The 144,179-nt window shown below is 43.1% G+C and overlaps 4 protein-coding genes across 7 annotated transcripts; 2 read left to right on the forward strand and 2 right to left on the reverse strand.

The window, feature by feature from the left end:
* The first annotated feature begins 5,462 nt into the window (after positions 1-5,462).
* On the forward strand, positions 5,463-9,934 carry LOC115150121 (ADP-ribosylation factor-related protein 1). Of its 3 annotated transcripts, none has more exons than XM_029693077.1 (7): positions 5,463-6,072; positions 6,188-6,275; positions 6,384-6,466; positions 6,606-6,687; positions 7,097-7,167; positions 7,829-7,929; positions 8,589-8,883. In XM_029693077.1, the coding sequence occupies exons 1-7, from the start codon at positions 5,980-5,982 to the stop codon at positions 8,644-8,646; spliced, it is 576 nt and encodes a 191-aa protein (XP_029548937.1). In that variant the 5' UTR covers positions 5,463-5,979; the 3' UTR covers positions 8,647-8,883. The 3 variants fall into 3 exon arrangements, with proteins under 3 accessions (XP_029548937.1, XP_029548938.1, XP_029548936.1); XM_029693078.1 differs by lacking the exon at positions 8,589-8,883 and adding an exon at positions 8,484-8,514; XM_029693076.1 differs by lacking the exon at positions 8,589-8,883 and adding an exon at positions 8,904-9,934 and having other exon boundaries at positions 5,464-6,072.
* A 7,210-nt stretch (positions 9,935-17,144) lies between these two features.
* LOC115150122 (helicase with zinc finger domain 2) lies at positions 17,145-60,422 on the reverse strand. The gene is made up of 20 exons (XM_029693080.1): positions 60,291-60,422; positions 36,272-37,423; positions 35,786-35,969; positions 35,151-35,249; positions 34,061-34,575; positions 32,195-32,833; positions 30,621-31,419; positions 30,422-30,497; positions 26,603-30,104; positions 26,166-26,251; positions 25,883-26,020; positions 25,635-25,790; positions 25,363-25,507; positions 24,930-25,061; positions 22,012-22,204; positions 19,379-19,522; positions 18,810-19,019; positions 18,558-18,714; positions 18,258-18,425; positions 17,145-17,951 (listed from the first exon to the last, which is right to left on the reverse strand). Exons 2-20 carry the CDS (start codon positions 37,267-37,269, stop codon positions 17,836-17,838), a joined length of 8,457 nt encoding a protein of 2,818 aa, XP_029548940.1. The 5' UTR covers positions 37,270-37,423; positions 60,291-60,422; the 3' UTR covers positions 17,145-17,835.
* Positions 60,423-61,167: 745 nt separating this feature from the next.
* Positions 61,168-78,849, reverse strand: LOC115150123 (stathmin-3). The gene is made up of 5 exons (XM_029693081.1): positions 78,731-78,849; positions 65,345-65,440; positions 64,803-64,978; positions 64,418-64,609; positions 61,168-63,751 (listed from the first exon to the last, which is right to left on the reverse strand). Exons 1-5 carry the CDS (start codon positions 78,747-78,749, stop codon positions 63,692-63,694), a joined length of 543 nt encoding a protein of 180 aa, XP_029548941.1. The 5' UTR covers positions 78,750-78,849; the 3' UTR covers positions 61,168-63,691.
* A 23,865-nt stretch (positions 78,850-102,714) lies between these two features.
* Positions 102,715-127,154, forward strand: helz2a (helicase with zinc finger 2a). 2 transcript variants are annotated; one of them, XM_029693082.1, is made up of 20 exons: positions 102,719-102,889; positions 105,548-106,157; positions 107,233-107,419; positions 110,360-110,467; positions 111,335-111,843; positions 111,973-112,626; positions 112,953-113,745; positions 113,860-113,935; positions 114,039-117,585; positions 117,687-117,769; positions 119,632-119,772; positions 119,863-120,024; positions 120,399-120,543; positions 120,756-120,872; positions 121,021-121,210; positions 121,304-121,438; positions 121,626-121,838; positions 121,924-122,080; positions 122,192-122,359; positions 126,590-127,154. In XM_029693082.1, the coding sequence occupies exons 2-20, from the start codon at positions 105,568-105,570 to the stop codon at positions 126,736-126,738; spliced, it is 8,124 nt and encodes a 2,707-aa protein (XP_029548942.1). In that variant the 5' UTR covers positions 102,719-102,889; positions 105,548-105,567; the 3' UTR covers positions 126,739-127,154. The 2 variants fall into 2 exon arrangements, with proteins under 2 accessions (XP_029548943.1, XP_029548942.1); XM_029693083.1 differs by lacking the exons at positions 119,863-120,024; positions 120,399-120,543; positions 120,756-120,872; ... (4 more) ...; positions 122,192-122,359; positions 126,590-127,154 and having other exon boundaries at positions 102,715-102,889; positions 117,687-117,797; positions 119,632-119,715.
* The last annotated feature ends 17,025 nt before the right edge of the window (positions 127,155-144,179 follow it).

Genomic DNA, 144,179 nt, shown 5'->3' on the forward strand with positions numbered 1-144,179 from the left:
CTAGGCGAGGATAGGTGGGTGCTGAGAAAGCACATTCTGAGCAATGGCCGCATAAGGTGTTAACCACTGAATGCGTCATCGGAGCAGGTGTTAGCCACAATGAGTTAGCAGAAAGAGAAATGGAGGGTTTAAAAGAGCCATGATTTTTGGGAGAAGTAAAACTCTCTTTGAGCTTGCTAGAAGAACCTGTCAAATGCTGAAAGAAGAATTGTTCTGTAGCTTTTTAAGAATGAAATAAATGTCGATTTTTCCAAATTTTGTTACATTACAGATTTATTCTGAAATGGATTAAATACAAACAATTTCTCAGAAATCTACACACAATACCCCATAATGGTACTCCATAAATAATGTAACTTATTTACAGAACTATTCAGACCCTTTGCTATGAGACTCGAAATTGAGCTCAGGTGCATCCTGTTTCCATTGATCATCCTTGAGATGTTTCTACAACATGATTGGAGTCTACCTATGGTAAATTCAATTGATTGAACATGATTTGGAACTGCACACACTTGTCTATATAAGTGGTCCCACAGTTGACAGTGCATGTCAGAGCAAAAACCAAGCCATTAGATCGAAGGAATTGTCCGTAGAGCTCCAAGACAGGATTGTGTCGAGTCACAGATCTAGGGAAGGGTACCAAAACATTTCTGCAGCATTGAAGGTCCAAAAAGAACACAGTGGTCTCCATCATTCTGTCATGACGTTGGCCTGTGGGTGAGGTTTATGACCCCCCCCCCCCATAAATACCTTTGTCCCTCTCCTCTCTCTTGACTCTACAGAAGGACTCTTGAAAAGCCCTTGTTAAACATAGAGAGTCTGGGAACATCAAAAGGTGGGGGAAAAGGAACAATATTTCAGAAATCCAACCAGTTGAAAATATGAGGTGGGACTTGATGAATATGATGTCAGTTCAGTTGGCGTCTGAGACATGATTACTGATGATAGGACGACATAAACTGTATCTTGGAAGGTCTACACATTATAGTTATCAGATTCACATGGAATTGTTGTACAATTTAAATGTTTAAATATGAAACTATTTGTGAAAAGATGAAATGTAATTTAGCTTCTTAATGAGAGAACGGTTTGTCATAGAGTAATCTATGCTCAACTCAGTGGCCCTGCCCATGTGAACAGACATTGGTTATAAACTATGAAACACGCCCTTCTCTCCCCTCCTATATAAAGCCCTTGACAAAAATGTAACTTCGTGTTCCGAGGACGAGAGGACGACGGTCCCCACATTGAAAGGGCTCAGATAATAACCTAACGAAATTAGCATCGAATTTCAACTTGAAGATGACGATCAACACGCCGAAAGGATGAATTTCAACTATACTAGCCAGAATATAGCATGAGCTAAAAGTATGGCAACTTGGTATGAACTTTGAACTCTTATTCACTCCAGAAGTGATACCTCCTAGCCGTTGAGTTAGCAGCGGCCGCTGTAAACATGGGCTAGGAAAGGACGGACGACGTATCCAGTCTACCCCACAACGACGATACTACAACGTATCCAGTTTACCACCAGAGACACTCTTCAAAGGACAAGGAAGATCTCTGTTGGACAACACGGCCTTCCATCTACAACCAACCTATTGAAGTGCAGCTCAGAGTAAATATTTATTGCATTTTCCTTTTCCAAATGGCCGGTTATTTAGAATGCATAAGATTCTGTATTTACGATAGCATAGCTTCTCCCTTTGTTCTTCAGTCCTCCCACGCTTTCATTCAAGCCCAACCCCTCTCTTTGTGTAACCAGCCGGCATACAGGTTCTGTCCCCCAGGGACGTTTTCTTGTAGGACATAATTCGTAATCAATGTATGATCCATTCTGTGTTTATGTAATTCTGTGTGATTATTTAGGTATTTAGTAAATAAATAATTAAACAAAGGTTTGTATTGCTGTTTCAACTTGTTAGCCAGGGTTTGTGAAGATAACCAAGAATTCTACGATGTTCAGATGAGACTGAAATAAGGTGACAATTAAATATTGACTGCTATTGAGGTAAAAGATTACCAGGTCTTTTAGAGTTTATTCGGAAGATAACAGCTCTATAAACATTCTTTTGTGGTGCCCCGACTTTCTAGTTAATTACATTTACATGATTAGCTTAATCAGGTAATATTAATTACAGAGAAATTATTTTAAAGAATAGCATGTCATATCACTTAATCCGGCATAGCCAAAGACAAGACAATTCCTAAATGGAAGAAGTTTGGACCACCAAGACTCTTCCTAGAGCTGGCCGCCCGGCCAAACTGAGCAATTGGGGGAGAAGGACCTTGGTCAGGGAGGTGACCAAGAACCCGATGGTCAATCTGCCAGAGCTCTAGAGTTCCTCTGTGGAGATAGAAAAACCTTCCAGAAGGAAACCCATCTCTGCAGCACTCCACCAATCAGGCCTTTACGGTAGAGTGGCCAGACGGAAGCCAATCCTCAGTAAAAGGCACATGACAGCCCGCTTGGAGTTTGCCAAAAGGCACCTAAAGACTTTCAGACCATGAGAAACAAGATTATCTGGTCTGATGAAACCAAGATTGAACTATTTGGCCTGAATGCCAAGCGTCACAACTGGAGGAAACCTGGCACCATCCCTACGGTGAAGCATGGTGGTGACAGAATCATCCTGTGGGGATGTTTTTCAGCAGCAGGGACTGGGAAACTAATCAAGATTGAGGGAAAGATGAACGGAGCACAGTACAGAGAGATCCTTGATGAAAACCTGCTCCAGAGTTCTCAGGACCTCAGACTGGGGTGAAGGTTCACCTTCCAACAGGACAACGACCCTAAGCACACAGCCAAGTCTTTGAATGTCCTTGAGTGGCCCAGCCAGAGCCCGGACATGAACCTAATCAAACATCTCTAGAGAGACCTGAAAATAGCTGTGCAACAATGCTCCGCATCCAACCTGACAGAGCTTGAGAGGATCTGCAGAAAAGAATGGGAGAAACTCCACAGATTACAGGTGTGCCAAGCTTGTAGTGTCATACCCAAGAAGATTTGAGGCTGTAATCACTGCCATAGTTGCTTCAACAAAGTACTGAGTAAAGGGTCTGAATACTTTTTCAATGGGAAGAGTGGGCCATTTTGAGCCTGTAATCGAACCCACAAATGATGATGCTCCAGATACTCAACTAGTCTAAAGAAGGACAGTTTTATTACTTCTTTAAACAGCACAACAGTTTTCAGCTGTGCTAACATAATTGCAAAGGGTTTTCTAATGATCAATTAGCCTTTTAAAATTATAAACTTGGATTAGCTAACACAACGTGCCATTGGAACACAGGAGTGATGGTTGCTGATAATGGGCCTCTGTACGCCTATGTAGATATTCCATAAAAAAAAGTCTGCACTGTATTTCTTATCAATTTGATGTTATTTTAATGGACAAAAAATGTGCTTTCCATTCAAAAACAAGGAATTTTTTAAGTGACCCCAAACTTTTGAATGGTAGTGCATATTTTTGTTATTGTAAAATTCTAGGAGGAATCCTTAATATCACCTCATTGATAGAAGTGTGCTGAAGTAGTTTTTAGATGCCATCTGAATGACTATTTATACAGTTGTAGAAGGTAGTAGATGTTTTTTCTTGTTATTAAATATTGTGCTTCTCATAAAATTATAATAGACAAAAAATATTTTATTGGCACACCCCAATAAGGGTTTAGTTAAGGGCACTGAAGGGGTCTATCAATTTAATTTACTGTTAACGATTGCCTATCATTGATTGGTGATATTGATTTGTGATTGATTGATTGAACTTGGATTTTTTATTGCTTCTGGAATTTTGAATAAACTTGCTTTATTGTTCTGTCACCCTGTGTCATCAAAGAGTCACACGAGTGCATGTCGATTTACTCTAGGTTTCTGAAATAGACCTGATTAATTGAGGATTTGTTTTGCATCTGGTTAATTAGTCTGTCGGGGGGCCGAGTGGCTGGTATAAAGGAACCTAACCTGAGACCCAACTATAGGTACTGAGTGCATTGGTAGGAGTCATAAGGAGGGGTGTCTCTGGGCTAAAGCCAACCCAGAGGAGGACGACACGCTCATAGTGTGTTGAAGCGGAAGCTCTGGCCAGGACGATCCTCAGAAGGCACCGAGTTTATAGGTTCAGGGTGAGGGAGCGTAGGCACTCGACTCCGGAAATAGCCCACTTTACTGTAAGACCCTTGCTGTTGAGTTTGACAAACTGTCCCAAGCTAAATACTAGCTCAGTGGTAAGGCAGAGCGGCATCTATCAGATCTGTAGTGATTAATGAGGATTGATAACTGACCTGCTATTGGGTAGGCAGGGGCGAGTTTAATTGTTAATCATGCAGGGATGGTATTTTAGCATTGACAATACCCATAAAACCTAGCGATCAGACAGGGAAATTATTTTTCCACCATCCACTTTTCCCATTGAACATTTTAGAAACACTTAAAATAAGGGTTTTGTTTCATGTACGCTTACCCTGGCATGACGTTTTGATAACCATGTAAATCTCTCGGAAAATGTGACTTTTATCAACATATTCAGCTCTATTTACTCTCAGATTCGAAAATGCTAATTAGCATCAAAGTAGATATCATGCAAGCCTACAAATCCCTGCAAGCTCCTGCACGTTCTCTCCAGCTGACACCTTTGTTAACAGGTATCAATGTCAATTTAAACCTTGCACAAGACATTTCACAGAATTGTCCATTTAAATGTAAATGTAGCTAATTTATTCATTACTAAAATTCGCTAACATTAGATAGTTAATCCTGAAATTCTTACTGTTGCCTCGATTCGGCAGTCTTGTCCAGATTATTATGGCACTTGGGGGCTCCCAAGTGGCGCAGCAGTCTAAGGCACTGCATCTCAGTGCTAGAGGTGTCACTACAGACCCTGGTTCGATTTCAGGCTGTATCACAACCGGCTGTGATTGGGAGTCCCATAAGGCGGCGCACAATTGGCCCAGCGTTGTCCGGATTAGGGTTTGGCAGTTAATGTAATAATAATTTGTTTTTAACGGACTTGCCTAGTTAAATAAAAATGGGTAGTTCTTTATGATAGCCACATTAGCAGCTAATTAGCGTTTCATTTTTCGGGGATCAATACAGGTGAATATATTGATAAAAGTCACCTTGTTCTAGAGAGATTTACACAGTTAACCAAACGTCACGCCAGGGTAAGCCTACACGAAACACAGCCCTTATTTTAAGTGTTTCTAAAATCCGCTACTGGAAAAATGAATGGTGGAAAAACGATTGGAACAATTTTCTTGTTTGACTGCTAAGTTTTATGGGTATTATGACTAATAATGTGGTACTTTATAATAGCATTCCCCAAAAAAGAAAAGAGGAATACATGTGGTAAAAACTACAAACGTGTAACATTTTGCTGCGTATGTCCTAAAGCCGCATTATGGGCAATAGTGTTCAGTTGCTATTTAATTTGCCACAAGACAGCAAGTCCCACAATGCATTGCTTTGTGACTTCATAAATTCAGGTGGCCACCGTGTTTACTAAAATGAGACGAGATAAAATACGATACCTCTGTCAAAGTAGATATAGCATGATGTGGAGATAGCTAACGTTAGCGTGCCTTTGATCTTCTTATGCGATTTGTGAGTTGCTAAAATGGTCCGCTAGCAAATATCTGTTTACACTCGTCAGCGGCATTAACGTCTTGATATATACAGCTATAAAAGTTAGCTTTAGCATGCTACTGTAGCTAGCCTAGTATTTGTGCCTTGATTGGCGCATTAGTTATATTTTACTTTAGTGTTTGGTGTCAAGTCAGCTAGCTAGTATCGATTACGAACTAGTAACGTTAGCTAACTTGCTTGCCTCAAACCACAGGTAGCTAGCTAAACAGCTAGTCAGGTAACAGTTAGCTAACTCGACTTCCTAATTCTGGCTAGCCTCACAGCTGGATCTTTCCACGATGTGAGTTGGTGCTCGCCTTGCGCATCAGCTAGTGTTTGTTTACAATCCTAAGATGTACACCTTATTATCTGGCCTGTACAAATACGTGTTCCAGAAGGACGAATACTGCATCTTGATCCTAGGACTGGACAATGCAGGAAAAACGGTTAGTCTTTTAGTTAGAAGAGGAAGTTGATATTACTGTTTATTGTCCTTGTTTGTCTCTGTTGGAGAAAGTGCTGCTGCTTGTTTGATTAGGCATGTCTTTCCTACACACACAGACCTTTCTGGAACAGACTAAGACCAAGTTCAGTAAGAACTACAAGGGAATGAATTTGTCCAAAATCACCACTACAGTTGGGCTAAACAGTAAGTAGCAAACCAGCAAGACCGACATTGTGTTGCATTCAATTGTAGCACATTGCTTTCCAGGCGTCCATGCCATTGCAATATGTTCTGCTACTCTCTCCTCACAAGTCGGCACAATCGATGTGGGCAAGGCTCGTCTAATGTTCTGGGACCTTGGTGGTCAAGAGGAGCTTCAGTCGCTGTGGGACAAAGTGAACACCGATATCAAATTACACACACTCAAAATAAATGATATCTAGCATGATGCAATATGCCTCATTATCTGTCAACTGAGTACAATGATTTGAGGTTGATTGCTGAAACATGGCTTTGTTAACTTTGAATCCACAGTACTATGCTGAGTCCCACGGAGTGATCTATGTGATAGACTCCACCGATGAGGAGCGCCTAGCAGAATCCAAAGAGGCCTTTGGTGAGTTTCTCACTAGCTTGTCCAAGGCATTCGGGGAAGAATGTCAACAAGGCTCATGGACTTATCTTTGTCATGGGCTACAGTCCGATTCACTTCCTGAAGTGTGCACTTGTTCACTCCATATCATAGCTGTCAAAGGAATGGACTGGTGTGAGAATATGGTAGAAAATCCTTAGGCCCTGCTTACACCAATCAAATGACTTTAAAGGGCTAGTTCCCTCAAACTGTCTTAGTATTTTGTTTATTAGTTCACTGTAAATACAATCCCAATGCAATGACCTTTTCAAGATAGAGCACTTTCAGTACAGAGCAGAAACTCATATGAGAGGCTGTCGGCAGATCCACTCGTAAGAGAAGGGTAGAGAATTGAACCTTAGCTTGGACTGACAGCTCTGTTTTCCTTTTCCAGAGAAAATGATCAGCAGTGAGGTTCTGGAAGGTGTGCCTCTCCTGGTGCTCGCCAACAAGCAGGATGTGGAGGTAACAGTCCTGTCTGGTTGTTTTGAAATCACGAGTAGCCCTGTCTAAACTGACCTTGTCTTGTATAAACAAAATATGACGAGGCCTGTTGAAGAAATTGTTTTGCCCCTATGATCACAACAAAGGTGTCCTCCATCCCTCATGCACACCTTGGTAGATGACAAAAACAGTGTTTAACATACTATACGTTGCCAAGCTCAGCATAATGCATCATTTTTTAACTCTTTGAAATTCAGCCTGGCAGTTAGACGCAAGCCAGCAATGGGAGTGTTAACAGTTTGAATCCCGGGTCTGACAGGAAAAATATGTGGGGAAGTGAGCCGGCAACCAGAGGGTTGCTGGTATCAAATCCTAGATGCCATTTGCCTGCTGTTGTGTCCTTGAGCATGGCACTTAACCCCCCACTACAACAGTTCCCCGGGCGCCCAGTGTGGCAGCCCCCGCACCTCTCCAAAAACCTGTATGTGTATGTATGCTTGTCTTTGAGGGGTTGGGTTAAAAGTGGAAGTCAAATTCCAGCTGGACTGTGTGTGTCTTTGACCAATAAAGTGATCTTAATCTAAATCCATGTGATTGGGGTACAGATGGGTGAATTCTCTCTCTCAGAAGATCCTCTAGGATTGTATTCATTTAGGCTTATGTCTTTGTGTTTCTTCCCTAGAACTGCATGTCTGTGCCAGACATCAAAACCGCTTTTAGCGACTGCGCCCCAAAGATTGGGAAAAGAGATTGTCTGGTGCAGCCTTGCACAGCCCTAACAGGGTAAGAATAGAGTCCGCATTACTCTGATGTATATCGGGTCTGATTGGAGAACTCCATTAGGTGTGGTTAAGTTACTTTCTGAATGTAATCCGTTAGTTACAAATTACCGGTCCAAAATTGTAATCAGTAACGTAATTTTGAATTACCCAAATGCCGTAACATCATTGTTACTTTGAGTTATTTCTGGATTACTTTTCCCTTAAAAGGCATTAGAAGAAGACGACAAAAAGCATCCCAGCCAACATCCTTTCTGAATTTAAAAGTACTCCAATAAGTAATCATCTAGTTTTTCATAAATATCTGATTACAATATTTTAGCTGGTAACGTAACTGATTTAATTCGTTTTTCTAAATAATCAGATTACATGTAATTGGTTACTCCCCAACCCTCTGTGTGTGTGTGTGTGTGTGCGCGCACAAATGAACTGCGTATCATCATTGCTCAAAGAACAGCTGTACTCTGCTGATAATTAATTATTTCTCAGACGGGGGTTAATGAAGGCATAAATTCTCTCTCACGCAGGGGGTTAACTAAGGCATGAATTCTCTCTTAGGCAGGGGGTTAACTAAGGCATAAATTCTCTCTCACGCAGGGGGTTAACTAAGGCATGAATTCTCTCTTAGGCAGGGGGTTAACTAAGGCATGAATTTTCTCTTAGGCAGGGGGTTAACGAAGGCATGAATTCTCTCTTAGGCAGGGGGTTAACTAAGGCATGAATTCTCTCTCAGGCAGGGGGTTAACTAAGGCATGAATTCTCTCTTAGGCAGGGGGTTAACGAAGGCATGAATTCTCTCTTAGGCAGGGGGTTAACGAAGGCATGAATTCTCTCTTAGGCAGGGGGTTAACTAAGGCATGAATTCTCTCTTAGGCAGGGGGTTAACTAAGGCATGAATTCTCTCTTAGGCAGGGGGTTAACTAAGGCATAAATTCTCTCTCACGCAGGGGGTTAACTAAGGCATGAATTCTCTCTTAGGCAGGGGGTTAACGAAGGCATTGAGTGGATGGTGAAGTGCGTCATCAGAAACATTCACCGGACACCGAGACAGAAGGACATCACATAGAACATGGCCTTCCCAACTCCAGAGCTCCCACAACCAGGAGGTATTCTTTAGGCACCAAATGGTAGAACACGGACTGAAACAGGGAGGGACTATATGGACTCACTGTCCAATATGAACCGTTTTCGATTGAAATACAACCTTAATGAATACGAACGACCCAGGTGTCCCTTTTACTACAATGTGACTTCCAGAAACCGTGATGAACTCTACCCAAGCCCCGGCTCCCTGTCCTCTTATTTGGGTGCTCTGAACTCATTTACTTTTCAGATGCAGCTTAGCGTCAGGGGAAAACATTTGGGGATACAATTGATTATTGTGTATTATTTGGATATGTACCTTGAGGTGTAAAGCTTTTGGCCTCAGCTAATGTGTCTTTCTGATTAAACTATTATAGCTTAATCATGTCGTTAAAGTTTCTCCCTGGCTCTAAGTACCTCCCTTTGGTAATATAATTCCAGGGCCTCTATTCATAAAGCATCTCTGAATAGGAGTACTGATCTAGGATCAGTTTAGCCTTTTAGATCATAAAGAATCAGATTTATATGGATTATATTACTCTCAACCCAATTAGGTTTAGTAGTCTATCATTTAACGGTCAAGAGGATGAAACATGACAACTTTATGATTCATATTATGCAAAGACACTACATGTAATGGAATTGTACATTGTAACAGATATATTCATAGCCGGGAAATACTAGTTTTAGAGTTTGAAATGTCGTGTGGTGTTTGTGTATGGTTGAGTACCAAATGGCACCCCATAGGGCTTTGGTCAATAGTAGTGCACTGTATAGGGAATAGGATGCCATTTGGGACATGCACTCTCTTTTTACTCTGTCAGTCTAACCTGGTGACATGTAAAGTAATCCAGAGGATCAGGCTGAAAATGTATTTTAATTACAGTATGAAGAAGATTATGTAATAAACATTTCAGAACAGTTAACTGTAGTTTGACTTGAACTTTGGTTCTTAGATTTCCGTTGGTGTGATAAATACATGTATAGAATGTCAGCAGTTATTTTTTTTTTAAGGAGATGGGAAATTCCGGTTCCTTTTTATTATATTTCTGAGACCGACCACTAGGAAGGTAGAGTGGGATACACATGAAGGGGGGGAAACCGACATGATGGGATTCAAACCCTCGTCACCAGGGTAATGGTAATACTTTATCAGTTGAAGTTAGCTGATTTTTCATCAAAATGTTCTTACTCACCTGCATGTAATACCCACTGGAAAATGTATTAAGTTATTACGTTATCGAGAAAAAGTTATTACGTTCTTTTCAAGTTCAACATGTTTATTATGCTATCTGGTGATTTATTACATAAAATAAGAAAATGTATTCCATTACGGCAAGTTATGCAGTGTTACTGCGTTATCTGTTGTTCCAGGGTGTAAACTTGTTTGAATACATCTGACCACCAATCTCTTATTATTGACCTTACTTATACAAATGCTTGCATTCCAAAATATTAGACTGAGTGAGGGAGTGGTGGTCTCCCATCGCTTTATTCAAACATATTGATTCCACTTCACAAGGTCCCTGGATCTATCTATTTGACTTACAGTGCCTTCAAAGTATTCATACCCCTTGATTTATTCCACATTTTGTTGAGTTCAAAATGGATTAAATGTTTTTTCTCGTCCATCTTTTATTAATTTAATCTTTATTTAACTAGGCAAGTCGGTTAAGAACAAATTCTAATTTACAATGACGGATCTACACACAATACCCCATAATGACAAAGTGAAAACATGCTTTTAGAAATGTTGGCAAATTGATTGAAAATGAAATACAGAATTATCTCTTAATGTACATAAGTATGCACACCTGAGTCAAATGTTAATCACATTTGGCAGCGATTACAGCTGTGAGTCTTTCTAGGTAAGTCTCTTAAGAGCTTTGTACACCTGGATTGTACAATATTTTCCCATTTATTATTTTCAAAATTCTTCAAGCTGTCAAATTGGTTCTTGATTGTGGCTAGAAAACCATTTTCAGGCCTTGCCATAGATTTTCAAGCAGATTTAAGTCAAAACTATAATTCAGCCTCTCCGGAACATTCACAGTCTTGGCAAGCAACTCCAGTGTAGATTTGGCCTTGTGTTTTAGGTTATGGTCCTGCTGAAAGATGAATTCATCTCCCAGTGTCTGGTGGAAAGCAGACCGAAACAGGTTTTCCTCTAGGATGTTGCCTGTGCTCAGCTCCATTCTCCATTCTGAAGATGGGTTTCCTGGATATACTGATGAACTGTCGGGATACTGCAGTGTACACCACAGCTGGAGGATAGCTTTGCAAGGAAATATAGTTTTGTTTATCAGGAAGGGATTCACACACCAAAGTCATACTATGCTTACATGCAAAACTGGCACAATAATAAAACCATAAAGTATAAGAAATCGTGCCAATTTAACCAGTCTTCGTATATAATGTATCCTCTGAAAAATGTAATTCCTTTTAACCCCCTAGAGTCGATGTCTTCTGTGATAATCTAATTAGCATAATAATAAATCCCCATAGAAATCTGTCAATTTAAGCTAGAGATATGTTTTGTGCATTGTGGTGGATTGACACATCCATCTGCCAATGTCGCACTTCCGCATCTGCGTTGAAAGGTGACAGAGCTAGAGCAGTGTTTGTCAGACCATGAGACATCCTGAAAATCATCTTTAGCGTCTGAACGGTTTGGCCTACAAACTATATACACTGCTCAAAAAAATAAAGGGAACACTAAAATAACACATCCTAGATCTGAATGAATGAAATTATCTTATTAAATACTTTTTTCTTTACATAGTTGAATGTGCTGACAACAAAATCACACAAAAATAATCAATGGAAATCCAATTTATCAACCCATGGAGGTCTGGATTTGGAGTCACACTCAAAATTAAAGTGGAAAACCACACTACAGGCTGATCCAACTTTGATGTAATGTCCTTAAAACAAGTCAAAATAAGGCTCAGTAGTGTGTGTGGCCTCCACGTGCCTGGGCATGCTCCTGATGAGGTGGCGGATGGTCTCCTGGGGGATCTCCTCCCAGACCTGGACTAAAGCATCCGCCAACTCCTGGACAGTCTGTGGGGCAACGTGGCGTTGGTGGATGGAGCGAGACATGATGTCCCAGATGTGCTCAATTGGATTCAGGTCTGGGGAACGGGCGGGCCAGTCCATAGCATCAATGCCTTCCTCTTGCAGGAACTGCTGACACACTCCAGCCACATGAGGTCTAGCATTGTCTTGCATTAGGAGGAACCCAGGGCCAACCGCACCAGCATATGGTCTCACAAGGGGTCTGAGGATCTCATCTCGGTACCTAATGGCAGTCAGGCTACCTCTGGCGAGCACATGGAGGGCTGTGTGGCCCCACAAAGAAATGCCACCCTACACCATGACTGACCCACCGCCAAACCGGTCATGCTGGAGGATGTTGCAGGCAGCAGAACGTTCTCCACGGCGTCTCCAGACTCTGTCACGTCTGTCACATGTGCTCAGTGTGAACCTGCTTCATCTGTGAAGAGCACAGGGCGCCAGTGGCGAATTTGCCAATCTTGGTGTTCTCTGGCAAATGCCAAACGTCCTGCACGGTGTTGGGCTGTAAGCACAACCCCTACCTGTGGACGTCGGGCCCTCATGCCACCCTCATGGAGTCTGTTTCTGACCGTTTGAGCAGACACATGCACATTTGTGGCCTGCTGGAAGTCATTTTGCAGGGCTCTGGCAGTGCTCCTCCTGCTCCTCCTTGCACAAAGGCGGAGGTAGCGGTCCTGCTGCTGGGTTGTTGCCCTCCTACGGCCTCCTCCACGTCTCCTGATGTACTGGCCTGTCTCCTGGTAGCGCCTCCATGCTCTGGACACTACGCTGACAGACACAGCAAAACTTCTTGCCACAGCTCGCATTGATGTGCCATCCTGGATGAGCTGCACTACCTGAGCCACTTGTGTGGGTTGTAGACTCCGTCTCTGTTAAAGGAATTTTATATCTTGATGATAATAATCAATAATCAATTCGCCTTGACTAATGCCCAAGGTTTGTAAGACAATGGGTTAAAATAATTAGGCAAGGACTCAGCTTTCTGCAAAAGGTTTCTGTAGCTTTATTCATGAGAACGTTCTGGCGTCAGAATAACAAAACAGTCATTATATAGTTCTTGCTTACTTACACACATGCATTTACACACAATTCGTTGGTGACCTGCAACCCCCATAAACTTCTCACACTGTTTATCAACTTCTGGCTCAGCCTGTTCCTTTCCTTCAAGGTTAGGAACTCTCTGAGGTTTTACTCCCTTGACCATCTGCTTCTCTATCTCTATACTAATTGCATACAGACATTTCTTTCCCTCTCCAGTGGTTCCTGGACTTTCCGGGAACTAATCAGACTAATCGATCCCTACATTGATCATTACATTGATTATTCATTAAACCTGCTGTATGACTAATAATTCATCATGGTTTATTGATTCATTTACATTTATTAGATAATTCTCTTATCAGTCTCATGCTACCACTAGAGTGAAAGCACCGCCAGCATTCAAAAGTGACCAAAACATCAGCCAGGAAGCATAAGAACTGAGAAGTGGTCTGTGGTCACCACCTGCCGACCCACTCCTTTATTGGGGGTGTCTTGCTAATTGCCTATAATTTCCACCTGTTGTCTATTCCATTTGCACAACAGCATGTGAAATGTATTGTCAATCAGTGTTGCTTCCTAAGTGGACAGTTTGATTTCACAGAAGTGTGATTGACTTGGAGTTACATTGTGTTGTTTAAGTGTTCCCTTTATTTTTTCGAGCAGTGTATTATGACACCTCTATGGAAATATGACTCTCACAAACACAATGGTGTTCTATGTTTTGCCCTGCGACCCCCACTCGTCCGAAGTTGATACAGCCGATTTGCCAACTTCTGTCTTTAGCGTCTGAACCATTTGGGCTACACACTAATATTACCTCTCTGTGGAAAGGTGAGACTCTCACAAACACGTACATGTTCTGCTCTAGGATTCCTACAGGCCTCACAAAACTTGTCTGAAGGTTCCCCGGTACCAGTTGAAAAAAATAATGGAAACACCAGATTATCATGAAAAATAAGGGGTTAAATACATGTAAAAAAATAAATAAATAAATAAAAAAAGAAGAATCTGATCTTTCTTATATCTCTCATATATATATAGAACAAACTTCCTTTTGATTTTTGCGGGGGACTATCTGTTGTTCCAAACTCAGCAAAAAAAAGGAACGTCCTCTCACTGTCAACTGCGTTAATTTTCAGCAAACTTAACGTGTAAATATTTGTATGAACATAAGATTCAACAACTGAGACATAAACTGAACAAGTTCCACAGACATGTGATTAACAGAAATGGAATAATGTGTCCCTGAACAAAGGGGGGGGGGGTCAAAATCAAAAGTAACAGTCAGTATCTGGTGTGGCCACCAGCTGCATTAAGTACTGTAGTTCATCTCCTCCTCATGAACAGCACCAGATTTGCCTGTTCTTGCTGTGAGATGTTACCCCACTCTTCCACCAAGGCACCTGCAAGTTCCCGGACATTTCTGGGGGGAATGCCCCTAGCCCTCACCCTCCAATCCAACAGGTCCCAGACGTGCTCAATGGGATTGAGATCCGGGCTCTTTGCTGGCCATGGCAGAACACTGACGTTCCTGCCTTGCAGGAAATCACGCACAGAACGAGCTGTATGGCTGGTGGCATTGTCATGCTGGAGGGTCATGTCAGGATGAGCCTGCAGGAAGGGTACCACATGAGGGAGGTGGATGTCTTTCCTGTAACGCACAGCGTTGAGATTGCCTGCAATGACAACAGGCTCAGTCCGATGATGCTGTGACACACCGCCCCAGACCATGACGGATCCTCCACCTCCAAATCGATCCCGCTCCAGAGTACAGGCCTCGGTGTAACGCTCATTCCTTCGACGATAAATGCGAATCCGACCATCACCCCTAGTGAGACAAAACCGCGACTCGTCAGTGAAGAGCACTTTTTGCCAGTCCTGTCTGGTCCAGCGACGGTGTGCCCATAGGCGACGTTGTTGCCGGTGATATCTGGTGAGGACCTGCCTTACAACAGGCCTACAAGCCCTCAGTCCAGCCTCTCTCAGCCTATTGCGGACAGTCTGAGCACTGATGGAGGGATTGTGCGTTCCTGGTGTAACTCTGGCAGTTGTTGTTGCCATCCTGTACCTGTCCCGCAGGTGTGATGTTCGGATGTACCGATCCTGTGCAGGTGTTGTTACTTGTGGTCTTCCACTGTGAGGACAATCAGCTGTCCGTCCTGTCTCCCTGTAGCTCTGTCTTAGGCGTCTCACAGTACGGACATTGCAATTTATTGCCCTGGCCACTTCTGCAGTCCTCATGCCTCCTTGCAGCATGCCTAACGCACGTTCACTCAGATGAGTAGGGACCCTGGGCATTTATCTTTTGGTGTTTTTCAGTCAGTAGAAAGGCCTCTTTAGTGTCCTAAGTTTTCAGAACTGTGACCTTAATTGCCTACCGTCCGTAAGCTGTTAGTGTCTAATGACCGTTCCACAGGTGCATGTTCTTAAATTGTTTATGGTTCATTGAACAAGCATGGGAAACAGTGTTTAAACCCTTTACAATGAATATTTGTGAAGTTATTTTAATTTTTACCAATTATCTTTGAAAGTTAGGTTCCTGAAAAAGGGAAGTTTATTTTTTTGTTGAGTTAGTGGATGTGTTATTCAATGTGTTTGTATGGGCTAATGGCAGTAAGGCCCAAAATACATTTTTCATCAAATATTTGTTTTAATATCTTTTTTTGAAACTTAAAGGGGTCTTAAAATTCAAAATCAAATAGACCAAGGATCATTTTGCTATCTTAAAACATAAGTTTCACTATTCTATAGTTAATGCTTGAAGGTACAGTATGTTATTTTACTGTGTTTGTACTTTGATGCAGGTCGGACTGAATCAAAACACAAGTATTTCAGATGTATTTGCAGTATACCTTCATTCACCTTCATATAGGTTAAATAGTAATATTTACCTAACTTCTTGCGGATCAAATCCCTTTAGCGGGATCGATTTGACAACAGCCAGTGAAAGTGCATGATTTAGATCAAAATGAATCCAATCTTTACCATACAATATCTAATATAATCTATATCTAGTATACACACTGGAATACACCTACAGCAGTCAGACTAGGATTAACTAATGCATAGTCCTTTTACTATGAAACATATTTTATAGCATAACATTTCAGTCTGATTAAAGCTTCATTTGAGAAAATACGATAATTTATAAATGGAATGTGATACCTTGAAAAATTTGACCAAAAAGGTCTGCCGTAAAAAACAGTGTAGAAGAACACAGTTGAAATTAAATTGTAAAATACAAATAGTAAAAGAGAATACAGCCATACAAATTTACACTATCTAGTACAGTTGAACCACGTTTGATTCCGTTCCACCAATTCCATTCCAGACATTACAATGAGCCCGTCCTCCTATACCTCCTCCCACCAGCCTCCTCTGGTATATACATATGTTATTTTATGCTTATGTTCCAACTGGGTTGATGAAGTTGTACTGAATTGAAGGCACAACCTATTTTAGTTCCCATAGGAATATTCATCAGAACCCCACATGTCAAATTATCTCAGCAAATTAATATAAGCACCATATTAATGTCATACTCCTTTGTCACTCATGGATGCGGCGGCAGACACACAATCATGAATAAAGTACATGTGAAGCAGGAAGTGGTGTTTCAAAGCCACTAGAGGACATCCTCCCTCTGGTCCAATTGGATTCCATTTCATCCATCCAGTGATGAGTGATGACATGCCAGAACATGATCAGTCAAGCCTTGACTCAGTTATTATTAATCAGTAGTGGACTAATCCTCAGTGTGCTGGCCAAGGTCCAATCGGACTAATGCCATGGCCCCTAGTCTACAATGCATACAATCATAATCTTCCCTCTAGCATACTATTTGTATATGACTGGTCAAATTTGCATAAACGTGTGTGGGGATTACTCAGATGACTATGTATTAGTCAGTGGTACTTTGATATGGATATAAATATAGTTTTAGACATTGCAAACAATATTCAGGTGAAGTCCTGTGAACAGAAAAAAAACTGCATTATCACAAAAAGAACAAAGCCATTTTTATGATCAGCTATTACTTTATTAAATGATTTAGATCAAAATGAATCCAATCTTTACCATACTACATCTAATATAAATCTAGTATACACCTACAGCAGTCAGACTAGGATTAACTAATGCATAGTCCTTTTACTATGAAAAATATTTTATAGCATAACATTTCAGTCTGATTTAAGCTTCATTTGGGAAAATACGATAATTTATAAATGGAATGTGATACCTTGAAAAATTTGACCAAAAAGGTCTGCCGTAAAAAACAGTGTAGAAGAACACAGTTGAAATGAAATTTTAAAATACAAATAGTAAAAGAGAATACAGCCATACAAATGTACACTATCTAGTACAGTTGATTTAAAGATCACAGTATTTGATTCTACAAAAATATATAAAATTTCTCAAAATATAATTTGAACTTCACTGTAAATAATTGTGCAGAATAACATCTCACAGTTTAAACACACAAAAACCAGACACTAAGAGCATAGGTAGTAATTAAAAAAGGAGGCCATTGATTAAAATTGAAAGGTCACATTAAAAATTACAGTGAGTGCAGTATTTAAACTCATTTGACTCAACATTGAAACTGAAGCAACATCATAAATGTATCCTGAAAAAGTGATTTTTACAGTTCATTGTGCACCGATCCGGTGCCGAGACCACGTCGCTCAATGTAGACAGTGCTTACAGGCTATTTTGCTACTTTGCGCACAGAGATCTTTTCAGCTTCTGTGACAAAGTTCCTTGCCGTATAATGTTTGAGGAGTTGTCTCCAAGCGCCACTGCGGCTCAACAACTCCTGGTTACCTTTGAGAAAGGAAGAAAATAAATGAGTACAATGACACTGTATTTTAAACCAGTGTTTCCCAACCCTGGTCCTCCAGTACCCCCAATAGTACTCATCTTTATTGTAACCATGGACAAGCACACCTGATTCAACTTGTCAACTAATCATCAAGCCCTCAATGAGTTGAATGAGGTGTGTTTGTCCAGGGCTACAATGAACATGTGTACTGTTGGGGGTACTGGAGGACCAGGGTTGGGACACATTGGTTTAGATCATACGCGGTCCAGTGATCTTTAACATTTAGCCCTTGAGGAAACATCTCTCACCGATAATGCACAGTCCCTCTTTGGCCCTGGTAATGCCCACGTTTATCTGGTTGGGGTCACGAACAAAGCCCACATGTTTGGACAGCCAGGCCCAGTCCGGCTCTGTCTCGATCTCCTTGCTGGGTAAGGAGCGCACAGTGGACAGGATGACATAGCGCCATTCACTTCCTGCATGGGAGACGAAGCAGCGTTGGTTATACCCAGGGCTAACCTAACCAGTTCAAAGTTCAAAAGAACAGCGGGGGACAACCATAGAATCACAATCAAGATGGAACTGAAGGGATAGTAAGAAAGAGTAACCTTGACTTTTTGTGATGGTGGTGACCGTGATTTCGTCCAGTTTGAATTTTCTCAGTTCTTTCTTAATTTCGGCCACCTGGGCATTGTAGGGAGATAGGATCGCCATACTCTGTTGTTTTATTTTGGATTCTGTCACCAGCTGGTTGGCGATCCGAACCTGTAATAAACAAAAAGTTGATTTTGGAAACTCAGTGTACCAGTGGCATGGCAAGATTTGAGTGTTGGAGTTGAGAAAACCAAGACGTTCTTTACCACTACGTCTCTCTCCTTCATATTCGCTTTGGAGTTTTCATTTCCTTTTTCTGTGCTCACAACCAGGCTGACCTCTTCTCCACTGACGTTGCCGAAAACAATGTGCGTCTGCCTGCTGTCAGCCTGAAGGACACTATTTGGGCGATCCACGTCAGTCTTCAGTTTTCCTTCATAATACTCCTCTGATGGGAACTTGCATATATCTTCATGCTACAAAAAGATAGAAGTATTTGTATTTTCTCATTGGATCTCAATCCATCTAAATCCGTATCTGTATAGTCAAAGGCACCGTAGCATTTAACCCTTGATCAACAATCATGAGATTTTGTGATGTGAATTAAGAGTACCATTTTGAATAAATTCATGAAAGACTAAATATGACCCCCCTCTTAAATCAAATCACATTTTATTGGTCACATACACATATTTAGCAGATGTTATTGCGGGTGTAGCAAAATGCTTGTGTTCCTAGCTCCAACAGTGCAGTAGTAGCTAACAATTCACCACAATACACAAATCTAAAAGTAAAAGAATGGAATTAAGAAATATAAATATGAAGACGATATTACCATTCTGTACTGGGTATCCAGCATCACTGTCTGGGACCGGCGTTCAAAGTAGCGCTCAAACAGAGACTTTGACATCCCCAACTTCCTCACAAGTTCATTCTTGATGATGGGACGTAGTTGTTTGTGGTCACCGAGCAACACAATCTTGGAAGTGGAAAGAGGTTATGTTGCCATCAATCTTCATGACTTGCAAAAACGATGACTTACATTGGCCTTGGCATGCAGTTGATAAAACAGGGTTGCTGTTAAGGCTTAGTTTAAAATTAGATCTACTTTATTAGTCCATATGAGATGGAATTTTGTCTTCTGCCTTTTTTCAACTGATCCGATACACATATACACTGAGAGTACAAAATATTAAGAACACCTTCCTAATATTGAGTTGCACCCCACCTTTTCCCTCAGAACAGCCTGAATTTGTCAGGGCATGGACTCTACAAGGTGTTGAAAGTGTTCCACAGAGATGCTTCCCACAGTTGTGTCAAATTGGCTGGATGTCCTTTGGGTGATGGACCATTCTTGATACACACAGAAAACTGTTGAGCGTGAAAAAAACTCCACACTGCAACGCAGTTCTTGACTCAAACCGGTGCACCTACTACCATACCCGTTTAAAGGCACTTAAATATTTTGTCTTGCCCATTCAGCCTCTGAATGATACACAATCCATGTCTCAATTGTCTCGAAGCTTAAAAATCCTTATTTAACCTGTTTCCTCCCCTTCATCTACACTGATTGAAGTGGATTTAACAGGTGACATCAATAAGGGATCATAGCTTTCACCTGGACTCACCTGGTCAGTCTTTGTCATGGAAAGAGCAGGTATTCGTAATGTTCTGTCCACTCAGTTTACGCACACACACATACACACACATTAGGTTTGAGAAGCTGGAGCAGAGAGCAGCTGCAGTGCAGTGCCCAGTGAGCAGATAAGGGGGTTAAATTCCTTGCTCAAGGGAACATAGGGAGTAGGGAGCACCTGAGAAATTGATGCCAGCTACCCTTCTGTTGGGTTCCACTAGAATCTATAGCCACAGTCAAAATGTGCTTTTTGGCCTTATTTAAAGGTTAGGCATAAGGTTAGCAGTGTGATTCTATAACAATGCACTGTTTCCATGTCCAAAATCAAGGGTTAGACTACATGCAAAAAATCTACATTTTTTACTGAACATTTTTACACAAATGAAAATCTTACTGAGGATCCCCACTGAGGTGAACATTGTATGGCCCAGGCCTAAACAGTTGCTGCTGGATTGAACACCGATGGAAGACAAAATCATTCTACTACATAATGAACAAGCAGCATCACAAACATAGGCCTATAAATGTTTTACCTTTATTTTAAACATGTACACACCATTCTATAAGAAAAGGTAACTAAATATTTATGTTATATATTTAAGCAATTGGCCATATACCAAGAACCCCAGAGGTGTCTTATTGCTATTATAAACAGGTTACCAATGATATTAGAACAGTAAACAAGTAGTTTTGTGTCATACCTGTGGTACACTATATATACACAAACGTATGTGGACACCCCTTCAAATGAGTGGATTAGGCTATTTCAGCCGCACCTGTTGCTTACAGGTGTATAAAATCGAGCACACCGCCATGCAATCTCCATAGACAAACATTGGCAGTAGAATGGCCTTACTGAAGAGCTCAGTGACTTTCAACGTGGCAACGTCACAGGATGCCACCTTTCCAACAAGTCAGTTCATAAAATGTATACCATGCTGGAGCTGCCCCGGTCAACTGTAAGTGTTCTTATTGTGTAGTGGAACCGTCTAGAAGTAACAACGGCTCAGCTGCAAAGTGGTAGGCCACAAGCTCACAGAATGGGACCATCGAGTGCTGAAGCGAGTAAATATCGTCTGTCCTTAGTTGCAACATTCACTATCGAGTTCCAAACTGCCTCGGGAAGCAACGTCAGCACAAGAACTGTTAGTCAGGAGCTTCGTGAAATGTGTTTACATGGCCGAGCAGCCGAACACAAGCCTAAGATCAAATCAAATTTTATTGGTCACATACACATATTTAGCAGATGTTATTGTGGGTGTAGCGCAATGCCAACCGTTGGATGGAGTGGTGTAAAGCTCGCTGCCATTGGACTCTGGAGCAGTGGAAATGCGTTCTCTGGAGTGATGAATCACACTTTACGATTTGGCAGTCCGACGGATGAATATGAGTTTGGTGGATGCCAGGAGAACTACCTGCCCCAATGCATAGTGCCAACTGTAAAGTTTGGTGGAGGAGGAATAATGGTCTGGGGTTGTTGTTCATGGTTTGGACTAGGCCCCTCAGTTCCAGACTGGATGCTTTTATAGCAGCAAAGGGGGACCAACTTATTAATGCCCATGATTTTGGAATGAGATGTTTGACGAGCAGGTGTCCACATACTTTTGGTCATGTAGTGTATATTGTCTCTTATAAACTGGGTGGTTTGAGACCTGAATGCTGATTGGCTGAAAGCTGTATACCACGGGTAAGACAAAGCATAGATTTTTACTGTTCTAATTACGTTGGTAACCAGTTTATAATAGCAAGAAGGCACCTCGGGGGTTTGTGCTATATGGCCATATACCACACCTCCTCGGGCCTTATTGCTGAATTATATTACATTAACTTACCTTTTCTGGTTTGTTGCTGACCAGTGGGATGAGGGCCTGAGGTTCCGTTGCCATAGCACATTCATCAATAAGGATCTGGCGTGGACTGACTGTTTTAATCAGGCTAGGGTTGGAGGCTGCTGTGCAGGTGCACAGAATGACATCGTGTCTCTGCAGCTCATACACACGAGCTTTATTCAGAAGCTTTTTGTAGCTAGAAGAAAAACAAAAAAACAATGTTTATACAGCGCATTCGTAAAGTATTCAGACCCCTTGACTTTTTTCACATTTTGTTGCGTTACAGCCTTATTCTAAAATGTATTCAATTGTTTTTCCCCCTCATCAATCTACACACAACACCCCATAAAGACGAAGCAAAAACTGTTTTTCGACATTTTTGCTAATTTATAAAAAACTGAAATATCACATTTACATAAGAATTCAGACTCTTTACTCAGTACTTAGTTGAAGTACCTTTGGCAGTGATTACAGCCTAGAGTATTCTTGGGTATGACGCTACAAGCTTGGCACACCTGTATTTGGCGAGTTTCTCCCATTCTTCTCTGCAGATCCTATCAAGCTCTGTCAGGTTGGATGGAGGAGCGTTGCTGCACAGCTATTTTCAGGTCTCTCCAGAGATGTTCGATCAGGTTCCAAGTCCGGGCTCTGGTTGGGCCACTCAAGGATATTCAGAGACTTGTCCCGAAACCACTCCTGCGTTGTCTTGGCTGTGTGCTTAGGGTCATTGTCATTTTGGAAGGTGAACCTTTGCCCCAGTCTGAGGTGCTGAGCTCTCTGGAGCAGGTTTTCATCAAGGATCTCTCTGTACTTTGCTCCGTTCATCTTTCCCTCGATCTTGACTAGTCTCCCAGTCCCTGTCACTGAAAAACATCCCCACAGCATGATGCTGCCACCACCGTGCTTCATCGTAGGGATGGTGCCAGGTTTCCTCCAGACGTGACGCTGGGCATTCAGGCCAAAGAGTTCAATCCTGGTTTCATCAGACCAGAGAATCTTGTTTCTCATGGTCTGAGAGTCCTTTAGGTGCCTTTTGGCAAACTCCAAGCAGGCTGTCATGTGCCTTTTACTGAGGAGTGGTTTCCGTCTGGCCACTCTACCATAAAGGCCTGATTGGTGGAGTGCTGCAGAGATGGTTGTCCTTCTGGAAGGTTCTCCCATCTCGACAGAGGAACTCTGGAGCTCTGTCAAAGTGACCATCGGGTTCTTGTTCACCTCCATGACCAAGGCCCTTCTTCCCCGATTCCTCAGTTTGGCCGGGCGTCCAGCTATAGGAAGAGTCTTGGTGATTCCAAACTTCTTCCATTTAAGAATGATGGAGGCCACTGTGTTCTTGGGGACTTCCAATGCTGCAGAAATGTTTTGGTACCCTTCCACAGATCTGTGCCTCGACACAATCCTGTCTCGGATCTCTACGGACAATTCCTTCGACCTCATGGCTTGGTTTATGTTCTGACATGCACTGTCAACTGTGGGGCCTTATATAGAAAGGTGTGTGCCTTACCAAATCATGTCCAATCAACATGACTTTTTGGCTATTCAACACCCTAAAATTGCCACTTTCTATACTTTGCCGAAATTACACAAGAATGTTACAAAACCTCCAGGGCACCCTATTGTAGCGGGCATTATTGCAGTAACGGCCCCTCTATCTACTTTTGTTGACTTTTTTATTAGACCACTCGCAGAACAGCTCCCCTCCTTTGTAAAGGACACCAGCAGTATGATCTCAGAACAGCTCCCCTCCTTTGTAAAGGACACCAGCAGTATGATCTCAGAACAGCTCCCCTCCTTTGTAAAGGACACCAGCAGTATGATCTCAGAACAGCTCCCCTCCTTTGTAAAGGACACCAGCAGTATGATCTCTATCATTGAATCTCTCAATCCTCTTCCTGAGAATACCTTGTGAATTACTTTTGATGTTGAGCCGTTACACACAAATATTCCACACGAGGGTGGTATTGAAGCTATGGAACATTTTCTTCTGCAAAGTGACCCTAATGAACTACCTTCCAGTGCCTGCATTATAACACTGGCTGAAATAGTACTCAGACATAACTATTTCATGTCACCCTCCCTAGGAGAGGGGGTGACCTTGATAATGTATTGTTAAAACCAGAGGCTGCCTGGATCTTTAACTTAAAGACCCTTGCACCCTTCGGTCTCAACACATACTTTGATCTTAAGCCATTCTTGTGATTATTGTGACTTTGCCATTGTAATTGTTTGTAAGCTTGTGTAGTCTAAAATGAATCTATGATCGTATGCTATCCATTTGTTTTTTTGTATGCTGTTCTTTGTATGCCATTTTTATATTTGAGAATTAACCAATGATATTAGTCCACACTTGGCCATGATTACAGACACCTGTGTGTCTTTTGACACTATATAAACGAGTCATCTCGCAGTGTTTGTGATCATACCCTGATGAACGTTGGATATTACATTTTTGTGTGCGGCTCTCCCTTATTTTCAAATCAATTGAATTTACCACAGATGGACTCCAATGAAGTTGTAAAAACATCTCAAGGATGATCAATAGAAACAGGATGCACCTGAGCTCAATTTCGAATCTCATAACAAAAGGTCTGAATACTTATGTAAATAAGGTATTTCAGTAAACATTTTTTTACAGTTGTGGTATTGTGTGTAGATTGATGAGGGGAAAAAAACAATTTAATCAATTTTCGAAAAAGGCTGTAACGTAACAAAATGTGGAAAAAGTCAAGGGGTCTGAATACTTTCCGAATGCACTGACTAATTCTATCAGGTTTCAAAGAAAATGTCATTAGAATGTACTGTATATTACAAGGGAATACTGTAATACATATTACCAATTCTATCAGATGTAGGTTTCAAATAAAGTTCAATAAGAATGTACTGTATATTACAAGGGAATACGGTAATGCATCTTTACTCACTCCTCAACTTCTTCGTCTGTCAGCTCCTGTCCGTTTGATTCTCTGGCTAGGTTTATTCTGCGGTCAAACTCTATTATTGCCCCGGAATGCGGATTTTGTTCTTCCCGTATGCGATGATGCAAGGTAATAGCTCTGAAAATGGTACATAGTGTGAGATCCAAATTCATTAACAATTGCAGGAAACATTTGACAAAAAACATGCTGACACCGGTCAGACAAATGAAGCCAGCACTACGACCAGGTTATCAAAGACAAGTGAGATGGTTTCCCTGAAAAAGTGTCCAAAAAACATTGAAATATTTTTTATAAAAAACATGTAAACAATTTCTATTCTTTTCAGTTGAGTCGATATTGGAAAATGACCTGAAACAATTAAAACGCTGAATTACTTTTTACAGTGCACAACTGCAGAGTGATTTCATGTGTTTTATACCTGAGTTTTGGCTTGGACCGCTCTTGGCGAAGTGACCTGGGAGACAGCTGAAGGATACTGCCTGGGTATGGGTACTCCAGCATCTCCATTTGTCGGCTGTACAACCTGAGGGGCTTCAGCTTGTCTCCAAACCTCAACAGGTACTCTACAGAATGTTCAGAATTCATAGAATGCTAGAATGTTCCCTACAGAACTTTACTCATGTTTAAGCTGTGAATGTATAATACATTATTTTGTAATGACAATTTAAATGTATGCATTAAGTAACTTGCCAGCAACCACATCGACAGACTTGTTGGAAGGACCACAGTAGAGAATAACTTCTTTCTTGTCCTTGTCCTTGGGATCTTCAAATATCCTGGGGTTGTGGGAGTTTAGCACACGGTACCAGTACACAATGTACACTCCTACAACGGTCTTTCCAGTCCCTATGAAACAGGTGTGGTTTTTATTCCCGTAAACATTGCAAAGGGCCATATAACAGCTTCATGTACTCTGGTAGTACTATTTAATAATTTACCAGGTGGTCCTTGTATGAGTGTGAATTTGTTATTCAGAGCTTTCTCCACTGCATCATATTGACTCTTATTCAGCTCTGGGAGACCTTCTGGTGCCTTTTCTCTCATGAGTCGGTGTCGTGGTACAACAGATTGCGAAGCTACAATCCCCAAAAAAGACAGCACAACAATACTTTCAAACATAATGTTTAACAATGACATTGTGAACTGTAAATCTCCTCAGATATAAGATGGGATTACTTGAGACATTTTATTTGTCTATTTATGTTATTGTCCAGCGCTTACCTCCTTTTGGAATAGATTGTCCTAGAGCTATTTTCTGCACAAGCTCATTTGCAGACACAACGTTGTTCACAGCCATTTCTTTACGTCTAGATAGTAGAAAATGTTAAACACCATTCATTCTAATATACTGAATTAATATAGGAACATTATGCTCATCCAATACAAATATGGGATAGTAGTTTTACATTAGGACCTTATTTTAAACAGAATGCAATGTGGGTAACACTGTATTTTATGGTGCAGAAATTACCAGGTATTTACTAAAACGTTACATGTTTAAATGGTAATTACATTTTAAGCAACATTTTGTTGACTTAGTTTAAATAAGTACCGGATCTGTAATATAAAGTGTTACTGTAATGTCTATACATTTGAAATGACAATTGATAAATTCATGGCTCTCTCTTCTTTCTCTTACTAATTAACGTAATACTTACACGTCTGGTAGAAGCTTCGGGATTATCTCAACTGTATATGTTGTCTTTCTCTGGGAGACACACTCTGGAATGGTATCCATTGGCAAATGGTTGATGTAGAAATGCACTTTTCTGGCTTGATTTGGAGCGTTCTTCTTTGGTTCGTCGAACTTGGTTGTAACACCATGGGCCACCCATGTGTAGTTTTTAGGGTCAACTACTTCATCTGATTGGTCAGGGGTTGAGGCCAGTTTCAACCCTCTTTTTCGGATACACAGTAAGCACTTGTTAAGGTTGCATTCGATGGCCCATTCTTTAATGTATTCGAGAGGAAGGTCAAAACTTCCTTCTAGTGTGTCTCCTGGTTTTCTCCCTTGCTTCAAGTTCAGCTCCAGGTCCTCAATGATTATGATGTCACTTTCATCCACAGCATTGGCTGCAGACTCCATCTCACAAAGTGGTTTCCAGATCCTCACATACTCTTCAGCGTTGCTATATTCACTCTTGGATGGACGGTCTGCACATTTGGAGAAGCATGTGATAGGGCTGTGGGCGTGGTCTACACACACCTCAAACGTTGGTTTGATGCACACCAACTGAAGAGTGGGTGTCCAATAACCTCGCTTTCTTTCAGATGTAATTTGGACTTGAAGTGTGTCTCCTGGCTTCAACTGGAGAGTAAGATCAACATAGTGCTCCATTTCAATTTTTTCATCTTGTCCATGTGCAGTTCTATGAGAGTCATTCCCTGTGTCAAGCAAATCCAGTGTGGTATGTTTTGGCACACTCTTAAAATGTTCCGTTTGCTTTGTTGTGGCGCTTAGTATGAGAGACCTTGCTATGTTCCATTTTTCCTGGTCAATTGCATCAACAATGTCTCGCCAAATCTTTTGTGAAAGCTCAGTGCATGCAGAAGAATTTTGCACCCTTTTTAGCTCTTGGTGAGTTTTGGCAGTGTCAACTGAGTACACTCGTCTTCTCCATGTTAGAGTCATGTGATTCTCGTTTGAGTCGTACAGTGGTTGATCCTCCAGTTGCAAATCTCTGTACATAACAGGCAAACTGTCTGGAAATAAGTGCCTGTCAAATGGAAATGACAGCTTGAAACTGTCTTCTACCTCAACAACAAATGCTATCTTCAAAGCATTTTGTTTCTTCATGTCCATGGCAAAGGAAATCATCTCAGCCCTCTTTTCATACTCATTGGCTTTCTTGTATCTTTCTTCATTCTTCTGACCCAGAATGTCAATGTCTTGTGGAGAATATTGGACTGGAGTGCCGCTTAGGATTGAATGCAAAAGCCTTTGCAGGATAACATCCATGTAGCGACGTATGGGCGAGGATGCTTGTGTATAGGACTTCAGATGCAAGGAATAGTGCCCAACAGTTGCCTTAGGGGATGAATTGGAACAGATGACATACGCTTTGCCAAGACACTTCCTAAACTTAGATATCACTGGAAGGAGCTGGGGATAGATGTCATCTGTAGCTATCAGATCAATCAATCTGTCAGTGTCAACTTCCCCGTTCCCAGCAGCTGATAGGATCTCATTCCACACTGATGTTAGCACGGGGAAGCTTTTGCTCTCCAAGACCTCCTGGTCATGGGCGTATTCAAGGTTGTGCCTTAGGTGTGAGGACAGTGATATGATGTCTTTGCACTGCGCTTTCAAGTCTTTGACCATTTTAGGGTCAGGACTTGCTTGACATCGGAGAGGAGTGCAGTGCATAGTTTCTTCTGCGTTGATCAAAAATTCAGACACAGAATTGTTGAACAGTACACTAAGCTCCTCAATCATCTGATGGGATCTCCTCTTCCCCGGTATCTGGTGATCATCCAGTCGTTTATAGTTCCAATCCTTGCCAAGCCTGGCCTTCCTTTGGACTTTGGCAAAACGATATGCCACAGCAACACAGTCTTCTACAGTATCAAACTTGGCCTCTTCTCTTGACTGCTTACTGATGATGTCCTCCGCCTCTTCATAAGACAACTTTCTATCAGAATTGATCTGAGAAAGATTGAAGTTCTTGTCAATGATTTTGTCTGTTGCCTTGTCTACTTGTACCACTAATGAAATCACCATACGATCTCGACCAGGCAGGAGACTCAAGTGGTTGATGCTAAATGGTTTGGGGAACATGTAAACTGGTTCTTTAGGACTGTAAAATGTTGCACCCTGTTTTTGTGCACAATCATCCAATGAATCACCAATCTTCACAAAACTTGCCACATCTGCTATGTGGACTCCAACCTCATAATGGCTTTCCTTGTCAATGACACTAATTGCATCATCCAAGTCTTGGGAATGTTTTGGGTCAACAGTGAAAGTAGTCAACTTTCGGAGGTCCTTTCTGTTACCAATGTGGGTGTCTTCCCAGGAACGCACTTCATCTAAAACATGTCTGGGAGGCGATGGTTCGACTTTAAATTCTGCGTCCAAAATATTTAAGCCCTCTTCCAAAGATGATCCTATGGGAACAATATCTATCACGTTCCCTAACGGAAAGGGATAGATTTCATTGCTTTCAGTTTTCGTTTTCCAGTCAAAGACCTCCACCACAAACACATGATTGTGTTTGATGTCTTCATCAAGGTGTTGATATCTGACAATCTTCCATTCTCCATCATCATGCTTCCATATTGGAATAATATTGCGACTCTTCTTTTTGACCAAGGTGCAAATTTTGGTAGTGTTCTTATTGAGGGGTACCATTATCTTTCTGTGAATTTGATATTCAGACTTCGGTTTGCGTTTCTGGTAATCTTCATCTTCGAGGGTACAAACAAACACACGAGAGGATTCAGCTGCCTTGATGGTGCCTAACACCTTTCCCTGTGAATGGCCCTCACAAGGAAATTCTTCTACGACCACTGCGTCACCAGCGAAGGACTTGCCGAGGTTACCTCTACCTTTGATGATAATGTGCTTAGTTGGATTGTCAAATGGTATGATATAACCTGCGTTATATTTCTCCATGACCAATTCACCTTGCTTGTACACATTTGGCTGCTCTCTCAACAACTGCAACAACCCATCTCTTTCAACTTCGGTACTATCGTATGGTCTATTTTGGTCTACATTTTTCGATTCCGATTTGTCTCCATCAGATGAATTGTAGATTGCCATGTTTTGTTCCTCTTGCAGCTGTTGGAGAATCGCATCCACGTTGTTCCCTGTGCCGAACATAACTGACTGAGTGCTGGTCTCATCCAGGTCTTCTGACCGTTGGAATCTTGACATTTCCTTGATATCGCCATCAATTATGTCTTGTGTAAGGTGTTTCGGTTCAGCACTTCCCTTTGTTATACACTGGTCAATGTAGTTCCACCAGATTCTTGAGCACTTTCCAAAGTAGCACAGAGCGGAAGCATCTCCAACCACAACAACCTGGGATTGAGCCCTAGTCATGGCCGTGTTCAGCACGCGAGCATCGTTGAAAAACTCCACACAATGTGAGTCAGAAGGGTGAATGCTGTCACGGGTTTGAACGGCTGTCAATACTATTGCTCTGAACTGTTTGCCTGTCAAGAAATAATGAAAAAATTGTATGGTTAAGGACTCATTATTTTGACAGATAAAAAGGTTTCTATACAAAGATGAAAATTACCTACCAGTAGGTAAATCTAAAAAATAGTGTTATTTAATGTACATGTCTAGGAAACAATAACAAATTATTGGAATATTAACCAATGTTTGCAAATGAATCAAATCATATAACATTTTATTGGTCGCATACACATATTTGGCAGACGTTATTGCGGGTGTAGCGAAATGCTTATGTTCCTACAGTACAGTAGCTCCAACAGTGTAGTAATATCTAACATCTAATGATAAATACCTTGAACATTGGCAATATTTTCCACAGTCACTCGGCTCAGGGATATTTTCCGAAGCTCTTTCCTGATCATTGGAACCTACGAAAAAAGACAAACGATGACACAAAAATGTCACATAAAATGTTTTGGTGTTCCCCTAATTACTCAAGAAATTGATTAGATTTCCTAAACTAAGTTCAAATGACAAATAACCATTTTTACCTGGCATCCTTCAGAGAGAACACAGACTGAGCGTTGATCCTTATTCCCCCATGCGGGTGGCCAATCTCTGAGTAGATTTTGCACTATTTTAACCACACATGTAACCTCTTCAAGATTAAACCACGACATGGATGTGGTGTCCAAGTGAGATTCTCCTCTGACATGGTGGAACCTCAGGGGGTGGCAGTTCGGATGAGCTGGAACATTACCTACAGCCTTGATGGCATCAGACTTGCCAACGTAGAAGTTAGTGGACACAAATTCTACTATCTCTTTGGTGGAGCGATAGTTCTCGTTGAAAATGATTCTGCTTTTCAAAGCTGCACTACTCTCCTGGGTTTGATAGTAGTGGAACAGACGGTTCAGCAAGGTATGATTGGAGCGTTGGTCATCATCCACTGAAAAGAGCTTTGGTCCCATCTGCATGTGATCTCCAGCTAGAACCACTCGAGTTACTGGCCCAGCCAGACCAAGGGCCATCAGAGCTTCACATTCAAGCATCTGGGACGCTTCGTCAATCAGGATGTGGGTGAAGTAGCCATCAGGGAGCTTCAGGTCCTGGAAGTGCCTTGCCATTGCAGTAGTTGTGATGACTATTCGATGGCAATCTAAATCGCATTTGGCAGGAGGTAGGAAAAACTGTCCGTTTTCTGATAGAAGGCAGTACTTCTGTGTGATCTCATCCGTGGCACTCACTGGAACCCCTAGTTTATTTGCTTTTATCCTCAGTGGCTTCATCTCAGGGTGTCCAGAGTTAATGTATGAGTGGAAGTGGTCTTTGACATACAAATCTGCAGAGCTGACAAGAGAGAGGTTAGTCATGCTTAACTTTTAACAGTGATTGTCCTTAAACCCAGAACTGAAAATTGCTTGACCTACTTTTTTCAATGAAATTGATGCTTTACAAGTAATTAATAAGCAGGTACACTGTAACTACAAGTGTAATTCAAATATGTATTAACATTGGGATTAATACATGGCATACAGATGTGCTATCTTAATTTGATAATTCTGTTGTCGCAGAGAATTGTCCTGCGCAGCAGAAAATGCCAATTTAAGAGTATATAAAGTTTGTAATTTCCACTTTAACATTTCAGACTTGATTTGTCCTAATGAAAAATGTATCAACAAAATGTCAATTTATTATAATCCACATAATTCTAATTTCCTGTTGCTGCAGGATTATTAACCACAGTGTATTTTCACAATTTGTTACATAATACTTAACTGTCAGTGTATACTGTAACTGTCAAATTGATATGAGGCTTACACAATACAAATGATTGATGGACACACTCATAATAGTCCAACAGCCTCACTGTGTTCTTTTAAGTAATCATTACATAGATGTCAAATAAACTTCCTTTGTTGCTAATCTAATGTTTACAAAAAGCTCGCATAAGTAGGACTACTTGCACAAACAAGTTTTTACCACTCTTAAGCACTATTATGTAAAAATGAGTATCTGTGCCAGTCAATGAATTGCATTAGGTAAGACTGAAAATACATGAAGGGACTAGAAAGTTGAACTCGGTGTAAGTGAATTGGGGTCAATAGAACATTGGGGTCATTACCTGTTTGTAAGAGTGCAGATCAGTACTCTGGTGTGAGGTTGCCGTACCAGCTCTTTGGCTGCTGTAGCGAGCGTGAAGGTTTTCCCAGTTCCAAACGGTCCATAAATGAGGAGGGGGGCCACACTTTCTCTTCCATCGGAGTCCCCTATGATGAAATCAATGGCTGCCTGCTGCTTTGCATTGAGTTTGGGGAATTGTATTTTGTTAACAGGGACACTGCAGTTCCTGAATTCTGGTAACACTCTCTCTGTGTCAGGAAGGAGATCTATGGCTTTGTGCATCTCACAGAACTTCAGACGATTCAGCTGGAACTGGACTTCCATTTCACATGTTTCATTTTTTTGGAGCTTCAGGTCAGAGCAGCATCTTTTAGACAGCTGCAAGTGCATTTTACACTCACTGGTGGCGTCTCTGAGAATGATGGCTTCGTAGACCTTGTGACTTTGATTATCTGATGATACTGGTGCTATGAGAGCTGACTGGATGCCTCGTCTCAGCATCAAACCCTCTGGTGTGTCTGGGGTGAGAGTAAAAGGGACTAAGATGGCACAGAATAGTTCCCCCAGAGGAGCTATCTTCATCCCAAACAGAGGGTTGTCTAGGGTGGCCGACAAGGTGATGGTCCCTCGAACATTGAGTCTAAAACACAAAAGAAAATGGAGGGACTTTGAGGTTGTTGTCCTTTTAACCTAAAATAATTTATAATAGGGTCGTTCGTTGTCTTTTGAGATGTGTAACTTGGTGAAAAGAAAAACGTTTGATTTCACATAAATGTAATATTCTGTCAAAGAGCACACATTCAACCTAATAAAACATACGTTTTCCCATCTCAAGAGGTTAAATAAAAAAAAGATATACTATAGTATAAGTGCCAAATAAAGTCACAAGGTTGACTGTAACCAGGTTGACGATTTAATCTTAAATCAGCCATAAATCCCCTTGTGAAAGAGGAAATGAAAGCTTGTCTGCAACAGGGAGGGGCAATTGAACGCAAGCTTCACCAAAACAAATGTATTGTTGAAAAAATGTCTAGCCTACCTATCTATAGGTAACAGGGTTGGTGTGTTATGCGCGATCCACTCAGTTTTCTAACACAAAACACCAGAAAATGGCCAAATAGAGTAGAACCAGCTCACCTGCTTTTACACTATGATTTGACTATTACATGTTCAATAAAATAAAAGATATTTAAAAAGGAATAGTCTCACCATATTAAAACGAAAGTTCAGTTCACGTAACAGGGTTGAACTTACTTTTTTTTTAATGAATCACTAGGGGCGGAAGGTAGCCTAGTGATTAATAGTTTTGGGCCAGTAAACAAAATGTCTCTGGTTCGAATCCCAGAGCCGACTAGGTGAAAAATCTGCCAATGTGCCCTTGAGCAAGGCACTACCCTAATTGCTCCATGGTCGCCATTAATAATGGCTGGTCCCTGGCCGTGACCCCACTCACATTTCTATCTCACACTCGTGCAGGTTATCCCCTATTTGACCTTTGACCTTAAACACATAATAATCTAATAATAATAAATGACTTTGTCAAAGCAACAAAATAACTAGGTGAAATGTTAGGGTGAAGTGGGTTAAAATCTTCCTGGAAGTCACAGAGGGTGCACAGAAGGACATTTTGGGACTTTAACATATCTACTCATATTAACAATCTAATTCATTGAATACTCCATGTGATCTATAATAATGGGCACTTCATTGAATAAAACAGGCTTTTAAGATTTAATATTAGTGAACAATTTCTATTTAAAATATCAAAGGGATATAAAAATGTGCACTCATTTTGTGGAACGACACAATACTATTAAAGATGATCAGCTAGGAAATAAAACCATGAAAAAGTTACTGATGCTATTACCTTGAAACCACCTGATCTTCTGCCTGCTCCTCTGTGTACAGGAAGCTGTGCATCCTCTCTTTGTAATTCTGGTGATTCATGGGCGTGTTGCGGTCGTCAAGTGGTTTATACAGCAAACTAATCTGAGGAGGCTTGTACTCCTTCAGAAGCTCTTCCTGTACTTCTGTCTTTTCCAAGCAGGGGATGAAGACCCTGTTCCCCCGATGCCAGCGTTCCAGATTCTGGGAAGGGGGCCCAACGTCCTCAGGTGGCTCCTCGAGCTTAGGGGATAGCTGCTGTCCGACTTTAACCTTCAGTTTCTGCAGGAGCACTGGCCTCATGCCAAAGTCAAACACCAACCACTGTTGGTAAAGACCCGGGTTGTTGGACTTGAAGGACACGGTGATGTCATAGGTCATATCTGAGTTACAGAACGGTTCACCCGTGGAGTAAGTGCAGGGCTCAGGACTGTTTTCATCCAGGGAGAAAGAGGCTCCAGGTTCCTGTTTCAGTAATGCTACATGTGCAAGTAGTCTCTGTGAAGACACAGGCAAAATATACAGGTGACCAATGACACTTAAACACAATACACTATGAATTATGTTTGCAAAATGCTAACTTCGCTAGAGTCACCTCATCCTTGCAAGTTCGCTAACTTGGCTAGCTGAGGGGTGAAAATAATTCATTTATTGTTTTGTACGACAAAATTAATTATTAGTAGCCCAGTTTGTTTCCACCCAGCCAGTTGATAAAAATCACGAATATGAGAATCATTCCACTTGAAATTAGAGGTTGGACATAGAAACTTTAGTGGAAAGAATGTACTCTGTTTCTCAGAGTCTAAAGAGATAGCAATGAAGGACAAAAAAGTGGAAACAGTTATGAGAAAGAGCCCTGGCCTTGACTCTTTTACTGCCAACAGTAAACTTAGATGGAGTAGAGACACAAAGAAGAAAATGTAAAAGCACAGCGTATTATATTCACAGGCACTGAGCAGAGAAATGTTCTCACAGTGTATTGACTGTATTCAAGAGCCCTATATATTGACGTAATGGGCAGTTAGGAATAACCATCAAAACAACAGAAGGTCATACTTCTAGCCAACTGTTACCTCTGTTTTGATCTGGAACTTCCATTGGAATTCTGCATCAGTTTCCACACACTCATCCTCTTCAAAAGTGACAGTCACGTCATCAACTTGCTCTGACATCTGTAACATGAAGTCACACTGTTAGTTGCTTGGGGACAATGAGCATTTTATAGTAAACAAATGTAGATAATATGTAGTAGGTAGAATATCTAAAAGTTATATCAGTGTGCTGGAGGGCAGTAACAAAACGGTATAACAGTGTCATTAAATGTATTGGAAACAGTTTTGACCGGTGTTATTATGGCATATGTTGACAGATGTAATAGTTCATGTCACTTGCCCACTTGAATAAATCAACCATTTGTTCTTTACATTGAAACATAACTGACACTCATTGTTAGATTCAGTCCAATCCACAATGCAGGAAACCTGCGTTGCTGACTAATCACTCTGTTCCTGGAAAAATGCACCACTTTGTCAACATTTAATATTGATTTGTTAATTTCACACGTGAGGCATCATCTAATTATTTGCCTCAGTGAAATTGTGCAGGAACATTATTATTATTAAGCAGTGCAGGTTTACTCAAGTACAGGTTGGATTGAATCTCAATTGCATGGAGACATTTGTTCCTGATCTGAACTATGATGACTTACAATGTGCACTTCATTGCTGCTGTGTCTGTACTCCTCCAAAAGACGATCCCTGTAAGACATGAGGCCTTGAGCCTCTATGTTGCGCCTTATCTCCTTGTCCTCTTTGGCTCGCATTACCCACTCTTCAAGCTCCTCCTCAGAGTGAGCTTTCACACAGTTGGTGCCATATTCACAGGTGTCAGGCCTGAGAAGAAATGGCAGTACAAACTATAATGAGACGCTAAAGGCACAATCAGTAAGATTTATTGCTGCTTATTGATCATTTCAACAAATTACATTTACTGTATATCCCATGATTTGTTAAGAAAATGGCTTATTGATGACAATATAATATAGACAATAAGGGCTATTTACATATGCATCTATCATACAGATTGCACTTTTAGGCTTTGCACTGTTTGCAGTCACTCAGGTGTGTACAAAAAACGTCTGGAATGTGCATTGAGTGTGGAGGTTGTCTCCTTGAGTTTACAAAAACATGTTTACCTCTCGCACAGCCAAAACTCTGCTTTGCGGCCGTGGGGCGGGGGACGATGTTTCCACTCTGTGGTCGTGTCCCCGAAGATCATCTGGGCATGCTCCAATGAGGCACAGTGTTTGAAAAAGCTCTCCCGAGAGGAGAGGGTTACGAGGCAAGCCTTGCAGTAGATCGCCACCTGCAGGTTAGGGGCGGGCACTACGTCTTGAGCTGACTGTTGCTTCTGACGTTGCCTCTCCTGGGAGAGATGCAGGAGTTCCTGGCGACACCCTGGTGCCTCTGCTCGCCAGACAGCCATCTCCACCTCGCTGTGGGCAAACTGGCACTGCCTGGGCCCGTGCCAACAGGGCATACCTTGCATGACATGGTTGCAGTACTGGAAAGGGCAGACTGGGGGCAGAGGCCTTATCTGATTGTAGACTTCCTTCCCCTGACTTCCTGCCAGGTAATGAACCAAGACTGGGCTCCAGACATGGGCTGCATCCCCTGAGCAAGTGTTGTTCCACCGTTTACCTGTAATTGTTGATGGAGTGCCGAGGAAGCAGTCTTTACAAAGCTCTTGAAATTCCCCTGAGAACTCAGTGAGGATGTTTTCGGCAGTGTTTTGCAGTTGGACGGCACTTCTATCCAACTCGGTTATCAGTCTAATTAACGTGCTGTGATCTATCCTCTGGTGCTTTACAAAGTTCCACACTGTGGCCTCCTCGTGGCTCCTTGCGAAGGTGCAGCGGTTCCTGTGCTTCGTACACCCAGAGCCCTCCTTGAAGAACCAACAAACTTCATACTGGCTTGGGTTTGGAAATTCAGGGCGGCGGGAAACAAGCCTCCATTTGTTAGTACCTTTGCCTTTAGCCAATAGAAGTTCTCTGCTGCATTGGTGGTCGACTGCTTTAAGGGTGTACGAGATTTCGTTCTCTTTTACAGAGCATGCAGAACACACAACTTTAAAGTTATATGTCAACAAGAGATCAGTCAGGTTGGACCTACTTGTCCCTTTGGCTGGCATTGTTGAATCTTCATAGAATCCGATATAAAGACAGTGGGATTTACGTTATGGAGGGAACACAACGATGGTATTCAAGATTTGCAAATGTCAAGAATGTGGCAATTATTCAAAGACAATGTAATCTATGTCCATGGCCTCCTTTCGCCAGTTGATTCTAGAGGAGATGAAAACACCAGGCAAGTTAGTTAAGAACAAATTCTTATTTACAATGACAGCCTACCCCGGCCATACCCTAACCCAGACGACACTGGGCCAATTGTGCACCGCCCTATGTCGACTCCCAATCACGGCCGGTTATGATACAGCCTGGAATTGAAACAGGGTCTGTAGTGATGCTTCTAGCACAGAGATGCAGTGCCTTAGACCGCTGCGCCACTCGGGAGCTCCAACACAGTGAAGTCAAAATTTACTACAAAAGGATACTTTTGGTCATAAGGTCAATTCCAGTGGGTCAGAAGTTTGCATACACTAAGTTGACTGTGCCTTTAAACAGCTTGGAAAATTCCAGAAAATTATGTCATGGCTTTCGAAGTTTCTGATAGGCTAATTGACATCATTTGAATCAATTGGAGGTGTACCTGTGTATGTATTTCAAGGCCTACCTTCAAACTCAGTGCCTCTTTGCATGACCTCATGGGAAAATCAAAAACAATCAGCCAAGACCCCAGAAAAAAAATTGTAGACATCCACAAGTCTGGTTCATCCTTGGGAGCAATTTCGAAATGCCTGAAGGTACCACGTTCATCTGTACAAACAATAGTACGCAAGTATAAACACCATGGAACCACGCAGCCGCCATACCGCTCAGGAAGGAGACGCGTTCTGTCTCCTAGAGATGAACGTACTTTGATGCGAAAAGTGCAAATCAATCCCAGAACAGCAAAGGACCTTGTGAAGATGCTGGAGGAAACAGGTACAAAAGTATCTATATCCACAGTAAAACGAGCCCTATATCGACATAACCTGAAAGGCCACTCAGCAAGGAAGAAGCCACTGCTCCAAATCCGCCATAAAAAAGCTAGACTACGGTTTGCAACTGCACATGGGGACAAAGATCGTACTTTTTGAGAAATAACCTCTGGTCTGATGAAACAAAAATAGAACTGTTTGGCCATAATGACCATCGTTATGTTTGGAAGAAAAAGGGGGATGCTTGCAAGCCGAAGAACACCATCCCAACCGTGAAGCACGGGGGTGGCAACATCATGTTGTGGGGGTGCTTTGCTGCAGGAGGGACTGGTGCACTTCACAAAATAGATGGCATCATGAGGAAGGAAGTTATGTGGATATATTGAAGCAACATCTCAAGACATCAGTCCGGAAATTAAAGCTTGGTCGCAAACGGGTCTTCCAAATGGACAATGACCCCATGCATACTTCCAAAGTTGTGGCAAAATGGCTTAAGGACAACAAAGTCAAGGTATTGGAGTGGCCATCACAAAGCCCTGACCTCGATCCTATAGAAAATTTGTGGGCAGAATTGAAAAAGCGTGTGTGAGCAAGGAGGCCTACAAACCTGACTCCGTTACACCAGCTGTCAGGAGGAATGGGCCAAAATTGACCCAACTGATTGTGGAAAGCTTGTGGAAGGCTACCCAAAATGTTTGACCCAAGTTAACCTTTTTGGCGCAGGCGTTCCGCTAGCGACCCACCTCGACAACACCCGGTGAAATTGCAGAGTGCCAAATTCAAAATACAGAAATAGCCATAATAAACATTCAAATAAATACAAGTGTTATACATCGGTTTAAAGATAAACTTCTTGATAATCCAGCCGCTTTGTCAGATTTCAAAAAGGCTTTACGGCAAAAGCATACCATGCGATTATCTGAGGACAGCGCCCCGCTTAAAAAAGCACACAAACATTTTCCAAGTAGAGGAGTCACGAAAGTCAGAAATAGCGATAAAATGTATCACTTACCTTTGAAGATCTTCATCTGGTTGCAGTCACAAGAGTCCCGGCTACACAATAAATGTTTGTTTTGTTCGATAAAGTCCCTCTTTATATCCCAAAAACTCTGTTTTGTTGGCGCGATTTGTTCAGTAATCCACTGGCTCAAAGGCGGTCAAAACATGCAGACAAATACATCCTAATAGTACCAGTAAAGTTCGTTGAAACATGTCAAACGATGTTTATAATTAATCCTCAGGTTGTCAGATGTCTAAATAATCGATAATATTTCAACCGGACAATAGCGTATTCAATAGAAAGGAAAAACAACGAAGGGCGTGCACTCGGTTACGTGCGCAACCCAGCACTGCATGATACTACAGTCCACTGACAGAAAGGTCTCATTCTTCTTCATTTTTCAGAAAACAAGCCTGAAACAATGTCTAAAGACTGTTGACATTTAGTGGAAGCCATAGGAACTGCAATCTGGGTCCTAACCCATTAGATACTCTATAGGCATTCAATTGAAAACTTCCCACAGAAATCCCACTTCCTGGATGGATTGTCCTCAGGTTTTCACCTGCCATATCAGTTCTGTTATACTCACAGACATTATTTTAACAGTTTTGGAAACTTTATAGTGTTTTCTATCCAAATCTACCAATATGCATATCTTAGCTTCTGGGCCTGAGTAACAGGCAGTTTACTTTGGGAACGCTTCTCATCCAGATGTCGAAATACTGCCCCCAAGCCATAAGAAGTGAAACAATTTAAAGGCAATGCTACCAAATACTAATTCAGTGTATGTAAACTTCTGACCTACTGGGAATGTGATGAAAGAAATAAAAGCTGAAATAAATCATTCTCTACTATTATTCTGACATTTCACATTCTTAAAATAAAGTGGTGATCCTAACAGACCTAAAACAGGGAATTTTTACCAGGATTAAATGTCAGGAATTGTGAAAAACTGTGTTTAAATGAATTTGGCTAAGGTGTATGTAAACTTCCAACTTCAACTGTATTTATTATGGACATTGAAATGTTAGCTACTAAAAACAGATCCAACAATAATATTAAGGGACTCAGAATCCATGGCTTAAAAACAAAGGTGTCCCTGTAGGCTGATGATTCATGTTTTTTTTTTATAAATCCACAATTTGGATCCCTCCACAGTCTTACAGAGGATCTAGATACTTTTTCGAATCTCTCTGGATTACAAGTGTACTATATTATGTATTATAAAACTGGGTGATTCAAGCCCTGAATGCTGATTGGCTGACAGCCATGGTATATCAGACCGTATACCACGGGTATGACAAAACATTTAATTTGACTGCTCTAATTACATTGGTAACCAGTTTATAATAGCAATAAGGCACCTCAAGGGGTTGTGGTATATGGCTAAAATACCACGGCTAAGGGCTGTATCCAGGTGCATTCGAACAGCTCTTAGCCATGGTAAATTGGCCATATACCACTCTCACTCGGGCCTTATTACTTAATTGGATTACTAAAAAATACAACTTTTACATTAACAATAAAATGGTCTGACGGTGATGTGGACATACCATGGAAATGAAAATACCTGTCTATTTGTGGAAAAATCACCCTGATTAACTCTTTAGTCATATCCCAGTTGACCTATTTACTTATGGCCTTGCCTACATCTAGTGACCTGTTTTAAAAATTATCTGAGGAAAGAATATTACATTTTATTTGGAACGGCAAGCCAGACAAAATTAAACAGACCTATTTATATAATGAATATGAATTCGGAGAGTAGAAATTATTAAATATTAACGCATTAGACCTCTCACTAAAGGCATCAGTCATACAAAAGTTCTCTACCAGATTAGTAAGAATGTCTCTTCCCATGTTCAAGAATGGCATTTTTCCCTTAAATTAAGATCACAACCTCTCACTTTTGGTTATTTGAAAATGAAATAATCACCACAATATCGCTATTTTTAAAACAATCCATAGAAAGTTGGTTGCAATTTCAGTTTAATCAACCAGAAAAGACTGAGAAAATAATACTCAATTATACTAATTGATAAAAAAATATGATATATATATATATATATATATATATATATATTAATTATATATATATATATTAAAATGTATAATCTTCGTAAATTATATCGTAAATAGGACTGGTGGAGTTATGTCACACATGCAGCTAACAAAAATATATGGAAATGTCTGCTCTACCCAAAATGACAAACAACTAATTGCAGCATTACTGCAAAAATGGAAAGGCAAGTGGAAGGGGGGAAAAGTAAGGAACTTGTCTGTTGGCCCTGCATTAAAGATCAAAATTGGTTAAAGAAAAGTGTAAAAAAAAAAAGTGTAAAAAAAAAAGGTATACCAGTTTCATTTAAGGAGATTTTTTTGTACAGCTGTGCCATATAGATTGCAAAATAGTTGGGAAGAGATTTTCAATGAACCGATTCCATGGCACATGGTTTATGAACTTATACGCAAAACAATGCTGGATTCAAAACTTAGAATTGTTCAATTTAAATTATTATACTAAATTCTCGCAACCAATAGAATGTCATGGGGATACAACCATCCCAGCTCTATAGATTTTGCTGCGAAGAGACAGAATCATTAGATAATTTGTTTTGGTACTGCCCATATGTTGCTTGTCTTTGGTCGCAGGTCCAGGAATGTTTGAAGAAGAGCAACATTTACCTGGAGCTAACTCTGCAGATAGCACTAGTGGGTGATTTGAAAAGTCATAGTCAGTTGATCAATAATATAATAATACTTATAGAAAAATGATACTGTAGAAACTATGAGAATAGAAAGGTTCAGAACTTTTGTAAAACATCACAGCACAGTTCAAAAATATATGGCAAATGAATGGTGTTGGGGGATAGATGGAAGGGGTTGAGTGGAGCTGAAGGGTGGGATTAAAAACAACAAAATAACTCATGTAAAATATGCTCTGTCCGTAAAATGTACATGGGTTCGGAACTTTTATGAAACAGCACAGTTAAAAATATATGGCAAAGTAGAAATCAAGCAGGATGGGCTTCGGAGATGGATGGGACTAAAAACAAACAAAAGATAACTAATATACTGTCCGTGAAATGTATGTAGTATGTATAAACTGGAAGTGGAATCATATTTATTTTTGTCCAATAGTTTACTGAAATTAGGGGAGGGGTGGTAGGGTTAGGGGAAAATAATAAAGAAGGAATATATATAAAAATATATATATTTAAAATAATATATATATTTACAAATTAAATATATGGGGGATTGGAAATGATGCAGACAATTACATTGACAAAAGCCACAATCTATCTGCAATACTAAAGCTGATCTACCCTGTAAAGAAAAAAATATGTCATACTCTTTATGACCAGATAGAATCAGATAGATGGCCTACACATACAGAGGGGTGCTGTATCGGATGCTTTCTCCAATGAGATACATTCAGCCTCTTGCGAATTGATAGAAAGTTATGGAAACAGACACGAAAGATAAATTTGTTTTATTCTTGGTCATTTTTGGGGGAAAGCCTGGCTTCACTTGGCATCCATGATTAAACACCACATCTATTATCACATATGACCGCCAAGCACTTCTGGACATCAGATCGTCATTTACTAACCTTGAGTTTGAATTAAACTCTGACTGTTCCACTGTTCATACCAGACCCTATTCCTTTGATCAATGGACTACCAAAACGATGCAGGTGTAAACGCGGGAGATGAGGTGGAGCGGTGGTGAAATTAAGGCGAAGAATAAACCGAACGGTGCTCCCCTCCGTTCTACTGGCAAATGTCCAGTTACTCGAGAATATGATGGATGAGCTTCGTTCGAGTTTCGTATCATAGAGACTTGAATATCTGCAACATTATGTCTTACTAAAACGCGGCTGGAGGATGACGCTATGCATGTAGTACTCGTTGGATTCTCCATGCGGAGGCAGGATCAGATTGCGGCTTCAGGGAAAACGAAAGGAGGCGATGTGTGTTTTTCAGAAATAACAACTGGTGTGCTGCTTCAAGTGTGAAGGAAATCTCAAACTTTTTCTCGCCTGATATACAGTACCAGTCAAATATTTGGACACACCTACTCAATCCAGGGTTTTTCTTTATTTTTACTATTTTCTACATTGTAGAAAAATAGTAAAGACATCAAAACTATGAAATAACACATATGGAATCATGTAGTAAAGTGTTAAACAGATCAAAATATATTTTATATTAGAGATTCTAAAATGTCCTCAGCAATCTACACACAAAACCCCATAATGACAAAGCGAAAACAGGTTTTTAGAAATTTTAGCAAATTTCTTGAAAATAAAAAAATATGAATACATTATTAACATAAGTATTCAGACCCTTTGCTATGAGACTCGAAAATGAGCTCAGGTGCATCCTGTTTGCATTGATCATCCTTGAGATGTTTCTACAATTTGATTAGAGTCCATCTGTGGTAAATTCAATTGATTGGACATGATTTGGAAAGGCACACGCCTGTCTATTTAAGGTCCCACAATTTACAGTGCGTGTCATAGCAAAGTCATGAGGTTGAAGGAATTGTCCGTAGAGCTCCGAGACAGGATTGTATTGAGGCACAGATCTGGGGAAGGGTACGAAAAAATGTCTGCAGAATTGAAGGTCCCCAAGAACACAGTGGCCTCCATCATTCTTAAATGTAAGAAGTTTGAACCACCAAGACTCTTCCTAGAGCTGGCCGCCCAGCCAAACTGAGCAATCGGGTGAGAAGGGCCTTGGTCAGGGAGGTGACCAAGAACCTGATGGTCACTCTGATAGAGCTCTAGAGTTCCTCTGTGGAGATGGGAGAACCTTCCAGAAGGACAACCATCTCTTCAGCACTCCACTAATCATGCCTTTATGGTAGAGTGGCCAGACAGAAGCCACTCATCAGTAAAAGGAGCATGACAGCCCGCTTGGAGTTTGCCAAAAGGCACCTAATGACTCTCAGACCATGAGAAACAAGATTCTCTGGTCTGATGAAACCAAGATTGAACTCTTTGGCCTGAATGCCAAGTGTCACGTCTGGAGGAAACTTGGCACCATCCCTAAGGTGAGCATGCTGGTGGCAGCATCATGCTGTGGGGATGTTTTTCAGTGGCAGGGACTGGGAGACTAGGATTGAGGCAAAGATGAACAAAGAAAAGTACAGAGAGGTCCTTGATGAAAACCTGCTCCAGAGCACATAGCCAAGACAACACAGGAGTGGCTTCGGGACAAGTCTCAGAATGTCTTTGAGTGGCCCAGCCAGAGCCCGGACCTGAACCCAATCTAACATCTCTGGAGAGACCTGAAAATAGCTGTGCAGCAACGCTCACCATCCAACCTGACAGAGCTTGAGAGGATCTGCAGAGAAGAATGGGAGAAATTCCCCAAATACAGGTGTGCCAAGCTTGTAGCATCATACCCAAGAAGACGAGGCTGTAATCGCTGCCAAAGGTGATTGAACAAAGTACTGAGTAAAGGGCCTGAATACTTATGTAAATGCAATTTATATTATACCCACAGAAACATATATAAGGCGTTCCCTCGTCCTCTCTTCGGCAAATCTGACCATAACTTCATTCTCCTGCTTCCTGTTTACAAACAAAAGCTCAAACAGGAAGTACCAGTGATCCACTCAATACGGAAGTGGTAAGACGAAGTAGAAACAAGGCTACAAGACTGTTTTACTTGTACAAGACTGGGATATGTTCCGGGATTCATCCGATAACATTGAGGAGTTTACCACAACAGCACAGGCTTCATCAATAAGTGGATAGACAATGTCGTCCCCACAGTGACTATAAGAACATATTCCAACCAAATCCATGGATTACGAAACTCGTTGTATGACTGTGTGATCTCGCTCTCCGTCCCCAAACATTTAAACCAGTTAACAGACGGAATACCAGGGCGCGTTCTCAAAGCATGTGCAGACCAGCTGGCAGGTGTCTTCACAGACATTTTAAATCTCTCATTGTCCCAGTCTGTAATCCCAACATGTTTCAAGCTAACCACCATTGTCCCTGTTCCCAAGAGCTCCAAAGTACCCTGCCTAAATGACTATCGCCCTGTAGCACTCACATCTGTAATGATGAAGTGCTTTGAAAGGCTGGTCATGACACACATCAACACCATCTTCCTCGACCCACTCCAATTCGCATACCAAACCAACAGATCCACAGATGACGCAATATCAATTGCACTTCACACTGCTCTCTTCCACCTGAGGAAGAGAAATAACTATGTGAGAATGCTGTTCATAGACTACAGCTCAGTGTTCAACACCAGTCCCCTCCAAGCTCATCACCAACCTAGGGACCCTGGGACTGAACCCGTCCCTCAGCAACTGGATCCTGGACTTCCTGATGGGTCGGCCCCAGGAGGTGAGGGTAGGCAACAAGACCTCCTCCACGCTGACCCTCAACACGGTTGGCGGACAGCCCAGTACATCACTGGGGCTGAGCTTCCTGCCATTCAGGACCTCTATATCAGGTGGTGTCAGAGGAAGGCCCGAAAAATTGCCAAAGACTCCAAGCAGCCACCCAAGCTCCAGCCATAGACTGTTCACCCTGCTACCATCCGGCAAACGGTACCGGAGCATCGGCTCTCGGACCAACAGGCTCTGAAACAAATGCTAAATAACCAAACTATCTGCACTGACTCTATGCTCTATACCCTATGCACACTCACTAGACTTTATACACACACTTACACTCCACTGTCACTTCCACAGAAATCTCTCACACATTCAAACACTACATATGCACACACACATACCGACACAACATAAACATACTGTACATACACACACACAGACACGCACACACATACTTACACCCATCGTTTGCTGCTGGTACTGTTCTATATTTTACTCTTATTATTATCTATCCGGATGCCTAGTCACTTTACCCTGCCTTCATGTACATATCTACCTCAAGTACCTAGTACCTCTGCACATTGATCTGGTACTGGTACTTCCTGTATATAGCTCCACATTGGTCTGGTACTGGTACTTCCTGTATATAGCTCCACATTGATCTGATACTGGTACTACCTGTATATAGTTCCATTCTTGTGTATTTTATTTTATTCCTCGTGTTAGTTACTATTTTAACTCTGCATCATTGGGAAAGGTTTGTAAGCAAGCATTTCACTGTAAAGTCCACACCAGTTGTATTCGGCGCATGTGATAAATACAATTATATTTTATTTTATTTGATGTGGGATGCTGGGCTGGAGGGAGTTGTAGTTTTCATTAAGCAAATATTCAACCTAGTTCAGCTCAGAAATGTAGTAACTACAATGACAATAATCCATTGCGGCAGTTTTTCTCAAGACAGAGATGGATCATAGAGCAAGAGGCGAAGCGAGAGGTTTCACTATACCAAAAATCTATCAAAAATAATCCCAATGCAGTTCTATTGGAGTTTTTTTGGACCTAAGCTTGTCGCCTGCCTTCCCGCCTTTGGGACAACAACCCCATTGTTAGGGCGGAGACATGAGCATCTCGTCATTATATACAGATCTCTGGACGAATACACTTTTAAGCCTGATACGTTATATTACCCATAAGCACTCTGATACATTGCGCTGGATGTCATGCATTTCAATTCCCCCTTGCGGTTGAAGGACACCACATACTTTTTTTTTTTTTTTACCCCTTTTTTCTCCCCAATTTCGTGGTATCCAATTGGTAGTAGTTACAGTCTCGTCTCATCACTGCAACTCCCGTATGGACTCGGGAGAGGCGAAGGTTGAGAGCCATGCTTCCTCCGAAACACAACCCAACCAACCCACTGCTTCTTGACACAATGCACATCCAACCCTGTGAGCCAGCCGCACCAATGTGTCGGAGGAAACACCATACACCTGGCGACCTGGTCAGAGTGCACTGCGCCCGGCCTGCCACAGGAGTCGCTAGTGCGCGATGAGACAAGGATATCCCTGCCGGCCAAACCCTCCCTAACCCGAACAACGCTGGGCCAATTGTGTGCCGCCCCATGTGTGCCGCCCCTCTCTGGTGGCACAGCTAGTACTGCGATGCAGTGCCTTAGACCACTGTGCCACCCGGGAGGCCTGAACACCGCATACTTTAACATTTTTCTAACTCTACATTGTCTTCAGTCCAGCCGGAGTTCGAAGAACAAGAAGTTACTAAACCACAGAAAAATATGAAAATATATGTATTTTTTTTATTTCACCTTTATTTAACCAGGTAGGCCAGTTGAGAACAAGTTCTCATTTACAACTGCGACCTGGCCAAGATTAAGCAGACTTACACATGGGATAAACAAACGTACAGTCAATAACACAATAGAAAAATCTATATACAGTGTGTGCAAATGTAGTAAGATTAGGGATGTAAGGCAATAAATGGCCATAGTGGCGAAATAATTATAATTTAGCAATTAAACACTGGAGTTATAGATGTGGAGAAGATGAATGTGCAAGTAGAGATACTGGGGTGCAAAGAAGCAACAAAAAAAATAACAATATGGGGATGAGGTAGTTGGGTGGGCTATTTACAGATGGGCTGTGTACAGGTGATGCTTAAAGTTAGTGAGGGAGATATAAGACTCCAGCTTCAGTTATTTTTGCAATTCATTCTAGTCATTGGCAGCAGAGAACTGGAAGGAAAGGCGGCCAAAGAGGACTTGGCTTTGGGGATGACCAGTAAAATACACCTGCTGGAGCGCTTGCTACGGGTGGGTGCTGCTATGGTGACCAGTGAGCTGAGATAACGTGGGGCTTTACCTAGCATAGACTTATAGATGACCTGGAGCCAGTGGGTTTGGTAACGAATATGAAGCGAGGACCAGCCAACGAGCGCATACAGGTCGCAGTGGTGGGTAGTATATGGGGCTTTGGTGACAAAACGGATGGCACTGTGATAGACTACATCCAATTTGCTGAGTAGAGTGTTGGAGGCTATTTTGTAAATGACATCGCCAAAGTCAAGGATCAGTAGGATAGTCAGTTTTACGAGGTATGTTTGGCACCATGAGTGAAGGAGGCTTGGTTGCGAATATATGACTAGTTTCAGGAAACTAGGCATATGTCGCGGGCCACTACTTCACAGGAGAGCCATTTGAACATACATTTTTTGGGGGGCAGAATGTGAGCTTTCATGTGCCTTAATAACAGACTTGTATGCCATCTGTAAATACAAATACAATTGTTAAATTACTGCGCACGGCCCGCCATTTCCGGGTTTGGAGCGAGTAGTCGTGTTGCACTTCGCTCCGCAGGTAATATTACATCTCATTACATTACAACGGTTTGATTTGTTTGATCTGAGCATTTTTTTTAGCTAGCTACATAGCTGTCTTTGTATCAAAGATAATTGTGTAGTTTAGAGTAATTATCGAGGTTAGCTAGCCAGCTATTTTCGTCCGCCGCGCCACCGTTCTCCTACTTAGTCAACACTGCTAGCTAGCCAACTTCTACCGACTAGCAGCACTGTAGAAACTAATACATTACAACGGAACGAATTGATTAGTGTAGTGTTAGCTAGCTACATAGTTGTCTTTGCTGTCTTTGTATCTAAAATAATTGTGTAGTTTAGAGTAATTATCGAGGTTAGCTAGCCAGGTTAGCTAGTGTTAGCTAGCTACATAGTTGCCTTTGTATCATGATAAGGTGTAGCACTGAAACTATCGAGGTTACCTAGCCAGCTACACTTTCAAACAAAGTCAACAACGCAGCCACTGCTAGCTAGCCTACTTCACCAGCCAGCAGTACTGTATCATTTTAGTCATTTTAGTCTTTGTCATAGTTTGATAATTGTGTAGTTTAGGGTAATTATCGAGGTTAGCTAGCCAGCTATTTTCGTCCCCCGCGACGCCATTTCCAAACCTAGCCAACTATTACCGACGAGCAGCATTGTAGAAACTAAATACATTACAAAGAAACGTCTTGATTAGTGTTATGTTAGCTAGCTACATAGTTGCCTTTGTATCATGATAAGGTGTAGTACTGAAACTATCGAGGTTACCTAGCCAGCTACACTTTCAAACAAAGTCAACAACGCAGCCACTGCTAGCTAGCCTACTTCACCAGCCAGCAGTACTGTATCATTTTAATCATTTTAGTCAATAAGATTTTTGCAACGTAAGCTTAACTTTCTGAACATTCGAGACGTGTAGTACACTTGTCATTCCAATCTCCTTTGCATTAGCGTAGCCTCTTCTGTAGCCTGTCAACTATGTGTCTGTCAATCCCTGTTCTCTCCCCTCTGCACAGGCCATACAAACGCTTCACATCGCGTGGCCGCTGCCACTCTAACCTGGTGGTCCCAGTGCGCACGACCCACGTGGAGTTCCAGGTCTCCGGCAGCCTCTGGAACTGCCGGTCTGCGGCCAACAAGGCAGAGTTCATCTCAGCCTATGCTACCATCCAGTCCCTCGACTTCTTGGCGCTGACGGAAACATGGATTACCACAGATAACACTGCTACTCCTACTGCTCTCTCCTCGTCTGCCCACGTGTTCTCGCATACCCCGAGAGCATCTGGCCAGCGGGGTGGTGGCACTGGAATCCTCATCTCTCCCAAGTGGACATTCTCTCTTTCTCCCCTGACCCATCTGTCTATCGCCTCCTTTGAATTCCATGCAGTCACAGTTACGAGCCCTTTCAAGCTTAACTTTCTTATCATTTATCGCCCTCCAGGTTCCCTTGGAGAGTTCATCAATGAGCTTGACGCCTTGATAAGTTCCTTTCCTGAGGATGGCTCACCTCTCACAGTTCTGGGTGACTTTAACCTCCCCACGTCTACCTTTGACTCATTCCTCTCTGCCTCCTTCTTTCCACTCCTCTCCTCTTTTGACCTCACCCTCTCACCTTCCCCCCTACTCACAAGGCAGGCAATACGCTTGACCTCATCTTTACTAGATGCTGTTCTTCCACTAATCTCATTGCAACTCCCCTCCAAGTCTCCGACCACTACCTTGTATCCTTTTCCCTCTCGCTCTCATCCAACACTTCTCACTCTGCCCCTACTCGGATGGTATTGCGCCATCCCAAACTTCGCTCTCTCTCTCCCGCTACTCTCTCCTCTTCCATCCTATCATCTCTTCCCTCTGCTCAAACCTTCTCCAACCTATCTCCTGATTCTGCCTCCTCAACCCTCCTCTCCTCCCTTTCTGCATCCTTTGACTCTCTATGTCCCCTATCCTCCAGGCCGGCTCGGTCCTCCCCTCCTGCTCCGTGGCTCAACGACTCATTGCGAGCTCACAGAAGAGGGCTCCGGGCAGCCGAGCGGAAATGGAGGAAAACTCGCCTCCCTGCGGACCTGGCATCCTTTCACTCCCTCCTCTCTACATTTTCCTCTTCTGTCTCTGCTGCTAAAGCCACTTTCTACCACTCTAAATTCCAAGCATCTGCCTCTAACCCTAGGAAGCTCTTTGCCACCTTCTCTTCCCTCCTGAATCCTCCTCCACCACCTCCCTCTCTGCGGATGACTTCGTCAACCATTTTGAAAAGAAGGTCGGCGACATCCGATCCTCGTTTGCTAAGTCAAACGACACCGCTGGTCTTGCTCACACTGCCCTACCCTGTGCTTTGACCTCTTTCTCCCCTCTCTCTCCAGATGAAATCTCGCGTCTTGTGACGGCCGGCCGCCCAACAACCTGCCCGCTTGACCCTATCCCCTCCTCTCTTCTCCAGACCATTTCCGGAGACCTTCTCCCTTACCTCACCTCGCTCATCAACTCATCCGTGACCGCTGGCTACGTCCCTTCCGTCTTCAAGAGAGCGAGAGTTGCACCCCTTCTGAAAAACCTACACTCGATCCCTCCGATGTCAACAACTACAGACCAGTATCCCTTCTTTCTTTTCTCTCCAAAACTCTTGAACGTGCCGTCCTTGGCCAGCTCTCCTGCTATCTCTCTCAGAATGACCTTCTTGATCCAAATCAGTCAGGTTTCAAGACTGGTCATTCAACTGAGACTGCTCTTCTGTGTCACGGAGGCTCTCCGCACTGCTAAAGCTAACTCTCTCTCCTCTGCTCTCATCCTTCTAGACCTATCTGCTGCCTTTGATACTGTGAACCATCAGATCCTCCTCTCCACCCTCTCCGAGTTGGGCATCTCCGGCGCGGCCCACGCTTGGATTGCGTCCTACCTGACAGGTCGCTCCTACCAGGTGGCGTGGCGAGAATCTGTCTCCGCACCACGTGCTCTCACCACTGGTGTCCCGCAGGGCTCTGTTCTAGGCCCTCTCCAATTCTCGCTATACACCAAGTCACTTGGCTCTGTCATATCCTCACATGGTCTCTCCTATCATTGCTATGCAGACGACACACAATTAATCTTCTCCTTTCCCCCTTCTGACAACCAGGTGGCGAATCGCATCTCTGCATGTCTGGCAGACATATCAGTGTGGATGATGGATCACCACCTCAAGCTGAACCTCGGCAAGACGGAGCTGCTCTTCCTCCCGGGGAAGGACTGCCCGTTCCATGATCTCGCCATCACGGTTGACAACTCCAATGTGTCCTCTTCCCAGAACCTTGGCGTGACCCTGGACAACACCCTGTCGTTCTCCACTAACATCAAGGCGGTGACCCGATCCTGTAGGTTCATGCTCTACAACATTCGCAGAGTACGACCCTGCCTCACACAGGAAGCGGCGCAGGTCCTAATCCAGGCACTTGTCATCTCCCGTCTGGATTACTGCAACTCGCTGTTGGCTGGGCTCCCTGCCTGTGCCATTAAACCCCTACAACTCATCCAGAACGCCGCAGCCCGTTTGGTGTTCAACCTTCCCAAGTTCTCTCACGTCACCCCGCTCCTCCGCTCTCTCCACTGGCTTCCAGTTGAAGCTCGCATCCGCTACAAGACCATGGTGCTTGCCTACGGAGCTGTGAGAGGAACGGCACCTCCGTACCTTCAGGCTCTGATTAGGCCCTACACCCAAACATGGGCACTGCGTTCATCCACCTCTGGCCTGCTCGCCTCCCTACCTCTGAGGAAGCACAGTTCCCGCTCAGCCCAGTCAAAACTGTTCGCTGCTCTGGCACCCCTATGGTGGAACAAGCTCCCTCACGACGCCAGGACAGCGGAGTTAATCACCACCTTCCGGAGACACCTGAAACCCCACCTCTTTAAGGAATACCTAGGATAGGATAAAGTAATCCTTCTAACCCCCCCCTTAAAAGATTTAGATGCACGATTGTAAAGGGGTTGTTCCACTGGATATCATAAGGTGAATGCACCAATTTGTAAGTCGCTCTGGATAAGAGCGTCTGCTAAATGACCTAAATGTAAATGTAAATGTTTAGCCACAGAAAAAGCCGGCAACCTTCCCCCTATCCATGATTGGCTGAGATAATGAGTGTGCTGGACATGCCGAGAGTTGAGTTCGGATTGGTCTGCCATATAGCAAGGTTCTGTCTATTTGAGCTGGTCAGTATGTGTAGGTAATCCTCTCTAACGCGGCTTTAAAAAAAATGTATCACGTAGTAGAACTGCATAAGTTTTGCTCTCCACTTTCTGGAAGACAGAGTTTTTGAAATCAGTGGAATTAGAGTATGATAGCTATGGAGATGGAGAAAACACCTGTGTCCGGATTACATCTTCAAACTAAGGGCAACCATGGCATCTGTGACAGGGAGAGGCATCCATCCATGATGTATACGGGTAAGATAGTCTAGCTAGCTACATTTTCGGATCTTACACTTTTCAAATTTTTCATTTCAAGTTAAAGTGTACTGTTAGCTAGCTAGCCATTTGCTTTAATAGTTAGTTATAGCCTAATGTTAGCTATCTAATATTGAACCTGGTTGGTTAGCTACCTGCAGATTCATGCAGGGTAGCAACGTCATGAGTTGGGATTATGGTTCATTGTTTACCTAGCTAGCTAGCTACATGTCTTAACAAAAGACTCCACTATGCAAGTAACCAATTCAATAGAATGTGACTGCGATAACTGTTGATAGACTTAACTGGTAAATTGGCTCTGGCTATCTACTCCAATTTCAGAGCACTCTAGTCTGAGTGTGCCAGAGCGCAGAATCACTGACGAATTTACGAACACTCAACACCCGTTGAATGGCCGGTGTCAGTAAACGTTGGCAAAAAAAAACGTATATTTATGCCAGCAGCACATAAAAACAGCCTAACCAACTCTGCTAGGGCGAGTAAAATGGTCAGTGAACGGTTCTCTTACGTTAGCCAGTTAGCTTGACTGTTGTTGATAAGGAAAGGGGGATACCTAGTCAGTTGTACAACTGAATGCATTCAAATGAAATGTGTCTTCCACATTTAACCCAAACCTTCTGAATCATAGAGGTGCAGGGGTCTGCCATAATCGACATCCACGTCTTCGGCAGCCAGGGAACAGTGGGTTAGCTGCCTTGCTCAGGGGCAGAACGACAGATTTTTACCTTGTCAGCTCGGGGATTCAATCCAGCAACCTTTCGGTTACTGGCCCAACGCTCTAACCACTAGTTAGGCCAGAACGCTCGGATCAACTCTTAAAGAGATGCTGAATTGGGTGTAGACAAAGAAGAGCTCTCCAGTAGGTACCAAAACATTCAAAAGCCATTTTCTCAAAATTGAAGTTACAAGTTTATCAACTTTCAAAGCAGAATTACTTTCCCATTGTTCCTCAAATGCAAATGTAGTAGCTCTGTGTCTCTGCTTTTATCCAATGTAAAAAACACAATTTCAAATTTTGCTACATAAGACCGAATCAAGGCGGTCAGTCACATATGTGATAGCTTTATAAGATAGCTAGCAACTTTTAAACAACTACCATTCCTTTAAAGTACGTACTATTTTAATAGTAAATGTTAAATAATACACATTGGCTATTATATTATATGACTGTTGCCTCCCGTTTAAAGCTGCAATACTTCACTTTTTGGGCGACCCAACCAAATAACCATAGAAATTTGTGTTATAGATCTGTCATTCTCATTGAAAGCATGTCTAAGAAGCTGTCGACATTTCTATGCTTCCTGTTTGTCTTGAACTTTCGGTTTTGTACACCAGCTTCAGACAGATTAATCTACAATATTTTGGGTTATGGAAAATATATTTCACAGTGGTTAAGGTGGTACAATGATTCTCTACACCATTGGTCACCAACCTTGTCGATTACCAAACATTTCTGTATAAAAAAAAACTATGATAAAGCCTTGCGTTCCAATTTTTTTTATTTGTTTTGCGCTGTTGGCGGTAGATGCACTTGATTCAGCAGCCTTATCGACAGGAAGGCAAAATGTTCGCATTTTGAACAATTTCATGTGCCTGTAGGTAGAACTCCACCTACCCGGCAGGCCCAGAGAGCAAATAATTTTTTTTCTCAAAATGGTCTGAGAAGAAAAACATTGTCAGGGCAATTCAAGCATAGCCAATATGCAGTGATAATGTATTGGGCCTACTGCACAAATCTTATTGCTACAGAACTGTTTTGAATTGGTCAAAGTTTTTTTTTACCTGAGCGGTAGATCTCGACTCAGATTTTGACTCAGAAAGTGATCTTGACTCAGAAAAGGTTGACGACCACTGCTCTACACTATACAGGCTTGTTTTGTCACATCAACTGAAATTAGGCGAACTATTACAATTTTAGCAATGGCAGAGCAATTTCTGCATAGTGCATCTAAGTTTATTGTGATTGTAATGACATTTGTTTTTTGATGACAATTATTAGGTGTTATTGGTATTTTTGCTAGCAACAATGGTATCTTCAACCTAGCCTAGCTTTTAGCTAGCTAGCTAGTTGTTCTGCAGTGCAAGTTAGCTTGACTTGCTATAAAGTTAGAGAAACAAGTTGTGGATAAAATAGTTAAACAAAACATGTTTAATATTTTATCACCTGAAATAATATAATATGTATCCTGTCTCTAATTTTAAAAAAAGTCACTCCTCCATTTTGCACAAACACTAAACTTGTCCGTTCAGTAGCGGGGCAAGACTCTGAAGAAGAGTTACTGATAATGAAATACGTTAAGATGTAAACGTGTCATTAGGTTAGATACACACAGACCGTATAGACCGCATGAGAGAGGAATCTACACAATGACGAGAAGGACAGAGACAGTTCGTGAAAGTATGCCTTTGAAGAAGTAGTAAAATTATTTTGTCAAACAGCTCTTTGGCATAGGCCACAGGCAGGGTAGCTAAATAGGATGACTAAAGACAGACAATACAGTATGGGGAGCACATAGATAACGTTAGGTCTGGCTGGCAGACTGTTACTGTCTGAGCAGAGATCAGATGATGACTTTATGAAATGAAAAATAATAAAGTCATCAAATAAAAAGTAATATACACAGCTTAAATATTGTATTATTTCATAGTAATTTCCTATTTCCCTACTGATGTCTACCCAATGTGGACTTGACAGAGACAATGGAATATTTACAATGTTTTGGCAATTGAATGCTAACTATTCTGGGCTTTGTAATTTCCATAAAAAAAGCTCCATTTCATAATGCATTTAATGTTTTAAAAAATTATCGAAATTGAAATCGAAAACCATTATACATTTTTTATAATCGAACCGAAATGACCTCAAAACACTAAATCGCTCAGCATGACTATTTTGAGGAAGTAATACTGGCTTTGTTACTAGGGTGTCTCATGGGATTCAAACATCAATAACTGCCACATTAACCACACCCCCAAGACTAAAATCTTGTTTTTCTTAACACATGTGGAATCTGTGCGTTCAGTCGCTCTTTAAAGAAAAAAGACAGTTTATGCTTTCCCATCACATTTCTCTCCAATTCCCAACAGTCCAGCAATGTGCTTCCAGTAACAGTAAATATCTGAAGTTGCTGTCATGTAGGCTACTTCAGAGGAAACCTTTGTCTTTGACTGTTCAATCATAAGCATAAATGAGGAAGCGATAGTCCGGCCTCCACCATCCGCGGGAGTCGCACAGCCTGAACGCGCACCTCCCCACAATACCCAACCAATGTATGTCTTGGTTCCTGTCCTCTATTCATTTGAATGTGTTGAGTTGGAGAAATTGTTGGAGCTGCGCTGAGAATTAGAAAAGTATGAAAGCCAACAGTCCAATATTGTAGAACTCTGCTGTGCTTAGGCGTACAGTTTGGTACGCTGATAGCACAGGAGGCTGTTGGGGGGAGAACGGCTCATAATAATGGCCGGAACTGAGCAAAAGGAATGGCATCAAACACCTGGAAACCATGTGTTTGATGTATTTGATACCATTCCACTAATTTTACTCCAGTCATTACCACGAGCCTGTTCTGCCCAATTAAGGTGCCACCAACATCCTGTGTCTGATAGACAGTCTATCAGGGTAGCAAACGTGTACGCGTCTCGGAACATACAGAGAAGAAACTGTCAGATGCGTCACAATACCCCCAGAACTAGCTGCACTGGGAGACACATTTGAAATGGAATACAGTGAATACATGGAGCAGGGTGGGAAAAATCGCATTAGAACACAATTCAAATGTATTTTGAAGGGCTATGGTCACCATTCATGTATTATATTAAATATAAACATCAGACGGTAATGGAGAGCTACAGTGCATTCGGAAAGTATTCAGACCCCTTGACTTTTTCCACATTTTGTTACATTACAGCCTTATTCTAAAATGGATTAAATTCTTTTTTCCCCTCAGAAATCTACACACAATACCCTATAATGAAAAAGCGAAAACTGTTTTTTAGAAACTTTAGCAAATTTATTAAAAATAAAAAACAGAAATACCTTTTTTACATAAGTATTCAGACCCTTTGGTACATATGACAGGCTGACCACACCGCTCGTGTCGCGTGCGCGAGCGTAGCAAAATATATTTAGAAATCTATGTTATTCAATTATTGCACCCACACTGCCCGCGCGCACCAACAAGCGTCTCCATGGCCAAGGGCTAAAACAGAAATCAGTTCTATTTCTGACGCAGATTGCGCTGCAAGTCCTGTCTCTCCCATCTCCTCATTGGTTTATAGAAGCAGGTACCCACGTGCCATCTCCTCATTGGTTATACCCACGTGGGTGACTGAAAGACAAACGAGGTCAGTGGCGGTAATGCACCTAATTTATGAAAGTTGCCAATCGCAATATAAAGTCAAGAGAAGAAAACGCCTGGAAGGAAGAGAGATGACTAGAAACGATTCGGTTGGCTGTTTTATGTGTGGATTAATTGGCGGAGTAGAGGACCTTGTGCATTTCAGGTAAAATAACAATTCAATGTTTATATCCCAGGACAAATTAGCTAGCAATAGCAAGCTAGCTAAATAGGACAAATTAGCTAGCAAGTGCAAGCTAACTAGCTAAATTGCCATAAATGTTTCATGCTTTTCGACCTGTCCCCAAATTAATATAATTGGTTCAAAGTTTGTTTTGATATTTTAACCTGCGTGTCGTGATCACGTTTGGTGTGGGGGGACAAAATCAATTTATGCACAATGTCGCACGCTCGCAGCCGGTTTGGGTCCCGTTTGAGACTCGAAATTGAGCTCAGGTGCATCCTGTTTCCATTGATCATCCTTGAGATGTTTCTACAACTTGATTGGAGTCCACCTGTGGTGAATTCAATTGATTGGACATGATTTGTAAAGACACACACCTTTCTATATAAAGTCCCACAGTTGACAGTGCATGTCTGAGCAAAAACAAAGCCATGAGGTCGAAGGAATTGTCCATAGTTCTCCGAGACAGGATTGTGTCGAGGCACAGATCTGGGGAAGGGTACAAAAAAATGTATGCAGCATTGAAGGTCCCCAAGAACACAAGTGGCTTCCATCATTCTTAAATGGGAGAAGTTTGGAACCACCAAGACTCTTCCTAGAGCTGGCCGCCCGGCCAAACTGAGCAACAGGGGGAGAAGGGCCTTAATCAGGGAGGTGACCAAAAATCCGATGGTCACTCTGACAGAGCTCTAGAGTTCCTCTGTGGAGATGAGAGAGCCTTCCAGAAGGACAACCATCTCTGCAGCACTCCACCAATCAGGCCTTTAATGGTAGTGGCCAGACGGAAGAAACTCCTCAGTAAAAAGCATATGACAGCCCGCTTGGAGTTTGCCAAAAGGCACCTAAAGACTCTTACACCATGAGAAACAAGATTCTCTGGTCTGATGAAACCAAGATTGAACTCTTTGGCCTGAATGCAAAGTGTCACGTCTGGAGGAAACCTGGCACCATCCCTACGGTGAAGCATGGCTGTGGCAGCATCATGCCGTGGAAGACTAGTCAGGATCGAGGCCAAGATTAATAGAGCAAAGTACAGAGAGATCCTTGATGAAAACCTGCTGCAGAGTGCTCAGGTGTGCCAAGCTTGTAGCGCTATTGATGAGGAAAGATTTTACCTACCTACTCTATTAAAAGATATTCATCGTACCGCATTTCTCCAATGCCAAACCTGTGTGTCTTGTTTGCAATGAAACTGTCGCTGTTTTGTAAAGATTTCAATCTTAGATGTCATTATGAATCTAAGCATTGTACTTTCAGAAGTTCATTTTCCACCCCAGACATGAGGCCTGAGTCCAATGCAAAAAGGAGGTAGGCCTATTTAAAGAGTGCACGGTAACACTATTGGAGGAAATAGCTATAGGTCTACCAACAAATAGAGTGTACAAAACATTAGGAACACCTGCTCTTTCCATAACAGACTGACCAGGTGAGTCTAGGTGAAAGCTATGATCCCTTAGTGATATCACTTGTTACATCCACTTCAATCAGTGTAGATGAAGGGGAGGAGACAGGTTAAAGAAGGATGTTTAAGCCTTGAGACAATTGAGACATGGATTGTGTATGTGTGCCATTCAGACGGTGAATAGGCAAGACAAAAGATTTCACGCTCAACAGTTTCCTGTGTGTATCAAGAATGGTCCACAATCCAAAGGACATCCAGACAACTTGACACAACTGTTGGAAGCAATGGAGTCAACTAAGACTGATCCCATTTAGTTGACTGGTCGATTGTTTGGTCGATAGGCTGTTGGCCAACAGAGATTTCTTTAGTGAAGCAGTCAGATAGCAAAGATTGCTTTGCCCTCATGTTGTTGATAGCGAGCTAGAAACCAGGCTAGGTAGTGCTAAGTATCAACAGCCAATCCACTAGGAAACTATAGTGAGAGTTGATTGGTCAATAGCAAGTACAAACTTTTCCCAACTTTGTTCCCGCCCTGTTCAAGATCCCTCGCATCATTCCGAAGATTATGGATATACTGACAAGATACATTTCGCTCCGCCCCAACAATGGGAGTCATTGTCCACAAAGCACCACTGCAGGCTGTCTAGCTCCCACCTATCCTTTCTTTGGATTGGTGAATACTCTCATTATTTTAATGCTTTTTTAATTATTAGATGAGGTTGTTGACTGACGTCAACTACCAGTCTTCAATGGAAAGATATGCTAAGCTACGAGCCTCATGTCATGAATATGCAAAGCTCTATTGAGACAACTCTGATATTAAGTTTTTTTTCTCAGTGACCGGGATGTCACGTGTTCTATTTATATCAGTACATTCTTACAAAACTTCAAATAAGCCTCGTGTAGCAAATAAGCCATAAATGTTTTTGTTGACCAAATTCGACACTCCCTCATTGACCTCCAAACAAAAACGACTTGCTTGCTGGGCGAAACAACGAAAAAACGCCACCTGCTAGAGGGAGACAGATTTTCTGCCGAGCTGGGCCTCTCTCTTCCTCTTCCTCTCTGGCCATTCTAGCATCGCCCAACGGTCCTCCCGCGCACTTCGCTTCATGAATGTGCTTCTGTTGTTTCATCGCCCCCAACTTGCTATATGGCTCTCTTGACCACGGTCCACGACAGACGCACAGCTCAAATTCCCAACAAACGCGGCTCCGTACCCATCCTCTATTCATTTGAATGTGTTTACAGAAATTGTTAGAGCCGCGCTAAGAATGCGAAAAGTATGTAAGACACATATGGTACAATATTTGTGCGTACACGTCTCGGACGACTCTTATAGGCGCTTTACCTTGCTTACTTTTCACCAGGAAAATATGAGATAATTTGTTGTCATAAAAAAATGCAACATCAAGTCATTCCTGGTTTGATCTAGAAGGAAGTCGCAGGTTCGTCTGTCGCTTCACATTTACAATTATTTTCAAAACGATCGCTTATAACCCACACATGGTTAATTAACTAATTTAAAAATGCTGAACTCACCACAATAGTTTCAGGAGTTTTTAACAGTCAGACATTTCACATTAAATTGAAACTCCAGTTTCTTCCGTTGTATCAGATATAGTGGATATCGGAACAATAAATCCCTCCCATCGCTGGAATATCATTTAGTAATGGTTGTTCGCGAACGAACGGCTCTTTTTGAACGGATCTTTTTGGTGAACGTCGGCAACCGAATCGCATCGGTGGAAGAGCCGATCATTTGGCTCCCTGATTTGCATACTGCTGCTATTGCTTTTTGAGCACAAAATAACTTTTTTCTGCAGAGAAGTTACAAAATAATTATCTAAAGAGGGTGAATATTCAGGGCAGAAACAACAAATAGTGGGGAGAATGCGTCAATCTGGTCCAGATTGTTTTGCAGGCCATCTAATAATTTGGCCAGGTAAACATTTATTTGATCGCAATTTAGCATTTTTTTGTGGTTGTAGGTCGATTCTTAAGCATTTTGAACGAAGAACCGTTTGGCGTACACCGAAAAGACTCGGAATGCCCATCACTAGTATTGTTTCATTCGCTGCACAGTTAAGTTTCGTTTCTGTCATTCTGGGCGTCGGTATGAGGACATCATCATATGATACTGTGCAGAATGACTAGTGTAAACAGAGACAGTTGATAAATAATACGAATAAGATTAGAGAATTCTTCCATAATCTCTGCTATAGAGCCTCGATGATATCCGTTATCACGTTACACATTTTACTGGTCAAACGTTACGACAGACAAATCATCCAAACGTTGATAATAGTCCGGCAAATAGCAGATAACTATCACATGATGATACATCATACATTTCACTACCTGTGGATGATTAGGCAGCAGTCCCCTGTTCTTTGGATGAACCAGAAAGTCAAACATGTTTGAACGTGCCATGAAGGGTTTATTGATCCAGTGAAATTCATTCTGAAGCATTATTTTTTACCAGGCTACATTTTTCAAAGATGTGTGAAAGCTAGGATATCAGATCTCATGTGACATATTTTACTACAATTGTAAACAATACATATGTAAATTATTAAATGTCACAAATGTAAATGAAAAAATAAGGTATCACCAACTTTATTATAGTTTATCAGACTTTATATGCAAGCAACAACGGCTGACCAAAGATGAGCTATTGTTGAGTTATTCACACAGAGTCGTTGTATGTGCGGAGACTGTGTGTATGTAAGCATAATAGACTGTGTGTATGTGAGCATAATAGACTGTGTGTATGTGAGCATAATAGACTGTGTGTATGTAAGCATAATAGACTGTGTGTATGTAAGCATAATAGACTGTGTGTATGTAAGCATAATAGACTGTGTGTATGTAAGCATAATAGACTGTGTGTATGTAAGCATAATAGACTGTGTGTATGTGAGCATAATAGACTGTGTGTATGTGAGCATAATAGACTGTGTGTATGTGAGCATAATAGACTGTGTGTATGTGAGCATAATAGACTGTGTGTATGTAAGCATAATAGACTGTGTGTATGTGAGCATACTAGACTGTGTGTATGTAAGCATAATAGACTGTGTGTATGTAAGCATAATAGACTGTGTGTATGTGAGCATAATAGACTGTGTGTATGTGAGCATAATAGACTGTGTGTATGTGAGCATAATAGACTGTGTGTATGTGAGCATAATAGACTGTGTGTATGTGAGCATAATAGACTGTGTGTATGTAAGCATAATGGACTGCTGGACCCATCTTAGACAAAGATAATTAAAACAGTAGTTGGCACGATGTCAAGGTTACTTAAGGCAAGGCAACAACCAACCAAATCAAGCACCAGCATGATGGGATTGTGTCCTAGCATAACCCCACTGTGTGTCCTAGCGCAACCCCACTGAAGCTGAGCAGCATTATCTCAGCATTATCCCAGTATTATACTGTATAGGGAAACCTGGCACGAGTAACCTAGGCCTATATGCTGCTAGAAGGGCAAGTGTGTCTGGTAATACATTCAGGCTATGTCAGCATTTGATACCTCTACATCGCATGCCAAAGTTCACGTCATAATCCTTCTTATTTGCATATGATTTGCATAAAACTAGTTCTGTCACATTGACTCTGTATCTCACTGCAAACTAACTATGGCATTCTGTCGTGGAGTCATCTTGTTACTCAATGTAGTTCCCTACAGTGGCACTTACTCAACAGTCACAAGTGAGTGACTCTCAGAAATAAACAGACTGTGTGGGAGATTTCAGTAGCTAGGAAACGAAACTGAAGAGAGAACGGAAGCCACTCTTCAAGCAAATTAAACATATGTGTCGTAACCTTATTCATTTCCTGACCTACAGCAACGTGAATACTGAACTTTATTGAACTGAGGCCTAAATGTGACTATGCTCCATTTTATATACTCAATTGATTAACTTTACATGTTTGATTGAAGACAGCTGCACAAACTGACAGTGGGTGTCACTATAAATGATGAATGGCCAGGTTAGTAAGTTTGCCTGTAGATTGTGCTGAATATGGTATATTATCCCGTTTCACGAGGTCTGAACAAGCCTCTAGCACAGGGGCAACTCTTGAGTCCGTTTAGCGTGGCTCTGCTCCCATGTCATAAAGTACCTTATGCAATAGATATAGGGATTGTGTTACGACCTCAAGCTCATTTTTCAAGATAATGACAGTTTGGAAATATGTGGAACATATTCACTCACAGTACAGATGCAGCGTAGACATCGACTTCCTATGAGAATTGAACATTACCTATTGAACTACTATGTTTTGAATCGACTCACAGCCTTTCTCTCTGACGTAGGCGCACACACACCCTTCTGAAAAGGTGTGCATGAACATGCATAAAACTAGCATCTGTACAAAATCCCCAACATCCCCAACACAGAAACAAACAGTAAAGATGTACACACACACACCACCTCTTCTCGCCTGCCCCATGAGCCAAAACAATCAAATATTTCACCATACGCCACTCTTTTACAGTAGCTTTTTAGGTCTGACACGCAGACAGATTTTCCAAGCATTTACACTACTGCAAAATTGAACTGGTCATTTTTCTGGACAGAACCAAACATTATTATTTTAAACAAAAGGTAAAAAAAGGTCAGAGAAATAACTTTTCAATTGTTTTCATGTTGTTGTTTTGTATGAACTCACAGGTGCAGTCTTAACACAGGTACAAAGGTTTAGTAAATCTGACCTTTGACCTACTGTGCCTTCGCATTTCAAAATGTTTGTGGTTTGCAAAAAAAATACACACTGAGAGATGAGGAACAATCTGTGTAAATTATTAGCTTGTGAAACCAGTGTATACTGAACAATGCAAGAGCCTTTGAGACATTGAGATTTTAAAAAGTAGCATTTCCTCCAACCAAAACCCATCAGATGAGGATCTCTTGACAAAACTGTAGAAAATGTTTTCAACCACAGAGGTCAGCTTGGAGCTCTTTGTTTCTACGGACCTCAGCGGCATGGATTTCCTGTGATGAAACAAAGTGAAAATTAGAGAAGATGTGCTATAAAATACTGCAATAGAAGGTAATTTACATAGTCACACCATTGTTCTCTGTTCTCTTTTTATTTTAATATTTTACACAGAAATTAGCCGCAGGAAGTAGGGGTGTTGAGGGTACTGCAGTAAAAAATAAATAATAATAATAATTACATTTAAAAAATCCACAAAATTTGTGAACTAGGCCTTTATTACTCCTGTATGAGAGGAAATACTCCTCAGTGCCCTTCTTTCCTTTATTATTATATTAACACTGGTTAGAGTTTCAACATCAACTGCCATCAAACAAAATAATGGAGGGATCTGATTGTTTCTGCATTCAGCAATGCTAAATTGTTTCCTTGCCAATTTAAGTTACAGACTGGTCATCCATTTACAGACTGTCATTCGGCCTAATAATTTCATGCTAATGCATTTCCCCCTGTTGCCCGAAAGGCGACTAGGTCATCACACTCCTCCAGTAAGTATTCACAATGCCCATGTCAACGGCCTTGGTCCTCCTTGTTTTTTCATTACAGTAGACCCCTAACCAAAGATCACCTCCAATCCTGTTTTGGATACTCTACTCTCTACCCACAAAACACTTTTTCTAAGTTAGGCCATAGCTTTGATTGACAATCAGTGGGTGTCTTACCTTCTCCCGGAGCCGCTGCTTCAGCGCATTCAGCTGGGCCTCGCGGTTCTCTTTGTTGACCTCCATCTTGTAGTTAAGCTTCTCTTCGGCCATCTTGCTGAAGTTGTTGTTCTCCTCCAGGGCCTTGTGGAGCACCTGTCGCTCGTGCTCCCGCTTCTCAGCTAGCTGCTTCAGCACCAGGGCCTCCTGAGACTGCAGAGAGAGACGAGGGAGAGAGATGTTGAGGGAGAGAAGGAGAAAATGATGGAGAAGAGGGAGAAAGAGAGAGGGGCGAGAGGAAAAGGGATAGATGATGAGAGAGATTGTGAAGAGTGCGAGGAAGAGTGAGAAGAATCGAAGGGTGAGAAGAGATATTGACCCATTCTCTGTCATGCTTTCCATTTACCTTCCTCCTCTCCTCCGCAGCTTCCAGCCTCTTCTGGAGCTCGTCCGGGGAGAGGTCCTTCTTGGGAGCAGAAAGCAGGGGCTGGGGTCTGTCTGGAGAGAGGTCAGCGGGGGCCTTCAGGATGATCTCAAAGGCCTGGCCGGATGCCCGCTTGTTCAGGGACTTCACCTCCAAGTCTGTGGAGAACAGCAGGTATTAGGGCAGTAAGGCTGTGGCGGCAAGGACTCAGAATTACTGGCCTGCTTGTACACCATGCTATGGTACTAACACACAGCAGCTTGAAGACAGACAGACAGACAGACAGACAGACAGACAGACAGACAGGCAGGCAGGCAGGCAGGCAGGCAGGCAGGCAGGCAGGCAGGCAGGCAGGCAGACAGACAGACAGACAGACAGACAGACAGACAGACAGACAGACAGACAGACAGACAGACAGACAGACAGAGAAGGGGAGAGAGACAGATAGACCATCGAGAGATCATATACAGCATTTATATCATCTCTATGGGACACGGACAAACACAGAGCTCTTCACTACTAACCTCCGTATTGGTAGAGGCTGTTGGGGTGTGGTTGTGAGTAGAAGCAGGAGCAGATCAGAGACAGCATGGACATCTCTTTGATCTTGTCGGAGTAGGCTGAAAAACAGGGATACGAGAAAAGACATCCACGGTTATCCTTACATCTACATTTAAATTGGCATATGTAATTTATTGTGAATGCCACAGTAATTTAGCATTTGCTAAACTGGCTGATATCGTCATATGACTAGATAATGTATGCGTGAAGAGTCTAATGGTAAAATGGTGAATCAAGGCTGTGCTGTACAGTGCATTCGGAAAGTATTCAGACCCCTTGACTTTTTCCACATTTGGTTACGCCTTATTCAAAAATGTATGAACAATTTTTTTTCCCTCATCAATCTGCACACAATACTCCATAATGACAAAGCAAAACCAAAAAACCCCACCTTATTTACATAAGTATTCAGACCCTTTGCTATGACACTCGAAATTGAGCTCAGGTGCATCCTGTTTCCATTGATCATCCTTGAGATGTTTCTAAAACTTGATTGGAGTCTACCTGTGGTAAATTCAATTGATTGGATATGATTTGGAAAGGCACACACCTATCTATATAAGGTCCCACAGTTGACAGTGCATGTCAGAGCAAAAACCAAGCAATGAGGTTGAAGGAATTGTCCGTAGAGCTCCGACACAGGATTGTGTCGAGGCACAGATCTGGGGAAGGGTACAAAAAAATTTCTGCAGCATTGAAGGTCTCTAAAAACACAGTGGCCTCCATCATTCTTAAATGGAAGAAGTTTGGAACCATCAAGACTCTTCCTAAAGCTGGCCGCCGGGCCAAACTAAACAATCGGGGAGAAGGGCCTTGGTCAGGGAGGTGATCAAGAAAACAATGGTCACTCTGACAGAGCTCCAGAGTCCCTCTGTGGAGATGGGAGAACCTTCCAGAAGGAGAAACAAGGTTGAACTCTTTGGCCTGAATGCCAATCATCACGTCTGGGAGACTAATCAGGATCGACTGGGAGACTAATCAGGATCGACTGAGAGAATGGGAGAAACTCGCCAAATACAGGTGTGCCAAGCTTGTAGCGTCATACTCAAAAAGACTCAAGGCTGTAATCGTGCTTCAACCAAGTACTTAGTAAAGGACCTGAATACTTATGTAAATGTGATATTTCCTTTTGTTATTCGTCATAAATTAGCAAACATTTCTAAAAACCAGTTTTTTCTCTGTTATTATGGAGTATTGTGTGAAGATTGATGAGGACATTTAAAAAAAATAAAGTTCAGAATAAGGCTTTAACGTAACAAAATGTGGAAAAAGTCAATGTGTCTGAATACTTACCGAATGCTGTATATGCCAGGAGGTATTTCATTAATATTTCTTTTTTTAAACCCGACTTCCAGTAACATGTGGAGTATTCTCAATTATTCATACATATACTTTTATCTCTGGTTTTAACTCCATCCACTGGGACTGTGGTGTGTGTGTGTGGGTGTGTGTGTGCGTGTGTGCGTGCATGCATGGTGTATGTGTGGTGGGTTACATTGCCCACAGCTTATGAAATGGGACCTTACAGTATGTGTGTCGGTGTGTGTATGATCGTGTTTGTGTGCAGGTGGGTTAGGTTCCCTCCACTCTAAATGGATATGGATGAAGCTTGCCAGAAAAACCAGCCAAATTACTAGGGAGGCCGTGCAGACAAGTTACTATGGAGGCCGTGCAGACAAGTTACTAGGGAGGCCGTGCAGACAAGTTACTAGGGAGGCCGTTCAGTCAACTTACTAAGGAGGACAGTCAGTCAACTTACTAAGGAGGCCGTTCAGTCAACTTACTAAGGAGGACATTCAGTCAACTTACTAAGGAGGCCGTTCAGTCAACTTACTAAGGAGGCCTGTCAGTCAAGTTACTAAGGAGGCTGTTCAGTCAACTTACTAAGGAGTCCGTTCAGTCAAGTTACTAAGGAGGCTGTTCAGTCAAATTACTAAGGAGGACATTCAGTCAACTTACTAAGGAGGCTGTGCAGTCAACTTACTAAGGAGGTCTTTCAGTCAAGTTACTAAGGAGGCTGTTCAGTCAACTTACTAAGGAGGCTGTTCAGTCAACTTACTAAGGAGGCTGTTCAGTCAACTTACTAAGGAGGCCGTTCAGTCAACTTACTAAGGAGGCCGTTCAGTTAACTTACTAAGGAGGCTGTTCAGTCAAATTACTAAGGAGGCTGTTCAGTCAACTTACTAAGGAGGCTGTTCAGTCAACTTACTAAGGAGGCTGTTCAGTCAACTTACTAAGGAGGCTGTTCAGTCAACTTACTAAGGAGGCTGTTCAGTCAACTTACTAAGGAGGCCTTTCAGTTAACTTACTAAGGAGGCTGTTCAGTCAACTTACTAAGGAGGCTGTTCAGTCAACTTACTAAGGATGCCGGTCAGTCAAGTTACTGGGAGCACTGCCACAAAAACAGCCCCAGCTGCCAGTAGCATCTCCACTGAACCCTGTGCCTCGTGTAAATAATATATCATTATAACAAGTGTTTATTCACAACCGCATAGAATTACATTTTGTTTCACCTCTTGACACCTCTTGCACACACACACACACACACACACACACACACACACACACACACACACACACACACACACACACACACACACACACACACACACACACACACACACACACACACACACACACACACACACACACACACACACACACACGATAACATACGCACTATACACACACATATTCACATGGATTTAGTACTGTAGATACAGTATGTGGTAGTGGTGGAGTAGGGGCCTGAGGGCACACAGAGTGTTGTGAAATCTGTGAATGTAATGTTTTTAAAATTGTATAAAACTGCCTAAATGTTGCTGGACCCGAGGAAGGGTAGCTGATGCCTTGGCAACATCTAATGGGGATCCACAATAAATACAAATATACATCTTGATGTTCAAGTAAACGTATTGACTCAGGTTTGGGAATGACACTAACCATGTTGACATTTGGAGTCAGCGGTTGGTTCTGCTCCATTGCCGTTGACAGTAAGTGACAATAGAACTGGTTAATGCTGAAAAAATACTTCCAACTCAACAATGAACATAAAGTAAGTTGTTCAGGCTTTAGCCAACTCCCTTGTCATTTTCATGCCAAATCATGTTTGGGCAGTGATGAAGGAGTTGACTGAGGCAGAAACAAACTGGCACACAAGCTACAAGTTGAATGACATTAAAGTAATACTTGTATGCAGCAAACTTCCTCCTCCCTCTCGACTCTTCCTCACTGTGCTTTGACTCATGTAATATTTATATAGCGTCGATGAGCAGCAGGGCCCTCACGGAACGCATGTGCCAGGCTTCCCATGGTAGCAAGGATAGCCTCAACACAACTGAATTTGGCTAGGTTCATCAAGTTCATTCCTCTTTGTAGCAGCGACTTTTAGTCTCACAAGCTCTTTCAACAGGGGTTTAAGTTACTTCATAGAAATGACACCCTGTATCTGTATAAAATCATGAGAGATCTTCACTGATCTATTACTGACCTGCACAACAAAATAAGGTTAGAGGAGTGTCTAAATGTTCAATATGCTACACACAAAAATATTAGGGTTCGTCAACGGTTCTGGGATAGGGTGATGGTTCTATGTGGAACCATAATGACTCAAGAACCCTTTGAGCTCTTCAACGGTTCTTTACAGTTCACTAAAGTTTTCTTTGCTCTTTTAAAATGTATGGTAGCTGAAGGATGGGACTAAAAACAAACAAAAGATAACTATTGTAAAATATACTGTGTCCGTAAAATGTATATAGTATGTATAAGCTGGAAGTAGAAGCCTAAGTGCTTTTGTCAATTAGGTGTGGTGGAGTTAGGGGAAAATAATAAAGGAAAATATACACTACTGTTCAAAAGTTTGGGGTCACTTAGAAATGTCCTTGTTTTTGAAAGAAAAACAATTTTTTGTCCATTAAAATAACATCAAATTGATCAGAAATACAGTGTAGACATTGTTAATGTTGTAAATGTGTCACAGCTGTTAGAAGGAGCAGACCAGGATGCAGCGTTTTCGTAGTTCCACATATTTATTTAGCCAGTGAAACCGAATGCAACAATTAAACACTTCAAAATATACACAAAACAACAAACTGTGATGCAGGAGGATCAACTACACTCACAACTAATAATCACCCACAAACACATGTGGGACAAACATCAACTTAAATAGGACCTCCAATTAGAGACAACGACAACCTGCTGCCTCTAATTGGAGGTCATGCCAAACAACACCAACATAGAAATGCAAAACCAGAAACTGAACATAGACATACAAAAACAGACAAACACCCCCTGTCACGCCCTGACCTACTCTACCATAAATTAATATTTGTGTCATTCTCAAAACTTTTGGCCACGACTGTCCTACTCCCTTCACAGAACAGTGCAAACTGGCTCTAAGCAGAATAGAAAGAGGAGTGGGAGGACCCGGTGCACAACAGAGCAAGAGGACAAGTACATTAGAGTGTCTAGTTTGAGAAACGGACGCCTCACAAGACCTCAACTGACAGCTTCATTAAATAGTACCCACAAAACCCCAGTCTCAATGTCAACAGTGAAGAGGCGACTGTGGGATGCTGGTAGCTCATTTCACTCAACTTGTGAATTAACACAATAATAACACCAATGGAATTTTAACAATAAAAAATGGCTGACCAGAATAAAAAAAATAACTGTATGGTTCTTCAGATTGAGAAAGGTCTGTTATAGAACCATTCTCCATAAAGGTTCTATAAAGAACCCCAAAAAGTGTTCTATATAGCCCCAATCAGGGTTGTAACCATAGTAGAACCCCTCTTTGGTGCTTTATAGAATCTTATTTAATGGTTCGTTATAGAACCGTAGGAAAGTTTTACATTTTTTATAGCACCATACAGGTTCCATTTAGAACCTTATGAGCATGGTTCTTTATAGAGTATTTTAAAAAGGGTCCTATATAGCACCAAAAAAAGGTTCAACAATGTTTATAAGCCAAAGAACCCCTATCTGGTACTATTTAGAACCATTATTTTTGTGTATATATCACAGTGTTAGATCTGGACATACTGGTAGGCCCACAACTGACACAAGCGTTAGCTTTTCTCTGACATGAGTCATGACGCTGTATGAACATAAATCACCCCAGTAGAGTATGAACAGCACATCTTATCTGAATGTACAACATACACTATGCTAATGATACCAGCTTCTAGCATTTCTATCACCTTCATAGAAGTCATTGTTTTGTTTTGCATGTGTATTACTCATTTCCTCTCCCCAAAATATCACTTTATCCAAATGAATCATATCTAAACAATATCTAAACAATCTAAAATACCACAAAGATCCAGTCATGGTGTTGGTATGTAGCCTGCCTTGGGAGGGGGAAGCCACAGAGATTTCCTCATATCAAAATAATGTTGTGAAAATATGCCGAGTGCATCCTCATTGTTTGACTTTTTTGTTGTTGTTAGGTGTTCGACAGTTAGGCAGCAGTCATAGAGAAATGTTAGGATGACACAATGAACCTTATAATCAAATCCAGGCAGGTGTTATCTAGCAGGAGTCCAAATGAACAGTCCTCCTGCTTTAAGAAACCGAATACTTAGATGAATATACTTTTTTATCATTGAATGCATGTTCGTAACTTCTCACAGACACCCCAGGTAATTGAATAGAGGCGGGTGTAATCAGACAATGGCACACACAGGCACCGTTTCCCGGGCGACACAGTATGTTGGTCAGTGGGTTCGTGCTGTGCCGAGTTGAAAGCATTTTCACTGCGGGTAGATGTCTGATGGGCGTGGGCGGCAGCAAGGCACTCTGGAAATCGCAGTCTTAGCTAGGCAGAGTGCAAACCCAACCCTCCCTTTCTCTCCACTCACTGCAGCAGTACTACTCAAATCAGCAGCTCAGAGATGAAGGGTGTGTGTGTGTGTGTGTGTGTGTGTGTGTGTGTGTGTGTGTGTGTGTGTGTGTGTGTGTGTGTGTGTGTGTGTGTGTGTGTGTGTGTGTGTGTGTGTGTGTGTGTGTGTGTGTGTGTATTTGAGTGTGTGTGCATGTGTGCATTCGAGTGAGTGAGAGAGCTAGAGCTAGAGAGAGAGAGAGAGGGGGAGAGAGAGCGAGCTAGAGAGAGAGAGAGCGTGGAGGGGTAGCTTGTGTGTGTCTGTGAGTTCAGTGCTCCTAAAAATGCCAACAATCACAGTGTACTGCCAAGATGGCATCTCTGGCTGCTAGGCAGGGAACAGGTTCTCTCTATCAGCTAGAGGCGGCCATGTCTGAAGCAGCAGGCATAGACAGAACACCCTGAGGCTGTGGTCTACCTCTAGTACTGTGCCCCAACAATAACAGCTGGCTATAGGGCTATTCAAGGGCCTCTTTTCATCGACGAATCCATATCTATTTATCAGTTTCTTCATTCTGATTCGTTATTCATTATTCAAATCATACCACATACAAGTCAAATAAAATAAAATGTTATTTGTCACATGCGCCGAATACAACAGGTGTAGACCTTACAGTGAAATGCAAGTACAAAAATGCAAGTAACAAATATTTAAAGAGCAGCAGTGAAATAACAATAGGGAGGCTATATACAGGGTGTACCGGTACAGAGTCAATGTGCTGGGCCACCGGTTAGTCGAGGTAATTGAGGAAATATGTACATGTAGGTAGAGTTAAAGTGACTATGCATAGATAATAACCAGAGAATAGCAGCAGTGTGTCAAGTATTGTCATTAAATGGTTCATTTAATCCCAAGTACTACTTTAATGAAGCACTATATATATATATATATATATATATACTTTTCTATGTTTGTTGACGTTCAAAGGTGTTTCTCACAACATTCTCAATGGACAATGCACTGTAGTTAACAAATGAAAGCACGTGGGACAAGAGAACGTGATAAAGTCCCAAAAGGACCTTGGACAACAATAGTTCAACTCAAGGTGGGATCAACCCTAGACACAACATTCAATCATCATCAATACATACCTAAAGCTATTTAGATATACAAATCAAATCAAATTTTATTTGTCACATACACATGGTTAGCAGATGTTAATGTGAGTGTAGCGAAATGCTTGTGCTTCTAGTTCCGACCATGCAGTAATATCTAACAAGTAATCTAACCTAACAATTTCACAACTACCTTATATACACAAGTGTAAAGGAATGAATAAGAATATGTACATAAAAATATATAAACGAGTGATGGCCGAACGGCAGGCAAAATGCAGTAGATGGTATAGGGTACAGTATATACATATGAGATGAGTAATGTAGGGTATGTAAACATTATATAAAGTGGCATTGTTTAAAGTGGCTAGTGATACATTTATTACATCAAGATGGCAAGCTGCATTACAGCTAATGGCCTAGTGATGTAATAACAGTGGAGCAGATTGCTAGTTTTATGTTCCTTGCTTACATCACGGATAAAGGGCATCCTCACAGGCACCATCATCAATTATTGACACTCTCGTTAGAGCTCGGCTGAGTACGATGCACATTAGACCCACTCAGCAAAATATGTGTGTGTGTTTGTGTTTGCGTTTGTGTGTGTGTGTGTGCGTGTGTGTGTGGACATGTTTAACTATACTTGTGGGTACCAGAATCCTCACAAGAATAGTAAACAAACCAAAATTTGACCAACTGTGGACATTTTGTTATTTCCCCATGGTCAAATGCTATTTCTAGGGGGATTAGGGTTAAGGTTAGAATGAGTGTTAGGGTTAGAATAAGGTTTAGGGTTAGGAGCTAGTGTTAGGTTTAGGGTTAGGAGCTAGGGTTAATTTTAGGGTTAGGAGCTAGGGTTAATTTTAGAGTCAAGAGCTAGGGTTAAGTTTAGAGTCAAGAGCTAGGGTTAAGTTTAGGGTTAGGAGCTAGGAGCTAGGGTTCATAATAGGGTTAGGCCTAAGGTTAGGGAAAATAGGATTTTGAATGGGACAGAATTGTGTCCCCCCCCACAAGGTTAGTTATACAAGACTGTGTGTGTGTGTGTGCGTGTGTGTGCTTGCATGTGTGCGTGCATACGTGTGGAGAGGGGGTAGTATGCATAACAATTCTAGAATTGTACACTAGAATACCAGAGGGCAGCTTCTGACAGGACCAAATGTTCAGTACCTCCACAGAGATGGATCATGGTTTTATCTTCATTCATCAGTCCCTGTGGTCAGCTATCTATGAAACGGCCTGGAAAAACATCATGGCTCTATGGCTGAAAAACGACCTCTCTCTAGACAGACAAATCCATAGCCTTTGACTGATACAGCCATATTATTACCTCTGTTAGCCCTTTTATTGAGACAGAATTTAGCTGTATATTGTTACGTCTGTGAGCTCTATTAAAACAGAACTCAGCTTTATTTTGTTAACTCTGTGAGCTCTATTAAAACAGAAATAAGCTGTATATTGTTACCTTTGTAAGCTCTATTAAAACAGAACTAAGCTTTATATTGTTACCTCTGTGAGATCTACTAAAACAGAATTAAGCTGTATATTGTTACCTCTGTGAGATCTACTAAAACAGAATTAAGCTGTATATTGTTACCTCTGTGATTTCTATTAAAACAGAACTAAGCTGTATAGTGTTACCTTTGTGAGCTCTATTAAAACAGATCTGAGCTGCAGAGGACATAGTGGTAAATCATATCCAGCCTTTCGGCCCCAGGCCGAAAACATATCATTTCACTGCAGATTGCCCATCTGTAGCCTTCACTGTATGTTACAAAGGAGAGAGAGAGTGAGAGAGAGAGAGAGAGAGAGAGACTAAACAGACTACACCTCTCTCTCACTCAATGATGGGCTGAGAAGCCTATGGATCTATGAAATACTGTATATTGTTACGTACCTAATGTGAAAAAGGAGGACTTGAAAACTAACCCTCTTTGGAAAAAACTGAACGCCTAACGAGACACCTACTGTGTGAGCTGTAAGTCATTATTCCCCCAAATAATGTCTACCAGGTCATTTTAAGGGTGCTGACTAGTTTGACTACAGCTATGACCAGAATTTACTTTTAGGAGGTTAAGAGAACGTACGCAGCCGGTTAGGAGAATTAACGTAGCAGGTTAGGAGACTGGGGTTAAGGTTAGGAAAAGGGTTAGGGTGTTACACGGAGTGGAACAGGGAAACCCAAGAGCAGACTCAGACGAGGAGACTGGGATAAAGTAACCAAGGTATTTATTGAAATACAGGGGGAAGATGGAGTGCAGGCCAGGGGAAGCTCGGGTGGGTTGCAGGAAACAGGTGCGGAGGCTGGAGCGGGAGGGGTTGGGGTTGGGACAGGGTAAGCAGGTCCGGAGGGGAATCCAAGGGAGCAGTAGAGTAGGGAATCCAGGGCAGAGTAGCAGGATGAGGAGACGTTGGACTGGAGACAGGGACCAGAGTCAGAGTGGGCAGAATTGTAGCGGAGAGGAAAACCATGTCAGGCAAGGAAAACAGGCACAACAGGATAACAGGATCTAAATAGTAACAAACGGCTAGAAACATAGACTGACTGAGCAGAGATTACGATCTGGCAGTGTGGAAGTGTCAGGACTGAGTATTTGTAGAGGTCTTGTTTATGGAGCAGGTTGCAGCTGGTGGGGATCTGCTCTGACTCCAGCACACCTGTCTCCGACCACACAATCACACACACAGAGAGAGATTGAGAGGGAGAAGGAGAGAGCACTGGGGGAGTGGCGGCAGGTCAAGGAGACACAGGCGCACATCCAATAGCCGCCGGACGGTATAGGCAGGGTGGTCATTGAAGAGCCGAGGGGATGGAGGAGCTGCTGCAGGAGGAAACAGGGGACGAGAGCCGACATGTTTAATCAGGGATACATGGAAGGTAGGATGGATCCTAAGAGAGGCTGGGAGTTTCAGGCCCACAGCAGAGGTGTTAATGACACGGTCAATTTCAAAGGGACCAATGAATCGGGGGGAAAGTCTCTTCGATGCCACCTTGTCTGCGGTAAGGATGCTGCTAAACAACTCCTGTCCCTCCATCAAGGCCCCCATAGTGTTGCTGAGATGGCATGTGAGTTTCGTACCCTTGCCACTGAGAGTTGCTGGAATGAGGATGCCCTTCAGAGAGCATTCCAGAACGCGCTCACTGAGACCATCAAGGATGAGTTGATGTCCAGGGATGAGCCTGATGGACTCGATGAACTCATTTCTCTCACCATCTGCATCAACAACCGTCTCCGGGAGCATCGGAGGGAGAGAGTAGGTAGGGTTGCATGTACCATAACATCTGCTTCAGCGCCTTGTCCTCCTTCTCCGACTGCATCCCTTTCAAAGGCTCTTCCTGATCTTGAACCCATGCAGCTCGTCCAGGCCCGTCTCTTTCCAGAGGAGAGGCAGCGCAGGAATCGGCGCTAGGAGCTGCCTATACTGTGGCCAGGTTGGTCACTTTGTCTCCACTTGTTCCCTGCGTCCAGCAAAAAAGGGGGCTCGGCAGTAATGGGGGATATACTGTTGAGCCAAATCGCCTGCCCATCTCCCCCCCGACCCCTGCTTGAAGGCAACCTTGTGTGGCAGAGCCAGGCTTTTCCTCTGTCTGCTCTCATCGATTCGGGAGCCAACTGGAGCTTCCTGGACCAAGGTCTCGGTACCCAGTTGGGCCTAGGGGGTTGGGACAGGGTAAGCAGGAGGGGAATCCAGGAGGGGAATCCATATGGGACTGGAGACAGGGACCAGAGTCAGAGCGGGCAGAACTGTAGCAGAGAGGAAAACCGTGTCAGGCAAGGAAAACAGGCACAACAGGATAACCGGATCTAAATAGCAACAAACGGCTAGAAACGTAGACTGACTGAGCAGAGATTACGATCTGGCAGTGTGGAAGTGGCAGGACTGAGTATTTGTAGAGGTCTTGATTATGGAACAGGTTGCATCGGGTGGGGATCTGCTCTGACTCCAGCACACCTGTCTCCGCCCACACAATCACACACAGAGAGAGAAAGGGAGAGGGAGAGCACTGGGGGAGTTGTGGCAGGTCAAGGAGACACAGGATGAGCAGTAGAGGGCGTGGCAGGAGCAGATGTAACATAGGGTTAGTATTTGTATTTATTATGGATCTCCATTAGTTCCTGCCAAGGCCGTAGCTACTCTTCCTGGGGTCCAGTGAAATTAAGGCAGTCATACAATTTTAATTGCATTAGCTAAACTGCTCTCCTAACCTGCCACGAAAAGTCCCTTCCGGCCGTTGCTGTACTCTATCTAATCACAACCCATTTTCAGGTTGAAAATATAACTGACATAGTTCAAGGCCTGTTTAGGAGATTAAGGAAATGTTTCAGTGATTCATGTTCAGAATGTGAACTCTTGTCTTGCTCGACAATCTGGGCATAAATTAGACACAAATTCCCGTGCATCTCTTTTCTCCTACAGTCTTTCCTTTTGACTCCCTACTGTGTGATAGTGGTGTGTTTAACCAGTGGCATATAACAATCTGTGTGTTTGAGAACAGGTTCAAACCACAAAAAGAGCATCACTAGCTGATTGATCAGGGCTAGGCCACCGGGCCATAGGCTATGAGCAAATGCATAATTCACTGGGTTTCTGCAAATAAATGTTTTAGCGATTCCCTGAGGTTTTGCGGATTTACGTTGATCAAGTGCTTCAATTTAATAAACAGATACTATGAACTTCCTATTAACATTATTTAAAATCTATATTTACCATAATTTTAGCTAAAAGATCACTAATGTGAACGTACAGTATACTAGCCTCGTACAACCATCCTGAAGCTTTGAGAGCACAGCGGTCAGGATGACACTATACTCCCACAAAATACATTATTGACTGACAGGATATTGTTATGTATATGGATACTTTAGACATTCTTTTGACACTGTAACAACAGTACTGACAAGAAAGGATGATAATCCACATTGCCATAAGATGTTTACTAATTTTTCCATGCTGTATATATACTTCATCCGTAATACCTGTGCAGAGAACTGTTATTCTTTGATGAAAAAGTGGTGAAATTAGTATTGTTGTTAATCTGCCTGAATTTTAGCTGGATGCGTCGGCAATGATGTTTCCAGATCCTATAGCTGTTGTAAATGAGGTGCCTATTGTCTTTTTCCTCAATCAAGCGTGGAGCTATTATACTGTAGGTCAATGTTCAGACAGAGATGAGACTAATACACACACAATCTGTGTGAACAGATTCATGGAAGGACAAGAACTAAAGAAGCTGCACAGAGCATGGAACACTGAGTTAGCGCTGGTTAACCCTCGTGTTAATGCGGTGGCCGATCGGGGTTGCAATAGGCCATCAATAGTTAAGGAACATTTTTGTATTTTAAATACAAGGTTGCAAATTACAATTCATAATAACAGAAATGTTGGATTTAACTTTTAGGGCTTTTAGGACTGAAAATGTATATGACATCCAACTGAACTGACATCCTATGTACATGGCTAATTGGGTGGGGTAAGCATGTCAGAGATTACTGCAAATTACCCGCACGCCAACTAAAACGATTAGGCCTTTCAAAGACAATTAATTTACTATCATATTCAACACACTTTAAAATGCCCACCTCCCTCCCCCACAGGCACAAAAGTGAAATGTCATGATCATGAATGCCATCAAAAGAGGGATTAGCAAATAAAGGTCAGTATCAGACTATATCGAATCAGATGAATTCAATATATTATTTTGTATCCGATACTGTACCATAGTTTTGTCAGAGGTTTACACCCCTGGTGATTCCTATGTAATGAACTGTATAGGACCTAGAATTTGAACTGTAGGATTTGCCGCGTGCACTGCAAGCCTCAATGTCAGATTCCTTTTTTACTGCTTCAGATCTGCGTCATCAAGCCGGCATTTTACCAGCAGTCACACCTTGGCTGCGTCACAAATGGCCCCCCAATTCCCCCTGGGGCCCTAGTCAAAGGTAGTGCATTACATAAGGAATAAGGTACCATTTGAGACGCAGCCCTTGGTATGACTGGAGGCAAATCCCTGAGATCTCCAATCACAAATGGAAACCATCTGATCCCCTGAAATAATCCACACTTGGTCATTTTAGAGAGACATACTCAGTTTCAACACACAACCTTTAGAAGCACTCAAATGAAACAAATGCGAAACCAAGATCTCATCCATTCATGAATGGTGGATTTTCATGTGGCCAGACATTAGATCAAACAAAAAATGCTCTGAAGATCTATTTTACATGTAAAAAAAATTACATATAAAATGAAGAACCTATTTGAGCAATACATATCAAAATACACCCCGCCCATCAGTGCATCTCCAATAACATCTAGATATTCCATCTAAAACCATACAACAGAAGGATTGTATCTGATAAATACATATCCCCCCCATTTTATAAACAATAGGTTGTAACATATGCCTTACCTGATACAGTGCTGGACATGGTTGCTGGAGATGGAGGCGAGAGCAGGATGTTGCCTGATGGAGGAGAAGAGAGAATGTGAGCGAGGAGGAGGAGAAGGAGAGAGAGAGAGGGCTGAGTGTATATATCTGCCCACAAGTGGCGCAGTGCACAAGCCTTTCTGCGTGGCTGCGTTAACAATGTTCAGCCGGCTCAGCACTAGGGGTTGCTGCAACCTGCCAGAGACGGGGGGGGGGGCACATACCCTGTTCAAAGGCACATACAGTAAATCTTTTGTCTTGCCCATTCCCCCTCTGAATGGCACACATACCCAATCCACGTCTCCTCCCCTTCATCTACAGTGATTTAAGTGGATTTAATCAAGTGACATCAATAGGGGATCTGGCAGACTCACTAAACACAAATGCTTTATTTGTAAATTATGTCTGAGGGTTGGATTGTGAACCTGGCAATCCGTAAATAAATAAAATAAGACAATTGTGCCATCTGGTTTGCTTAATATAAGGAATTTTAAATTATTCATACTTTTACTTTTGATACTTAAGTATATTTTAGCAACTACATTTACTTTTGATACTTAAGCATATTTAAAAACAAATACTTTTAGACTTCTACTGAAATATTATTTTCTTAATTAAGGTGAATTTCACTTTTACTTGAGTCATTTTCTATTAAGGTATCTTTACTTTTACTCAAGTATGAGATCTCAATACTTTTTCCACCACTGACTATACACGTCAGCTACTACAGTGACTGAAATGACTGCAACAATTATCAAATCAAATTGTATTTGTCACATGCGCCGAATACAACAGGTACCTTACTATGACAACAAAAGGCGAGACCCAGATGCAGACACAGGAGGCAGATAGTTTGAGTCTGATATTTATTGAACAACGAGGGTCAGGTAAGAGGCAGGTCGAGGACAGGCAAGCGTTCATAACCAGGCCAGAGTCCAAACGGTACAGGGCGGCAGGCAGGCTCGAGGTCAGGGGCAGGCAGAATGGTTAGGCAGGCGGGCTCAGTGTCAGGGCAGGCAAAAGGTCAGAACCGGAAGGTCTAGAAAAGAGAGACTAGGAAAAACAGGAGCTAGGAAAAACGTTGGTTGACTTGGCAAGACAAGACGAACTGGCAACAGACAAACAGAGAACATAGGTTTAAATACACTGAGGGTTGCCTCCTGGGTGGTGCAGTGGTCTAAGGCACTGCATCGCAGTGATAGCTGTGCCACCAGAGATTCTGGGTTCGAGCCCAGGGCTCTGTCGCAGCCAGCCGTGACCGGGAGGTCCATGGGGCGGCGCACAATTGGCCTAGCGTCGTCCGGGTTAGGGAGTGTTTGGCCGTGTCACGAGAATTTTCAATCCCAATGATGATAACTAAACAATTATTTAAGCTTTGACCCATCCCCGAGGTTCGTAAGACCCTGGGTTTAATAATAATTAGGCAAAGACTCAGCTTCTGCAAAAGGTTCTTAAGCTTTATTCAGAGAGCGCTCTAAAGTAAAAAAACATGTCATTTTATAACTCCCACCCCCACCTACTTACACGCACACACACACACACAAACAGTAGGTGGGCTGTATCTTTCCCCACAGTCCACGTTCCTCATTTATCACTAAGCTGGCAGTTCCATGCCATTCCCTCCCTCCCTAGATTAGAGGGACCTTGACAGGGTCTCTTTCCTGTCGTAAGTTTTTCAGAGTTCCAACCAGGTCAGGTCACGTATAGTTCAATTGTCCTCTGTGTTTTCTTAGTCCCACATTTCTCACCCTTACATTATTGGATTATAGTCTAATTATGCTAATACATTTCACATAGTCTAATAATTACGTTTCAGGGTGGAATTCTTTAGTCATTACTTTAAACATATAAATTCCCTTATCAGGCCAGCAGGTATATCCTTGTCTCATTGTGCACTAGTGACTCCTGTGGCGGGCTGGGCGCAGTGCACGCTGACCAGGTCACCAGGTGTACGGTGTTTCCTCCGACACAGTGGTGTGGCTGGCTTCCGGTTTGGATGTGCACTGTGTCAAGAAGCAGTGCGGCTAGGTTGGGTTGTGTTTCGGAGGACTTCTCGACCTTCGCCTCTCCCGAGTCCGGACGGGAGTTGCAGCGATGAGACAAGACAGTAACTACTATCAATTGGATACCACGAAATTGGGGAGAAAAAAGGGGTAAAAAAACCAACAAATAAACACTGAGGGTAATAGGGAAGATGGGTGACACCTGGAGGGGGGTGGAGACAATCACGAGGACAGGTATTACACTTACAGTGAAATGCTTACTTACAAGCCGTTAATCATTGCAGTTTTAAGAAAAATACCTAAAAGAATAAGAAATAAAAGTAACAAATAATTAAAGCGCAGCAGTAAAATAACAATAACGGTACAGAGTCAATGTGTGGGGGCACCGGTTAGTCGAGGTAATATGTACATGTAGGTAGAGTTATTAAAGTGACTATGCATAGATAATAACATAGAGCATCAGCAGCGTGAAAGAGGGGGCAATGCAAATAGTCTGGGTAGCCATTTGATTAGATGTTTAGGAGTGTCATGGCTTAGGGGAAGAAGCTGTTTAGAAGCCTCTTGGACCTAGACTTGGTGCTCCGGTACCGCTTGCCGTGCGGTAGCAGAGAGAACAGTCTATGACTAGGGTGGCTGGAGTCTTTGCCAATTTTTAGGGCCTTCCTCTGACACCGCCTCGTATAGAGGTTCTGGATGGTAGGAAGCTTGGCCCCAGGGATGTACTGGGCCGTACGCACTACCCTCTGTAGTGCCTTGCATTTGGAGGCCGATCAGTTGCCATACCAGGCAGTGATGCAACCCGTTAGGATGCTCTTGATGGTGCAAGGAGCTGCAGTTAGTTTTGGAATGGGTAGCAAGGAATAAGTTAGTTCTAAATATTTCCGAAACTAAAAGCATTATATTTGGGACAAATTATTCGCTAAACCCTAAACCTCACCTATGTCTCGTAATGAATAATGTGGAAATTGAGCAAGTTGAGGTGACTAAACGGCTTGAAGTAACCCTGGATAGTGAATTGTCATGGTCAAAACAACAGTAGCTAAGATGGGGAGAAGTCTGTCCATAATAAAGTGTTGCTCTGCCTTCTTAACAACACTATCAACAGGGCAGGTCCTACTGGCCCTATTTTTGTCATACATAGACTACTGTTCAGTAGTGTGGTCAGGTGCCACAAAGAGGGACTTGGGAAAATTGCATTTGGCTCAGAACAGGGTAGCACGGCTGGCCCTTAAAAGTACACGGAGAGCTAACATTATCGCTAACAAATCCAAATATAAAAATACCCCCTCACCCAGTCCAATATATTCAGGAATGCATGCATTGGTGTAAGGTGTGTAAATTGGTGATCATATGTTTTCAAACACATTTATACCCTGTAACAACGGATGAGGTAATATCACCGGATAACGTAGTTGTCAGGCGGTGGGTGTAGCTGGTGCATGAAGTCAGGCACAGGAGAGCAGAGATGAGTGAACAACGCACTTTACTTAATAAATAGCACAAAGTAAACATACCATTGTGCGAACAATAACGTTTGCCACAAAACACGGGTGAAAACAGCACCCGGAAAAACCCAGCCGGAAACGTACCGACCTGAACAATAAACAATCACACACAAAGACTTGGGGGAAACAGAGGGTTAAATACATTACCAGTAATTGGGAAATGAAAACCAGGTGTGTGGGAAACAAAGACAAAACCAATGGAAAATGAAAAGTGGATCGGCGATGGCTAGAAGACCGGCGACATCGACCGCCGAGCGCCGCCCGAACAAGGAGAGGAACCAACTTCGGCGGAAGTCGTGACAGTAGTCACTTGTCATGAATTAATAACTATTTGATAAAAAGTCAAATTAGTCAAATTCTTCCAAATGAATTCATTAGTTGACATAAAAAATTGCCACTATGGAGTGTGGACCACTGCAGGAGTCACAGTCCAGTGAGAAGAAATGAGCACGGTCCACTGTGCTAAAATGGGAACTGTCCTTTGTACTGAAATTGTGGATATTGTGTGACCATAGCTAGGTTTCCATCCAATTGGTGACAGAGTTTCATGCGAATATTCAAAAATACGCATGAAGAAAATATGTGCATTTTCCCACCAGTGGTGTGGTTCCACCAAACTGACCTGCTGCGGATACAAATCAGTGCGTGGTGACGTAGTGCACATAAAATGTACTTTTTCACTTTAGTTTTTTATTCGGTACATAAAAACGTAAGTTCAATGAGTTTCCATCGCATGTTCAACTGTACCAATATTTATGTCACAAAAACTGCCTACTCTGCTCTTGGCACGTGCGCTCTAGCCAACAGCTCGCAGATAGTATGCAGATTATTATGCATAAGAGCGAGGGACTAAACATCTCCCTCTGCAACTGGATCCTGGACTTCCTGATGGGCCACGCCCAGGTGCTAAGGGTAGGTAACAACACATCCGCCACACTGATCCTTAACACGGGGACCCCTCAGGGGTGCGTGCTCAGTCACCTCCTGTACTCCCTGTACACTCAGGACTGCATGGCCAGGCACGACTCCAACACCATCATTAAGAAGTTTGCCGACGACACAACCCCGACAACGATGAGACAGCCTATAGGGAGGAGGTCAGAGACCTGGCCATGTGATGCCAGGATAACAACCTGTCCCTCAACGTGATCAAGACAAAGGAGATGATTGTGCACTACAAAAGGAGGACCGAGCACTCCCCCATTCTCATTAACCTCTTAGTGACCCCTTAACACGCGAATCCCGTTAGCGGGATCGATTTGACAACAGCCATTGAAATAGCACAACGCCAAATTCAAAAAAAAATAATCTCATAATTCAAATTTCTCACACATACAAGTATAATACATAATTTTAAAGATAAGATTCTCGTTAATCTAACCACAGTGTCCGATTTCAAAAAGGCGTTACGGCGAAAGCAAAACATTAGATTATGTTAGCACATCACCTAAACAAGAAAAGCCAAACAGCCATTTTCCAAGTAAGGAGAGGCATCACAAAAAACAGAAATACAGCTAAAATTAATTACTAACCTTTGACGATCTTCCTCAGATGACACTCCCAGGACTCAATGTTAGACAATACATGTATGTTTTGTTAGATAAAGTTCATATTTATATCCAAAAACCCCATTTTACATTGGCGCGTGATGTTCAGAAAATGTATTGCCACCTAAAACGTCCGGTGAATGAGCACATCAATTTACAAAAATACTCATCATAAACGTTGATAAACTTTACAACAGTTATTGAAAGAATTATAGATACACTTCTCCTTAATGCAACCGCTGTGTTAGATTTCAAAATAGCATTACGGCGAAAGCACATTTTTCAATATTCTGAGTACAGAGCTCAACCATCAAAGCAAGCTATACAGACACCAGCCAAGATACGAGTCAACTAAACTCAGAATTAGTATTATAAATATTCACTTACCTTTGCTGATCTTCGTCAGAATGCACTCCCAGGCCTCCTACTTCCACAAGAAATGTTCGTTTTGTTCGAAATACTCCATATTTATGTCCAAATACCTCCTTTTGTTCACGCGTTCAGATCACTATCCAAAGGCATAATGCGCAAGCGTAAATCCAGACAAGAAAAGTCTAAATGTTCCATTACCGTTCGTAGAAACATGTCAAACGTTGTTTACAATCAATCCTTAGGGTCTTTTTAACATATGTAATGCCCTGGCCATAGAGAGGGGTTTTTTGTTCTTTATTTTGGTTAGGCCAGGGTGTTACATTGGGTGGGCGTTCTATGTTCCTTTTTCTATGTTTTTGTATTTCTTTGTTTTGGGCCGTGTGTGGCTCCCAATCAGGCACAGCTGAAGTTCGTTGTTGCTGATTGGGAGTCACACATAAGGAGCATGTTTTTCCTTTGGGTTTTGTGGGTAATTGTTTCTGTTCAGTGTGTTACCTGTCAGTACTGTTTGGCTGTCGGTTTTCCTGTTTTTTTGTATAGTGTTCTTTCGTCAATTAAACGGCTATGATGAACACTAACTCCGCTGCACCTTGGTCTTCTTCCGACGACAGCCGTTGCAGAATTACCCACCAAAAACGGACCAAGCAGCGGAGGAAGGAGAGGCACCAGGAGAAGGAGAATAGTATGGACTTTGGAGAAAATGGAGAGGATCGTTCAGGATTCCTGGAGATGGGAGGAATTACTGGACGAAGGTGGACCATGGGCTCAAGCTGGGGAGTATCGCCGCCCGCAGTGGGAGATCGAGGCGGCGATAGCTGAGAGGTGCTGGTGTGAGGAAAGGGAGCGCAGCAGACACGAGAGGCAGCCCCCCCCAAAAAATTTGGGGGGGCACACGGGGAGATTGGCGGAGTCAGGCGGTAGACCTGAGCCAACTCCCCGTGCTTACAGGAGGCAGCGCAGTACTAGTCAGACACCGTGTTATGCGGTAAAGCGCACGGTGTCCCCAGTACGCGTGCATAGCCCGGTGCGCTATAGGCCAGCCCCCCGCAAGTCCTATGCGAGGGCAGGCATCGAGCCAGGACGGGTTGTGCCAGCTCAGCGCGTCTGGTCACCAGTGCGCCTTTTCGGGCCAGGGTATCCTGCACCGGCTCTGCGCACTGTGTCTCCAGGGCGCTGGGAGGGTCCAGTTCGCCCAATGCCTGCTCTCCGCCCGTGCCGGGCCAAAGTGGGCATTCAGCCTGGAGTATGGGTAAAGAGCGTCAAGTCTAGAACTCCAGTGCTCCCCCACAGCCCGGTTTATCCTGTGCCTCCTCCTCGGACCAGGCCTCCAGTGGATCTCTCCAGCCTGGTCCGTCCTGTGCCACCTCCCAGAACTAGGCCTCCAGTGGGTCTCCCCATCCTGGTCCGTCCTGTGCCGCCTCCTCGGACCAGGCCTCCAGTGGGTCTCCCCATCCTGGTCCGTCCTGTGCCACCTCCCAGGACTAGGCCTCCAGTGGGTCTCCCCATCCTGGTTAAGCCTGTGCCTCCTCCTCGGACCAGGCCTCCAGTGGGTCTCCCCATCCTAGTCCGTCCTGTGCCACCTCCTAGGACTAGGCCTCCAGTGGGTCTCGCCAGTCCAGAGCCGCCAGAGCTGCCCGCCAGTCCGGAACCGCCAGAGCTGCCCGCCAGTCCAGAGCCGCCAGAGCTGCCCGCCAGCCGGGTGCAACCATCACCGCCCGCCAGCCGGGCGCAACCAGGGTCGCCCGGCAGCCGTGCGCAGCCATCTCCGCCCGCCAGCCGGGCGCAGCTATCACCACCCGCCAGCCGGGCGCAGTCAGGGTCGCCCACCAGACCTTCGGCGCGGCCAGGTGCACCACCTAAGAGGGCGACGCCGAGGGTGGAGCAGAGGCCACGTCCCGCACCTGAGCCGCCGCCATAAGAAGGCCCACCCGGACCCTCCCCTTCAGTGTCAGGTTTTGCGGCCGGAGTCCGCACCTTGGGGGGGGGGGGGGTACTGTAACGCCCTGGCCATAGAGAGGGGTTTTTTGTTCTTTATTTTGGTTAGGCCAGGGTGTTACATTGGGTGGGCGTTCTATGTTCCTTTTTCTATGTTTTTGTATTTCTTTGTTTTGGGCCATGTGTGGCTCCCAATCAGGCACAGCTGCAGTTCGTTGTTGCTGATTGGGAGTCACACATAAGGAGCATGTTTTTCCTTTGGGTTTTGTGGGTAATTGTTTCTGTTCAGTGTGTTACCTGTCAGTACTGTTTGGCTGTCGGTTTTCCTGTTTTTTTGTATAGTGTTCTTTCGTCAATTAAACGGCTATGATGAACACTAACTCCGCTGCACCTTGGTCTTCTTCCGACGACAGCCGTTACAACATAAAACATCGATAATATTCCAACCGGACAATAGTGTATTCATTCCAGAAGAAAACGAAGGAACGGCGCGCTCGCATGCTCGCGCATAACCAAGTCCTTTATCCTCAGGCAGTCCACTGATTGACTGAGCTCTTATTCTCTGCCCAGTAACAGGAGAAGGATGAAACAAGTTTCTAAAGGCTGTTGACAGCCAATGGAAGCCTTAGGAAGTGCAACGTGACCCCACAGACACTGTAGTTTTGATAGGGATTCAAAAGAAAAACTACAATTCTCAGATTTCCCACTTCCTGGTTGGATTTTTCTCAGGTTTTTGCCTACCATATGAGTTCTGTAATACTCACAAACATAATTCAAACAGTTTTAGAAACTGCAGAGTGGTTTCTATCCAAATCTACTAATAATATGCATATCCTACCTTCTGAGTCTGAGTAGTAGGCAGTTTAATTTGAGCACGTTTTTCATCCGAACGTGAAAATACTGCCCCCTATCCTTACGGGGCTGTAGTGGAGCAGGTTGAGAGTTTCAAGTTCCTTGGTGTCCACATCACTAACAAACTAACATGGTCCAAACACACCAAGACAGTTGTGAAAAGGGCACGACAACGCCTATTCCCCCTCAGGAGACTGAAAAGATTTGGTATGAGACCTCAGATCCTCAAAACGTTATACAGCTGCACCATCGAGAGCATCCTGACTTACATTTACATTTTACATTTAAGTCATTTAGCAGACGCTCTTATCCAGAGCGACTTACAAATTGGTGCATTCACCTTATGATATCCAGTGGAACAACCACTTTACAATAGTGCATCTAAATCTTTTAAGGGGGGGGGGGTTAGAAGGATTACTTTATCCTATCCCAGGTATTCCTTAAAGAGGTGGGGTTTCAGGTGTCTCCGGAAGGTGGTGATTGACTCCGCTGTCCTGGCGTCGTGAGCGAGCTTGTTCCACCATTGGGGTGCCAGAGCAGCGAACAGTTTTGACTGGGCTGAGCGGGAACTGTGCTTCCTCAGAGGTAGGGAGGCGAGCAGGCCAGAGGTGGATGAACGCAGTGCCCTTGTTTGGGTGTAGGGCCTGATCAGAGCCTGAAGGTACGGAGGTGCCGTTCCCCTCACAGCTCCGTAGGCAAGCACCATGGTCTTGTAGCGGATGCGAGCTTCAACTGGAAGCCAGTGGAGAGAGCGGAGGAGCGGGGTGACGTGAGAGAACTTGGGAAGGTTGAACACCAGACGGGCTGCGGCGTTCTGGATGAGTTGTAGGGGTTTAATGGCACAGGCAGGGAGCCCAGCCAACAGCGAGTTGCAGTAATCCAGACGGGAGATGACAAGTGCTTGGATTAGGACCTGCGCCGCTTCCTGTGTGAGGCAGGGTCGTACTCTGCGAATGTTGTAGAGAATGAACCTACAGGATCGGGTCACCGCCTTGATGTTAGTGGAGAACGACATGGTGTTGTCCAGGATCACGCCGAGGTTCTTAGCACTCTGGGAGGAGGACACAAGGGAGTTGTCAACCATGATGGCGAGATCATGGAACGGGCAGTCCTTCCCCGGGAGGATTAGCAGCTCCGTCTTGCCGAGGTTCAGCTTGAGGTGGTGATCCGTCATCCACACTGATATGTCTGCCAGACATGCAGAGATGCGATTCGCCACCTGGTTATCAGAAGGGGGAAAGGAGAAGATTAATTGTGTGTCGTCTGCATAGCAATGATAGGAGAGACCATGTGAGGATATGACAGAGCCAAGTGACTTGGTGTATAGCGAGAATAGGAGAGGGCCTAGAACAGAGCCCTGGGGGACACCAGTGGTGAGAGAACGTGGTGCGGAGACAGATTCTCGCCACGCCACCTGGAGGAGCGACCTGTCAGGTAGGACGCAATCCAAGCGTGGGCCGCGCCGGAGATGCCCAACTCGGAGAGGGTGGAGAGGAGGATCTGATGGTTCACAGTATCAAAGGCAGCAGATAGGTCTAGAAGGATGAGAGCAGAGGAGAGAGCCTCCGTGACACAGAGAAGAGCAGTCTCAGTTGAATGCCCAGTCTTGAAACCTGACTGATTAGGATCAAGAAGGTCATTCTGAGAGAGATAGCAGGAGAGCTGGCCAAGGACGGCACGGTCAAGAGTTTTGGAGAGAAAAGAAAGAAGGGATACTGGTCTGTAGTTGTTGACATCGGAGGGATCGAGTGTAGGTTTTTTCAGAAGGGGTGCAACTCTCGCTCTCTTGAAGACGGAAAGGGACGTAGCCAGCGGTCAAGGATGAGTTGATGAGCGAGGTGAGGTGAGGTAGGGGAGAAGGTCTCCGGAAATGGTCTGGAGAAGAGAGGAGGGGATAGGGTCAAGTGGGCAGGTTGTTGGGCGGCCGGCCGTCACAAGACGCGAGATTTCATCTGGAGAGAGAGGGGAGAAAGAGGTCAAAGCACAGGGTAGGGCAGTGTGAGCAGGACCAGCGGTGTCGTTTGACTTAGCAAACGAGGATCGGATATCGTCAACCTTCTTTTCAAAATGGTTGACGAAGTCATCCGCAGAGAGGGAGGGGGGGGGGGGGGGGGGGGGGGGGGGGGAGGAGGATTCAGGAGGGAGGAGAAGGTAGCAAAGAGCTTCCTAGGGTTAGAGGCAGATGCTTGGAATTTAGAGTGGTAGAAAGTGGCTTTAGCAGCAGAGACAGAAGAGGAGAATGTAGAGAGGAGGGAGTGAAAGGATACCAGGTCCGCAGGGAGGCGAGTTTTCCTCCATTTCCGCTCGGCTGCCCGGAGCCCTGTTCTGTGAGCTCGCAGTGAGTCGTCGAGCCACGGAGCAGGAGGGGAGGACCGAGCCGGCCTGGAGGATAGGGGACAGAGAAAATCAAAGGATGCAGAAAGGGAGGAGAGGAGGGTTGAGGAGGCAGAATCAGGAGATAGGTTGGAGAAGGTTTGAGCAGACTGAAGAGATGATAGGATGGAAGAGGAGAGAGTAGCGGGAGAGAGAGAGCGAAGGTTGGGACGGAGCAATACCATCCGAGTAGGGGCAGAGTGAGAAGTATTGGATGAGAGCGAGAGGGAAAAGGATACACGGTAGTGGTCGGAGACTTGGAGGGGAGTTGCAATGAGATTAGTGGAAGAACAGCATCTAGTAAAGATGAGGTCAAGCGTATTGCCTGCCTTGTGAGTAGGGGGGGAAGGTGAGAGGGTGAGGTCAAAAGAGGAGAGGAGTGGAAAGAAGGAGGCAGAGAGGAATGAGTCAAAGGTAGACGTGGGGAGGTTAAAGTCACTCAGAACTGTGAGAGGTGAGCCATCCTCAGGAAAGGAACTTATCAAGGCGTCAAGCTCATTGATGAACTCTCCAAGGGAACCTGGAGGGCGATAAATGATAAGGATGTTAAGCTTGAAAGGGCTGGTAACTGTGACAGCATGGAATTCAAATGAGGAGATAGACAGATGGGTCAGGGGAGAAAGAGAGAATGTCCACTTGGGAGAGATGAGGATTCCAGTGCCACCACCCCGCTGGCTCGATGCTCTAGGGGTATGCGAGAACACGTGGGCAGACGAGGAGAGAGCAGTAGGAGTAGCAGTGTTATCTGTGGTAATCCATGTTTCCGTCAGCGCCAGGAAGTCTAGGGACTGGAGGGTAGCATAGGCTGAGATGAACTCAGCCTTGTTGGCCGCAGACCGGCAGTTCCAGAGGCTGCCGGAGACCTGGAACTCCACGTGGGTTGTGCGCGCTGGGACCACCAGGTTAGAGTGGCAGCGGCCACGCGGTGTGAAGCGTTTGTATGGCCTGTGCAGAGGGGAGAGAACAGGGATAGACAGACACATAGTTGACAAGCTACAGAAGAGGCTACGCTAATGCAAAGGAGATTGGAATGACAAGTGGACTACACGTCTCGAATGTTCAGAAAGTTAAGCTTACGTTGCAAAAATCTTGTTGACTAAAATGACGAAAATGATACAGTACTGCTGGCTGGTGGAGTAGGCTAGCTAGCAGTGGCTGCGTTGTTGACTTTGTTTGAACGTGTAGCTGGCTAGGTAACCTCGATAGTTTCAGTACTACACCTTGTCATGATACTTGTTGCATCACCGCCTGGTATGGCAACTGCTCGGCCTACGACCGCAAGGCACTAGAGAGGGTACTGCGTACGGCCCAGTACATCACTGGAACCAAGCTCTCTGCCATCCAGGACCTATATACCAGGCAGTGTCAAAGGAAGGCCCTAAAAATGGTCAAAGACTCCAGCCACCCTAGTCATAGACTGTTCTCTCTGCTACCGCACGGCAAGCGGTACTGGAGTGCCAAGTCTAGGTCCAAGAGGCATCTTAACAGCTTCTACCCCAAAGCCATGAGACTCCTGAACAGCTAATCAAATGGCTACCCAGACTATTTGCATTGTCCCCCCCCCCTTTTACTCGGCTGCTACTCTCTGTTTGTTATCTATGCATAGTCACTTTAACTCTACCTACAGTACATGTACATATTACCGAAATTATCTCGACTAACCTGTACCCCCACACATTGACTGTAGCGGTACCCCCTGTATATAGCCTGACTAACCTGTACCCCACACATTGACTGTAGCGGTACCCCCTGTATATAGCCTGACTAACCTGTACCCCCGCACATTGACTCTAGCGGTACCCCCTGTATATAGCCTGACTAACCTGTACCCCCCGCACATTGACTGTAGCGGTACCCCCTGTATATAGCCTGACTAACCTGTACCCCCGCACATTGACTGTAGCGGTACCCCCTGTATATAGCCTGACTAACCTGTACCCCCGCACATTGACTGTAGCGGTACCCCCTGTATATAGCCTGACTAACCTGTACCCCCGCACATTGACTCTAGCGGTACCCCCTGTATATAGCCTGACTAACCTGTAGCCCCGCACATTGACTGTAGCGGTACCCCCTGTATATAGCCTGACTAACCTGTAGCCCCGCACATTGACTGTACCGGTACTCCCTGTATATAGCCTGACTAACCTGTACCCCTGCACATTGACTGTAGCGGTACCCCCTGTATATAGCCTGACTAACCTGTACCCCCGCACATTGACTGTACCGGTACCCCCTGTATATAGCCTGACTAACCTGTACCCCCGCACATTGACTGTAGCGGTACCCCCTGTATATAGCCTGACTAACCTGTACCCCCGCACATTGACTGTAGCGGTACCCCCTGTATATAGCCTGACTAACCTGTACCCCCGCACATTGACTGTACCGGTACCCCCTGTATATAGCCTGACTAACCTGTACCCCCGCACATTGACTGTAGCGGTACCCCCTGTATATAGCCTGACTAACCTGTACCCCCGCACATTGACTGTAGCGGTACCCCCTGTATATAGCCTGACTAACCTGTACCCCCGCACATTGACTGTACCGGTACCCCCTGTATATAGCCTGACTAACCTGTACCCCCGCACATTGACTGTAGCGGTACCCCCTGTATATAGCCTGACTAACCTGTACCCCCGCACATTGACTGTAGCGCTACCCCCTGTATATAGCCTGACTAACCTGTACCCCCGCACATTGACTGTAGCGGTACCCCCTGTATATAGCCTGACTAACCTGTACCCCGCACATTGACTGTAGCGGTACCCCCTGTATATAGCCTGACTAACCTGTACCCCCGCACATTGACTGTAGAAGTACCCCCTGTATATAGCCTGACTAACCTGTACCCCCGCACATTGACTGTAGCGGTACCCCCTGTATATAGCCTGACTAACCTGTAGCCCCGCACATTGACTGTAGCGGTACCCCCTGTATATAGCCTGACTAACCTGTAGCCCCGCACATTGACTGTTGCGGTACCCCCTGTATATAGCCTGACTAACCTGTACCCCCGCACATTGACTGTACCGGTACCCCTTGTATATAGCCTGACTAACCTGTACCCCCGCACATTGACTGTACCGGTACCCCTTGTATATAGCCTGACTAACCTGTACCCCCGCACATTGACTGTACCGGTACCCCCTGTATATAGCCTGACTAACCTGTACCCCCGCACATTGACTGTACCGGTACCCCCTGTATATAGCCTGACTAACCTGTAGCCCCACACATTGACTGTAGCGGTACCCCCTGTATATAGCCTGACTAACCTGTACCCCCGCACATTGACTGTAGCGGTACCCCCTGTATATAGCCTGACTAACCTGTACCCCCGCACATTGACTGTAGCGGTACCCCCTGTATATAGCCTGACTAACCTGTAGCCCCGCACATTGACTGTAGCGGTACCCCCTGTATATAGCCTGACTAACCTGTAGCCCCGCACATTGACTGTAGCGGTACCCCCTGTATATAGCCTGACTAACCTGTAGCCCCGCACATTGACTGTACCGGTACTCCCTGTATATAGCCTGACTAACCTGTACCCCTGCACATTGACTGTAGCGGTACCCCCTGTATATAGCCTGACTAACCTGTACCCCCGCACATTGACTGTACCGGTACCCCCTGTATATAGCCTGACTAACCTGTACCCCCGCACATTGACTGTAGCGGTACCCCCTGTATATAGCCTGACTAACCTGTACCACCGCACATTGACTGTAGCGGTACCCCCCTGTATATAGCCTGACTAACCTGTACCCCCGCACATTGACTGTAGCGGTACCCCCTGTATAGCCTGACTAACCTGTACCCCCGCACTTTGACTGTAGCGGTACCCCCTGTATATAGCCTGACTAACCTGTACCCCCGCACATTGACTGTAGCGGTACCCCCTGTATATAGCCTGACTAACCTGTACCCCCGCACATTGACTGTACCGGTACCCCCTGTATATAGCCTGACTAACCTGTACCCCCCGCACATTGACTGTAGCGGTACCCCCTGTATATAGCCTGACTAACCTGTACCCCCGCACATTGACTGTAGCGGTACCCCCTGTATATAGCCTGACTAACCTGTACCCCCGCACATTGACTGTAGCGGTACCCCCTGTATATAGCCTGACTAACCTGTACCCCGCACATTGACTGTAGCGGTACCCCCTGTATATAGCCTGACTAACCTGTACCCCCGCACATTGACTGTAGCGGTACCCCCTGTATATAGCCTGACTAACCTGTACCCCCGCACATTGACTGTAGCGGTACCCCCTGTATATAGCCTGACTAACCTGTACCCCGCACATTGACTGTAGCGGTACCCCCTGTATATAGCTTGACTAACCTGTAGCCCCGCACATTGACTGTTGCGGTACCCCCTGTATATAGCCTGACTAACCTGTACCCCCGCACATTGACTGTACCGGTACCCCTTGTATATAGCCTGACTAACCTGTACCCCCGCACATTGACTGTACCGGTACCCCCTGTATATAGCCTGACTAACCTGTACCCCGCACATTGACTGTAGCGGTACCCCCTGTATATAGCCTGACTAACCTGTACCCCGCACATTGACTGTACCGGTACCCCCTGTATATAGCCTGACTAACCTGTAGCCCCACACATTGACTGTAGCGGTACCCTCTGTATATAGCCTGACTAACCTGTACCCCCGCACATTGACTGTAGCGGTACCCCCTGTATATAGCCTGACTAACCTGTACCCCCGCACATTGACTGTAGCGGTACCCCCTGTATATAGCCTGACTAACCTGTACCCCCGCACATTGACTGTACCGGTACCCCCTGTATATAGCCTGACTAACCTGTACCCCCGCACATTGACTGTAGCGGTACCCCCATGTATATAGCCTGACTAACCTGTACCCCCGCACATTGACTGTACCGGTACCCCCTGTATATAGCCTGACTAACCTGTACCCCCGCACATTGACTGTAGCGGTACCCCTGTATATAGCCTGACTAACCTGTACCCCCGCACATTGACTGTACCGGTACCCCCTGTATATAGCCTGACTAACCTGTACCCCCGCACATTGACTGTAGCGGTACCCCCTGTATATAGCCTGACTAACCTGTACCCCCGCACATTGACTGTACCGGTACCCCCTGTATATAGCCTGACTAACCTGTAGCCCCACACATTGACTGTAGCGGTACCCCCTGTATATAGCCTGACTAACCTGTACCCCCGCACATTGACTGCAGCGGTACCCCCTGTATATAGCCTGACTAACCTGTACCCCCACACATTGACTGTACCGGTACCCCCTGTATATAGCCTGACTAACCTGTACCCCCGCACATTGACTGTACCGGTACCCCCTGTATATAGCCTGACTAACCTGTACCCCACACATTGACTGTACCGGTACCCCCTGTATATAGCCTGACTAACCTGTACCCCGCACATTGACTGTAGCGGTACCCCCTGTATATAGCCTGACTAACCTGTACCCCCGCACATTGACTGTAGCGGTACCCCCTGTATATAGCCTGACTAACCTGTACCCCCGCACATTGACTGTACCGGTACCCCCTGTATATAGCCTGACTAACCTGTACCCCCGCACATTGACTGTACCGGTACCCCCTGTATATAGCCTGACTAACCTGTACCCCCCGTACATTGACTGTAGCGGTACCCCCCTGTATATAGCCTGACTAACCTGTACCCCCGCACATTGACTGTACCGGTACCCCCTGTATATAGCCTCGCTGCTGTTACTTTACTGCTGTCTTTATCTATTTGCTATTTGTTATTTGTTATTTTTTACTTACCTATTTTTTCTTAACACTTATTTTTCTTAAAACTGCATTGTTGGTTAATAAGGGCTTTTCACTGTAAGGTCTACAACTGTTGTATTTGGCACATGTTCAATTTGATTTGATTAGATTTGACATTTACAAATTGCAAGTGTAGAGGGCAGGAGTACTACCTCAAGCAGTTATTTAACCATGTTATGGTGTGCTTTTGGTTTACCAGTTGAGGTGAGGAAACCATGATGTTGCCACAGGGTTCCAAAAATGTTACAGACACCAAAAGCGTACTGAGAGTCAGCATACACTGTGAGGGATTTTCCCTTTCCCAACACACATGCGCCTGTAAGAGCAAAAAGCTCTGCTGCCTGTGCAGAGAAGTGGGAGGGCAGTCTAGCTGCCTCTTCAATACTGTGGGGTGTACATACAGCATAAGATGCAACTGGATCACCTGAAGAAGAACATTAAGCACAACCATCCACGAAATAGATTGAATCACTGCTAGGAATTGGCACATCTTGGAGATCAGGGCGTGGTTTACACAAGAGGTCAACCACCTCATTGCAGTCATGTGCATCATCAACCTTACTCCCCAGACTGTTTGGGGAGTAAGGTTGCAGGGTTTAAGACAGTGCAGCGTTTCAAAGTAGCTTGGGGCATTGTTAATAACACGTTCTTCCAATGTAACAGCCTTGCGGGGGTGAGTTGTGCTGTCCTTGCCTGTGAGATAAGGAAGAAGACAGAATGAAGCACATGAACAGTCAATGGCTGCATAGCTACAATGTCAGCACAGGCCAATACTGCCTCCGTTGCTGCCGCCACAGAGAGGAGGCAAGGGAGCAGTGCAAACGCAACAGCATGGAGACGTTTCCAGTAGAAACCAACAGGTCTCATCTCACCACAGTTTGTGTCAGTACTGATTACATAAACCCATTTTTTTCCAAAACAAACAAATGGAAAGGTTTGGAGTGATCAGATAACCCCAAACAAGGCGACAATGAGAGTGCCCGTTTTTCACCATCTTTAGTGCACTCAAACTGATCCCCCATGGCCAAGGGTTTCAAATGAATGAGATCAGACAGAAGTTGGACCATTTTAGAGTAATCAATTAACCACACTCTACAATAGCCTGTCATTCCCAGCAGTGACAACGTCTGTTCTTTTGTACTTGGTTTAGGAACCCTGTCCGTAGCCAAACTCCTGCCTCCTGGTGTAATCACATGGCCTAAATACTTAACAGTTTGTTGGACACATTGAAATTCGTTTTTTTTTCAGGTCTTGTGGCCATTATCAGCTAGGAATTTTAGCAGTGCAACAGTATCAATTTCACATGATGATTCTTTGTCAGGAGAGCAAAGAAGGAGGTCGTCAATGTACTGAACAAGAGTGCTCCCTTTAGGGGGCACAAATGACAGCAAGTTGGCCCTCATTGTGGGGGGGCTTGCAACGTAACCTTGGGGCAGAACCGCCCACTGATAGCGCTGTCTTTGAAAAGAAAACGCAAACTAGTACTGAGAATCTGGGTGCACAGGAATGCTAAAAAATGTATTAGCCAAATCAACAACTGTAAACCAATTTGAATCTGGCGGGACAGAGGAAAGGATAGTGGCTGGGTTTGACACAACTGGGGCCCTGGCGTACACTGCATCGTTAACAGCTCTAAGATTTTGTACCATTCTCCATTCACCAGATGCTTTTCTAACAGGTCAAATTGGCGTGTTGCAAGGTAATGACGTACAGGTGACAACAGCCCTCCTGCTCAGAAGAGAGGTCAGGATTTTGCCAATGCCTGCCTCTGCCTACTTATGCACGGGGTACTACGCTTTGTGGGGTTGATATGTGCCTTTAGGAGAGACGGTCACAGGCATTGCTCCTCTCATCTTCCCTATGTCATATTCATCCTTTGCCCATAAACAGTCCGGAACCTGAGACAACAGTGCGCTGTCAGGGGCGGGCTGGTTAGGTGCAAGGGGAACAGGAACTTCATTGTCCCATCTGTGCACTGCGTGCGTGCCCCAACCACAGAGGACAATTCTCTCCCGTCTGGCGAGCCTCCCAATCCATTGCCAACCTCACGCCCCTCACCCATGTACCAAATTCTTCCCATTTGGTATCCTTTATCTTGGAGATAGAGATACGGGAAACTGATTGGGGCACAGAGAAAAATTGTTGCTGTTCAATGGTTACATCAGCTACCACACCCAAAGTTCCTTCATACAAATAACATATTTTCAACTCTTCCTGCTCTTTCTCATAATGCCACAGTGATTCAAACAAATGGCCCTTCGACCATGACTAAATTTGGCAGTGCAGTGTAAGTGGTCGGACTTAGTTTGGCCTGGTTGAGCAAATGCATTCAGTGTGTCAAAGGGGTCAGAAAAGTCCCATGAATAATACCAATCATGGCCTGGTACTTCCGGCGTGGTATTGACACTGATGCTTGGAGCAGTTACTACCAGGTCCTCCTCACTGCAAGAAATGTTAACTCCTAATTTACACAATAGGTCTCTTCCCATGAAATTTACAGGGGAGGTAGGACAATAAACAAAAGTTTTATAACCAAGTTTGACCAAGAGAGGTTTAGTAAGGTTCTCTACCATTGGATTACCAGATGCCCCAATGGTCTTTATTAAATATTTTGACAACAGAACTTTTACATTTTTACATTTAGATAAAATAGTAATGGTTGGCCCTGAATCGACCAGGAAGGAAATATTCACACCGCCCACACACACATTCATATTAGGTGAATCTGCACTGTTAGAAGATAAAATGGGATACTCCCCAAAGTGGCATTGTTGGCTGTCTTTTCCTTCTACTTCCTCCTCATCCTACCTCGGGTTTCCCCCTCTACCCTGTGGGTTAGATGCTGTCACATGTGGTGGTGATGGATAGCAGATATCATTGACCTCAGCTTCATCATAACCACCCATAGCCCCCCTGTTCTGGGGGCAATTTCTTGAAATGTGGCCAGGCTGTTGACAGTTATAACACCTCCGCGGCCCCTTCCTTTTCTTGCTCTTCCAGACCCCCTTCCTCTTCCTTTGTCTCCCAAGTTCCCTGTGTTCACTTCCTCATAAAACATCAGCTGGGCACTTGCCAGTTTCTTCTGTTGTTCCTCCCTTCCTGCAGCTTGTGTACAGCATGTGGCCAGACTGTAGTCTGGGGATGAGATTCTGGTGGAAAACTGGTTCCACCATTGTGCCTCTCTATGTGAGGGGGAGGGGGAAGATCCTTCATGATGTCCATTCTTTCTCCCATTTCCCAATTCCGCTGGACTAGGACGGTTGGAGCGGCGTTCGCGTCATGACCCTCCACTGGATGTGGTATTGAGGGGAAACAGTGCGGCAGAGGGTGGTGTGAAAACAGGAGAGGGAGGGGTTGTAAATCTGGATCAAGTTCACAAGTCATTTCGGTGACTAGTCGCTCGGGAGGCTTAGGGTCTTGGCGGGAGCGGTCCTGAGGTGTCGGAATTCTACTCTGGAACTCAGTGTGTATGGTGGTTAGAGGCGTGTCTTTTTCTTCTTCGTCTTCCTCAGATTCTCCACCGTCTGCCCCCACAGCCCCCACTCCTGCTGCTGGGGGTCCTTGTTGTGGAGGTGGTAGCTGTTGTTGAGGTGGGGGAGCATAGGGTGGTGGACGATGTTGATACAGTTCTTCTTTACGTATGTTCCTACTTGCTTTGCCTTTCTTCAGCTTTCATCATTACCTCTGCACCCTTCTATGCACGTTTCCTCTCTCTCTCTGTCCTTGTCTCTGCTTCAACTTCCCACTTTCTAAAATTATCCAATTCTATGTTATTTTTCTTGCCTTTCCCTAGTTTCTCCAACTGTTCTCTGACTAATTTCAACTTAACGACACTGAGGGTGCCTTCTTCTGGAAAGTCTCCATTTGTTAAGCAGGGCCATTGCGACACATCCTCGACAACACTCGAACCCCACTCGAACCCCGTTGAACCACTGGAGAGCTAGTCCAAATTGGTATCGTACCTACAGAAAAAGTAAACACCGTTTTTCTATGATACTTAGTTTCAACTGTCCCTAATCTGATATTCAATTCTAACATGTTCAGTGTATTAAACTAAGCATATACAATATAGCCGTATAGATTTGATGATGTTTAAATGTTTAAGTTAAAATGGGGCTGGAATAGAGGAGGCAGTGCTCCTGATGTCTTTGTGCTGACTCTGTGGTTCTAAATCAGTAGTTTAGTAAACTGTCAAACATTAACTTGCTAGACCATGATGCAGGTCTGTTACATGCAATATTTGCTTTGTGGACTTCACCAGACAAATGTTCTTCTCCGGTTTTGTGATGAAACAAACATATGTGCAGTTGAATTTATTCCACCACTGTGTGACTGTTGTCTTTTTGTTTCACAGCCTTATTGTCTATCACGTGGGCGTGTGAACGAATGGGTTATTGAGCAAACAACGCAAATACCACAATATGGCTTTTTTACTGGCTTGCCTTCCCCAATGATTTTACCCAGGCATCACTACTACATACATGACCGAAGACATCAGAAGGGTCTTAATACGGTACGCAAGATGAGATATTCATTTGACAGACATAAATTATGAATATTCCTATGGGAATTGAAATAGGTTGTGCCTTCAATTCAATACAACTGTGTCAAACCAGTCATGGCAATTATGGTGATATTGTCAGAGCATACAATCTTATACTGTACACAATGACATTAATATATTCAACTCAAACCTCTCATACCACTACACTTGACACTCACATGCGACTTCTGCTATCAGAATACAAAGACCGCATTGAAAAGACAGGTCTAGACGCACAAAGTTGCATTGTGGCTGGATTGTGCTCAGATTTGGCCGACCACTTCAGAAGGTGATCAGGAATGCATTGTGTGCAGATTCATCGTCAATCTGGAAGCAATCAGGCTACCGAAAGCTCATACAGTCGGAAACCTGGTCTCAGAGCATTTTGTATTATTCTTTATGTAAATCTGGAGACACTCCATTTAGTATGATACACTCTTAGAAAAAAAGGTGCTATCTAGAACCTAAATGTTTGTGCGCTGCTGTCGTCGTACCTGGAGGAGAGCCCGGTCGGCACTCATCAAGACCACCTCCAGGTATCGACGACAAACGGATCGCCATTGGACGCTGGCTCCCCGGTGTCGTCTCGAGTAGAAGGAATGGCTATCCACCCGGGATCTACCCCTCCAGGTGGAATCCTGCAAGCTCTCCCCCCGGTTTATCGGCCCGTTCCCCATCTCCAAGATCATTAGCCCCTCTGCTGTTTGTCTTCTGTTGCCCCGTATCCTTCATATACATCCCACCTTTCATGTGTCCAGAGTCAAACCCATGTCTCACAGCCCTTTGTCTCCCATTTCCAGCTCCTGCTTTTTCCAGTCTCTCTTTCATCGCCCTCCTGGTTGTGACCCTTGCCCTTCCTGACTCCGAGCCCGCCTGCCTGACCACTCTGCCTGCCCCTGAGCCTGCTGACCTGTACCTTTGCCCCCCTCTGGATTACCGACCTCTACCTTACCCTGACCCTGCCTGCCGCCCGGTACCCCACCACTGGTTACGGACCCCTGCTATTGTTTATTCGACGTGATCTGCATCTGGGTCTTACCTTCATACCTGATAAATACAACTTATTATGTGACTTGTTATGTGACATTTTTACACCTGAACTAAGTTAGGTTCGCTATAACAAAGTGGTTGAATTCTTATTGACTCAAGACATTTCATATTTACATTTTTTATTGATTTGTAAAATTCTCGAAAAACATAATTCCACTTTGGCCTCCCAAGTGGCGCTGCTGTCTAAGGCACTGCATCACTAGAGACCCGGGTTCGACCCCAAGCCGTGACCGGGAGACCCATGAGGCGGCGCACAATAGGCCAGTGTTGTCTGGGTTAGGGGAGGGTTTGGCTGGCCAGGATTTCCTTGTCCCATCGCACTCTAGCAACTCCTTGTGCCAGGCCGGGCACCTGCAAGCTGACTTTGGTCACCAGCTGGACGGTGTTTACTCCAACACATTGGTGCGGCTGGCTTCTGGGTTAAGCGAGCAGTGTGTCAAGAAGCAGTGCGGCTTGGCGGGGTCGTGTTTCGGAGGACGCAAGGCTCTAGACCTTCCCCTCTCCCGAGTCTGTAGGGGAGTTGCAGCGATGAGACAAGACTAACTATCAATTGGATACCATGAAATTCTGTATCAAAAAAATCCACTTTGGCATTATGGGGGTATTGTGTTTAGGCTAGTGACAAAAAAACTTTTTTTAATCAAAATGCGTTTTTTGGAGAGATGAGTTGGGATTGGTCTGCCATATAGCACGCTTCTGTCTATTTGGGCTGGTAATCCTGTCTAACACAGCTTTTTGATATATATATATTGATAAGTGTTGCTTTCCACTTTCTGAAGGACCGAGTTTTGAAATCAGTGAAATTAGAGTATGATAGCTAAGGAGATTGTCTTGACTTCCACCGAAGTTGGTCCCTCTCCTTGTTCGGGCGGAGTTCGGCGGTCGACGTCACCGGCCTTCTAGCCATCGCCAATCCACTTTTCATTTTCCATTTGTTTTGTCTTTGTCTTACAAACCTGGTTTCAATCCCCCAATTACGTGTTCATTATTAAACCCTCTGTTCCCCCATGTTTGTTTGTGAGTAATTGTGTGTATGTAAGACGGTCCGTTATGTGGGCTCACTTTATTGTATTGTATTTGTCTATTTTGAGTAAATTACGTTTATTTACTCATATCTGCTGTCCTGCGCCTGACTCCTCTACACAAGCTACACACAGACCATATTACAGAGATGGAGAAAAAAAACACCTGTCTCCAGATTATATCTTCAAACTAAGGGCAACCATGGAATCCATGACAGGGAGAAGCATCCATCCATGATGTAAGATAGTCCAGCTCGCTACATTTTCAGATATTACACGTTTCTAATTTTGACAGAATGTAAATTTCATTTAAAGTTAAAGTGTACTGTTAGCTAGCTAACGTTAGCTGGCTGGCTCGCTAGCTAACGTAACGTGTATGATCAAAAGCAGTCAAGGCCGTTTTCTCAAAAGTGACGTTAACAAGTTTATCAGCTTCCAAAGCAGAATTACTTCCCCATTATTCCTCAAATGCAGTGTATGATATACCATTTTGTATCTCTGTGTCACTGCTTTTATCCAATGTAAAAAACACAATTTCAAACATTGCTACATAAGACCGAATCAAGGCGGTCGGTCACCAAATGTGGAAAAGGTCAAGGGGTGTGAATACTTTCTGAAGGCACCTGATACCACAATGTTATCATGCTGGCTTTATGGTTTAATAACTGTGCCTATTTTGCATGTCAGCAAAGTATGACCTCACAATACGTCACTGTTAGACCTTGGTGTGTGCATTCCTTCCTGATAAATGAAACCTGATTTCCCTGCAAAGCCATCCTCCAGCTGTGGTGGTCAGTTATCTCAACAGTTCATCAGTGTCCTACGGTTCTACACCCACCTCATAGTGAAACCTACAGTATGTTTTAGGTTTCATTTCAGCATAAAAACGAAACTGTAATGTTGTTGCTGTTACTAGGGAGGGACCTAGTGGTTGTTGACATAAATACTGCAGCACTTCCTGAAGTGTTTCTAATCCAATACAAGACAATATGATATTCAGCCAAGAAGTGTGTCGGAACTGTAGCGTAACATGAGCTTATGAATAACTTCACAGACTTTATTTCAAGAGGACAACACATCATAGCCATGGTACATTTCACATTTTCCTAAAGAGGCAAGTATATTTTTATATTCCTGTTGTTGTTCATTACGTTGATAGTGGAAAGGTAAGTGGTTCATACGCATGAAGTAATATAGACAGATGGCCTTAATGATGTCTCTAACATGGTTTTTAATACTTCATTGAGATTGCGCTGCATTCTTGTGTCATACCACATCCAGCTGTAGATGTTGTCAGACAGTATACAAATTAATCAATTGGCAGTTAATGTTACTATTTTCTTGCTCTCTTAGTGCGACTTACAGTATACCTACAGAGATTTGAATTGGATACCTCAGGAGTCACAGAATGTTTTTTAATGAGATAGGGGGATACCTAGTCAGTTGTACAACTGAATGCATTCAACTGAAATGTGTCTTCTGCATTTAACCCATCCCCTCTGAATCAGAGAGGTGCAGATGGCTGCCTTAATCAACATCCACAGTGCCAGAACAACAGATTTTACCTTGTCAGCTCGGGGATTCGATCCAGCAACCACCCAATGCACTAACCACACACCTGCAGTTCATAGCTAGAGACCAGTTAGTCTGTTGAATTGAGAATTGCTTTATAGGTATATTAATTAATAAAAAAATGTGTATATATATATATATATATATATATATATATATATATATATATTTCTTAATGCTATATTTTGCTATTTAGAGGATATTGTTTTGAAGAAACTTTTATTGAGATCATTTGATCATTTTGGTGACAGGTGCAAAGCAAGGTCCAAGTCAAGCAGAGTAAACTTACATATATTGCTGGTTACAGACAGTCTTATTTTACAGATACTATAACAATTAAAGGTGCAATATGCAGAAATCGCACCGCCATTTCTGGTTGCTAAAATTCTAATAGTTAGCCTAATTTCAGTTTATGTGACAAAACAGGCAATGTATAGTGTAGAGAATCATTCTACCATCTAAACCGCTGTGAAAAGTATTTTCAATAACCAAAAATATTGTATTTTCAGCTGTTTGAAGCTGGTGTACAACACCAAAAGTAAAAGACACTAAAACTAAAGAAAGGGAAGCATAGAAATAGTGCACAATAGAACAGATCTACCACTTTTTAGACTTGCTTTCAATGAGAATGACTTATCTATAAATAGCGCACATAGAACAGATCTACCGCTTCTTAGACTTGCACTTTGGCAAAGGTTCAAGGCTACAAAACATAGTTTTCTGTTTCCAAAACAAAAATTGGTTATGAACAGTGTGTACTAAGGTCAAAAGTTTAATCTATGAGAAAATTAGCAGAATGTCGGCCGAGTTTCAGCTTGCTCCATCTTATCCTACTTCCGGCCACTGGTGGTGAGTGGAAGCCCCCACCGTATGCTTCAGATCTTTACCCCTTCCACTGGTGGTGAGTGGAAGCCCCCACCGTATGCTTCAGATCTTTACCCCTTCCACTGGTGGTGAGTGGAAGCCCCCACCGTATGCTTCAGATCTTTACCCCTTCCACTGGTGGTGAGTGGAAGCCCCCACCGTATGCTTCAGATCTTTACCCCTTCCACTGGTGGTGAGTGGAAGCCCCCACCGTATGCTTCAGATCTTTACCCCTTCCACTGGTGGTGAGTGGAAGCCCCCACCGTATGCTTCAGATCTTTACCCCTTCCACTGGTGGTGAGTGGAAGCCCCCACCGTATGCTTCAGATCTTTACCCCTTCCACTGGTGGTGAGTGGAAGCCCCCACCGTATGCTTCAGATCTTTACCCCTTCCACTGGTGGTGAGTGGAAGCCCCCACCGTATGCTTCAGATCTTTACCCCTTCCACTGGTGGTGAGTGGAAGCCCCCACCGTATGCTTCAGATCTTTACCCCTTCCACTGGTGGTGAGTGGAAGCCCCCACCGTATGCTTCAGATCTTTACCCCTTCCACTGGTGGTGAGTGGAAGCCCCCCACCGTATGCTTCAGATCTTTACCCCTTCCACTGGTGGTGAGTGGAAGCCCCCACCGTATGCTTCAGATCTTTACCCCTTCCACTGGTGGTGAGTGGAAGCCCCCACCGTATGCTTCAGATCTTTACCCCTTCCACTGGTGGTGAGTGGAAGCCCCCACCGTATGCTTCAGATCTTTACCCCTTCCACTGGTGGTGAGTGGAAGCCCCCACCGTATGCTTCAGATCTTTACCCCTTCCACTGGTGGTGAGTGGAAGCCCCCACCGTATGCTTCAGATCTTTACCCCTTGTGACACATTTGAGTTTCCCCTTTTATCTGTTGGGAAACAGCTATGGAAACTCCTCCAACTTTATTTGCTATAATGTGCCTCTATGTAGGTAATATAAAGCTAAAGGCACTATTACCTTCTGTTTGCATGATAATTAAATGTACAGCTAGTGTTAGCCAAGTTAACTGGACCAGTATAAGGAATGTTGCTGGTTCACACTTCAAAGCAATTTTCTAAGAACTTTCACTATTTTTTGTATCACAATACTCAAATTGCTGGGATTAATTATTAATGTACTTATTACAAGAAAGGTTCAGACATAACTAAACTAACTAAACTAATCTAAACTAATCTCTTTAGTAAAAGTTTAGATATGCATGATATCAAGGACTGAAGTGTCACACAACCATTTGCCTCTATCAATAATTCATTAATGGACTAAATTAATATTGATCTATGTGCAAAAACCTGTCATGCTTTGTCTTTTAATTTTAGACAAAACCTGGGATCACGCTATGACGACTAAAGAGAGAATTCAGCGCCAGTTCCCTGGCAAGTTCATGGAGCTCTGCGAAACTTGCTTCCATCACAGTCCACGAAAGATCTCCTATAAGGGCAACAGCTCGAAGTGCAATTCCACACACAGGCACGTTTGGAAGGCAACTCTAGTTCTTTGTGACAACAAAAATACACTGTTGTATGAGGAAGTCAGGCCGCTGCCCTTCCTGCCCCACTTGAACAGCCGCTCATGGCTGTACTGTAAGTATGTTAAGAAAGGTGAGCAATGCTCTCATGGCGCCCATCGATGCTGGTTTGCACACAGTGTGGTAGAGATGACCGTGTGGAATGCTGAGAGCCAGGAGGGGTTTGTTCGGGCTGAGCTGCTTCCGGCTGTACAGCCGGTGGTGGCAGCAGCTTCTCTGTCTCAGACCCAGCACTATTGCAAAGCCTGCAATCTATGGTTGTCATCATGGGGAGGTTTCCAGAGCCACCTCAACACATTCAATCACATGAAAAGGACCAACGAGTATAACAATGAGACAACGACTGAGTGGAAGTATCGAGACCCACCTCAAACCAACCAAACCTACAAATTGTGTGAAAGGTACAGTACATTACACCCAGTCAGTATCACAAAACACATACACTGAGTATACCAAACATTAGGAACACCTCCCCACCTGCCCCCATTTGCACTCAGAACAGCCTCAATTCGTCGGGGAATGGACTCTATAAGGTGTCAAAAGCGTTCCACAGGGATGCTGGCCCATGTTGACTCCAGTGCTTCCCACAGTTTTGTAACCCTTATTTCTTGTTGTAGGTATTTAACCCTATCTCCACCGGAGGACTTGTGGGTTCAGCAGAACTTTTTTTAACATGGGTTATAACGGAAAAATATTGCTTGTGTTTTAATTTCTCCTGGACCAAGAGATACAGGCAAGCAGTCTCCTTCCCCCTCTCTCGACACTCGCAGGTGCTCCTATGAATACTATTGCTTTCAAAATAAAAGCCTCCAGGGTACAAAATAACAGTGCCTCAATACATTTAGGCAAAATAAAAGTCATAACAAAAGTAAGGCTGGAGTTACGTCAACATGGCTGGATGTCCTTTGGATGGTGGACCATTCTTGATACAGACAGGAAACTGTTAAGGGTGAAAAACCCAGCAGGGTTGCAGTTCTTGACACAAACCGGTGCACCTGGCACCTACTACCATACCCCGTTCAAAGGCACTTAAATATTTATCTTGCCCATTCACCGTCTGAATGGCACACATACACAATCTATCTCTCAATTGTTTCAAGGCTTAAACATCCTTCTTTAACCCCTTCATCTACACTGTTTGAAGCTGATTTAACAATAAGGGATAACTTTGACCTGGATTCACCTGGTCAGTCTATGTCATGGAAAGAGCAGGTATTCCTAATGTTTTGTATACTCAGTGCATATTCCACAGTAGGCCTATATAGCAAACAAATTAGTAAATAGATAGCACACTGAAAATCAGACAATGCTGTTTTTCAACACAATATACAGTATGTCTCCTCTGACTAGATCACAGCCCAGCATAACTGTGCCAGTGATAAAATAAGTCTGATCCTATTCTTCAGACACTTATAGTTGGATATCTAATGTGATTCATATTTCTAAAACATTAAATGTAATGTAATTTATCCATAGGAGGGCCTCTACATGTGAGCTTGGGAGCAACTGTGTTGATGCTCACTCAGCGGAAGAACTACAGGAGTGGCGCACAAGAGACAAGACTGATCGGAAGACAGTTATTGCTGCTGAAGAGCAGGGTTTACTTTCATACCAGGACAATCTACTGAGAGAGAACAGGGATAGATTTAACAAAGCTATTATTGTAAGGCCATTTCTATTAAATATATATATTTACACTACCGTTTAAAAGTTTGGGTCACTTAGAAATGTCCTTGTTTTTCAAAGAAAATTAAAATAAATTGTCCATTAAAATAACATCAAATTGATGAGAAATACAGTGTACACATTCGTAATGTTGTAAATGACTATTGTAGCTGGACTATTGTAGCTGATTTTTAATGGAATATATACATAGGCGCACAGAGGCCCATTATCAGCAACCATCACTCCTGTGTTCCGATGGCACGTTGTGTTAGCTAATCCAAGTTTATCATTTTAAAAGTCTAATTGATCATTAGAAAACCCTTTTGCAATTATGTTAGCACAGCTGAAAACCTGTGTGCTGATTAAAGAGGCAATAAAACTGGCCTTCTTTAGTCTAGTTGAGTATCTGGAGCATCAGCATTTGTGAGTTCGACTACCGGCTCAAAATGGCCAGAACTTTCTTCTGAAACTCATTAGTCTATTCTCGTTCTGAGAAATGAAGACTATTCCATGCGATAAATTGCCAAGAAATTGAAGATCTCGAACAACGCTATGTACTACACCCTTCACAGAACAGCGCAAACTGCCTCTAACCAGAATAGAAAGAGGAGTGGGAGGCCCCGGTGCACAACTGAGCAAGCGGACAAGTACATTAGAGTGTCTAGTTTGAGAAACAGATGCCTCACAAGTCCTCAACTGGCAGCTTCATTAAATTGTACCCGCAAAACACCAATCTCAACGTCAACAGTGAAGAGGCGACTCATGACATGCCATTGGAACACAGGAGTGATGGTTGCTGATAATGGACCTCTGTACGCCTATGTAGAAATTCCATTCAAAATCAGCCGTTTCCAGCTACAATAGTCATTTATAACATTAACAATGTCTACACTGTATTACTGATCAATTTTACGTTATTTTAATGGACAAAAAAGGTGCTTTTCTTTCAAAAACAAGGACATTTCAAATTGACTCCAAACCTTTGAACGGTAGTGTACATTGTTCTGATTATGATTTATGTGTATTTTATTTCTTTTTTTAATCGTTTTTTGTTCATCCGACACTGTGATTGGTTGATACAACGGGGTGACAACACATTCAAGTGGGGAAGGACACAGCTTTGGATTGAAGTCATGATTTTTTCCTTGCACAACTGAACAGCTGTGACACAAATCATAGGAAAGTTATTAGAATCTTATCAACCTACCACATTCAATAAATGATCTAGCTAATGTTGTCAATAGCTAACACAAAGATAGGCCTACTATTGGTTAGCCAGTTTTTTATATTAGTAAAATAATCATTAGCTATCTCAACAAGTTAGTCTACAAGTTGTCAAATCAGATCTAGCCTACTCACCAGCCAGCTAGCTAGATTCAGTTGTTGAGAGATGTGCATTTGCAAGCACTAATTAGCGTTAGCCACATTAGGTAATTTTTTGTGTGAAACATAGCTACTATGAACTAACTTTCTAGACTAGGTATAAAAATGGGCCAACCAAGGGTACGCATAGTCTCTGTTGGAAGAAAACCTTGTATCTCCAAACTTGAAATTGTTTTTGAAATTGGATAAAAATGAGCATACAAATTCGAAACTTCAGCCACTTTTTTGAATACATTTTCTTTGTCCTAGAAATGTGCAGGGTACATTGAGGAGAGGTACTGCTTTGTATCAACCAATCACAGTGTAGAACAGTCAAATAAAATACTGGGGGAGAGAAGGGTGTGTTTCATAGTTCTCATCCAATGTCTGTTCACTTGGGCATGGCCATTGAGTGAGCATAAGTTTACTTATTAAAACAATTCTCTCATTTAGAAGCTGAAATCACATTTCGTCTTCTCACAAATAGATTCATATTTAAACATTTAAATTGCACAACAATTCCATGTGAATCTGATAACTAGAATGTGGAGACTTTCCAAGATACAATTTATGTCGTCCTATCATCAGATATAATGTCCCAGACAACTGATCTGACATCATGTTCTTTAAGTACCAACGGACACTTTCTGGTTGAGAAAGTTGAGAGAGGAAAATATTGAGAGGGAAAGGGAAAGGTAAATATTGGTTGAGAACGGGAAATATTGTTCCATTCCCCAACCTTTTGATGTTACCATACTTTCTCCATGTTAACAAAGGGCTTTCCAAGAGTCCATTCTGTAGAGTGGAGAGAAAAGGGGGAAAGGTATATATGGGGGGTCATAAACCTCATCCAACAGGGCAAAGTCATGACATACCATACCATGTTTTTTTTTAAACTCATACAAAGGAAACAAGCACTCTTTACGCCCTGAACACACTTAAGAAGATAGAGGATAGAGATAGTTTTGTCGATGCTGAGAATGGAATGTATATATTTTTAAATAACATTCTTAGAACGTTCTTTGAACATTGCTAATGATTTCTTGTGGTTTTTATGGAAAGTTTTCTTAATGTTCTGAGAACATGACTAAATAGAACAATGAGGAAACCTGTAGAAAATGTTGTTCTGAAGTATTGAAATTCCCACAGAAGAGCGTTGTTTCTTAACATTCTCTGAATAATTTGAGAACATGACTTTTAATAGAACCATGAGGAAACGTTTTACACAACAACAACAACAAAATGTTCTACATATACTCACAATCAACTTTACAATTGACATGCTATAAGACATGCATCTTGTGTGCCTGTAAAATACAAATTGATGTCCTATCAGAGAATTTTTGTTAAAGTGGAACAACCGAGCCTCTAATGGCTGTGGATATGTAACCCAACACCCCGGAGTCATTCCAGGTCAACCGATTTGAAGCATTGAAGGGATTTGGCCTAACAGAAGTTGATTTTTAAGCAAATTACCTTGATACAATAATTACATCAACACTGTATGAAATATTACAAGCTTTTTAACACAAACTGAAACATTCTGTGCCATTGTGATTATACCTTCCATTTTCAGATGTCTGAGGCAGTGTCTGGTGTGAATATCAGCTGTGACAAGAACATGACGATTTCAGGTCAAAGAGAAAATGTGCCGCTGACATGGAAGTTCAGAATACAGTCGGAGGTAAGGCTAACATATCATTATTAACTTGTTGCACGTCAAAGAGTACTCCAAGCAAAGTGGCCACTTAGTGCTACAGTACAACAACAGTACACTGCAGTTATTCTGCAATTAGTGCGTCCAAAATACCACACTCGACTGCAGTTACTGCACTTTTACTGCATCTGGGTTTCTCAGTGTTGTCGTCGTCGTAGTTGCATTGCATCGCAAGAGATATAAATCCATCCTATTTCACAGAAATGACTGTATGCAATGTCCAGTCAGCAGAAAAAGGTTTACATGACTCGTCATATCGTTCTGTTCGGAACTCTGACCCAGTTGTCATGTCAACACAACTGTCAGTGCTGCTGTAAACCATGACAAAAGATACATGGCTAAATAATTATAGACACCATGGCTAGTCATGGTTCATGTACATAGTCAGTCAACAGATTTAATTTGAAAAGTGAACCCAGACCTTTCTCTGTCCAGTTTTAACTGACATTGTCCAACATCAACTGCACTAGCTAGCAAGCTTAGCTTGTCGCTAGCTTGATTAGCTAGCTAGCTTGATAAAACATGATAGCCAAAATGTTGCCTATTTGCCAATCTAACTCAATTGTACAGCCAGCATTTTGTCTATATTGGTGCTGTTACAATTATCAAATGTTTGGATAAACAAATAATTTATGATACCATGATGTGATGTATGACAAGATTGGATGTTGCATGTCATTTCCATTGCGTTTGAATTGCTTCGTGTAGCAGCAAAGTTGCTTGAGCTGATGTCACTTGCAACTTCCATCTGCAACAGAAATTGTGTCCAAATTGCTTAACTCACAATATTGTAGTAGTGGCACCTAATGAATTGTGTCCAATGCTTTTTTACAGAGACCACTTGCACATGTAGCATTACTGAAACAGGAACCTGGAGCCTCTTTCTCCCTGGATGAAAACAGTCCTGAGCCCTGCACTTACTCCACGGGTGAACCGTTCTGTAACTCAGACATGACCTATGACATCACCGTGTCCTTCAAGTCCAACAACCCGGGTCTTTACGAACAGTGGTTGGTGTTCGACTTTGACACAAGGCCAGTGCTTTTGCAGAAACTCAAAGTTAATGTTGGAAAAGAGCCTTCCATTCAGCTAGTGGCGCCACCAGAGGACGACATCCATCCATCTTTAAATCAAGAACGCTGGCATCAGGGGAACAGGGACATCATCCCATACATGGAGAAGACAGAGGCACAGGAAAAGCTGCTTAAGGAATACCAGCCTCAGATTTGTATGCGATATAAACCACATGACTGCAATATGCCCATAAATCACCAGAACTACAAAGAGAGGATGCACAGCTTCCTGTACACAGAGGAGCAGGCAGAAGATCAGGTGGTTTCAAGGTAATGAGAGCAATTATAGTATTTATTGAGTACTATATAGTGAAACAGCTACAATGGTAAATATACATGAGTTAAAATGGCAATCAACCTACCTACAGTAAATCTCTCCACATTCTATTACATTTTTAGACTCAACGTTCAAACAACCATCACTTTGTCGGTCACCCTAGAGGCCACTGTAGACGACCCTCAGTTTGGGATGAAGATAGCTCCTCTGGGGGAACTATTCTGTGCTGTCTCAGTTCCTTATAATCTCACCCCAGACATCCCAGAGGGTTTGATGCTGAGACGAAGCATCCAATCAGCTCTCATAGCACCAGTATCTTCAGATAATCAAAGTCACAAGGTCTACGAAGCCATCATCCTCAAAGACACCACAAGTAAGAATAAAATGCACTTGAAGCTGTCTGAAAGATGCTGCTCTGACCTGAAGCTCCAAAAAAATGAAACATGTGAAATGGAAGTCCAGTTCCAGCTGAATCGTCTGAAGTTTTGTGAGATGCACCAAGCCATAGATCTCCTTCCAGACACAGAGAGAGTGTTACCAGACTTCAGTAACTGCATTGTCCCTGTGAGCAAAACACAGCAAAATTACAACCTCAATGCAAAGCAGCAAGCAGCTATGGAATTTATCATTGGAGACACTGATGGAGGAGGAAGTGTCTCACCACTCCTCATTTATGGACCGTTTGGAACTGGGAAAACCCTTACTCTCGCTACGGCAGCTAAAGAGCTGGTACGGCAGCCTCACACCAGAGTACTGATCTGCACCCTTACAAACAGGTAGGAGACAGATGATTTGATGTAAATCGCTCTGGATAAGACCGAGTGCTAAATTACTCAAATAGAAATGTAATGTAATTATAATATTGGTTATTCAATGGGTTGAATATGCACTATGTGGCCTCCAAATGTTCAATATATTTATAATCATAACAAGTATATGTAACTAGAGCCTGTAATAGTACAGTAGAAGTTATGAAAAGTAATAGAATTTTGTATAGTTGGAACATGCTATCCTTATTAAAACCTGGTGAATTATTATTGTTGGTACAAAAGTGTATTGTAAGTGAAGCCATAGAAGAGATTACACTCGTTATTTTCTTCAGTTCTGCAGATTTGTATGTGAAGGGTCATTTCCATGAGTCTGTCAACTCTGGAGATCTTGAAATCAAACCTCTTAGAATAAAGGCAGAGGAATCATCGGTACAATCTACTGATGAGATCACCTTACAGTACTGTCATCGTTCCAAAAACGGACAATTCTTCTCCCTACCTGACAAAGATACAGTTGACTCCTGTAGGGTGGTCATAACAACTACTGCAATGGCAAGGCACTTACATGACCTGAAGCTTCCTGGCGGCTACTTCACCCACATCCTGATTGACGAAGCGTCCCAGATGCTTGAATGTGAAGCTCTGATGGCCCTTGGTCTGGCTGGGCCAGTAACTCGAGTGGTTCTAGCTGGAGATCACATGCAGATGGGACCAAAGCTCTTTTCAGTGGACGATGACCAACGCTCCAATCATACCTTGCTGAACCGTCTGTTCCACCACTATCAAGCCCAGGAGAGTAGTGCAGCTTTGAAAAGCAGAATCATTTTCAACGAGAACTATCGCTCCACCAAAGAGATAGTAGAATTTGTGTCCACTAACTTCTACGTTGGCAAGTCTGATGCCATCAAGGCTGTAGGTAATGTTCCTGCTCATCCGAACTGCCACCCCCTGAGGTTCCACCATGTCAGAGGAGAATCTCACTTGGACACCACATCCATGTCGTGGTTTAATCGTGAAGAGGTTGCATCCGTGGTTGAAGTAGTGCAAAATCTGCTCAGAGATTGGCCACCCGCATGGGGAAATCAGGATCAAAGCTCAATTTGTGTCCTGTCTGAAGGATGCCAGGTAAATTGTCCTTTGAACATACCACCATTTTTATAATGTATTTCTTGAGCAAATGATAAACTATCAACAATATTGTATTTAAGCTTTACATGTCATAATTTTATTGGTTGATAGGTTTCACTGATTAGGAAAGAGCTTCGGAAAAAAAGACATGGCCAAGTAACTGTGGAAAATATAGCCAATGTTCAAGGTATATTTTTGACTGTAATTTTGACTTTCATATAACCTTTTCCTTGAACATAATAATGGGTTGTATACTTTAAAAACATTGACATATTTTCATTTCTTAACAGGAAAACAGTTCAGGGCAATTGTATTGACAGCCGTTCAAACCCGTGACAGCCTCCTTTCCTCTGACTCACTTTGTCATGAGTTTTTCAACGATGCTCGCGTACTGAACACGGTCATGACTAGGGCTCAATCCCAGGTTGTTGTAGTTGGAGATGCTGCTGCTCTCTGCTACTTTGGGAAAAGCTCAAGGATATGGAAAGCCTACATAGACCACTGCATCAGCAAAAACAGTGCAGATCCACAAACCCTTACTGAAGATTACTTGAAACAAGAAGTAAGAGAGATTTCAAAATTTGTCAAAGGGGATGAGGAGGACAACAGTGATAGTGACTCGTCCATATCTGAGATACCCGACATAGATGACCCAATACTGAGGGAGCTTCTTGACGAGGGTAAAGATGTACGAGTCACTGTAACAGCTGACGGCCTGTTGGGTATCACCCAGGGGGAGCCAATTGTCAACCCAATAAATGGACTTGAGATGAACACAAGCCAAGACAGCTCCCCTTTGTACCTTCAGGCATTGATAAAGAGAGACCCGAGTATCTACAAACACTGTCACTTGAGTATGGAGAGGTTTGACGCAGGCTATGCCATACCTCTTGAAGAGCCCTCCCTCCGCATTTCTATCAAAGGTAGAAAGAATATTGGTCGTTCTTTTCCTGGAGATCAGGTTGTTGTGGAGATCTTGGACAATGAGTGTCATCCCCCAAATGGGAAAGTTCTAGATGTGGTGAAGGTTGAAAATGCCTCCATGGTGTTTGTCTGTACCATTGATAACTATGACAACCAGGTGATGACACCCATCAACAACTGCGTCTCCAAAATATACACCCCATTTTGGAGGGACAAGCCAAACTACATTGCCGTGCGAAAACTGGAGGATCTGAGAGTTGAAGAGTTTGTGAAGATAAATGAGGAATCCAAAAGAAACAATCTCTTTGTTGTCAAAGTCTTGAAGTGGCGAGAGCAATTTCGATACCCTTTAGGAGTTGTCGTAAAAGTCCTTCCCAAAGTGGCATCTTTAGATAGTGGACTAGAAGTATTGGACATAGAGTATCAACTGACAAGGGCCACTTCTGTTGAGAAAGACCATGAAATTCTCAAGGAACTGAACACAGATACGCAAAATCGAAAGCATTATCAAGAATTCATAACATTTACAATTGACCCAGCACATTCCAAGGATCTTGATGATGCCATCAGTGTAAGAGATGTAGGTCAACACTACGAGATTGGAGTTCACATTGCTGATGTTGCAAGCCTTGTGACCAAGGACAGCCTATTGGACAAAAATGCACAACAGAATGGAACTGCTTTTTATCCCCCTGGAAAGGAGCCTGTTTATATGTTCCCACTTTGTCTGAGCACCAAGTATTTCAGTCTACTCCCTGGATGTGAACGAAATGCCATATCATTGATGGTGAAAATTGACAAGAAAACAGACCGCATCAAGACAAGTAAGTTTAGCCTATCTAAAATAAAGTCTGATAGAAAGTTGTCATATGAGGAAGCTGAAAACATCATCCAAAACTCTGATGTTAATGACCAACGATATGACACTTTAGAGGGCTGCCTCGCCAAAGCATGTCACTTTTCTGAGGTTCACAGAAAGGACAGGAAACAGGAAGACTGGCACTATAAGTCCCCTGATGATGATGTAATCGTTGGTAGAAGACGGTCTCATAAGATGGTGGAAGAGCTCATGGTTATGTTTAACCACGCTGTCACTGAACTGTTGCTCAAAGATGCAAAGACAGTCAGCTGCACCCCAGTCAGATGCCAAGACAAGCCAAACACAGAGAAGCTTTGTCAACTAAAAGATAAATACAGTTCTCTGATTCCCCTGTCCATTCATTTCTGTCACTGCATTGATCAGATTGGTAACGTTGATGATAACCAGAGGAATGCGGTTTCTAAACCTTACCCAGGTGTGTCCAATCAGATGCTTGCAACGAGAACAGAGAATAAAGACCATCATGGTCAAGTTGTCCAGCCATCTGAGACATTCTCTCTATTAACATCCATTGTGAGGAGTCTTGAGTCAGCATTTCAAGACAAGGATATCCCTAGAATTGTGGACCTGATAGCAACTGATGACATTCATCCCCAGCTACTGCCTTTGATCATTGAACTCAGGAAGACGATCCATAGAGCATATGTTCTACGCTCTAACTCAACATACCTATCTAGAGTTGGCCACTATGACCTTCAGCTTGAAAGCTACACTTGGGCTTCCTCGCCCATTCGTCGGTACGTGGACGTTATTGTTCAGAGGCTCCTGCACTCAGTTCTTGAAAACAAAGCAGTCAGGTACACTTCTTTGGAAATTGACCAGTCCTGTCTGAGTTTTTCGAGAAAATCTGAAAAGCAAAAAATGTATGAGAGGAAAGCTCATTGCTTGAGTTTTGCATCGCAGCTGAACAATCAAAGTGCACAGAAGATAGCCTTTGTCATTGATGCCTCCCCAGCTGGAAACAGTTTAAGGGTGTATTTTCCGTTTAATCGATCCTCAATGCCAGAAGATATCCCTATCATGTATAGGGATCTGCAGTTGACAGACCAACCAGAGTTCAATGAACATAACAACCATGTGGTTCTGAAATGGAAGAGAAGAGTATACTCCTTCACAAATGAGAACATCCACGCTGAACTGCAACAACAGTCACCTCATCCATTTGTGACATCAGTGCCAACAGACTTGTGGAAAGGGATGCTGTCAGCTCTGAAGGAGGAGAACTTGGACATCGTGTTCCAATCCCTACAGACCATTAGCTCAAGTGTCAATGATAACCAACAGGTCTGCTCAGGTCTGCTCCAATATACACCAACGATGGCCAGAACCAATCCAAATCCAGGTCATTACATTGAATTGCCATTGAGGGTAAAGTCTGGTGAAACGCTGAAGGTGCAACTGGGCACTGACACACAGCGGGGATTATTAATACCTGTGGTTCAGATGCTGGTTGTACGTAACAAGTTTGAGATTTGCTTGGAGCACTCAAAAGACCCAACTCTGTGTTTCTCCAAGTATGCACTCCATTCATCGAAGAAAACATACACCACTTACCAGGAGTATCAGAAGATATGGAAACCATTGTGTGAGATGGAGTCAGCCTCCAACGCTGTAACAGAAAATGACAGCATTGTCCTTGAAGATGTGCCTTTGACATGGAAACAGATACAGAAGGAGAGTCAACTCGGTGGATTCTTCCAGTTGTCACTTGAGAAGATGAAACAGTGGGCCATTGAGTATGGTCTCAAACACAGCTTTCTGTGTATCCGCATGAGGTACCAAAATCGAGTGGATTTGTCAAACAATGGCACTGATGATGATCAGCATGTGGACCTCAGCAATATCCCATCTCTCATTTGGGTTGCTCATGGAATAACCACTGGGGTCACTGATGAGGATGAAGCTAAAAAACTCTCCTATGTCCAGATAGACTTCCGGATTAATCACATGTCCATTGCCAAGATTCCAGAGAGGGTCTTCGGGAAAGATACAAGATTCACAGTAGAATTAATTCCAAAGCTGTTACCTGATGTGTAAGTATTTTGACTATTTAATATTCAAATACAAATGTGTTTTGTAGTGTCGAAAGAAGATAAAATGTGAAATTAAATGAATGATTCTGTGTTATCTTCAGGCGTAAAGAGGCTGCCGTTGACAACCTCACTCAGGCTAACGAACTTGTGAAGAACATTTCTCTTGGCAAGAGGACAAACTCTGGTAGATACACCTACAGTGCCTTGCAAAAGTATTCATCCCCCTTGGCGTTTTTCCAATTTTGTTGTATTACAACCTGTAATTGAAATTGATTTTTATTTGGATTTCATGCAATGGACATATACAAAATAGTCCAAATTGGTGAAGTGAAATAAAAAATATAACTCGTTTAAAAAAATACAAAATAATAAACAACAGAAAAGTGGTGTAGTATGTAGTCACCCCCTTTGCTATGAAGCCCCTAAATAAGATCTGGTGCAACCAATTACCTTCCGAAGTCACATAATTTGTTCAATAAAGTCCACCTGTGTGCAATCTAAGTGTCACATGATCTGTCACATGATCTCAGTATATATACATATGTTCTGAAAGGCCCCAGAGTCTGCAACACTACTAAGCAAGGGGCACCACCAAGCAATCGGCACCATGAAGACCAAGGAGCTCTTCAAACAGGTCAGGAAGAAAGTTGTGGAGAAGTACAGATCAGGGTTGGGTTATAAAAAAATATCAGAAACTTTGAACATCCCGCGGAGTACCATTAAATCCATTATTAAAAAAGGGAAAGAATATGACACCGCAATAAACCTGCCAAGAGAGGGCCGCCCACCAAAACTCACGGACCAGGCAAGGAGGGCATTAATCAGAGAGGCAACAAAGAGACCAAAGATAGCCCTGAAGGAGCTGCAAAGCTCCACAGTGGAGATTGGAGTATCTGTCCATGAGACCACTTTAAGCCGTACACTCTACAGAGCTGGGCTTTATGGAAGAGTGGACCGAAAAAAGCCAATGCTTAAAGAAAAAAATAAGCAAACACATTTGGTGTTCGCCAAAAGGCATGTGGGGACTCCCCAAACATATGGAAGAAGGTACTCTGGTCAGATGAGACTAAAATGTAGCTTTTTGGCCATCAAGGAAAACGCTATGTCTGGTGCAAACCCAACACCTCTCATCACCCCGAGAATATCATCCCCACAGTGAAGCATGGTGGTGGCAGCATCATGCTGTGGGGATTTTTCATCGGCAGGGACTGGGAAACTGGTCAGAATTGAAGGAATGATGGATGGTGCTAAATACAGGGAAATTCGTGAGGGAAACCTGTTTCAGTCTTCCAGAGATTTGAGACTGGGACGGAGGTTCACCTTCCAGCAGAAAAATGACCCTAAGCATACTGCTAAAGCAACACTCGAGTGGTTTAAGGGGAAATATTTCAATGTCTTGGAATGGCCTAGTCAAGGCACAGACCTCAATCCAGTTGAGAATCTGTGGTATGACTTAAAGATTGCTGTACACCAGCGGAACCCATCCAACTTGAAAGAGCTGGAGCAGTTTTGCCTTGAAGAATGGGCAAAAATCCCAGTGGCTAGATGTGCCAAGCTTATAGAGACACCCCAAGAGACTTGCAGCTGTAATTGCTGCAAAAGTTGGCTCTATAAAGTATTGCCTTTGGGGGGGTGAATAGTTATGTACGCTCAAGTTTTCTGTTTTTTTGTCTTATTTTTTGTTTGTTTCTCAAGAAAAAATATTTTGCATCTTCAAAGTAGTATATGTTGTGTAAATCAAATGATACAAACCCCCCAAAAATCTATTTTTAATTCCAGGTTGTAAGGCAACAAAATAGGAAAAATGCCAAGGGGGTGAATACTTTCGCAAGCCACTGTAACACATTTTATTTCAGAACACAACACTAGACAAGCCACCATCTACAGTATACCAGTAAATTAGTTTTAAGCGCAAATTCACTCTCTGTTGAATTTTTACACATTTTAGTTTTAACTTTGACAAATAAATTCATGGTAAATTCATGTCTCATGTCTGTTGGTAATAAGTGAGGTTGTGAGGACGTTATGTGGTAATGTTTTACACAGCACCTGTAACTAAAGAGCTGAGACCTGCCAGGTTTGAGATCAAAGTTCATTCCTCCAAGTTTCCTGATCTGAATATCAGTCAAACCAGAGCAATTAAAGAGGCCCTCGACAACCGATTCACTCTCATTCAGGGGCCACCAGGTAAGCACTTTGATGTTTTACAAAGCCTATATTACCTTTCTCCTCATGCAGTTCAGTTAGAATCTTAATACATTCTAATCCTTTTCTTAGGCACTGGGAAGACGGTGGTTGGAGTCCACCTTGTTTATTGGTTCTTTCTGCAAAACCAAAAAGACCCAAACCACCTAAGGCCTAAAGCTGCTGGTGGGTCTTCAAAGAGGAGGTGCATTCTATATTGCGGACCCTCTAATAAATCGGTGGACGTTGTAGCTGGTAAGAATCCCCCCCCCCCCCCTTCTCCTTATCCTTAAATGATGTTAGGTATGCCTGCCTGCTATTTCAATGTGGGCCTGTGTCGCTCTCTTTTTGTGAGGTCTCATTGAGTCAGATACATCTGCAGTCAGATTACCATACCACTGTCACAGCACCAGTACTTAACTTTAGCAGGTGCTTACTGGAACTGACTACCGGCACCTCAAAATGTTTTGAGTTCCTGTACCTCCTATAGAATATTAGCTCAGAAGTATTGAGGAGTTCCTGCACCTAAATATAAACAGTACCGACACCCAAAATGAGTAGCGGCATCTATTTCAGTATAAGTCAAGCACTGCATAGCACTAAAACTTGTCTCATCATATTTGTCAAAGGTCAACTTCTGAAACTCCGGAAGGTGTTGAGGCCACTTCGTGTTTACAGTGAGCAGATGGAGATGTTGGAGTTTCCCTACCCTGGCAGCAACCTGAAGCTGTCACGCAGGTCAATCAGGGAAGAGAGACCCAAGAGAGAGCTCAGGTCAGCTAACTTTTATCTAAGTGCAGAGAAAGAACCGTCAGTGTTTATTTTGGTTGTGCCAAGGAAATCAGGACTATAATGACATTTGAGGCTTTATATTGGCATCGCACAACTATTTGTTTTATCACTGATCATTACGTGGAATAAACAATTATGACTTGATGTCTGCATATGCATGTGTAAAGTATGGTTTGCTTTTTTATTGTTTTCAGTTCCATCACATTGCATCATCTTATTCGGATGACTGCGAACCCATTCTCCAATGAAATTATTCATTTTGATGCAAGAATTCAAAGGGGAGAGGATCTCACAGACAAGGAGATTGAGAGGTAACTTACTTTCATGTAAATAATTAACCACATAGTATTCTATTTGAAGAGAAAACGTTTACCTAATTCATGTATAATTATGAAATACTTTTAATGATTTTTCTATCAATTTGGTGTCTTATTTTCCCATATACCTTTTAACTTTAAGCTACAAAGTCCTCCTAAGTCATGCTCGGAATCATGAGTTGATGAGGCATGATGTCATTCTCTGCACTTGTACTGCGGCGTCAAATCCCAACTTCTACAAGCTGGATTTGAAACAGATTATCATTGATGAGTGTGCCATGGCAACTGAGCCTGAAGCCTTCATCCCCCTTGTGACCCATAAACCTGAACAGGTAATTGATAATCAATTGCTAATTCGTTTCTCAATTTGCAAGCAGGGAAAGGTTATATATAACCTATTTTATGATTATGTATTCTCCTTTCAGATTGTTTTACTCGGCGATCACAAGCAATTGCAGCCCATCACGCACAGTGATCTTTCAGCAAGGTTGGGCATGAGGAAATCTCTGTTTGAGCGTTACATGGAAAAGGCGTTGATGCTTGATACGCAGTACAGAATGGTATGAAGCATGGATTGGTTTGGGAAATATTTCCATGTTCTATTGTAGAAGTTGTGTGGTTTGATTCTTCTCTAACATTCCACATCTGATTAGAAACTTGCACGAACATTCTCTATTGTCTTTGTTATCATTTGCATTTTGTTCATATAGAACTAGGGAAGCACTCACTGCAATTTTGTCTTTTCAGCATAAGCGCATTTGTGAGTTTCCTTCAAAGGAGTTCTACAACGGTATTCTCAAGACTGGAGCAACTCCGAAAGACAGTGTCCTGCTCGCTCAGTCTCATCATCTGACGCCCATCCTTTTTGGACACGTTTACGGAAAAGAGATCAGTCTTGTGGTCTCCACCGAACGGGGGAATGAGAACTCAAAGGCCAACTCGGCAGAGGCTGAGGAATCGGTGAGCAGCCACCACCAAGCAATGTTTGGAAACACTGTCAATGCATAATTCTGTTGTGACACATAAACATTTTGTTTTTTGTCAGGTTCGCATCGCCTCTCTGTTGATCAAACATGCTGGGGTGGCGGCTAGCGACATAGCTATTCTGACGCCATACAATGCCCAGGTAGCCAAGGTAAACGAAACCCTGTTAATGAAGCATATCCAGAACGTCAACGTGAATACCATCACAAAGAGTCAAGGTACAGTTATTTTGTCCATGAGGCACAAAGTTACAGTATATAAAAAATACAATATATAGAAAGGGAAGGAAAACTGAACTCCAGCTGAGTGTTTATACTTTTTTTCTACAGGAAGTGAATGGCGTTATGTCATCTTGTCTACTGTGCGCTCTTGTCCCAAGTCGGAAATTGACACAGAGCCAACCAAAGCATGGCTCACCAAGAAGCTTGGTTTTGTCATGGACCCAAACCAAGTCAATGTGGGCATCACTCGGGCTCAGGAGGGACTGTGCATTATTGGTAAGAAACTGTTCCAGGTGGTATTATATGGCCAATGTCTCTCTGCTCACCTTGTTGACTCATATCAGGCACCTCTGTAGCACACAAAGAGACAATATCCCAGACAGATTTAGCTTAGTCGTGCACTAAAAAGCATTTTAATGAATAAACTCTTTTGAACATGCTATTCGGTCCATGACTAGCTTTGATCTGTTGCCAGGAAACCGGCCCTTAGAGTCTAAATTAAGGAAATAGTGTGCACTGAAAATGTTAAATGTGCAACCAGAGCATGTTAAATGTGCAACCAGAGCATGTTAAATGTGCAACCAGAGCATGTTAAATGTGCAACCAGAGAGAAAAAACTTTACTCCACACACAGAGACTCGTGCAAAGCTCTCCCTCGCCCTCCATTTGGCAAATCTGACCATAATTCGATGCTCCCGAGTCCTGCTTACAAGGAAAAATTTAAACAGGAAGCACCAGTGACTCGGTCTATAAAAAAGTGGTCAGATGAAGCAGATGCTAAACTACAAGACTGCTTTGCTATCACAGACTGGAACATGTTCTGGGATTCTTCCGACGGTATTGAGGAGAATACCACATCAGGCACTGGCTTCATCAATAAGTGCATCGATGACGTTGTCCCTACAGTGACTGTACGTACATACCCCAACCATACCCCAGCCATGGATTACAGGCAACATTCACACTGAGCTAAAGGGTAGAGCTTCCGCTTTCAAGGAGCGGGACTCTAATCCGGAAGCTTATAAGAAGTCCTGCTATGCCCTCCGACAAACCATCAAACAGGCAAAACGTCAATACAGGACTAAAACGCCGGAGCAGAAGGCAGACGTTTTAGGTGCCCCCAACCGATTGTGTTTTTTTGTTTGTTTATGTGCGTTGTTTGTAACTTATTTCTTTACTCATTTTGTACATAATGTTGCTCCTACCGTCTCTTATGACCTAAAATAACTTCTAGACATCAGGACTGCAATTACTAACCACGGACTAGCAGAATCCTTTTTCTTCTTTCACAACTGTGACGAGTCAGAGGCAGAGGATATACAGCTCCGAGTCCTGTGATCTGCGTGAAGAGGAGGTGGAGAAAGATAGACCAGAGAGCGGGCTGCCTGCTGAGAATTTGAAGGCGATCGTATAAACCCCCACTTCCCTCAATTCTGCTAGCAAATGTGAAATCTATGGAAAATAAAATCGCAGAGTTACACGGAAGATTAAACTACCAACAAGACATTAAAAACTGGAACATCTTATGCTTCACGGAGTCGTGGCTGAAAGACGACAACATCAACATACAGCTGGCTGGTTATACGATGTACCGGCAGGATAGATCAGCGGCGTCTGGTAAGACAAGGAGTGGCAGTCTATGTATTATTGTAAACATCTGGTGCACGATATCTAAGGAAGTCTCAAGCTATTGCTCGCCTGAGGTAGAGTTTCTTGTGATAAGCTGTAGACCACACTATCTACCGAGAGAGTTTTCATCAGTATTCTTTGTAGCTGTTTACGTACCACCACAGTCAGAGGCTGGCACTAAGATAGCATTGAATGAGCTGTATTCCGCCATAAGAAACTGCTCACCCAGAGGCGGTGCTCCTACTAGCCGGGGACTTTAATGCAGGGAAACTTAAATCTGTTTAACCAAATTTCTATCAGCATGTTAAATGTTCAACCAGAGGGAAAACAACTCTGGACCACCTATACTCTGCACACAGAGAAGCGTATAAAGCTCTCCCTCGCCCTCCATTTGGCAAATCTGACCATAATTCCATCCTCCTGATTCCTGCTTACAAGCAAAAAGCAAAGCAGTGACTAGATCAATAAAAAAGTGGTCAGATGAAGCAGATGCTAAGCTACCGAAATGTTCTGCTAGCACAGACTAAAATATGTTCTGGGATTCCTCCAATGGCATGGAGGAGTACGCCACATCTGTCATTGGCATCATCAATAAGTGCATCGAGGACGTCGTCCCCACAGTGACCGTACGTGCATACCCCAACCAGAAGCCATGGATTACTGGCAGCATCCGCACTGAGCTAAAGGCTAGAACTGCAGCTTTCAAGGAGCGGGACTCTAACCCAGAAGCTTATAAGAAATCCTGATATGCCCTCCGATGAACCATCAAACAGGGAAAGCATCAATACAGGACTAAGATCGAGTCGTACTACACCGGCTCTGATGCTTGTCGGATGTGGTAGGGCTTGCAAACCATTACAGACTACAAATGGAAGCACAGCCGAGAGCTGCCCAGTGACATGAGCCTACCAGACAAGTTAAACTACTTCTATGCTCGCTTCGTGGCAAATAACACTGAAACATGCATGAGAGCACCAGCTGTACTGGAAGACTGTGTGATCACGCTCTCCGAAGCCGATGTGAGTAAGACCTATAGACAGGTCAACATTCACAAGGCCGCAGGGCTAGACAGATTACCAGGACGTGTACTGCGAGCATGCACTGACCAACTAGCAAGTGTCTTCACTGACATTTTCAACCTCTCCCTGTTTGAGTCTGTAATATCAACATGTTTTAAGTAGACCACCATAGTGCCTGTGCCCCAGAACACTAAGGTAACCTGCCTAAATGACAACCGACCTGTAGCACTCACGTCTGTAGCCATGAAGTGCTTTGAAAGGCTGGTCATTGCTCACATCAACATCATCATCCCAGAAACCCTAGACCCACTCCAATTTGCATACCACCCCAACAGATCCACAGATGATGCAGTCTCTATTGCACTCCACACTGCCCTTTTCCCACCTGGACAAAAGGAACACCTATGTAAGAATGCTATTCATTGACTACAGCTCAGCGTTCAACACCATAGTGCCCTCAAAACTCATTAATACGCTAAGGTCCCTGGGACTAAACACCTCCCTCTGCAACTGAATCCTGGACTTCCTGACGGAACGCCCCCCAATTGGTAAGGGTAGGTAACAACACATCCAACATGCTGATCCTCAACACAGGGGCCCTTCAGGGGTGCGTGCTCAGTCCCCTCCTATACTCCCTTTTCACTCATGACTGCACGACTCCAACACCATCATTAAATTTGCCGATGACACAACAGTGGTAGGCCTGATCACCGACAACAATGAGACAGCCTATAGGGAGGAGGTCAGAGACCTGGCCGTGTGGTGCCAGGACCACAACCTCTCCCTCAACGTGATCAAGACAAAGGAGATGATTGTGGCCTACAGGAAAAAGGAGGACCAAGCACACCCCCATTCTCATCGACGGGGCTGTAGTGGAGCAGGTTGAGAGCTTCAAGTTCCTTGGTGTCCACATCACCAACAAACGACATGGTCCAAGCACACCAAGACAGTCGGGAAGTGGGCACGACAAAACCTATTCCCCCTCAGGACACTGAAAAGATTTGTCATGGGTCCTCAGATCCTTAAAAGTTTCTACAGCTGCACCATCGAGAGCATCCTGACTGGTTGCATCACTGCCTGGTATGGCAACTGCTCGACCGCAAGGCAATACAGAGGGTAGTGCGAACGGCCCAGTACATCACCGGGGCCAAGCTCTCTGCCATCCAGGACCTCTATACCAGGCGGCGTCAGAGGAAGGCCCTAAAAATGGTCAAAGACTCCAGCCACCCTAGTCATAGACTGTTCTCTCTGCTACCGCACGGCAAGCGGTACCGGAGCGCCAAGTCTAGGTCCAAGAGGCTTCTAAACAGCTTCTACCCCCAAGCCATAAGACTCCTGAACATCTAGTCAAATGGTTACCCAGACTATTTGCATTGCCCCCCCATTCTGTTATTATCTTTGCATTGTCACTTTAATAACTCTACCTACATGTACATATTACCTCAATTACCTCAACTAACCGGTGCCCCCGCACATTGACTCTGTACCGGTACCCCCTGTATATAGCCTCGCTATTGTTATTTTATTGATGCTCTTTAATTATTTGCTACTTTTATCTCTTTTGGGGGGGGGGTATTTTCTTAAAACTGCATTGTTGGTTAAGGGCTTGTAAGTAAGCATTTCACTGTAAGGTCTACACCTGTTGTATTCGGCGCATGTGACAAATAAAATTGGATTTGAAGTGAATTAACAATCCTCCCATGTCTATTGTTAGATTCTCATTCTGTTACATTGTTTTGTACACTTGAATTAAGAAGACCGTAGAACGGGTCTTTTATTTTCTAATTCCTCATTCCTTACTGGCAGTGGCGTTAACATGCAAATTGGCGGTTTAAATTTGCTCTTTGTTTCCTTTTAGGAAACCAAGAGTTGCTGAGGTGCAGTTCACTGTGGAAGAGGCTGTTGGTTCATTACCAGCAATGTGGCTGTGTGGTGGATCCTGCTAAAGACATTCAAGTTCAAAACCCACACGTCAAAACCAAATCAAAGTTTCAAAACAGAAAATGAAAATGCTAGAGATTCTGCAGTACCCAAAATTGACTGCTGGGGATAATTTAGAAAATTGAGATATGCATTGCTATGGCACCGCTTGAAATCTTGATCTTTAACGCTTCTGAGAAAGTGAAGACTTTTGCACTACTGACGAGAGCTAATTCATTTTTTACAAATGAACATAATATGGACTGTTCTACAATGTTATTGTAATGATATTTCAGAACTATGTATAAAAGAAAAGCAACAGTCATTGCACTGGTAATACAAGATATTTAATATATATTTCTACATGTTTGTTGCTAACCTTGACATTTTACACATGCTTTTTAAGTGTCAGACGTGCTTTATACTCAGTCAGATGTTTTGTATGTTTTATAATGATTGTGAAATGTTTTAATCATTGTATATTAAACTAGCCATACTATGTATTTACTGTATATGTCACTTCATTATTTACTACTAGAGGGAGCTAAGACCTCAATTTGTGTTTTGACCATCAGCACACTATATTTTCACCATATCACCCTGACCCATTATTCATAAGTATACTGCATGTGTGGATGGGAGTAAATGGGAGTTAAACTGTAACCTCACTGACGCTCAATTTGATAGAGGCCATGATTCAACTACAGTGATGTAGATCTTGTAGGGATAGTTGGAGATTTATATTACATATATAATACATTCCTCTATCACACATTTGATTTGTAGTAGTTAAAGTCAAGCCATGATTCATTTAATAATACACAGAAAGTAATACCTTTTATTGCAATACTAATTAGCAACACCATATACTGTCTGGGTCAACCAACAAGAGCCAAGGCAAGTAGAAAATCATGTCCCATTTATTATCTGTTAACTATCCCTTTAAGACTGTAGGCTACTTGTATGTGAAAGTATAAGTGTTCTGTTAAGAGGTCTGAAGATTTTTGGCACAGGTGGTAGTGCACTCCCCTTGGCTGTTTCCAGCCCCACTCTGGCTGTTCCCAGCCCCCCTCTGGCTGTTCCTCTACACTCTTAGAAAAAAAGGTGCTATCGAGAACCTTAAAGAGTTCTCCGGCTGTCCCCATTAGGAGAACCCTTTGAAAAAGCCTTTTTGGTTGCAGGTAGAACCCTTTCTACAGAGGGTTCTACATGGAGTCCAAAAGGGTTCTACCTGGAACCAAAAAGGGTTATTCTATGGGTATAGCCGAATAACCCTTTTTGAACCCTTTTTTCTAAGAGCGTATCACTGCTACTACACTAGCTTTTCTAAGAACATAGGACAGTATATAGCATTTAGTTGAGGAGAATAATACAGGCATTTTTACAAGATACAGACATAATTCACAGAAAGAATAATGTTACTGAAGAAGATTCAACAAATTATACAAAAGAATAGTCATGACCACTGTTTACATTTTTTGTAATGCATATTTAAAACAGAAACAATGGAGCTCAGAGTAACCGATGTCTAGATATAATTTTGGCTCTACACTGTTTATGGTGTTCCCCTCACATAGGGAAGAACAGGAAACCACTGAATAAACAGCCGTTATCGCTATCACCATAGAGACTGAAGCTTGAGGGGAGGCGCATATAGACCAAGTCTCCCTCTATCTCTAGAATCACTCCATTGGATACACTCACAACATTTCTGTGACTGTTCCACCAGCTGTTATTGACAAATAGACACACACCCCCACCCCTCGTCTTACCAGACGTAGCTGTTCTGTCCTGCCGATGCACGGGAAACCCAGCCAACTGTATATTATCTGTGTCGTTGTCCACATCTTGAACAAGCATACTCTCAGGTATTGCGATTAGTGCTTGTCCATGGCACTGACCCTGAAGTGGTAGACTCCTCTCACTGGTGCTGTGAAGACACCTGCATCAGAGAAAAGGCAGGGTGAGATCAACACTGTTCATCTCTCATAGACGCTGGAGCAGCCTCTTATAGTGATGGTGGACTCTATAGTTGGCCCCTGTGGACACTTGTGTTATATTATATTGATTGGTGTGTGATCAGTACCTGTAATTGGACTGTAGGCTTGGCTTATGTTGGTGAGGACTTTGGGGTCAAACAGAGCGGTGTCAGTATTGAAGGGTCCAACATTAATACCTAAACCAGCAGAGAATGCCACCTTTGGCCTCTCTGAACATATTTTTGTTATCGAACACACTGTACTGTATGCATGCCATCCCCTCGGGCTAAACATTTCAGAACTACACTATATATACAAAAGTATGTGGACACCCCTTCAAATTAGTGGATGTGGCTATTTCAGCCACACCCGTTGCTGACAGGTGTATAAAATCGAGCACACAGTCATGCAATCTCCATAGACAAACATTGGCAGTAGAATGGCCTTACTGAAGAGCTCAGTGACTTTCAACATGGCACTGTCATAGGATGCCACCTTTCCAACAAGTCAGTTCATCAAATTTCTGCCCTGCTAGAGCTGCCCCGGTCAACTGTAAATGCTGTTATTATGAAGTGGAAACGTCTAAGAGCAAGTGGTAGGCCACACAAGCTCACAGAACAGGACCGCCGAGTGCAGAAGCGCGTAAAAATTGTCTGTCCTCAGTTGCAACACTCACTTCCGAGTTCCAAACTGCCTCTGGAAGCAACGTTAGCACAAGAACTGTTCGCAGGGAGCTTCGTGAAATGGGTTTCCATTGCCGAGCAGCCAGACACAAGCCTAAGATCACCATGCGCAATGCCAAGCGTCGGCTGGAGTGGTGTAAAGCTCGCCGCCATTGGACTCTGGAGCAGTGGAAACATTCTCTGGAGTGATGAATCACTCTTCACCATCTGCCAGTCCGACGGATGAATCTGGGTTTGGTGGAAGCCAGGAAAACAGTACTTGCCCCAATGCATAATGCCAACTGTAAAGTTTGGTGGAGGAGGAAAAATGATCTGGGGCTGTTTTTCATGGTTCAGGCTAGGCCCCTTAGTTCCAGTGAAGGAAAATCTTAACACTACAGAATACAATGACATTCTAGACAATTCTGTGCTTCCAACTTTGTGGCAACAGTTTGGGGAAGGCCCTTTCTTCTTTCAGTATTCATTTATTTATATTTTTATTGGTAGTTACAGTCTTGTATCATTGCTGCAACTCCTGTACGGACTCAGGAGAGGCAAAGGTCGAGAGCTGTGCGTCCTCCGAAACACAACCCAACCAAGCCGCACTGCTTCTTGATACAATACCCACTTAACCCGGAAGCCAACCGCAACAATGTGTCGGAGGAAACACCGTACACCTGGCAACCGTGTCAGCGTGCACGGCGCCCGGCCCACCACAGGAGTCGCTAGTGCACGATGGGACAAGGACATCCCTGCCGGCCAAACCCTCCCCTAACCCGGACGACGCTGGGCCAATTGTGCACCGCCCCATGTGTCTCCCGGTTTTGGCCGGCTGCAACAGAGCCTTGGACTTGAACCCAGAATCTCTAGTGGCTCTAGTGCCTTAGACCACTGCACCACTCGGGAGGCCCTGGAATGAGATGTTTGACGAGCAGGTGTCCACATACTTTTGGTAATGTAGTGTATATTGATCATTGTCTAATATGCTACATTGGAGGAAATAAAATCATAAAATTATTCAATTTCTCTTGACAACACGTTACATAGTAACAAACTCGACTATTATAATAACAATATATTATGTAATTAATGTATAGTTAAGACGTTAAAAAAAATAGTAAATGGATTACAAGGCTTAGAATGTCTTACCTGTATTCTCTCTCATCAGCTCCTCCACCTCCCTTTACTGGCTGTCCCTTTACTGGCTGTCCCTTTACTGGCTGTCACTCTGACCCCCATGGCTGACAGTTCTGCTAATTCAGCTGGAAAAATACATATAAGAACAAATGTCTAGAGCACTCAGCCTGACCAAATGATCAATAAAACCCTCATTTTATACTTTCATATCCATACCATACCTGCATTCTCTCTCTTCAGCTCTTCCGCCTGGCTCTCACTGGCTGTCATGACGTGTCCAAATGACAATCCTCTGCTGTGCTCCCTGTTCACCCATGACTGCGTGGCTTTGCACCACACCAACTCCATCATCAAGTTCGCTGAACAAAACCACGGTTGTAGGCCTGATAACCAACAACAACGAGTCAGCCTATAGGGAGGAGCTGAGTGAACTGGCATTGTGGTGACATGACAACAACCTCTCACTCAACGTCAGCAAAACAAAGGAGTTGATTGTTGACTTCAGGAAGAAGAGGAGGGAACATGCCCGATCCACATCAATGGGACTGCAGTAGAGACAGTCATGAGTTTTAAGTTCCTCAGCGTCCACATCACAGAGACTTGTCATGGACCAACACCACCTCCACTTTTGTCAACAGAGCGCAACAGAGTATCTACCTCCTAAGGCGGCTGAAGAAATTTGGCATGCTGCCCCGGGTCCTCTCCAAATATTACCGCTGTACCAGCGAGAGCATCCTGACTGGTTGCATCACAGCCTGGTATGGGAATTGCTCCATCCATGACTGCAAGGCCCTCCAGCAGGCAGTGAAGACGGCCCAGTACATCACTGGGACCGTACTCCCACCCATCCAGGACAACTACTCTAAACGGTGCCTGAGGAAGGCATGGAGCATCATCAAGAACCCTAAACACCCCAGCCACGGACTGTTCTCTCCCTTAATGTCAGGCAGATGGTATCGGAGCATGAGGTCTGACACCAACAGTTTCTATCTACAAACTATCAGACTGTTGAACACTGTTGAACTGGACTGATCACCTGCTCTGATTCTCCACACCTTAGCATACATGCACTCACTCATGCACTCATCCACACAGACACACACACACACATATACATTCATGCTACAAACACACATCACAACTGCTGCTACCAGACTCTTATTATACGGCTAAATGTATACACTTACCCCCCATCCCCAATACACATGTAAATATTGGACTATAAATTGTGCCTTCCTGTATTATGCTTATGCTAAAATGTTTAATCTATTCTACTAAAGCATTTACTTTATGTTCGTATTCTTGTCTTTTATTATTTCTCATTGTTGTTGCATTGTCGAGAAGGAACCTGCAAGAAGGCATTTCGTTGGGCAATGTATCCCATACATACCACTAATAAGACTTAATGAAAACCAGTAATAAAACTGTCCCTCTGGCCTCAATGGCTGACAGTCCGGATGCTTGGACTGAGAAAACATGTATGTCACCTTTGTAAGTGTTATACCTGTATACATGCTTTTGTAGGTCTCTTCTCATTTTTGACCTCTTATCTTAATTTGAGAATGTCATAAAAAGATAGCTGCTGCTATTTATTTTTTGTTCAGCAAGACCAGCTACAGTAGTATTAGGCCTTTCAATTTACAATGACCTGACTGGGGTGACTGGGGTGACTGGGGTGACTGGGGTGACTGGGGTGACTGGGGTGACTGGGGTGCCTGGGGTGACTGGGGTGACTGGGGTGACTGGCGACTGGGGTTACTCTGGATGCAGTGGATGCAGTTCTTTTGAAGTACACAGGGGGGCATCAAGACCCAATAAGTAGGCTACCATCTCAGTTGGTGAGTGGAACAACAAAGCAAAATCTTATTGTTTCAATACCAAGTCGAAGAGGAGATCTGTATGATGTACAATAAATGAATGAGTCATGTTTAATGAGCATATATTTGAAGACTAATGATATTTTATCATTTGTATATCTGTCCAATTGCGAGCAAGAACACAAATTAGTATAGTGGACAAGAATGAACTCCAGGGCCTGTCTACAATCAAAATAATTTGCTATGTTTAGTGCAATCAAATGTAGGTTACGTTGCTTTGTATCACCATGTCAACATGATTTAGCATATTTCCTAATAACTACTAATAACTAGTGATTGCAGGAACAATGTTATGAGAATTGAAATTTAACCAAAAATTGGGCCAGTTCAAATAAATGCCTCCTTATTCTGGGAACAATGGGTAGTTTGTTCCTATTTGATGTGTTTCGGGTTTGATTCTTGACCCCACCCCCCCACCCCACCCCCCGAGACATTCTCTCACCAGAGACTCATCAGGGTGGAGGGTTGTGGTCATCTGTGGCCATCTTATATTTGTTTTATAGAGGCTGATGTCAGCAGTGAATAAGGCAAGGCTGTTTTCTAATGAATTACTTCAGCAACCCACATAGAGTTATTGCAGACATGAAGAGGCACATGGGAAATGGGATGGGTAGACTAACCACAGTTCTGCCTTCAACCTACAGGTTGGCTGTATTATTATGAATGAATAGTTCTAATCCAAAACATTATTGAAATGTCAGCTAACCATTTTGAACCATTTCCCTAAAATGTACTGTTGCCTTATTTTAAAAGTCAGTGCAGGTTTGATTTTAGCAGGATAGTACCTAATGGCTTCATTGGTCCATATGGAAGAAGCGTTCCCAGTTAAAAGTTTCCCCAACATGCTGTCATATAGCTGTGAAATTACTCAACCTGGTTTCTGGAAGTTGAATGTGTATCTGACAGCGCAACTGTACTTTGGCCAGTTTGTCACTATACACAGGTACACTCTTAGAAAAAGGGTTCCAAAAGGGTTTTTCGGCTGTCCCCATAAGAGAACCCTTTTTGGTTCCAGAAAGAATCCTTTGTGGTTTCAGGTAGAACCCTTTTGGGTTCCACGTAGAACCCTCTGTGGAAAGGGTTCTACATGGATACAAAAATAGTTATACCTGGAACCAAAAAGGGTTATTCAAAGAGTTATCCTATGAGGCCAGCCAAAAAACCCTTTTGAGTTCTAGATAGCACCTTTTTCTAAGAGTGTAGGCCTAACAGTAGGCTTCAGAGAGCCGGAATTTGCAGCAACAGGCGGGTCACAAATAAGACTGAATGACTTGATTTGAGCGCAAGCATACTAATGGATGTTGTTCTAGCAACATGTTAAATGTGCAACCAGAGGGGAAAAAATTCTAGATCACCTGTACTCCACACACGGAGATGAGTACAAGGCTCTCCCTCGCCCTTCATTTGGTAAATCCGACCACAACTCTATCCTCCTGATTGCTGCTTACACGCAAAAATTAAAGCAGGAAGCACCAGTGACTCGGTCTATAAAAAAAGTGGTCAGATGAAGCAGATGCTAAACTACAGGACTGTTTTGCTAGCACAGACTGGAACATGTTCCGGGATTCTTCCGATGGCATTTAAGGAGTACACCACATCAGTCACTGGCTTCATAAATAAGTGCATCGATGATGTCATCCCCACAGTGACTGTACGTACATACCCCAACCAGAAGCCATGCAACATCCGCACTGAGCTAAAGGGTAGAGCTGCAGCTTTCAAGGTGCGGGACTCTAACCCAGAAGCTTACAAGAAATCCTGTTATGCCCTGCTACGAACCATCAAACAGGCCAAGCGTCAATACAGGGCTGAGATTGAATCATACTACACCGGCTCCGACGCTCGTCTTATGTGGCAGGGCTTGCAAACTATTAAAGACTACAAAGGGAAGCACAGCCGCAAGCTGCCCAGTGACACGAGCCTACCAGATGACCTATATCACTTCTATGCTCACTTCGAGGCAAGCAACACTGAGGCATGCATGAGAGCATCAGCTGTTCCGGACGACTGTGTGATCACGCTCTCCGTAGCCGACTTGAGTAAGACCTTTAAACAGGTCAACATACACAAGGCTGTGGGGCCAGACAGATTACCAGGACATGTGCTGACCAACTGGCAGGTGTCTTCACTGACATTTTCAACATGTCCCTGATTGAGTCTGTAATACCAACATGTTTCAAGCAGACCACCATAGTCCCTGTGCCCAAGAACACTAAGGTAACCTGCCTAAATGACTACAGACCCGTAGCACTCACGTCCGTAGCCATGAAGTGCTTTGAAAGGTTGGTCATGGCTCACATCAACACAATTATCCCAGAAACCCTAGACCCACTCCAATTTGCATACCGCCCAAACAGATCCACAGATGATGCAATCTCTATTGCACTCCACACTGCCCTTTCCCACCTGGACAAAAGGAAGACTTATGTGAGAATGCTATTCATTGACTACAGCTCAGCGTTCAACACCATAGTACCCTCAAAGCTCATCACTAAGCTAAGGATCCTGGGACTAAACACCTCCCTCTGCAACTGGATCCTGGACTTCCTGATGGGCCGCCCCCAGGTAGTGAGGGTAGGTAGCCACACATCTGACACGCTGATCCTCAACACGAGCTCCCCAGGGGTACATGCTCAGCCTCCTCCTGTACTCCCTGTTCACCCAAGACTGCATGGCCAGGCATGACTCCAACACCATCATTAAGTTTGCAGACGACACAAGAGTAGTAGGCCTGATCACCGACAATGACGAGACAGCCTATATGGAGGAGGTCAGAGACCTGGCCGGGTGGTGCCAGAATAACAACCTATCCCTCAACGTAACCAAGACGAAGGAGATGATTGTGGACTACAGGAAAAGGAGCACCGAGCACGCCCCCATTCTCATCAACGGGGCTGTAGTGGAGCAGGTTGAGAGCTTCAAATTCCTTGGTGTCCACATCAATAACAAATTAGAACGGTCCAAACACACCAAGACAGTCGTGAAGAGGGCACGACAAAGCCTATTCCCCCTCAGGAAACTAAAAAGATTTGGCATGGGTCCTGAGATCCTCAAAAGGTTCTACAGCTGCAACATCGAGATCATCCTGACTGGTTGCATCACTGCCTGGTACGGCAATTGCTCGGCCTCTAACCGCAAGGCACTACAGAGGGTAGTGCGTACGGCCCAGTACATCGCTGGGGCTAAGCTGCCTGCCATTCTGGACCTCTACACCAGGCGGTGTCAGAGGAAGGTCCTAAAAAGTGTCAAAGACCCCAGCCACCCCAGTCATAGACTGTTCTCTCTACTACCGCATGGCAAGCGGTACCGGAATGCCAAGTCTAGGACAAGAAGGCTTCTCAACAGTTTTTACCCCCAAGCCATGAGACTCCTCAACAGGTAATCAAATGGCTACCCGGACTATTTGCATTGTGTGCCCCCCCACCCCCCCACCCCCCCCAACCCCTCTTTTTACACTGCTGCTACTCTCTGTTTATCATATATGCAAAGTCACTTTAACTATACATTTATGTACATACTACCTCAATTGGGCCGACCAACCAGTGCTCCCGCACATTGGCTAACCGGGCTATCTGCATTGTGTCCCGCCACCCACCACCCATCAACCCCTCTTTTACGCTACTGCTACTCTCTGTTCATCATATATGCATAGTCACTTTAACCATATCTACATGTACATACTACCTCAATCAGCCTGACTAACCGGTGTCTGTATATAGCCTCACTACTGCTACTCTCTGTTCATCATATATGCATAGTCACTTTAACCATATCTACATGTACATACTACCTCAATCAGCCTGACTAACCGGTGTCTGTATGTAGCCTCACTACTTTTATAGCCTCGCTACTGTATATAGCCTGTCTTTTTACTGTTGTTTTATTTCTTTACTTACCTATTGTTCACCTAATACCTTATTGCACTATTGGTTAGAGCCTGTAAGTAAGCATTTCACTGTAAGGTCTACACCTGTTGTATTCGGCGCATGTGACAAATAAACTTTGATTTGATTTGTACTGTATTTTACTGCACATTACAACAACAACAAAAAGTTGTCATGGTTTTCAAAACAGTGTTTCCAAAATAGCCTATTATTTCTGTGTCATAACACAGACACAAACACTCTTCCACATACGTTGCTACAGTCTATTATCTATCCTGTTGCCTAGTCACTTTACTCCTACCTACAGTATACTGCTGTTACTGTCTATTATCTATCCTGTTACCTAGTCACTTTACCCCTACCTACAGTATACTGCTGTTACTGTCTATTATCTATCCTGTTACCTAGTCACTTTACCCCTACCTACAGTATACTGCTGCTACAGTCTATTATCTATCCTGTTGCCTAGTCACTTTACTCCTACCTACAGTCTATTATCTATCCTGTTGCCTAGTCACTTTACCCCTACCTACAGTATACTGCTGTTACAGTCTATTATCTATCCTGTTGCCTAGTCACTTTACTCCTACCTACAGTATACTGCTGCTACAGTCTATTATCTATCCTGTTGCCTAGTCACTTTACTCCTACCTACAGTATACTGCTGATACAGTCTATTATCTATCCTGTTGCCTAGTCACTTTACTCCTACCTACAGTATACTGCTGCTACAGTCTATTATCTATCCTGTTACCTAGTCACTTTACTCCTGCCTACAGTATACTGCTGCTACAGTCTATTATCTATCCTGTTGCCTAGTCACTTTACTCCTACCTACAGTATACTGCTGTTACTGTCTATTATCTATCCTGTTGCCTAGTCACTTTACTCCTACCTACAGAATACTGCTGCTACAGTCTATTATCTATCCTGTTGTCTAGTCACTAACCCTACCTACAGTATACTGCTGCTACAGTCTATTAACTATCCTGTTGCCTAGTCACTTTACTCCTACCTACAGTATACTGCTGATACAGTCTATTATCTATCCTGTTGCCTAGTCACTTTACCCCTACCTACAGTATACTGCTGTTACAGTCTATTAACTATCCTGTTGCCTAGTCACTTTACTCCTACCTACAGTATACTGCTGCTACAGTCTATTATCTATCCTGTTGCCTAGTCACTTTACTCCTACCTACAGTATACTGCTGTTACTGTCTATTATCTATCCTGTTGCCTAGTCACTTTACTCCTACCTACAGTATACTGCTGTTACTGTCTATTATCTATCCTGTTACCTAGTCACTTTACCCCTACCTACAGTATACTGCTGCTACAGTCTATTATCTATCCTGTTGCCTAGTCACTTTACTCCTACCTACAGTATACTGCTGCTACAGTCTATTATCTATCCTGTTGCCTAGTCACTTTACTCCTGCCTACAGTATACTGCTGCTACAGTCTATTATCTATCCTGTTACCTAGTCACTTTACTCCTGCCTACAGTATACTGCTGCTACAGTCTATTATCTATCCTGTTGCCTAGTCACTTTACTCCTACCTACAGTATACTGCTGTTACTGTCTATTATCTATCCTGTTGCCTAGTCACTTTACTCCTACCTACAGAATACTGCTGCTACAGTCTATTATCTATCCTGTTGTCTAGTCACTAACCCTACCTACAGTATACTGCTGCTACAGTCTATTAACTATCCTGTTGCCTAGTCACTTTACTCCTACCTACAGTATACTGCTGATACAGTCTATTATCTATCCTGTTGCCTAGTCACTTTACCCCTACCTACAGTATACTGCTGTTACAGTCTATTAACTATCCTGTTGCCTAGTCACTTTACTCCTACCTACAGTATACTGCTGCTACAGTCTATTATCTATCCTGTTGCCTAGTCACTTTACTCCTACCTACAGTATACTGCTGTTACTGTCTATTATCTATCCTGTTGCCTAGTCACTTTACTCCTACCTACAGTCTATTATCTATCATGTTGCCTAGTCACTTTACTCCTGCCTACAGTATACTGCTGCTACACTCTATTATCTATCCTGTTGCCTAGTCACTTTACTCCTACCTACAGTCTATTATCTATCCTGTTGCCTAGTCACTTTACTCCTACCTACAGTATACTGCTGCTACAGTCTATTATCTATCCTGTTGCCTAGTCACTTTACTCCTGCCTACAGTATACTGCTGCTACAGTCTATTATCTATCCTGTTACCTAGTCACTTTACTCCTACCTACAGTATACTGCTGCTACAGTCTATTATCTATCCTGTTACCTAGTCACTTTACTTGTACCTACAGTATACTGCTGTTACTGTCTATTATCTATCCTGTTGCCTAGTCACTTTACTCCTACCTACAGTATACTGCTGTTACTGTCTATTATCTATCCTGTTACCTAGTCACTTTACTCCTACCTACAGTATACTGCTGCTACAGTCTATTATCTATCCTGTTGCCTAGTCACTTTACTCCTACCTACAGTATACTGCTGTTACTGTCTATTATCTATCCTGTTGCCTAGTCACTTTACTCCTACCTACAGTATACTGCTGCTACAGTCTATTATCTATCCTGTTGCCTAGTCACTTTACTCCTACCTACAGTATACTGCGGCTACAGTCTATTATCTATCCTGTTACCTAGTCACTTTACTCCTACCTACAGTATACTGCGGCTACAGTCTATTATCTATCCTGTTGCCTAGTCACTTTACCCCTACCTACAGTATACTGCTGCTACAGTCTAATAACTATCCTGTTACCTAGTCACTTTACTTGTACCTACAGTATACTGCTGTTACTGTCTATTATCTATCCTGTTACCTAGTCACTTTACTCCTACCTACAGTATACTGCTGCTACAGTCTATTATCTATCCTGTTGTCTAGTCACTTTACCCCTACCTACAGTATACTGCTGCTACAGTCTATTATCTATCCTGTTACCTAGTCACTTTACTCCTACCTACAGTCTATTATCTATCCTGTTGCCTAGTCACTTTACCCCTACCTACAGTATACTGCTGTTACTGTCTATTATCTATCCTGTTGCCTAGTCACTTTACTCCTACCTACAGTATACTGCTGCTACAGTCTATTATCTATCCTGTTGCCTAGTCACTTTACTCCTACCTACAGTATACTGCTGCTACAGTCTATTATCTATCCTGTTGTCTAGTCACTTTACCCCTACCTACAGTATACTGCTGCTACAGTCTATTATCTATCCTGTTACCTAGTCACTTTACTCCTACCTACAGTCTATTATCTATCCTGTTGCCTAGTCACTTTACTCCTACCTACAGTATACTGCTGTTACTGTCTATTATCTATCCTGTTGCCTAGTCACTTTACTCCTACCTACAGTATACTGCTGCTACAGTCTATTATCTATCCTGTTACCTAGTCACTTTACTCCTACCTACAGTATACTGCTGCTACTGTCTATTATCTATCCTGTTGCCTAGTCACTTTACTCCTACCTACAGTATACTGCTGCTACAGTCTATTATCTATCCTGTTACCTAGTCACTTTACTCCTACCTACAGTATACTGCTGTTACAGTCTATTATCTATCCTGTTGCCTAGTCTCTTTACTCCTACCTACAGTATACTGCTGCTACAGTCTATTATCTATCCTGTTACCTAGTCACTTTACTCCTACCTACAGAATACTGCTGTTACAGTCTATTATCTATCCTGTTGTCTAGTCACTAACCCTACCTACAGTATACTGCTGTTACAGTCTATTATCTATCCTGTTGCCTAGTCACTTTACTCCTACCTACAGTATACTGCTGCTACAGTCTATTATCTATCCTGTTGCCTAGTCACTTTACTCCTACCTACAGTCTATTATCTATCCTGTTGCCTAGTCACTTTACTCCTACCTACAGTCTATTATCTATCCTGTTGCCTAGTCACTTTACCCCTACCTACAGTATACTGCTGTTACTGTCTATTATCTATCCTGTTGCCTAGTCACTTTACTCCTACCTACAGTATACTGCTGTTACAGTCTATTATCTATCCTGTTGCCTAGTCACTTTACTCCTACCTACAGTATACTGCTGTTACAGTCTATTATCTATCCTGTTGCCTAGTCACTTTACTCCTACCTACAGTATACTGCTGTTACAGTCTATTATCTATCCTGTTGCCTAGTCACTTTACTCCTACCTACAGTATACTGCTGCTACAGTCTATTATCTATCCTGTTGTCTAGTCACTAACCCTACCTACAGTATACTGCTGCTACAGTCTATTATCTATCCTGTTGCCTAGTCACTTTACTCCTACCTACAGTATACTGCTGCTACAGTCTAATAACTATCCTGTTGCCTAGTCACTTTACTCCTACCTACAGTCTATTATCTATCCTGTTGCCTAGTCACTTTACTCCTACCTACAGTATACTGCTGCTACAGTCTATTATCTATCCTGTTGCCTAGTCACTTTACTCCTACCTACAGTATACTGCTGTTACTGTCTATTATCTATCCTGTTGCCTAGTCACTTTACTCCTACCTACAGTCTATTATCTATCCTGTTGCCTAGTCACTTTACTCCTACCTACATAATACTGCTGCTACAGTCTATTATCTATCCTGTTGTCTAGTCACTAACCCTACCTACAGTATACTGCTGCTACAGTCTATTATCTATCCTGTTGCCTAGTCACTTTACTCCTACCTACAGTATACTGCTGCTACTGTCTATTATCTATCCTGTTACCTAGTCACTTTACTCCTACCTACAGTATACTGCTGCTACTGTCTATTATCTATCCTGTTACCTAGTCACTTTACTTGTACCTACAGTATACTGCTGTTACTGTCTATTATCTATCTTGTTGCCTAGTCACTTTACTTGTACCTACAGAATACTGCTGCTACAGTCTATTATCTATCCTGTTGCCTAGTCACTTTACTCCTACCTACAGTCTATTATCTATCCTGTTACCTAGTCACTTTACCCCTACCTACAGTATACTGCTGCTACAGTCTATTATCTATCCTGTTACCTAGTCACTTTACTCCTACCTACAGTATACTGCTGTTACTGTCTATTATCTATCCTGTTGCCTAGTCACTTTACTCCTACCTACAGTATACTGCTGCTACAGTCTATTATCTATCCTGTTGCCTAGTCACTTTACTCCTACCTACAGTATACTGCTGTTACAGTCTATTATCTGTCCTGTTACCTAGTCACTTTACTCCTACCTATATGTACAGAACATATCTGCCTCAATTACCTCGTACCCCCTGCACATCGACTCGATACGGGTACTCCCTGTATATACAGTGCTTTTAGAAAGTATTCATACCCCTTGAATTATTCCTTATCTTGTTGTGTTACAGTCTGAATTCAAAATGGATGAAATAAATAAAAAATTCACACATCTACACACAACCTCCCATAATGACAGGGTAAAAATCTGTTTTTAGACATTTTTGCTAACTTATTGAAAGTGAAATACAGAAATATCTAATTTACATAAGTATTCACACCCCTGAGTCAATACATGTTAGAATCACCTTCGGCAACGATTACAGCTGTGAGTTTTCTAGGTAAATCTAAGAGCTTTGCACACCTGGAATGTACAATATTTCCACATTATTCTTTTCAAAATTCTTCAAGCTCTGTCAAATTGGTTGTTGATCATTGCTAGACAACCATTTACAAGTCTTGCCATAGATTTTAAAACACATTTAAGTCAAAACTTTAACTCAGCCTCTCAGGAACATTCCCTGTCTTCTTGGTAAGTGCAGACTTGGCCTTGTGTTTTGGGTTTTATCCTGCGGAAAGGTCATCACCCAGTGTCTGGTGGAAAGCAGACTGAACCAGATTTTCCTCTTGGAATTTGCCTGTGCTTAGCTCCATTCTGTTTATTTTTTATCCTGAAAAACTCCCCAGTCATTAATGATAACAAGCATACCCATAACATGATGCAGCCACCACTTTGCTTGAAAATATGGAGAGTGGTACACAGTAATGTGATGTATTGGATTTGCCCCAAACATAACACTTTGTATTCAGGACAAAAAGTGAATTTCTTTGCCACATTTTTTTTTTCAGCATTACTTTAGTGCCAGGATGCATGTTTTGGAATATTTTTATTCTGTACAGGCTTTCTTCTTTTTACTCTGTCAATTAGGTTAGTATTGTGGAGTAACTACAATGTTCATCTCCTATCACAGCCACAGGGTTGGGTAGGTTACTTTCTGAATGTAATCCGTTACATTTACTAGTTACCTGTCCAAAATTGTAGTCCGTAACGTAACTTTTGGATTACCCAAACTCACGAAAGTAATCTATTTACTTTTAGATTACTTTCCCCTTAAGAGGCATTAGAAGAAGACAAAAATGTATGTTGCCAAATGATAAATCTATATATTGCAGGATAAATCAATGTTAAAGTTTACATAGCTTGTAACAATGCCTCCTAGTAGGAGAGGAGGGGGGGGTGTAGGAATCAGGAGCAGGAGAGCAAAGAAGTTCCAGTGGCACAAAACGTTTAATAAGGCGGTCCCGAACTCACAATACAAACAAGTGGGGAAACCACGCACAAACGTAGTCGCCACCCACAGGGAAACTAATCGCACACACGGAGGAGAAACCTCGACTCCAAAAACAAAGTCTCGAAAACACACGGTAACATACCGAAATAAATCGAAACCCCGTGGTGCAGGCACGCACCCCTAACATGCAATACACACAAATAATCCCGCACAAAGCCTAGCCTGCAGCGGGGTGTAGATAAACCCACCGAAATCAACTAACTGAACACAGGTGTGAAAAAACAGACAGACACAAACGAAAAGAAAATTGGGATTGGTGGCAGCTAGTAGGCCGGCGACGACGACCGCCGAGCATCGCCCGAACAGGTGGAAGTCGTGACACAGCTGGCCATACATGGATGTTCAATTTCACTTTATGAGTTGGTTATGTAGGCTTCCTCTAAACCATCACTTTCTAATACATTTAATAATACGATTAAATTATATCTTTACCTTAATTAATTATTATATAATTTATAAATCCAAAAATGGATGTAGCAACTACAGATTGCCCCTTTAAGTCTATCAAATGTGTGTGAGTTTGAGCATGTGTCCATTAGGTCTATGGATGTATTTTTTTATCAACATGAATTAGATTGAGAAATAAAAGCCCTACTTTAATTCCATAGGCTGGGATCAGCACTATACAAGTGTTGCAAGAGCGCATTTTTCACTGGCTGTCCACTGATTTCAAAACAATGATTGATAGGCAGCTTAAACTTCTTGAATGTAACCATTATTGGGTTCAAATCAACATTTAAATTTGTGAGCAGACATTCATAATAACCACAATCCATACAGTGCAAATAGCTAAATGAGAGAGCAGCAGTGTGATTCACATCAATGCGCTATGTATTTATCAATAATAAGACTACACCACTGCTGTCATCCTTACCTGTGATCCATCAAACACATTTGGTGTGTCATAATAGTGTTCTCTGACTTGTGGTCAGACTCATTCCGGGTGAACAAACTTACATTTGTGTATTTTTTCAATGGTGATTTGAATGTCATTGAGAAAACATAGAAGTGTCAAAGATGTTTTTTTGCAAACATCCTTTATGAATTTAAAAGTAATCATCGAAGTAATCATCTAGTTTTTCAAAAGTATCTGTAATCTGTTAAGAAGCCTTTTGGACCTAGACTTGGCACTCCAGTACCGCTTGCCGTGCGGTAGCAGAGAGAACAGTCTATGACTAGGGTGGCTGGAGTCTTTGACCATTTTTAGGGCCTTCCTCTGACACCGCCTCGTATAGAGGTCCTGGATGGCAGGAAGCTTGGCCACAGTGATGTACTGGGCCATACGCACTACCCTCTGTAGTGCCGCACTACCCTCTGCTCGGAGCCCGAGCAGTTGCCATACCAGGCAGTGATGCGAAAAGTCAGGATGCTCTCG

This window comes from Salmo trutta, chromosome 16, assembly GCF_901001165.1.
Source record: "Salmo trutta chromosome 16, fSalTru1.1, whole genome shotgun sequence".
Taxonomy (NCBI): Eukaryota; Metazoa; Chordata; class Actinopteri; order Salmoniformes; family Salmonidae; genus Salmo; species Salmo trutta.

Excerpts from the sequence above, each read along its gene's own strand:
- LOC115150121 (XM_029693076.1), top strand. The coding sequence starts at position 5,980 with ATGTACACCTTATTATCTGGCCTGTACAAATACGTGTTCCAGAAGGAC. Across the intron at positions 6,467-6,605 it reads TTCAGTCGCTGTGGGACAAA|TACTATGCTGAGTCCCACGG; the intron begins GTGAACACCGAT and ends TTGAATCCACAG. Across the intron at positions 7,930-8,903 it reads CCTTGCACAGCCCTAACAGG|GCAGGGGGTTAACGAAGGCA; the intron begins GTAAGAATAGAG and ends ATTCTCTCTTAG.
- LOC115150122 (XM_029693080.1), bottom strand. The coding sequence starts at position 37,269 with ATGCCAGCCAAAGGGACAAGTAGGTCCAACCTGACTGATCTCTTGTTG. Across the intron at positions 25,791-25,882 it reads ACTCATACAAGGACCACCTG|GGACTGGAAAGACCGTTGTA; the intron begins GTAAATTATTAA and ends CCTGTTTCATAG. Across the intron at positions 19,020-19,378 it reads TGGATACCCAGTACAGAATG|CATGAAGATATATGCAAGTT; the intron begins GTAATATCGTCT and ends ATCTTTTTGTAG.
- LOC115150123 (XM_029693081.1), bottom strand. Across the intron at positions 64,610-64,802 it reads CTGCGGAGGAGAGGAGGAAG|TCTCAGGAGGCCCTGGTGCT; the intron begins GTAAATGGAAAG and ends CTCTCTCTGCAG. Across the intron at positions 63,752-64,417 it reads AGCAGCGGCTCCGGGAGAAG|GAAATCCATGCCGCTGAGGT; the intron begins GTAAGACACCCA and ends GTTTCATCACAG.
- helz2a (XM_029693082.1), top strand. The coding sequence starts at position 105,568 with ATGACGACTAAAGAGAGAATTCAGCGCCAGTTCCCTGGCAAGTTCATG. Across the intron at positions 111,844-111,972 it reads GAAGATCAGGTGGTTTCAAG|ACTCAACGTTCAAACAACCA; the intron begins GTAATGAGAGCA and ends TTACATTTTTAG. Across the intron at positions 122,081-122,191 it reads TACCATCACAAAGAGTCAAG|GAAGTGAATGGCGTTATGTC; the intron begins GTACAGTTATTT and ends TTTTTTCTACAG.